Source organism: Mus musculus, chromosome 16 (assembly GCF_000001635.26).
Source record: "Mus musculus strain C57BL/6J chromosome 16, GRCm38.p6 C57BL/6J".
NCBI lineage: Eukaryota > Metazoa > Chordata > Mammalia > Rodentia > Muridae > Mus > Mus musculus.
Genome location: NC_000082.6, coordinates 75,787,635 through 75,917,017, shown reverse-complemented (window position 1 = coordinate 75,917,017; position 129,383 = coordinate 75,787,635). Strand labels below are relative to the sequence as shown.

The 129,383-nt window shown below is 37.9% G+C and overlaps 1 protein-coding gene across 1 annotated transcript; it reads left to right on the top strand.

Annotated features, from left to right (window-relative positions):
* Nucleotides 1–7,751: 7,751 nt before the first annotated feature.
* Nucleotides 7,752–58,224, top strand: Samsn1 (SAM domain, SH3 domain and nuclear localization signals, 1). Its single transcript, NM_023380.2, has 8 exons — nt 7,752–7,888; nt 28,207–28,278; nt 32,992–33,141; nt 37,792–37,921; nt 40,441–40,592; nt 43,366–43,572; nt 46,100–46,250; nt 57,379–58,224. The coding sequence occupies exons 1-8, from the start codon at nt 7,832–7,834 to the stop codon at nt 57,576–57,578; spliced, it is 1,119 nt and encodes a 372-aa protein (NP_075869.2). The 5' UTR covers nt 7,752–7,831; the 3' UTR covers nt 57,579–58,224.
* The last annotated feature ends 71,159 nt before the right edge of the window (nt 58,225–129,383 follow it).

Genomic DNA, 129,383 nt, shown 5'->3' with positions numbered 1-129,383 from the left:
TACATTATAGACATTTAGTTCTGCAACTAAAACTCTGACTGAAGAGATTTCCCTGAGACCTAAATCTGTTGAGGGAGAAGAATGCAACCATTGACTGGGAAATTAAATGTGAGCATCTGGCTATCTTCACACACCCTATGTCTAATTTTAAATGTTCACATCCAAATCTCTCTAATCCTACCTTGATCATGAACGTCTTGGCCTACAGCATTGTGAGAAGTCAGACTTTATTTCTTTTAGAAACGGTCAGTTCGTCACATTTTGGTATAGGAGATGGAATGGCCTAAGATACCTGGGGAGGTCCATCACTTATCAGTGAATATCAGTGAAACTGATATTGTCCTGAGGTCCATTCCAGTTTTTCATGATATGAATTAATAGTGCTCAGATTTCAGTCTGTAAAAAGTGTTTGCTAGGTCCTTAGTCATGAGTCTTAATTTCCACATTTCACTTGCCTTAACATTATGTCCAAATAATGATCATACTCATTTTCATACTTCTAAAAGTTTGTCCACCCTACAATGTTAAAAGCTATTTTTAGTTCAGAAAAGTTGAAAATGCTTACATCCAACGAATTAAAAATGTAAGTTCCTAGAGCCTCCTTCCTTACTTCCTGCCATTCCTGATTCCTGAAGCATTATAACTTTTTAAAAAATGTGCTGTTTTAAGATTTTGCTGAAAGGACCCAGATATAGCTGTTTCTTGTGAGACTATGCCAGGGCCTAGCAAACACAGAAGTGGATGCTCACAGTCAGCTATTGGATGGATCACAGGGCTCCCAATGGAGGATCTAGAGAAAGTACCCAAGGAGCTAAAGGGATCTGCAACCCTATAGGTGCAACAACATTATGAACTAACCAGTACCCCGGAGCTCGTGTCTCTAGCTGCATATATATCAAAAGATGGCCTAGTCGGCCATCACTGGAAAGAGAGGCCCATTGGACTTGCAAACTTTTTATGCCCCAGTACAGGGGAATGCCAGGGCCAAAAAGGGGGAGTGGGTGGGTAGGGGAGTTGGGGGAGGGTGGGTATGGGGGACTTTTGGGATAGCATTGGAAATGTAAATGAGGAAAACACCTAATAAAAAATTTTTTTAAATGTGCTGTTTGAATACAATATTCTAAATGATAAGTATATTGTTTTTTGATTTACGTATTAGAAAAGATCTATTGATTCTTGTTTTTGTCCTTGAGGACTGTATATTGTTGTCTTTCTCCAGATCTCATATCCACTTAGTTATAAAATTATGTAAACAATAATGTTTATGGCTGAATCAAAGAGTGTTTCATGCTTTATACTTTCTTAGTTGTTCAGTTTTACAATCACTGGCTCTATTCCGATATGGCTGTTTTCTTTCATATAAATTATTATGATTTCAACAGAGATACTCTGTAAAACATACGCTTCTCTCCCCACCTCTCTCATCCATCTCTTATGAAATAGTCCCTCGTCTGTTTTCAAGTCATGTCATTTTATGTTTTAGGCATTTCCCCTTCTGATCCTATATATTGTGTATACTATGTATAATATTGTGTATAACAGATTATTCTTCAGTTCCATCTGCTTTCCTGGATGAGGAATGAGTTTAATTTTTCTTTATGACTTATATTTTGTTGTTGTTTGAAGGAATTTTCATATTGCTTTTCATAGTAGCTTTTCCAATCTATATTCCCAACACTACTACATAAAGCTGCCTCTCAACATCTCTGTTGAGGATTTAAATATATCAATTCTGGAGTTCTACAAACTACAGGCATTCAGACCACAGCACTGGGTAACTTCAAACTTGAAAGGATTTTTACAATGTATAGAGGAGACTGAGAAGTATTCTTACTGACATTACATCAATCTGCTTTAGCATAAAATTAGAGAAGATGGTTATGATATAATTAAGGTTAGCACTAAGTAGTGATAACATCTACAGCAAAGAAATTTGAATTGAAAGATAGCTTGGTCGTCAATGTTTTTATACATTCTTGAATTGATTTTCTCTACAACTACCTCAAGCTACTGAGCATTATCCTCCCAGACCACACTAACCATTCCTGACCCCAACTACCCCATAAATCACAACCATTCCATGCCAGGATCTCTTAGTGTGCCAAGACACAATTATGACATAGAGTGATGGTTATGAGCTGAAATTTTGGATTGAATCCTGACTTCAGCACTTCAAAGATGATCACATTAGAATGTGCCCAAGAGAATTTGTAAAGATTGCATGGAAAATATAAACAACTCACACAGCATACTTTATGAGATATAATAAGCACTTAAAACCATAATCACTTCATAAATATTATTAAGTTTGAGGATGAGAGTCATTCATGAATATTATTTTTTTAATCACACATGAATAAAGTTTATCTTTATTGTGGGAACCACTATAACATCTTTATATGATTTAAAATTACACAGCAAGTATGTATTTTTAATTTATTAAAGCAATCAGAGAGATTTATATCCATGCATTAATTTTATCATCTCTCCTCATTTATTTAGTTCCTTTTAAACCTTGCCTCTATTTCTGCTTCCCTCCATCTCCTTTCCCTGCTTCTCAAGCATCGTCCATGGATAAAGTGAACTGAGAATTTCTATCTCTTTCAAGGGAGCTTCAACCTGTGTGATTCTACAACCAACATCACAGTACCTTGTACTGCATTTTCTCGTTAGAAATTTAAAATGAGATATAATTCTGCAGGGCCAGGATGTCTTCAAGAAGGTTTTGCAAATATCCAAAGCCTCATGGAACATTTATGTTTCATCTCCCAGAAATATTCTAAGTGCAAGAGTTACTCTCTCTTTTTTTTAACCTCCATGTATACACAGACACACAGAGATACAGACATGCAGACATACAGATAGACAGACACTCACATACCCAGACACAAGGGTGCATTCAATGAAAAAAATATATATTAGGAAAAAAACACAAAGAGTTTCCAGTGGATGTCCAAATGGAATTTTTGTCTTCTCTGCAGACAATTTTTAACTCCCCAAGGAGTCCACTTAATTTTTAATGGAGCCTAAAGCAAGAACAAAGCATAGGGGTTAAATACATTTGGTGTTTATTGATATCCAGCTAGAATACTTATACATCCATCTCAACATGTAATTTTTGAAGTGACAGAATTGTCAGGAAAATTAATTAATTTGGGCTTTTTTTTTTAAGTCTGCCATCCCGAATTGTCAGTACCAGGATCTACCTGTTACTTTATTTATACAAGCAAAACTGGTCAAGACTCCACTCTAAGACTCTAAACTATTTAGGAGACATGGGACCAGACCATCCTTGTTTGTGCATTTATAAGAAATATGTCCCAGGTAAGACAGGGTGTCATAGGAGAGATTAATGGAAAAGATTTCAAATGTAGGCTTGAAGGGACTCCAGGAAGTCTGGAAGATGGGATTAGTAAGCAGAGACACCAGGGAGTGGGTAAATGACTCCCAGAGCAAGGGAAATTACGGAGCCCCCAGGGAAACCACCACAGAGGCAGGTTCCTGTGATAGATAGCTCAGTGTCTGAACTTTCTCTGGAGTACAGACAGACTGGAATTTAACACCTCTGCTCAGAATACTTTCTGTAAATTTCCCTTCACAGCATAGAGAAGAGGGACCCTGATCTGAGGGGTCAAAGGGAAATAGGCCCTATCAAGTCAAGCTGCTTTGATGATTGACTCTTTTTATTCTTGCAAGGCACTGAAATCTGAATATTGTTATGGCTTAGTCTCTTCTTCTGTGCTAATCTACTTTACACTGTGACTTTCAGAGATGGAGTACATGATGCTGCTCTTATTTTGCTTAATTTAATAGTTTTGAAAGACTTCCCTATGGCCCTGCTCAACAAGAACTAGAGGCACAGTCAGCAATGGTTGTTTCTCTTCTTTTCTTTCTTTCTTTCTTTCTTTCTTTCTTTCTTTCTTTCTTTCTTTCTTTCTTTCTTTCTTTCTTTCTTTCTTCCTTCCTTCCTTCCTTCCTTCCTTCCTTCCTTCCTTCCTTCCTTCCTTCCTTTCTTTCTTTCTTTCTTTCTTTTTTTTTTATTTTTGTTTTTTGAGACAGGGTTTCTCTGTATAGCCCTGGCTGTCCTGAACTCACTTTGTAGACCAGGCTGGCCTCAAACTCTGAAATCCGCCTGCCTCTGCCTCCTGAGTGCTGGGATTAAAGGCGTGTGCCACCATGCCCAGCTGTTAGGTTGTTTCTAACATTGGTCTCAGATACAGTTGTCTCTAAGTTACAGGAGCATATAATTGTAATGATCAAGCATAGGGGTTCGGAAAGGCACAGCTAGAGTGTGTATCTAGGCTCATTCCAAAGGATTTGATTTCAAAATCATACACCGAACAAAGAAATGTAAACTATAGTCAACAAGACACTTCAATTCAATTTTATTCTTTACAATGGTGAAGGCAGTGATGCAGATGGAATCCTCAGCCAATCGATATCTTTATATCACATCCCATCCATCAGACAGAAATTTCCCATGGTAACTACTTTCTGCCACTTATTATTTGACATTGATGGTGACGGAATAAATGTCTGGTGGATCAATGAAACAGCTTGTATAAATCTCACTCTAATTTCTCGAAATATATACCCTATTTTCTCACTTCCATTGAAATTTTTTGACAATTTTGACTCACCGTCCATGATACAAATAGGAAGTGGTTGTGGACACCCTGTCCCATACTTGTTTCATCCTGTGCATGTTATAAAATCCTTGAGGTAGCATGTGAAAGCAAACTACCAAGAGGACACTTTTGCAATTTCCTTCTTTCACACATATCTGAAGCAACATGTGGCCCAGTGGCTGACTCGAGCCATGACTAACGGAAGGTGTATTCAATGTGAATCCTTACCTCTGTCTTGTTGTAGAATTGACTTCTGAACTGGACCATTTGGGGGCCACTCATTAAATATCTAAACTTCCCTAAAATATAAGTAAGTTAATAGAAGCAGTTGTTACACGATGTCTTCCAAACAGGACTGCAGCATGGTTGCATTGTAATAAGAGCTCATACATCATACCTTTTCACCATCAGAGAAAAATTTTCCTAAATGAATGAAAGTCTGGAATCACATCTTTCATATATAAATTTAAACAAAAATATTAATTTTATTTACAATTTGAATCCACCTTATGGTATTAAAACTGGTCAAATGCTTAGATATACAAACAGATGTTTATATGTAATTCTTAAGTATAATATTGTTTACTATAAAAATCATCTAATTTATACTCTGATAATTTCATATGTGCATACACTTAATCTTTATTTACATATACACCTGAGTCCCCTTGTTATTTCATCTGAGATCCTGAACCCCTCCCTACTCCTTGTCCTTTCATCCTTCGTAGTGTAGTAGGTCTTCTCTAGGGTCCATGACATGTCCAGCCACAGGCCCTTGGCTACGTTTACAGCACCATGCAAGGATTTCCTGTTGCCTGGGCCATAAAACCCATGAGAGAGCTGTTTGTCATCCCCAAGAGAGTCATGCTCCGATTGTTCCACTGGGCATATTTTTCTAAGCAACTAGTTCTTAGCAGTTTGCATAAATGTCTTCTGACACCATGGGAGCTACTTCTCAGACGAGCTTTCCTGATCAGTTCCTGCTTAATTCATCTAAGCCCTATGTCTGGAGTGTGTACTATCTTCATCACCATATATCATGCTCACATCTGGGAGGTAACCAAGGACAATGACAATAGAATGCATTGTTTTGTTTGACTCTTGGAGTTGCTCTCACCACCAATTAAGAACTAGAAGTGTGTTTCCAGTGACTGGCATGGAGGTTTAAGTTAGGGGTTTACGGCAATTTGGAAGAGCGTTAATATCAAATGTTGCATAACTGCATTTCAGCTGAACACACACACAAAATGTTAGTACCAGCAATTTGAATATTCACTGTTTTAGTTGTCATTATAAAAATGTAAACTATAAAAAATTCTCCAAATATAACTTTGATATTTAATATTCATTCATTATCTACAGATAATTTTTGGTGTAAACTATTCTGAAGTGATGGTGCATAAGGGCGGCCCATATTGGCATTAGCTTTGATTCTCAGTGAAACGATCATTTAGGAACTATCACCATTATCCTCCTCACTGAACTGATCAAATTCCACTCCTGAATTAAACTCCCATCCGTTTCACAAAGAGATGGAAGAGTACAAGGAGCACTGATGTCTCAGATAAGAAAATATCTTTTCATGGCTCTTAATTTCTTAGGCGACGGAATAGTTTATTCCCTTGGGTTAACTGAGAACCACCCAGAAAATTTACAGAAAGTCACACTGCTAGGGAATTACCGAGCCTTAGGTTTTCAGGTTGTCTGGTGTTATTCCCCTGTCATTGTTCTGAAAATACTAACCTCTTACTTCTCAAAATTACCCTCCTGCCACTGCAGCTGTTTATTAACTCCAATCCTCTTAAGTGGTTTACCCAATTCTATTGTAGTGCATAAAATACCATTTTGTTCTTGCTAGTTAAGAGGTTTATTGCATAGAAATTGAGTACCCACTACGTTCAATAGCACAGAGTGGGTATTCAATTTAGTATTTAAGCGAATTAGTGAATTTCAGCTGGGACTCCAGGACGAAGGCAGAGAGGTGGGAGGGACAACTGAGAAAAGAGGGCCAGAGCATGATTCTTAGAGAAGCACTTCCTAAAAATATGGTGCTACTGTTTTTAATCTGAGGAGTTTATGAGCAGAAAGTACAAGTTTTCTTGAAGCAGGCCATTTAACCAGAGCCTGCATTTGAAACAATCTGCACAAGCTCATCTGATAAGGGCTTCATTTTTCAAGGAAGTCTGAGCAACCTTCTCTTTTATCTGGATCTCTGGATCTGGCTTTCAGCAAAACCTTTAAGACATATTGGGGCTATTCCAGGCCCACTTAGTAGACACTGGATGCCTTGTCTGGAGAGAGGACTGAGCAGTCGGTAGCATCACCCACCAACCAGGCATTACCAGGGTACAGAGTACGTATACTATGTAGCAGGAAGTGGTTCTTTTATTAATCAGGGGGTTTTAACAATGATATGCTTGCTTTTTCAATGTCACCAATGCCCACTCATCAATATCTGGAGCTAGAATCCTATTACAGTTAGGTACTTTTAATCTATACCCTATTACGGTAGCTTTAGGGAGGATTAATATTATTTAACTTCAAATTGATCGTCATGTAGAAATATACAATTATGTATTGAGAAAGATACAGACATATGTCACATTTAAAAAGTGGGCAATGAAATTGAAAGGTAGGTTCCCTGGAAAATTTGGAAGGAGAAAAATGAAAAGGTGGAAATGATGTAAGTGTATTATATAACCTCAAATAATAAAATATTATAAAAATATAAAATGGAATTCTTTAAATAGTCTCAAACTTTTAAAAATCCACAATATTCTGTTTGATTTCATTTAAAAGGTTCAGATATTTTCCTCTTGTGCCATCTTTTTTAATGTGTTAAATTCTTTTACATAAACTGAGAAAATAAGTTTTGTTTTCCAAACCATTACACCCTTAGTAATTACCGTAGCCATGTCAAAGGTGTGAGCTAAGAATTATATCATAGAATACAGCACCGAGAATACAGTACAGAGTTACCAAATAATTACGGTAAGGAAGGAAAGGAAAAAAAAAAAAAAAAAAAAAAGAAACCTTCAACCAAGCAGACACTGAAGTCACATCCTGACCAGAGGAGGAAGTGTCACATCAGACACTTCCTCAGTGCTATCAGATGCTGGGTATCACGGAGAGCACCCGTGCCTGCTCTCAGTTGTCTCTGTAACAGCAGCAACTGTGCTCACTAGAGGTGGCCAGAATTCAAAATGCTAAAGAGGAAGCCATCCAATGCCTCAGACAAGGAGAAACACCAAAAACCGAAGGTAAGTTTATTTTCTTACAGAGTAAAACTAACCAAATACTGTACTAGAAAGCAACACTTACTTGCAAATGTATAACACAGACACACCAGACACACACACACACACACACACACACACACACACATACCATTTACACATACGCACATATACGTGTATACACACACATACACAAACTCATTCAAGCACACAACACATTCAAACAAACCACACAGTGACATACATCTCTCTCTCTCTCTCTCTCTCTCTCTCTCTCTCTCTCTCACACACACACACACACACACACACACACACACACACACACACACAAGCATACATGCACACTCACAGCCTACATCATCACCCTACTACTTACATGACATTTTATCTGTCACTTCTAAATTAATTTAAGTAGAGGACTAAGTGCATCAAAATACATATGGAAGAATTTGCATACTGATGAGCAATTATGGTCTTCACAATTGTGTATTAGATTCAACCCTTTATGTTGTTAGCTAAGATTGGGTTAGGATAATTTTATGGAACTCTGTTTGGTGGCCTCCACTTAACCATTAATATCATGAATTCTCTGCCTATTTTTCATTCCTTGGTTGTTCAATATCTTACCAGTGTTCTGAAGGAATTATTTTATCTGTTAAATTGTAGATATTTAAAATACATAACAGTAAGAAGACTAAAATGGAGAAATTTTAGGTTAGTTTTTTAAAATTCTTTTTGTAATTTGAATGTTCAGCTATGATATCTTGTAGTAGACATGCATTTTCACATTGTCATTAGAGAGAATTGTGCCCTATTTTGAGAAGACACAAAATTTATAAATTAGTAAATTTGATAAGCCAGTCTTATGTAGTATGTTCTTTTATTCTTTCTCTTGATAACAATTGGCATTAAAAATAATATAGGAAAAGCCAAGTTTACATTCTTATAGAACTTTAAACGTCATTTACTAGTAACATTAATTTCTTTAGTATGAAGTTGTGATGTCAGAAAATTTCTGTCCTGTTTATACATTCCTAACGTTTCTCAAATAAATTCAATCTTTTTGTTGGTGAGATAAATACTAGTGGATTCTTTGTTTTTAAGGAGTTTACACTTTGTCATCAGCTTTTATTTCTCATTGGGAGAGAGACAGTTTGGGGACTGATTTTCCTTCTGAACTGAGTAGGCACAGGACAGTCTTCAACGGTTTAAAACCTTTGGCAAAAGATCTGAAGTAAACTGAGAATTCATTATTTCCAAGTACAGGAAACTAAAACTAGATGATTTTCAACATTATTGTTTCTAATGCAAAAAAAGTCAACAAAGGTTAAACAAGCATCTTAGAAACACATAGTACAAAAATATATTGCACTTTCTGTTTTTTCATTACTAAAATAAAAATTCACAGCAACACATCCCAAAATATCCAAGAAAGGTTTTTCAAAGAATCATTTTTTATTTCTTCATATGATTATATTTGTTGTGAGCTGAGCTCTATCTCAAGTCTCATATGATTGTTTTTTATGTAAAATAGCACTGATTAAATAAAAATATTCAGTTGATCATATTTTGGGAATATTACAAAAATTGATAAAAAGTGGCTTACCTCAAAATTTTTCAAAAATGACACTTGACTATTTCATAAGGACTGTATTGCACATTATATTGTCAGTATATCATTTCACTAAACTGTTTTCAAAATGATCTTTCATTATTGGCAATGGTCTTAATCACAGTAATTACTAGAGTAGATGTGAACTATTGGTCATCTTATTGATGTTTGCATATATAAAATAAAAACACACTCAATGCACCTGAGAAAAAAAATATATCACAAGAAATAGTCACACTGAAGACATATATGGATTTAATTTTTTTGCTGTGACACTAATAGCCCTCCAATTGCTATAATTATGTCTTAGAAACAATTCTTACAAATTCATAGTTTTCAATAGAAAACTTTTGCATATTTCATAAATAAAACATATAATCCATAGGACATGGTAAGAGCACATGATATTCTGATCCTTACACAGATGGCTATTTGAAGGGGTACAAGCTCCCCCACCTATAAGAAGGGAGTGTGACATCTGTCTAGAAAGACACAATAGGGCTAGCAAGCAACTGTCCTGAAATACAGGATGTAACTGTTTATACTGATTATCTATCAGATGATCGTTTCCATATCCTGACCCTGTGCTGTGTGCTCACAAGTATGGAGGGGATTTCCTTGGTTTTATTGTGACTCACCATATGCTACATTTTAAAACTATAAATTAAGGGTTTTGGATAAAGCTGCATGGTCTAGCATCTCTTCTGTCCATAGGTTTAATCCTCTCACACCACACGCAGGAGAAATCTATTATATCTGATATTACCTTAAATAAAAGCTAATGAACTTTTTGTTTAAATAGAACACCCATGGGTACTAAATTATATGGGAGTAAGAAGTTCTTGGATCCTATTAAATAGAAAGATGACTATACATAATTAAAATGTAGCATCTTCTAGTGAAATGGTAAGTTGAGGGTGAGGGTACAGCTCAGTCTATAAAATACTTTCCATGCAAGCATGATGACCTGCAGTAGTTCATCAGAACCTCTGTGAAACTTACAGTGGGGTGTTATGTGTCCCTTAAGCCAGCACTTGGGAGGCAGATACAGGCATAGACCTGGGCATAATGGTCCTGCTAGCCTAGTTAGGAAGACTCAACTAGTGAAAACCACTGTTTCAAATCAAAGACCAAGGCAGACAACATCTGAGAAGGAATAGCACCTGAGATTGTACAGTGGCCTCCACACACACACACATGTACAGACATGTTCAGACACATACCTGCACATGCAGTTGCATGTGCGTAAGTGCATACATGAACACACACAAACACACACACAAAGAAATAACTTGATAAATGTTTCAGAAGGGAAGAGACATATTTATTTAAACATTTATAGACTTTACACATGTATTAAAATTCATGTGGCAGCCAGACATATATACAATCTGAACAATTCTTGCCTTCATATATAATAGCTAAAAACAAAGTTGCAACAATAGGCTTTGGTATTTGTATTTTCTAATTGATTCTATAGTGTGATGATTAAAATATTTATAATTCTAATGTTCAGTAATAGATTTTATAGAATACTACATACAATATAATGTATTATTTTCTTATGTGGATAGTACTTATCAATAAACTTACTAATAAGTTAAACTTTAAAATCAAATTATAGTTTTACCACATCTTATTTTATCACTTGTGAGGTATTTTTCTTTTCTGTTGTTTATTTTGCTAAGGATTATTTTATCCAAGTAGTTTATATGTAAGAAGAATGTCACTCAAATATGTTCTTAAAGATTAAAAGTAAAGACTGAGAGTCACAAGCCAAAGGTCTTCCATATTGGGTACCCTCAAATATCTGAAGACATATTATAAAATAGGTAATGGTATATACTAAAAGGTTAATACATTCCTACAAGTTTAGTATGTCCCTCAACTCCATCTGGTACATTGGTAATTTCCAATTAAAAATGAAACTTGAAGAGTAGTGGCTAAGAATTCTACATTTAGATTAGATAAAAATAACCTTGCTTTGTATACATACTTTCCTTTTGAGTTTTTTTTTTTTTTTTTTACTATTTTAGCACTAGTGCTCAATGCTGACCATGACTTTTGAGACGTTGTAAGCATATTCCACATGTACACCCAATAAGCTTTCATCTATACTGTTTATATGATCTATAAATGCTCAAATAAGGAATAGATTTCCTGTGTTTCCCTGACATGTTTATTTTTGCTGCCTGTGTTTATTATTAATTTATTATGTAACAGTCATTCTACTCAGATTTTTTACTCTATTTAATACTTGCTCTAGCTTTTCTCCAGCCTCATAAATGAAGGGTCAAAGGCACACTAAAGATTACACACATTTAAAAAGATCAGTTATTTCTACCAAAGATACATAGATGAAAAAATATGTCATCTGAAAACACATGCCAATTTCCACTGTTAAAATGGTGGATGTCTTACTACTACTGTGACAGTACAGGCGTTGTCTGTCTTAAAAGCCAGATGAATGCTAATGACACCAACAAGACCCCATCATTAGAAATCTTTGTACTTTGAAAAGAAATTTAGGACTCTTTCCTCCTCCAATTATATTCAGGAATTTTGTCAGGGGATCTCTCCAGGTACTATATCTGTCTAAATTTCAGCATTTAGAATTGTGCTCATTTTTTCCTTAATTGCCAAATGGTTTTATAAAAATTGTTATCCAATGTCGAAGTTAAGGGCTTGTATCCTTCTTCTTTGCTTCACTTTCCAACATACTAAGGTCTTAACAGATATGTGGAAAATTAACCTTTCCTGAGTTTGTAAACTATGATTTGGGGTAGCAGGTTGTGCATGTGTTTAAATCCATCTTTGGTTCTCTTTTGAGTGTTAAAGAGCCACTCGAATATGCCCAAGATTTTGCAAGATTCCTAGAAAGATTATTGTTCTCTCATGGCCACCCTTTGTTTCAGGTGAGAGAGCATGTTAGAAAGTTTATAGAGAAAACAGTGTGAGCCACACAGATGAGATTGGGAACTGTAATTAGGACAATGCAGACTTCATATGTTGCTGTATGGTAATCCGTATAAATACACTTTAACCGAGGTCTCCTTTGAGTTAAGAGGATTCAATACCACTGTCATCATAAAGGGAAACATTGGAATAATGGCACTTCTTGAAATAGCTTTTTTTTTTTTTAAAAAAAAGGTTCTTTTTAATCTAAAGTGCATACAGAATGAGACACCATTAGTGTCACAGATGCTAATTTTCACAAGCAGTGACTGAAGTGGCATTCTTCCCATTTGCATTTGATCCCGGCAATGATGAGAGGTGATGAGTTGATTATAAGCTGTTTTCGCTGCACTGCCCGCTGTGCAAATTTATGCTCCTAGACAGGGATGACACATAGTTGTGGCATTAAAGAGATGCCTGCATTGCTTTTTTTTCCCCCCCAAGGCTCTTAAAATGCACTTTAACCCTTATTTAGCCAGGTATAGGAAAGTGGAGACTCTATCAGGACCCGGTACTTACTTGAGACAAGATACTTGCATACAGAGCCTATGTCCTTTGAATGTTTTGTTAATTCTTTTTTTTTTAAATTAGGTAATTTCTTCATTTACATTTCCAGTGCTATCCCAAAGTCCCCCATGCCCTCCCATCCCCCCTGCTCCCCTACCTACCCACTCCCACTTCTTGGCCCTGGCATTCCCCTTCAATAAAAATTTGATCATATTATCCCCCTAACCCTTCCCAGATACACAGCACATATATTTGCCCAATGTTAGCATTCAGAATTGTGGGGTTTTTTTTCTTACTGGTCAAATATAATTATGTGTATGTTTCTTTTAATAACCCACCAAGTTCAACTTGTGTTGACCATATATTCATGGAATTGGGATCATCCACTGGAGTTTAGTTGACCTATCGGGGCACACCTTTGAGGAAAAAGAACTCTCTCTCCTTTCCTCCTGATGTTAGCACCTGTCAATAGTTCCTCCAGGTGGGAGCTTGTGAGACTCCACCTACCATGCTGGAAGGTTGACTACCTTAATCTCCTGCAGATCTTGCATATTCAAATGCAGGTGCTGTGAGTTAATGGAGCAGGGATTCTGTCCTGGCCAGAAGATACTCTTTGGCTCTCTTCTTCCCTAACCTGACTCATGATAACATTCTACTCTGTCTTCCATAATGGCTCCCAGAGCTATGTGGGTGGGTGGATACAGAGGTCCCTTTTAGGATTGAACTATCCTCTGCCACGTATTCTCTGCAAATTGATCAGATATGATTTTCTGCATTAACTACCACCCACACTGCAGAAAGGTAACTCTTTGATGAAGAATGAGAGCTGTACCAATCTATTGCTATAAAGATAACCATCTAGAAGACAGTTCACTACGATGCTTACTAAACAAAACAGGATATTCAGGGTACCACTGTGGCCTGTGAACTATTCGAGTATGGGCTCTTGAGTAGATTTATACCACCAGATGTGAATTTCCTCTTTAAAATCAAGCCTCAAATACAATCATAAAACAGTTTGTTACCCAACCCTTGCAACTTTCCATCTCTCCTTCTCTATTTCTCTCTGTCTGTCTTTGTCTTTGTCTCTGTCTCTGTGTGTGTCTCTCTCTCTCACTCTGTGTGTGTGTGTGTGTGTGTGTGTGTGTGTGTATACACCTAACATTTGTGCCCATATTGCACCTATGGACATACTTGACCATGCTGTTCAATAATATACCTCATGAGGCTCACAGCTGGGTAGATTGTTGAAAAGCCCCTGTCCCATAGCATACATAATCCCTCCCAGTATTATGAGAGGTAGCTAGTAGAGAGGAAGATTCCTGGTGAGTGGCATATTTATTTTTCAATACCCTTTGACCAAACTTGTGGTGTCTACAACAATAGGGTCATATCATTAAGTTCTGGTAGACAAACAAGAACTCTAGTGTTTGGCTGGTGGGTAACAGTAACTCTCCTGATCAACAACTCAAGGAATGTATTCCACACCAGGTTCCATTAACTTTAAAAATCCTTCCAAAGCCTCGATGACATAGCACTATATTCCGTTAATTTATAGAGAGCAGTGTAATTCTGTACACGTGAAGTATTTCACCCAAGGTTAAGAAAGGTTTGAATGTTACATAACAGCGTTTCTATAACCAGATCTGTACTCTACTGTTGCTGCAGTTTCTTTTTGGATTAAATTTTAATATATTCATTTAGATAAATTCAGTCCACTGTTTAGTGTTTCAAATAATAGGAGTTGAAAAACTATGGTTTCATGAAGGGAAGGAGTATGAATGTGCTGTGGACAAGACTTAGAATCTGTCATCTCTTTGGACAGATGACATCCCTTTCAATGTAGTCACACTTTAAATGCAGCAAACACTAAGACTACTAATATCCTATACTATCCTTTTATTCAACTTGTGTCTATATTCTAAGAAATGGCTCAAGTTTACTGTTCACTGGTTCAAAGGAATCACCCATAATTTATACCCAACTTTTGGAGGGCTTTTCTCTCTTCCTTCAAAATACATTAATTTGATGGATGAATTCATAACTCATTCAATTAACTGTTAAAATGATTAAAATTATTAGCTGTTTTTAATGAAGAATATTCTTTCCAGCAAATCACTAACTTGTTTTAGATTTTCCCATCTTATAGAATGTAAATCCAAAACCAAAATTTAATCTCAAGCAAGTAGAAAAACTTTGGTGCCAAATATATTGCCAATATTTAGAAAGTACTAAGTCAGCATGCAGAAAAATCCAAAGATAGTGACTGAAGAGAATGTGGCTTCCCCTTGGTATAACATTGAATATTTTATATCCTATAGGAAGAATGAAGAGACACTACCCGGACTACTAACACACTTTGTCTTTTAAAACTCGACTTACTTAACCATTTGTCTCTTGTCTTTCCCTGATTTAGAGAAAAAAATGACTTCATTATCCACAGGGAATGTATTTTCAAACAATGGAACCAAGTGCATAAACAATATATCTAAATTTCCAGATCATATCTCGTCAAAGTGAGGCATTTCTCCTTATTTGCTAATATTAAGAATTCAAGTGGAGTTTTAGAAATAACCCATTCACATTCAGTTCTTAGGAGAAAAAAAAAGCCATCCTCCATTAAAAAGAAGGGGTGCTTTGAAACTGTCTGCGGTGGTAGTTGTGGTGATTCCTATATACAGGAAGAAAGCTTCTGTTACTACAGTTAGATTCACCTTATCTGAAATTAACATGGGGGAGGCTTGCTTTCTCAGGAGGTCTGCCAGAGAAGACCCTGTCACAGAGCCTGTAGCTTTGTCCAGTGGATGGATGCCCCATGTTTTCTGTGCATTTTGCTCCAGGATCTCTTTCTGTCTTGCTGACAACCTCCTATAAAGAATCCAGTGGGATTTTATTAAGAAACACCCCAATGATTACATCATTTAGTTGATGGTCTCTATGAAGTTCTTCACACACAGTTACCTTCTGAACTCCTCAAGTTAGAAGACAGAGGGCAACACAGTTTAGCCACTCACAGTCAAAGAGCTCCCACCAAAGTAGAAGTGAGGATTTGATTTTCAGCTCCTTCTTTCTTCCAGCTATCTTCGATGCCAATCTTCTGATAGATGCTCCATGCTTGACCTGCATCTGGCTGTCCTGCACGCTTCCCTGTTCCCACACCCTCCTGCCCACTTCAAACTCTCATCTTTTCTCATGCAGATGCACATCTGCTATAATTCAGTAGCTTCCATGCGGCACCATTTAATAATAATAATATTACCTATTAGGATCTTCGGAGGTGCTTTACAAAGATAACCAACCCACTAATGTACCATCTGGTTTAGGGGGCTCATAGAGACTTCTGTTCCTGATGCTATGAACACTCGCTCTGCTGCTTGTCGTCCGGAATGTGTCCCTGTATTCATGAACTCGTGCTTACTTGACTACTTAGCTGACATCTCAAGAAAGTGGTAGAAATGGTTAGCTAGCAGAACAGTAGGCAACAGGGACTAGAGTCACACCCAGCTGGGTTTGAAGGTATGAGTTTGATTATTTCTGAACCAGACTGTGGGTACTTTATTAAACCTTATTTGAGCTTTGGGGTTGTGATTGGAAGAGGAGGACATGTTAGAGCCTGTCATGTAGGCGTGTAGGTTGTTAGCACATGTCTACTTCCTGGTTTAACTGTGTTAAGTAGATAATCTTGGCATCTTTTCTAATTTTCTAATCCTTATTTCATAACTGTTTCATTTCCTTGGATATAGTTTGTTTCGCCCCAACCAGCTCTCCTGTCAAGAACAGAAGATATATCTAACTCAAGTTTGTACCCTTTGACTTGGGAAGAACTCAAGAAGGATTGAATTCAGTCTTTCTGACTCTCAGACCGCATTGGCTTTCTTTCCTTCCTTCTTTTTCTGACTATCATAAAAAAACATTTATATAATGCAAAATTGTAGTGATTTTTCAGTATATGTGCTCTGAGTGTGGCATGACTAATGGGTAATATTAGTCATTTATAGAAGTAACCTACTTCAGAGATGCCTAACAACCCATTCATGATAAAGATCTGGGCAACACATGATAAAAAACAGAGCAACTGTTTCTAGGATTAGAGTTCAGTGAAACAAAACAATAAACAAACAGTCCATTATAATGTATGAGAAATGAAAGAGGACAGTGTGACTTTGTAGGGAGTATTATACATATGCATGTATATACACACACACACACACACACACACACATATATATATACATGTATATATATATATATATATGTGTGTGTGTGTGTGTGTGTGTGTGTGTGTATGTGATTTTTGCTTATATATAATGTATAAAATATAAAGTATATAGTATGTAGTATATGGTATATGATATATATATGTATATATGTATATATAATTGGAAGCAAGCATCTCATTTATCTCTGCAGACTTGCTCACAAACAGGACTTGAAATAATATTTCCAGTCTTGATGCTAAGTTGACTTTACCATTATCCGGCTTCAACTAACCAAACTAGGTCCCAGCACTGTTATGCTGCATCATGTGCCATTTCTTCCAAGGGAAATAATTATTTTTTTAAAAATATATTTTTAAAGATTTATTTATTTTATTTTTGAGTGCACTGTAGCTGTTTTCAGACACACCAGAAGAAGGCATTGGATCCCATTTCCACTCAGGCATATCTATATTTTTAAATTTATTTATTTAATGCATGTGTGTCCACTTCATACACATCAGATCCCTTTACAGATAGCTGTGAGCCATCATGTGTTTGCTGGGAATTGAACTCAGGACCTCTGGAAGTACAGTCGGTGCTCTTAACCACTGAGCCACCTCTCCATCCCCGAAATAATTCTTTCATTAATATGGAGTATGGGTTCTTTCTTAGAGAAGCCTCGCTCACAGTAAAGAGATACTTGGCAGTGCTAACTTTTGGTATCCTTGCTTATAAGTGAGTCAATATGAAGTGACTTCTGCAAGCTTGGCCAAAGCCTTGGATCTGACCCAGAGACTCACCCACTGTATCTAGTTTCCTAAAAAGACTGGCTGCTGTCACTTCTGATAGCTTCTTTATGTAATAAAGTCAAACCAGGAAATAATGGGCTTTATTTCTATAATTATGCAGTTTTACTATCTAGAATAAGATCCAAGGCAGATTTAACCAATATAAAACCTTACTTTACAAGACACAATGATTGGAATTAGATATCAACCGGAGAACACACTGGAACTGTATAGGGGTAGTCCCTGGATATTGTATTGTTGCAGTGGACATTCTTTTGTAATGTGTATGCTTAACTTACATATGTTCTCTATTAGAATTGCATAGCCATCATTTTCCTTTGGCTCGAGGATAGCTTTTGTTTGGGTTGTTTAAGTTAGGGTTACTCAGGATTAGGGCTACCTCATTATTATTACCTCATTATTAATACCCACCAGTTCTAAGGTAGCCATTCACAATGAAACAAATGTTTATAATGTAAGAAATATAACTCCTTCAGAAGTCAAGGTAATACTGTTATGAGACGTGACATTGTAGGCCACAGAGTGCTCATCAGCTCAACTAGTTTTTAATCACTAATATGTATCCCTCAATACACTGAAGTATACATGCTGTCAGATGTAAATTTGCAGTGAGAAAAAAAAGTTTTTATAATGGTAGATTTGGTTGTAATAATACATGTATTTGGTAATGAAGAATCCCAATGGTGTCTTTCAAAAAGCCCTAGCTCCCACGCTAGGGTATTTTTACCCACATATTCCTTCCCTGTTTGGGATTGCATATCATATATTTACCACACATAAACATGTCTGTTCTTACTAAGGAAAAAAAAAAAAAACACGTTTAGACTCCTAAGGCTGTGGCAGCAGTTGCTGCCTGGGAAGAGAGTGTTTATAAGGTTTATGATATTAACTGCAGCACTCAACCTCAGGCAGCATAAAGCATGCAAAAAAGAACTTTCTGTCAGTTTTATTATTTCTAAAAAGGTTCCCCTTGAAGCAGAAGAGTGACCTTGCTCTGCTGAGCTGACATATGCCACTGGATTAATGGCGGAGCTTGGCTGAAGGGGAGCTCACAGACACATTACAACTCCAGAAGCTGGGCTGGCGGTGACCATTAATCAGGGCCACCAAAATCATGCATCAAACCCACCCATTTAAAAGTAGTAAAAATGACTTTAAAAAAACTTTTTTTTTGAGAATTAGCTTATTGTTTGTCATTACTTCTGTTCAAGGAGATCACTGAATGACTAAAATATTCCTTGAGGAGACCTTTAGAAAGGTCATTTGTTCCCAGAGGCCACCTACAGCAGAGTGTGGTTAAAATCTAAGGGATGCATAGGGTGTTTGTACTCCTGAGTGTCTGATGGAAAATTACTGGATGGATTCATTCTTTCCAAGTTAACTTCCAAACCTTTAACTATTATTTTATAGCAATGAGTACTATGAATTAACCTGACTTCTTTCTGATGATACATGTAATAGCAACATATATTATAATCAGATATTAGTATTATTGTATATTAGTCATAGTAGTAACACATGAGTGACAAGTTTGTTAGAGGATTCTTTAAAAACCTAAAGTTCGAGTCAACATATCAAATGATTTAATATGTTTAAAAGTCTCCTAAGCTTGGAAGTGCCATATACCCTTTCGTCATATTGATTACGATTTCATTAGAAATTTTCATAGACTTACCACTTTTAATTATTGAAAATATTTTTTAAAAAAATGTCTGAACTATTAACTTCTGAAATGTATTGTTCCATAAATAAGAATGTAAATGACTCTTATCCTTTTTGAACTTTCTTAATACAAAATTTAACGTTTTGCTTCTGCGTCATACTTCTCATTTAGATTAGTGTTGCTTTATATATACTATGGCATGATTTCATTTGCAAGCAGGGCAAGTGGAAAAATTAGACACTTATTAAGAGAACGAAAAAGAGGTGTTTTAGATGTATTTAAAACTTGGGTTGCCATAGCAGAGCAACAATATTTGAAGTTCTTCTAAATATTGGTTGTCTTTTCTTACCAGGGTCTTAAATATTACTTTGGTTGTTAGAAATAGAGTATACAAAATATTAGAATGCAGGGCATCTGTTTTTGAAGTATACTTATTTGACTAAATAGTTAGAAGGTTATAATCAGTAATGGCATGACGAGTTCATATATTTGGTCACAGATTAAAAATATCAAATTTGTACAAAAGTTATCTTTTAAACTAATTGGAGAAGAATGTATTTTTTTTAATTAGAAAATTGAATCCCTACCCATGGGAGGAGATACAGAGACAAAGTTTGGAGCAGAAACTGAAGGAAAGACTATCCAGTGACTTTCCCACCTGGGGATCCATCCCATTATACAGTTACCAAACCCAGACACTATTGTGGATGCCAAGAAGTGCTTGCTGATAGGAGCCTGATATAGCTGCCTCCTGAGAGGCTCTGCCAGTGCCTGACAAATACAGAAGTGGATGCTCATAGGGTCCCCAATGGAGGAGCTAGAGAAAGGACCCAGGGAGCTGAAGGGGTTTGCAGCCTAATAGGAGGAACAACAATATGAACTAACCAGTACCCCCTAGAGCTCCTAGGGACTAAACCACCAATCAATGGGTACACAGAGAGGGACTCAAGGCTTCAGCTTCATATGTAGCTGCATATGTAGCCTTGTGGGATATTAATGAGAGGAGAGGCCCTTGGTCTTGTGAAGGCTCGGTGTCCCAGTGTAGGGAAATGCCAGGACAGGGAAGCAGGAGTGGTTGGGTTAGTGAGCAAGGGGAGGGGGAGGGGCTGTGTGTGGGGGGTTTCGGAGGGGAAATGAGGAAAGGGGATAAAATTTGACATGTAAATAAAAAATATCTAATAAGAAAGAAAGAAAGAAAGAAAGAAAGAAAGAAAGAAAGAAAGAAAGAAAGAAAGAAAGAAAGAATAAAGGATACTGGTGAGAGAGAGAGAGAGAGAGAGAGAGAGAGAGAGAGAGAAAGAAAGAAAGAAAGAAAGAAAGAAAGAAAGGAAAGAAAGAAAGAAAGAAAGAAAGAAAGAAAGAAAGAAAGAAAGAAAGAAAGAAAGAAAGAAAGAAAAAGGAAGGAATTAGAATCCCTTTTCTTTGCACAGCCTTTCCTGTACCATGGTGAATAGAAACTAAGATTGATAATGAGAAAGTTGCCAGAGGCAATTTTTAGCTTTTGGTAAGGGTGATAGATATGTAAGCCCAGTTACCTTGGCTCCTCATGTGTTCCCTCCTGCATCCTACATCCTTCCAAGCACTACCTGTATACTGTACATGACCTGTACACTTAAAAGTTCTTGCTAGTTTTAAGCTAGAGATATTATTGTCTACCCAGGCCATTAAAAAATCTAGTGAAATAACAATGTTCCAAATTGAAAAAGATTAGTCATTAAAATGATTGTGTCCATCTGACAATAGCTTTTTTGTCCTGCAACAGCTGAAGAGGAGTTACAGTTGACATTAGTCACATTTTTGTCTTCCAGAAGTATTTTTCAAATATAATAAATAGTTACCCCCACCACCTTTTCTTATTTTATCATTTTAAAGCAACACTACCTTTGGCTTTGGTGATTTACAGAGTATCTCAGAAAATAGCTACAGAATCTTAGAATTAAAAAAAAAAAAACTTTGAAGCAACTTAAAATTCTGTTGGTTTGAGATCATTTCATGTCCAAACTTTTGATGACTTACTCTTCACAATAAGATTATAGGTATGGGCCTAGACATGCATACAAGATATTATTAAGATTGAATATTTTTATGATAATATGTGTGGTTTCCCATGTATATATGTGCACATAGATGTGGAGGCTGGAAAAGAAACTTTATTGTTCTTGGAAACTGCATATGCCTCATTTGGGACAGGGTCTCTGGTCTGATTATCACTCATCAGCCTGAACTGCATGGCCAGCAAGCTCCAGACATCCTTCAGTTTCTGCCTCCCTGGTGCTGGGTGTGGCACTGCACCTGATATTTTTAATGGGTTAGAGGAATCAAACATCCTTATGCTTACAAGGAAAGAGCAATATTCACCATTGAGCAATATTGCTACTTTTAATGTTTATTGTTTCATTTATATTTTATAGAACTTAAAAACATTCCTTATAGTAAATTTTTGTCCTATGATACTTTGTATTTGAAAAATATATTTAGAGCATATCAATGCATTACTTCTGAGCTCCCTTCAACTAACATGGACTCAAATAATTTTTACTGAATTCTAGAAGTGTTACATGACTTTCAGTCTTTAGTTGCAGTATAAATGGAACATAGTGGAGTACCATAGAAAGGAACAATTGAGAATTCTTAAATACTCAAGCCTTTTGACTCTGAAATGTGTTTAACGCCCTACGTCAGCTGTTGTAAGTATCACTTTTACATTGGCTATTTTCAGTTATTATTGAACTTCCTGCCCCCACCCCACTGTGACTCTGAAATAGTTTTAATCTGCAGAAAAGTTTAGTGCCCCATAAAATTCTAAAAGTAAAGTTTCCGTATGAGAAATCTCAGCAAGATTTAGAAATGAATGATAGCATTGGGGTGTGAACATTCTGTCCATGTTTTGCAGTTGACGTGAAGCTAATGAGGTAGAGAAAGAGCCAGTTGACTTGGGTTCCTAGAAGCCACACCCACCACTGAGAATATTCATACCACTGCTTTGTGTTCTGCTTTGTTTTGGTGATGTGATCATTTTATTTAGCTCCGAGTCACCTTTATACAAGGATGTAGTGTGAGTGTGGAGGCACTAACTGTTGACTCTGCAGTTCTTGTTGCTTTTTTAGCTTGAAGTTCCCTGGCACCTCACAGTCTGTCTTCCACATACACCGCATGGTGCTGTGACTATTTAACACTGAGGCAATCCTAACAGGTTATTTTCAGTGAGTTAAATGTGATTTTTCACTCTCCAACATCTTAGCACCTGAGTCAGCCAGGACAATTAAATCCTCGAATGCTTTTGGATAAAGGGTGACAGACGTGTTGAGGTTTAACGTTTTATAATACAATGTTAATGGCGAACTCAAATGGAATTTTGATCTGAAGAGTGGATACTAACAAATGTCTTATGAGTAATGTTTAGATGTGAGAACTTGTTGGCAGTGAGTGTATATATAACTTCTAATTTGCCAGGATACTTCAAAATACTGTGGGTGTCTGATTCACATTTGCAAATATTTTCTTTGAAATAGATTGACACTTCTACCAGTGCCTTGCTCATTTTTTAAAAATTTATTCTTTAATCTTTTTTTTACAGTCCAGACTTTATCCCCCTCCTGGTCCACCCTCTGACAGTTCCATGTCCCATATCTCCTCCACCTGTCTCTATGAGAATGTCCCCCTCCAGCATCCACCCCTCCCAACCAGGCCTCCCTACTCCTTGGGGCCTCAGGTCTCTCAAGGGTTAGGTGCATCTTCTCTCACTGAGGCCACACCAGGCAGTTATCTGCTGTATAAGTGTGTGTGTTGGTGTGTGGGGAGGGCTCATATCAGCTGGTGTATGTGGTGGCTCAGGGTCTGAGAGATCTCGGGGGTCCAGATTAATTGAGACTGCTGGTCTTCTTATAGATTCCTCCTCCTCCTAAAAGGGGCCTATCATGATTACTCTCCAAAAAGACTTGCTCCATTTTTAAAGTCATAGTGTACAGAGACTTTATTTGACAACTCTACAAGTTGGTGGCTGGATAAGAAAGAAAAGTAAGGTCAAATCTCCTGGTTTTGGTCAAAAGCTTGATTCATATTTAAAAAAAAAAAAGACTCCACAGTTTTCTTTCATGTTCATAGTACAAACAGGCAAATGGTTTAGGAAGCTTACTTAGCTCCATCATCCTGTTCCCTTCAGAGAACTAAATCCTCTTCACAGCATTGACCATGTTCCTATATCTCTGTAGTAATGAAAATGCACACAGGTAGTCAGGAGCTCTTTAAACACAGAACATTCCTCAATATGGCTCCTCATAGAGATTTTCAACATACATCCTTGTAAGCTTAAGGACATTTGCTCCCCAAATCCACTAAAAAACGTTGGGTGCAGTGCCCCACCCTGCACTGAGGAGGCAGAGACTGAAGCTGGAGCTTGCTGGCCGGCCAGTTCAACCTGATTAGTGACCATCAGGCCAGAGACAGACGAGCGTTCTACTTCTATCCTTTGCCCCTGCCCCTATGCCTACACACACTTCTCCCCTTGCCCTCTCCCTTCCCTTTGAATATCATCTCATGTGAGCCCATGCAGTGCTTTAGTCACGAACATGTTCTGGTTGCTTCTCTTTCAGTACATATTGATAGTTATTTTCTATATCTAGTATTATAGTAGAGACTGGCAAAATAGTAATTTTATGATTTCATCAATTTTAAAACTAGCATATATAAGCACAATATGTAAACATTCAGAATAACTTCCCATGATCAATTGTTCAATTAATTCGGAAATACATTTCATTCAGAAAAGGGACATTATTGTCTTTTATTTTTGTCTGTTCTCAAAATGCTGCTATTATATTTCCCAAGACAAACACTGATATTTCTCTCCAGTATGATGATAAATCAGTGGATTTTGACATGTTAAGATATACTGAAATGATCTCACAGTATATTACATGTACTACTTCCATTAAAACTAAAATAGTATGCTTTGGGCTACAATCTATCCAAACACTAAAATCCTTCTGTATAGCCCCCTAGTTATTTGGAAGGTGTGTCTGTGGTTTGACAAACCACCAGGCATACAGGTGTGTGCTAGGGTCGAATTTGTGAACTAGAGTTGACCCAAGGCTGGGTTGTCATTGTTCTGGACCTTTATATGTGTGACCTTTAAGCATTTTATTTTATATCTGCAGTGACTTTATTATAATCCCGATGATCTTGACTTAAATGATACTGATTTTAATTGTTTTCAGTGTTAACATGTGTGTCAGTCCGACTAACCACGATGATGGCAAAAGGTTAAGATTCAGTTTGCCACTACATTGTCCTTGCAGTACTTCTGTGTACAGACTGACACGTTCCTTTGTTTTAAATGACTTGTAATAAGCTTTTCCTTAAGCAATCCACTCAATTTAGAGTTAGGTAGATGTGTTTCATTTGAACCTTAAGGTTTAGGGATTTTTTATTTTGATTGAATTTGAGAAAGTTTTGCACAGTTTTGTATTCAAATCTATGAAACAACACATATTCATCATTTCTTTCTTCCACACCCCTCACTTCTTTTTATTTGTATGTCTTTGAAAGAAAGCCTGTATTTGCCTTCATGAGATTTACAGAATCTTTTTTCACTTACACAAATGGTAATTCATTCTCTTTGGTATTATCTCTTTCACTGTATGCTAGTGAATTCTCTTTCCATTGAACTAGGGAAAAACAAATTTCAGGGTTTTTTTCTTTAATATAAATATAGACTACTAATTTAGCATCCTTTTGATGAGTGTTGGGATTTACCGGTTTCTGGGTAAAATATTACAATGAATGTATAGTACATTCATATGTTAGTATTCATATTCATATGTTAGCATATTCACAAGTCATTCTGGCATTGACATTTAGAAATGTGATTGCTATGACAAAATACAAATATATATGAAAACTTACCAGATGTTGCCAAATTTCCCTCCACAGATGTTGTGCCATTTTACAAGTGATTTACTAAATATATTACAAGGGTTGTATACTTCATTTAGCTGGGGTGGAGCTGGGATTGAACATAGAGCCTTGCACATAGATGCAAAGTATGTGTTCTATTTTTGAGTTACACTCCAAGCCCTTGTATATACTTACACACAATGTATAGGGCAAGCATGATCTAATGCCACTATTATCAAATGTTGCTTACATTTTGAATTGCTTTTTTATTCAGGGCGCTTTTCCCAGAGACAGTTCTTTGTTCATGCAATTGCTTGATCTTGATCAGAGCCTTTGTCACCGGCTAGTGTCTGCAGAATGATCACACTGTACACATTTGTGAATATTCAAACATGTTCTCTTTTATTAAGGACTACTATGTAGGAAGCAGGCCTTGCTTCCTCATAATTCCCCTTTTCACGATAAACCTTGACAGTAGAAATTATAAATCCATTTCTTGTCCATACCTCATAGTAGACATTAGCTCCTTTCTGACATAAGCTATAACCTATAAATATATTATGAAACCATCTTCTCAGAAAGTAACTAACTTTTGGAGTGGATAATGAAATATGCTAAGAGCCCTTCTCAATAAGAACTGAAATTTACTTCTTAGAGTATCTCAGCGTGGACAGACTGACTCCTCATAAGAGCCCTTCTCAATAAGAACTGAAATTTACTTCTTAGAGGATCTCAGGGTGGACAGACCGACTCCTCAGCCTTTAGGTTGCTGAGGAATTACTATTGATAGGACTGACAAGACCCAAAGTAGCAGGGTTTTTTTTTTCTTTACTTTTTTTATCTTTTAAAATCACTATTCCCATATCTGCTTTTCTTTATTGGTATAATGGAGGAAGAATTAATTTTAAAAGGCGGTGGCTATTGATTACTTAATGGAATAATATAGTGTAGAGAAATGCTGAAGTGAATCTACCTTGTGCCCTCCTGTGCAGCAGGCCCCATTATCCAGCAGTGGGAAGCATTCTGTAGCTCTCATTAATATGCAAGAGGTACCATCCGACTGGGTATAGGCTACTGAACTGCCACAGGTCTAGGTTACAATAGGCCATAAGAATGTCCCGAGTATACAACCGAGTAATAACTGTCCTTGATAGATTCATTTGTGAGCAGGACAATAGTTTTCCCACTTCTCTCTGATCTTTGAGTCCTGATGGCCTAATGGAAAATGCCCACAAGGCAAGGTGAAGTGATCCACTCTGGATTTATGTCTTGTTCCGTTAGCTCTGTATGAGATGGCGTGGTAGTTTCCACTGTGGAACACACTTTCAGTTATCTTGTCTCTACTCTCATTACAAACAAAAAGAACTGGGAGCTAGTTCAGCAAGGGAGGCAAGTCAGCAAAGGGCATTTTTTTCTACAACATCATCATTCTTTGGGCAATGTTCTAGAGCACAACATCTAATAGGCTAGCTATGTGTCACGTGTCTAGGGTCTTCTTATTTCAACTCAATTTAAAGAATTTTAATGGAAGATGGTGGAGAGAGATGTGTCTAAGAATGATCCCAAGGACAAGCCTTCTCTGGCAAAGAATTTTTAAAGTGAGAGATAAGTTCTGAGTGGACAATAATAAATTCTATAGGCTACTGACTACTGCTATTAATCAATCCTATTTTTTTTTTTCAAATTACTAGGTTACCTTTTCAGTAAAATCTACCAATTTCTAAAACATATCATTTTGAAATGAGTACAATCCTTAGGACAAGCTATCTTTTTTAGATTTATAGGTACACACACACACACACACACACACACACACACACACACACAATTAGATACCCACCACCCTAAACAATGAATAAAATTAAATAGTGAGAAAGTCAATTTTTTGACTCAGTGATTTTGAAGAATTTTGAAAATGGTTCAGGAGAACCATTTAACTTTGAAGTATCTCAGGTTTATTTATAATCACCAACCTAGACTGCATTGCATAAGAATAATCCGGCATTGTAACATGTGGGGTGTAGGGAACTCGACCTGCATAATGGGGGAAGGGATTAGGATCTCATTGTGATTCCGTGGGAAATGTGGAGAGATTCCGTTTGCCTCTCCATCTTACACTGTGCACGGCTACATGTTCAGTTTATTAACATGTCCACCTGTATGCCTTTCTTTCTGATAACTGACAGAGAATTTAAAGTTAACAGAATGTATTAGTGGGAAGTGAACTTGTGTTAATTTTGTTTTTCAGTAAGCTTATCTGAGGAAGCAGAAGAACAATTACTCAGACCTTTGCTTGTTTTCATTGTTGCGTTTTACTGGTTGCCCACTTTGTTGGTAAATGCTGCCTGTCCTTTCCTAGTGCAAATAACTTAGTGCTTAGCTTACCTAAAGAAGGCTCAGTTTAGAATTCTCATAGGTTTCAGGTGCTTGGGTCAAGAGCCTAAGGAAGTACTGTAAATAATGTTTTTAAATAAGCACGGTCTTAACCACTATTACACAAATCAAAGGAGGATATTTTTAGAAATTTTTAGTATAAAATATGAATAATAAATATTTATATATCCAATGGCTTTTGATGGCTGGAAGGACTTTTAATAGTTTTCCATATTCAAAAGACATTTCTGAGAAGCTATAATAAATTTATTGCTTTCAGTTATGAAAGTCGCAAACCTTAAGTTTCTTTTCCTTTTCCAATTTTACAGCGCAGCAGCAGTTTTGGGAATTTTGACCGTTTTCGGAATAATTCCGTATCAAAATCTGATGACTCAATTGAGGTTGGTATTTTATTTTATCTCCATGAATATTATGACAGTATATTATAAAGGTTTATAATGTAAAAGGATAATACTATTTTTCTGAGTTAGGTAAGGACATTAAATACATTTTCAAGTCATGTACACTTATACAGAATTTTGAAATAGATGGACAATATTTAGGGCCTAGTACCACATTGGGCATTAAGGTAAAACAGCTATTTAAAAAGCTTACTCGATATTTGGGCAGAATAATAATTTCAAGTTAGTTATACTTTGAAGATAGTTATGATTCAAAGTTACATTGACAGCTCCAAGTCCCCTGAGCATTTCCATGCTGAAGCAATATTCTTGCCTGAGTTGATAGCATGCCAGGTAGCCAAATGGGCTTGATGGTCATTCTGATAAGAGGAGCATGTAGCTACACCACTGAACTCTGATACTTCTAGTGTACACAGAAAATACCTTACTGGTCACCGTAACATGCATATTTATGAACTAAACACACTTTGTGTATGTCTTAACAGTAAAGTGTGCTTTAACATTAAATTTTGTATATAATGATAATAGCAGTACCAGCGACAGATATATTGAAAGGAGTGCTTGACATGAAGGAAGTGTAGTGTTGCCAGTTAGGAATTGTTGGTGTTTCAATTTATGATGAAGGTATATATGCATTCGCTGATCCTAATTCCTTTTTCTACTACAGAGTTATCAAATGATAAAGGCAGAGATAAACCTCTGACTGTGATGCCTGACCTTCTGTTATACCACCTTATTTACTAGGAGCCATTTCCTATGAGTGACTAAAGAAAGGCACAGTAGCTAGTTAAGTAACAGAGGAGGGTTGCACACTCAGAAAACTAAGTATGTGACACATATTCATTATTAAACCCAACCCTAAACCTGTTCCTGACCCAGTGAATTCACTAATAGTTTCTTTTAGATGAATAATTTATATAAATCTCACAAACAGAAGAATACACACACACACACACACATATGTTTTTATTTCAGCAAGGAGTATACTAAATATAGTAAATTAAAATAACATTTCATATATTATTATTTCTTAATATATCCATTAGTGTATGCCTATATGTAGTATATGTTTTATTTATCTACATAATAGATAGATAGATGATAGATAGATAGATAGATAGATAGATAGATAGATAGATAAAGTCATTACATACAAACACATTCACACATACACACACACACACGCACACACACTGACTTAGTTTTTTTTTTTATGCTGTTGTGATAAAATATGCTGTTAAGAGGAAGTGTAGACAGGACTTTTTTTTTTCATAGTACAGTTAAGGATTACAGTCCATCACGTTGGAGAAGTCAATGCTGTGAGATCTTGAAGCAGCAGGCCACGTCACACTCATAGTCAAGAAGCTGAGAACAGTGGATGCAGGCTGCTGTTCAGCTTCCTTTCTCCGTTTATCAAGTCCACCCAGGGAATGGTGGCTAGAGTGCGTGGCTCCTCCCATTCCAGTTACGTAATCAGAATCATCCTTCACAAACACTCACAGATTCAATTCCTAAGTGATTGTTGATCTATCCAGATTGACTATAAAACCTAGACACTGCAACCATGTTTTACAACCTATATATTTAATGGACAACTATATTAATTATATACATACTCACATAAACATGTGTATAACCACTTGTCTATACATGTGTGTATATACACGTGTGTATACACAGAGGGGAACTTACTTGTATGACTGATTTCACTTCGTGTTTTGCATTAGCTTTTACCTCTCTGTAACCATACACTGCTGTATTCTGCTGCTACTTAGTTTTTAATAAACCTATGAACGTTCCTCAGGCTCATTCACTGTCAATGGAGTAAGGAACAATGGCTTTGTCACTCGTTAAAGCATTTAGCAGAGCTGATAAAGTTAATTTCTCATTTTTCAGAAACCCAGCACCAATTCTTCATCCTTTTCACAGTCATCTACAAAATGGCAGGCTTTTTATTTGGTACTCCAGAGTATTGTAGCAATGGGAGATGGAAATGCCTGCTTCCTAATGCCCACAAAGAAATAACACTTTGAAAGATCATGACAACAGAGCTGTAAATTCTACACGAAAAATGTAGTTAAGGCTATGGAGAACTTCACAGACAAGAAAACTAATTCAAAATATATAAAACAGTTTCTCTGAAGCTTCTACAAACAATGAAAGGAAAATGAGGAAGTATTTGTATTGCATTACTTGAAGTTTTGATAATAGTATCAATATCAGTTGTAACTAAATGACATGTACTTCAGTGACTAAAATAAGTTTACAGTTAAAACCAAGTTTAAACATAGGAAAGAGGAAGGAGAAGGCCAAGTAAACTTTTAAAGGGCTTCCCAAATCTTTTTTATTCTGATATTTTGAACTAAGCAAAGACTCTTTGCCTTTGTAACCTTGAATGTAAAAATTAATAATGTGCAATGAGGGCTTAAATTGGCTGTCCATTCATATTTATCATATGCAATTTGGGGTAAGATATGAGGCAAAATATAATGTTGATTAATAATGATGTTAACTATGTGCTTAAACTCTCATATTAAAATATTCATGCTCACTAAACAGACGTTTCCCATCATTTTTTATGTTCGGGTATGAATGGCTGTCCAACCTTCAAGCATGGTGGATAGTATTTAAGCAGATGACCTTCACAGTTCATTGTTTCCACATCTGATGTATCAAGAACATCTAATCCAAATATGTCCTCCAGCGGAGGTGGAAAAACTGCCTCAAATTTCTACATCAGGAATTTGATTTCTTTAAAGGTTACCGAGCACCAGTTAATGTGCTTGGAAATATTCCTGAGACTAGAATGAAGCACACAGAGGAAGCCTTTACTCTGTAGAGCATGTGACATGTGAGAAATGCAGAGAGGAATTCAATGAGCAAAACATTATCAAATAAAATAAGAGCAGAGATGAATACTCAGGTAAAACAAACGAGAAGTGTGGACAGACATGGAGAGGGACCAATCAGATGCCTTCTTTCCTGTACCATGCATTAAATGGAAACTTGGACAGCTAAAAAAAAAAAATACATCTGTGGCTTCCAGGAGAAGCCAACACAAAAGCAAGTCCAAACCTTGGTGATAAACAGATGAAATTGAAGAGATGCTTAATCATGGCAATATTTGATTACCAAGTCATCATACATCTGTGAGTCAGAATCACCACAAATGACTTGAACAAACTGCCCTTAAATACTGTGTGTTTTTATTTTAAAACGCTGTTTTGAAATCTGATAAGTAGGGAAGAATAAATTCATAAAGATATGTTTGTTATATCATATAGATTCTATATGACATAAACACATATTTTAGCAACATAATATTGATTTAAGTTAATGCTAATTTTGTGATTAAACTTTAATAACCTTTAAGATCACTACCAAGAAGTTTCCCACCATAAATTGTACTGTATCTTTTATGTTATGTTGCTGAGCTTAGCAAGGATACACCAATACTTATATTTTATTCTGAGTCAGAGGAGAAATCACTGTTTTAAGGAGATTGCTAAGGAGCACCAGGTAACAGTAACCCAAATAAAAAACTTAATTAGTACCAGGTATGCAATACATGAACACATTTCTTCATTAATGAATTGAGCCAGGTAATGGTTACTGTTACTTAATGTGAAAATGTGTATGCATACATGTTGCATGAAAGCATTGTAGAATTCAACTGAATTAGTTAACTTGACAACTTCTTTAAAACTAATAATCAGCATCCAAACGCTGACACCATTGCATATACTAGCAAGATTTTATGAAAGGACCCAGATGTAGCTGTCTCTTGTGAGACTATGCCGGGGCCTAGCAAACACAGAAGTGGATGCTCACAGTCAGCTAATGGATGGATCACAGGGCTCCCAATGGAGGAGCTAGAGAAAGTACCCAAGGAGCTAAAGGGATCTTCAACCCTATAGGTGGAACAACATTATGAACTAACCAGTACCCCTGAGCTCTTGACTCTAGCTGCATATGTATCAAAAGATGGCCTAGTCGGCCATCACTGGAAAGAGAGGCCCATTGGACACGCAGACTTTGTGTGCCCCGGTACAGGGGAACGCCAGGGCCAAAGGGGGGGAGTGGGTGGGTAGGGGAGTGGGGGTGGGTGGGTAAGGGGGACTTTTGGTATAGCATTGGAAATGTAAATGAGCTAAATACCTAATAAAAAAAAAAAAAAAAAAAAAAAAAAAAAAAAAACTAACTTTGACCATGCCAAACTGATTGAGACCCAGGAGGCTGTTCTAACACTCTTCCCTCACAGGTGGGGGTTATAGGCTTTCGATTCAATGTTCTCCACTCTATAGATCTGTAAACACAGGATACCTGATGGTTGCTTCTGTTTTGCTTATCTCAAAGATGAGAACTAAAATGGTTGTTTGATAGAGCTATTAAACCATAAATGAACAACAGATTTCACTTGTAAAGGTGAGAACTTTCAATGAAGTTATGCAGGCAGCCTGTTGAACAATATGTGTTATACCCAGAGGGTATACTGCACAAGAACAAAACATTTCAACTTGGATTCTGCCTAAAGAGGTTGTTGATCAGCGCTCTTCAGGTTGGACATAGAGTGCAGATGTAGCTAGAACTCTTGCTTAACATGTGCAGTCCCCAGCACTGGAAAACACTTGACTCAAAAACATGATCCTTTCTTCTTTACTATTTTGACTTTTGTAAAAAATTCTCTACCAGGTCCATGACAGGGAACTGACAAATGGAAGTGAAGAACAAAGCAAGACTTCAAGCAGTGGAGGAAGTCTAGGTAAAAAAGTGAGGGCTATTTCATGGACAATGAAGAAAAAAGTAGGAAAAAAATACATCAAAGCTCTTTCTGAGGAAAAAGTAAGTATACTTTGTCATATGTATATGTGTATGTTAAAAATATTCAATAGGCTCTTTCTCTAGACCTAGATTATTTGGTGTTTTATGAAGCACTTAGACTTTTTTTCCTTCACCTATAAGCTTTTTTGTTCCTTCACAAAGTGTGTTTGTGCACATGCATACTGTGAAGTGGGGCAGATATCAGAGAACAACATCCCACAGTATGTTCTCTTTGCATATCTACACAAGTTCCTTGGATCAAATTCAAGTCCTCAGGCTTGCACAGCAAGTAGCTTTACCACTGAGCCATCGGAATGGCCCATTTCTATGATTCTTAAAGGCTCATTATTCACATTTTTAAAAGGAGACAAAGCCCACATCGAGCTGTGAAGAGAAGTGCATTGTTTAAGTTGGGACACATGTCTGTACTTCATTTCTTTTTATTGCAAAATAATATGCCGTTTTATAAATAATCTACATTTCTTCACATCGACTGATGAATATTTGGACTTTTTCCACTTTGGATACATTGTGAGTAATTTTGTTGTAAATATTTGCACGTGACTCTTGCTATGAAGATACTTTTGTTTCTTTTTGACATATGGTGATTCTACTACTAATATTTTGAGTCACTGGCCACTGTTTGCTCATATGCTGCATATGTTACATCTCCCATATCAGTGAATGAGTAGCCTCTTCTACATCACGTCAGCCTGAGGTTTTAAGTATCGGCCATTAGTGAAGATGAAGTAAACTCGCGCTACCATTTTTATTATAAATGAAAGATGCTGTTATCTTTTAATGTGGTTGTTGGTTATAGCGATTTATCTCTAGAGAAGGATCTATTTAAATATTTTGTCTGATTTTAATATTCTGTTGCTATCATTTATTAAGCTCTCACTGTTCACATAATTCTCAATGAGTCTTATGTATGTGATTCTAAATGCATATTTTATCATTCTGTGAATTGTATTTTCATTTTTATAGTATTATTTGAATCTCAAATGTTTATAATCTTATAATAGTACAGTTTTTCTTTTTTATTATTTGGCTTTGGAATCATACTTGAACTATTGCTTAACACAGTATGATGAAGATTACTTCTGTATTTTCTCCTAATGGCTTGGTAATTTTAGCTCTTCAATTATAATGCATGATTCATTTTGGGTTAGATATTCTATGTTGTGGCTCAGAGGAGCAAAAATTATTTATTTTTCTTGTAAATACCTAGTGGACTCAACTTCATTTGTTGAAGACTCGTCTTTCCCCATCATACATTGTCAAAGTCAGCTGATCATCATACACAATGTTGTCCTAAACAGAGTTCATTCAAATAAAGTTTATATATAGACTTTCAGTCTATAATTTTAATTTGTATGTCTTTTGCTCATTTTCTCTTTTCAGTGCTTTCCTGGTTTAATTCTGACCCTAGTATTCTATCACAGTAACATCTTTGGATTGCCAAACACAATGTCATTTTACTTTAGCTATAGACACAAGTGGTAATATGCTGACATAGAAAATATTCTCTTGGTTGCTTTGAGCATTTTTTCTCTTTCACACAGTTCTTTTTGGTTTTTCTCTGTTGCAGTCTCTCTGACAATGCTGCTGCTTCTTTTTTTCTTTTTTTCTTTCTCCTTTGAAATGGGGTTTCTCTGTATAGCTCTAGCTGTCCTGCAACTCACTATGTAGACCTGGCTTGCCTAGAACCCAAAGATCTGCCTGTCTCTGTCTCCCAAGTTCTAGGGTTAAAGACATGTTGCATCACCACAACACATCTCCAATGCTTCTTAAAATCCTGGAGGCTCCACTAAATATATTCTGTCCTTTTTTGTGATTTTAGACATGTCTATTGTTTTCCAAAGTGTCTCTAGGAAGGACTTCTTCATTTGATTGCTATATTCAATCAACCAACTGCTCATTTGATATTCTCACAGAGATGTCCAATAGATATCACAACCTTTGCATATATCAAACTTTGAAATTCTCAGCACTCCCACTGGAAAACAATTATTGCTCACCCATTATTTCTAGTTCCAAAGAACAATATTTTCATTCTTCTAGATGCCTAAACATGTAATTTGAAAAAAAAATCACTTCAAATTCTTTCTCCTATTCTGAACACCAACTTATCAAAATATCCTCCTGTTCCTAATATCCAAAGAATACTTGAAACTATTCTTTTCTCTTCAAACCTATACCTGACTTAGACTAAGGCACTAGCCCCCCCTGCCAGCATTACCACATCAGCCACCTACGTTGTTCCTATTATCTCTCTAATAAGATCCAGTCTGTACAAGAAAGCCTGGAGTGATGTCTGAAAAGCAGGACCAGAACATAGTGGGACCCAGATTAAAACCTCAGTATATCTTATTTAACAATCCCTTTACGATAGAGCAATGAAACAAGTCCCTTTTTTTGGAACTGACTTCCAATAATAAGAAAATCACCAAGGATTTCCAAGGGGGCAAAGCCTGTGAGCGCTAAAGAAGGGTCCGTGCAAAGGGCAAGCCTTGCCATGACAAAGGAAGCCTGGGAGCTATGAAAGGAGGTGGGGAGAGGAAGATTCAGTTTCTCTTGTCAATCCACTTCTGAGAACATTTGGCAGATGTGTTGGGAATTCTTGAACCAACGCTTCCCACTAGAATCACCTTCCTTTTCACCCAGAGGATTCATAACTATTATTTACATGAATTCAGTCCCCAAGGCAGTGCAGGGTCTAGCTTCAGTATAAACCCACAGGTAGATGCAAAGGGGAATGACCGGAACGTCTCAGGTGTATTAGTCACATTTGCTGTTGCTAATGACATAACACAATAGACTGGTTATTCACAAAAAGCCTTATTTTGGTCATGGGTTATGATCAAACAGAAGGGACCACATCTCATGATATTCGTTTTGGCGATAGGGTTTCAACACAGCAGAAGAGGTCATGCAGTGACAAATACAGGATTGTGTGTAGATGTTTTAGTGCCAATTCCTTTGCTAGTAAATCCATTGATCCCAGTCATGGAGGCTCTGTTCTAATGACCTCATCCAATCAAGACCACATCCCAAAGGCCCTGCCTCTAAACACTGAATTCAGATAAAGTTTCTCTTTTATGACACTGCACAGTGGAAACTGGATGTACATGTGAGTTTTGGGGGATGGCAAACAAAATGAAATCCTAACACTCAGTCTCTAACCCCCAAGGCTCACATGCTTCTCACAATACACATCACAGTCAGTAAGGTGCAGCCCCATGGCAAGAGGTCTGGGTACCACCTTCCCATGGCCAGCACAGGGCTCTAGGATGTTCTTCCTTCCCTGCCTTGAGAGTTAATATGCAATGCCCTCCTTTCTTTCACTCTACTAGCCTGAGTATCGAGGTTAATTGTAAGTTCAGGTTTGTTTCTATCTTTCCATTTGCTTAGAGATGTATCTTTAGAAGAAATATATAAGTTGTATTTTCTCATAATTGAGGTCAACATATTATAAAAGAGTATCTTCATACATTTTAGGTGGACTCTGGGGATTTGTTATCTTAGAGTTGAAGTCTTTGAAATTCAATTCTCCTAAATCAACTAACCCTCCTCATTCTTGCTTGATTTACTAGTTCTCTTACATTCTATAGCCTATCTCCTTCACAGCACATATATGTATCATACCAATGCTTTTATGTTATGTTATTCATTATTATTATTATAATTTCCAACTACTTTAACGACATATAAACTATAGCTTGTACAGTATGCATGGCCCATTTAGACTAGAACATAATTTATTAGAGGCAAAGTCCTTTTACTCTGTTATCTTGTTTATTAATGTATCCACAAATTTTAGAAAGGTCACAAGTACCTATGCTGTGCTTTATAAACGTTCCCTGAATGACTAAATGAATGAAGACTAGATAAAAGCAGAAAATCAAACTAAGTCTATGTATATTATGAGTTTTATCAATGCTCAGTAGTGCTCAAAAATAAGACTATTGAATTACATAAAGATGAGCATTAAGAAATTCATAGGGCTTTGTCCAAACTTTCTAAAAATGGAAAACATTTGAGATGTTTTCAAGGAAATGCAATTTGTTTTGAAATTGTCTGTCTTTTCTAATTTTATGCAAGATTTGGTTTTCACTTGACTAGGTGGCAAGCACAGTATGAGATTTGTAAAGCTCCTTAGATAAGGCTGACTTTAGAATTGCAAAGTGAGCATGTTTTATTCATATCTAGTGATCTGGTAGCGTGCAAATAACTGACATGAAACAAATGTGCAGAGTTTAAAGCTGTAGTACCAGATCTCAAAGGATTAGTAATGGTGGCAAACAGATAAGAAGAACATGAAAAGTAACTGCACTTTATGCAGAAAAAGCATTCATGCTACTCCATCTCACATTTCTGACTAAGTAATCTTGATATGATATTCATCTTTATTTGCAAAAATATAGACCATTATAATTGCAGTTGAATTCCACAATAAGTAATGTCTCATCTAGGGAATTTTCCCAAGTATCCTCTAACTGTTTTCCTAGAAAATGAACTGAAGATTAATGACCCTCATATTTTATGCTGATGTATTCATGAGTGTTTTATTGTTTAAATGTATCTTGCTTGTTGAGTCAGTGCACACAGTGAACCTGTCTGTGGAAAACTGATCTGCACACTTAACCTCTGATACCTTTTCTCCTGAAGGAGGAAGAAAGTGGAGAGGAAGCCCTCCCATATCGGAACAGTGATCCCATGATTGGAACACATACAGAGAAGATCTCACTCAAAGCCAGCGACTCTATGGACAGTCTTTACAGTGGGCAGAGTTCATCAAGTAAGGCCAATGAGTAAGAGGTGTCATGGCAGACATGGAGCCTGGGATAAGCTAGTTCAAAACAGTGAATGCTCACTCTGAGGGTGTTTATCAAATTAGAAACAAAGATCCAGATACATGACAATAGAGAAGTTGGAAAGGTTAGAGCCTTGACTATACATGGACTTACTAGTGATTGTGATACATAGCACAACATATTTCTGATGCTATAGCCTACAGGGATCTGGTGCAATGCCTCAAAAAGTTCATCTATCTATTTATTTATTTATTAGATATTTTCTTTATATACATTTCAAATGCTATCCCGAAAGTTCCCTATACCCTCCCTCTGCCCTGTGGAACAACAATATGAAATAACCAGTAGCCTCAAAAAGTTCTTTTAGGTAACAAAGTCTGATATAAAACTTTTATGCTCTGAAGAACGTAGTGTTATCTTGATTCAAAAGACATAACATTATTTGAAATAGAGAAGTAGACGACTATTCTTTATTTTTCTCCCATGGGCCTTCTTTGATTGTTTTCTTTTTCTTTTTGTCCTTTCTTTCCTCCCTCTCTCATTCCCCCACTCATTTCTGTCTGTCTGTCTGTCTTTCTTTTTGTCTTTTTTTCTGCCTGTCTTTCTCTCTCTATTTGTTCTTTCTTTCTTTCTTCCTTCCTTTCTTCCTTCCTTCCTTTCTTTCTTTCTTTCTTTCTTTCTTTCTTTCTTTCTTTCTTTCTTTCTTTCTTTCTTCCTTCCTTTTTTTTTTTTTCAAAACAGGGTTTCTCTGTGTAGCCCTAGCTGTCCTGGAACTCACTCTGTAGAGCAGGCTGGCCTCAAACTAAGAAATCTGCCTGCCTTTGCCTCCCAAGTGCTGGGATTAAAGGTTTGTGCCACCACTGCCCAGCCCTTCCTTCTTTTCTTCCTTCCTTTCTTTCTTTCCTTCTTTCTTTCTTTCTTTCTTTCTTTCTTTCTTTCGTTTCTTTCCTTCTTTCTTTCTTTCTTTTCCTACTTTTCTGCAAAGTGCAGGACATTTGCCTTAATTCTGTCGTTTCCATTTACTGTTAGTAAGTAGAGACTGGTGCAGTGAATAATACTGTGTGATAGATACGTCGCCAGTGGGGTGGGAAAGGAGATTAGCAGGAACTATAAGTGTGGAATCAACACTGCTATTGGTCTAAGAAGGACATTACTTAACATCAGTTACATTTTATGCTACAACAGTTACAAGAAACTACTGATAGTGCTGGTGCCTCATATATTTTATATAAGTAAACTGTTATCTTTGCTCCAGTCCAGTATCTTCAGGACTTTCAAATGTCTCTGCAAAGATTATTTTCCAGTTGTTTTTAAATCAAGTACTTCTGTTATTCAAAGATGACTCACAAAGAACAGATGTTTTGAATATTCTCAATTTTCTTCATATTAGCTATACAATAGCTATTTTGTTGTAAAAAGCTAATGCTGACACATTTTAAGGATGCAGTGTGTGTGTCATTCAGATTTCATAAGTATCCAGTTCTGCTAGAAGTTTTCAAATTCAAGGTTGTGATACTGAATGTGAGAAGAATTATATGATTCCAACATACCATGCAAAGCCAGCACCCGTACACTAATCCAGAAGGGAGGTGTGGGGAGATAGTGTTTCACTCACATGCTACATTTCTATTCACACCCAATGTGGAACTTACAGGACTTTTGCCTTATTTCAAAATCCACGGCAGTGAAACTGCCGCTCTTGCCTCCTTGAGCAGCAAAAGGTCAACCTGAAAGAGGAAGTGAGGAGCCTGTGAGTGTGGGAGAAACAGCCAGGCACTTTCACTGCCAACAGCTGTGACACTACAGAAGGGAAGCAAAATGGAGCAAGATGGAATGCTCTCTGTGTTTGCTTTGCTCACTTTTTATTTTTCTCAAGTGAAGTTCAAGATCAGAAGGGAAGGGAGACCAGAAAATAAGCACCCAGACAGTTTGGAGGTTCACACATGTGGGCAACTCTCCTCTCCACCCCTGTGGCAAACAAAAGTATCACACAAAGATGTTTATAGGCAAAGATGTTTCTTTCATATGGTCTTTGGCACACAGTAAGAATTCTTGGAAAGACTTTTTAATCACAATTACATAAGTTGTATGGAACTCTGAAATGTCATGTGTTGATTACTTATGATCAATAACAACACAAAATGATTAAACTGTTTCTATTGAATTCTTTCATAGTTTCCAACTCGGAAATTATCTGTCAAGGTCAAAGTTTGAATCTATTCTTTGCTCCAACTTAGCAAGTGGAGCATTGATTGTTTAATGCCCTTTAAGGCAGATCAGATCCAAATGAGGAGATATTTTGAAATGAGATGGTATTGGAATAAGGACTATCTAGAGTATTCAGACTGGCAAGAAAGCATCAAACCTAGCTTACAAGACAGGGTTTCCGAAGGGATGTGACTGAGAACTGCATAAGGCTGGCATCCGTTGCTCCAGTTTGAGGTAATGGTACAGGAAGCTAAAAGCCTTGGAAGCTACAAACTGTTAACCTTTACTTTGTCAGGTGGAATAACAAGCTGTTCAGATGGAACAAGTAATCGGGACAGCTTCCGACTGGATGATGACAGCCCCTACTCAGGGCCATTCTGTGGCCGGGCCAAAGTGCACACAGACTTCACGCCAAGTCCCTATGACACCGACTCCCTTAAAATCAAGGTGGGCCAACATTACATATGCTTCCTGGTTTATCAAACACTAGTTGCATGATAGATTTTAGGGACTAACAGAAGTTGCCAGTAAAGATGTATGTTCTTTCGATACAGTAAGTTGGACTAGCTCATAGCAGGAAGAGTTTGAACTTAGTATGAACTAGGGTGTAAATCTCCTATCGACTGTGGCTGTTAGCATTAGAGAATACAAATTCTGCACTGTTTTGAACTCTGCAGCTCTTAGACGTGGCCAGCTAGATATGTCCACCTGATACATACTAGAGTAAAACAATGAAGCAAAAGAGGGAGAGAGGACAGGAACGATCTGGCAGGAAGCCAACAGTCAAGGCTGTGGGGAACCAGACTTGGCTGGTTCTTCCTAAGTGTGTTGCCATGAGAAACCAGAACTTCTTTCCTTAATGACAACCCTTTCCTAAATTTCTCCTTAAAACAAATTACCCTCAACTCCGAGGATTCAAATAACATGTACTTATTTAATCACAGGTTTTTTTTTTTTGCAGGCCTAAACCTAGATAGGAATGGCTCAGCTGTTTTCTGTACAACGATACCCCTCACTGATATTAGGCTGTCAAATTAAACTGTGAGATCCCCTGAGACAAGAACTCCTTCTTTAAGGTCCCATGATGTTGGTAGAATACAGTTTCTCATATCTCTCTATGAAACTCTATCCATGTGGTACTGGGGTGATTCTTTGCAGCTCTCAGAGAACATGATAAAGATCCCACAGTTAAAACTGGGAGGAAACTGACTGGGTCTTTGTCTGGGTCAGCTGGCAGCTTTGATGAAATGTGCAGGTTTAAAAGATATGAGATACAAGACCTTGAAGTTAAATATGATAGGAAAATCCCAGTAAAGACTTAGCACTCCTAGAAACTCACTAGTGCTTCTGGGGAACTTGCTGGTCTCCTTGGTGGATGGTAGCTGGCTTGCCATTCCATTCTCTTAAGTACGAAGTGGAAATGCCAAGACCTACACCCAGACAGACATACATACTATCTCAAATCAGAGAGACCATCTTTCAATCACACTCTATTCTAAATGACTATAACAAGTGCAATTGTGTTTTACATCTATCGTACATTCACAGACCAGCAGGAAAATAGATATTTAAGCATAGCTTTAAGGGTAGAGCCTTAAAAGCAGCAAGTATTGGGATTGATCCCATCTGTGGGGGATGTAAAGTTACATCTCAAGTGAACAACTATGACTTACAAATAGGCACTTAATTGCCCAGAAATAAAATTTTTTCATAAAGGAATATTCCTAGAAAAATTTTTACTGTTGTAAATAACTGCAGCCTGTGGCCAAATATAGTTTTTGATATAAATATACAAAACACTAGTTGGCTTGGCCATGCCAATGTGCCTAGTTCATGTGTGTTTGAAAACTTTAAAAGTTATGGTTGGGTTTTTTTGGTCTACATAATGTCTCCTATTGATGCTATCAGACATTTTGGGAAATCCCAGTGAGGTCATCATGTTACCTGGGAAATCATGGTCCTGATGTGGAGATCTTAGTCCCTTTAATAAAATGATTTTAGAATGGAATCAAAATTAAGGGAAATTTGATTATAATTTACAAAGAAGAAGTCCAGGGCAGCAAGCTATAGGTCTCAGCAGCTACAGGGAAGAGGCAGAAGATGCGGAACAGAGAGAGACACACCCTTTGAGTTAGCTCTGTATAGAGGTCACCCATAAGGCAGACAAGCAACCACATGGTAGAGATGAACATAAGGGAAAGAATGAAGCTAAAGTATTAGGGAAAGCACCCGTAGAGGAGAGATAAGAAGATGAAAAGGCAGAGCTCTGCTTTTCTAAGTAATTGAGATGGGTCTGGGCAATTGTCTGCAGTCCTATACTAGGGTTGATATCTCAGAGAAGTCAGAATAGTCTAGCTCATTATTCCCCTTTTTTCCTTGATCTTGGCTTAAGATCAACCCACTTCCCAAGGGTGGTCCTATGACTAAATGATTGGCCAGACCAAAGAGATTAACTCTTTTATATTCTGAGTAGATTGGAATGTTAGGGCTCTATCCCTGCCAAAGAAATAGCTTTCTCTATGGGTCTCACATGTCACAGTTCAGTGCTAATGTGACACATACAGGGAGAGAGTCATCAGTACCTCAAGAACCAAGCTGCATACCTGGCTGCATGAGTACTTCTGTTACATATTTAGTAAATCTTATACTTTCATTATGCGGAGAAAACAGTTTACATTACTTAATTTGTACTGTAAATGAGTTGTGTCATATGAGCCAAAACCATGGACAGTCTACCGTTTCTCTCTTCCCTTTCTCCCCTTTAAGAAATCACACTGAATGATGCTTTCATTCTTTAGTCCTGTATTGATTGAGGAGGGTAAAATAAAAATCTGACCCTATCATTAACTTTGTTCAGGCTCTTGAGAATTAATGTAATGTCAACATTTCTACTCATGTAATGCTTGAAGCAATAATCTGATACCCTCATACTATTTACCCAGCACATATGAGTGAGTACTATATAACAGTATATTTAATATATCATGTATATTGTTCTACAAATGTAAGTTAGTGAGTTAATATAAGGTCAAGAAAAGCATCTTCAAGCATGCTGGTGTTTTCTTCACTACCTTGTGAAAACTGTCTTGAAGAAGTGAACTCACACGGATTTCTGTAATGTTTGCAGATTTTTTTGCACATTACCCTTGTTTCTCTATGTTTCAACAGCTCCCTTCTTCTTACACATTACTATTTGATTTGTTTTTGTCTTCATCCTTAGAAAGGAGACATCATAGACATTATCTGCAAAACACCAATGGGAATGTGGACAGGGATGCTGAACAATAAAGTGGGAAACTTCAAATTTATTTATGTGGATGTTATCTTAGAAGAGGAAGCAGCTCCTAAGAAGATAAAGGTCCCCAGAAGCAGGAGAAGAGAGAACCACCAGACTATCCAGGAGTTCTTAGAGAGGATTCACCTTCAGGTTAGTAAATCTTTGGTCTGTTTGGTTTTGTTAAAAAGGGGATAGAATAGTGGAGAAAGATTGCTAAAAATATATATTATATTTATTATATATTAAATCTACATTATAATATATATTTAAATCTACATTATAATATATATTTAAATATACATTATATAATATATTATAGTAAACCTGATTTCCTAGAACAGTTCTTATTTCTCCCTTATCACTTTTATTATGCAAGGATAAGACTTTATGTAGCACCCTTTGTACTAAACCTGAAAGGTACTTAGCAGCCAGTGACAACAGAGATTAAAGAAGTGGCAATGAAAAAAATATGCACACAGAGATTCTCATATATATATATATATATATATAGATATATATATATAGATATATATATATATATATATATATATATATATATATATATTTTATATTATTACTCCTGTATATGATAGGAGATAACAAAAATTTTTAAAGTGAGAATGATTAAGAGAATAGGAAGAATATAGTGAAATCTGAGGGACTGGGAAGAAACATGACAAGAAGCTTGAATTTTTGCATAGAGAAATTGAAATGAACTGCAAAGAAAATGACTGCAAAGAAGCACCTCCATAGCAATCTAAGAAACACTGATCACTGGAGCTGTAGCGACCATTCAGGGGACGGTGTGTTCTGTAAGAACGTCACGTGAACCCATGGCCCCACCGGGACCCCAATCATCTGATTATAACCCGATTTCTCTTACATTCATATATTTTAAAGGAAATAATTCTTGTTAAATGGTATAATGCAGCATACAGTGCGGTGGGCACCGCAGTCTCATTCCATTCACAGTCTTACATCCCATTTGTAAAATGAACTCGTCAGTCCTTTGATAAGCTAAGTAATTCATCAGGACAGTATAAATGATATGTTTCCTAATTGGTGTTTCTGAGTTACTAAGTTACTCTCCTATCAACACAATGACATACTGCTTAAGTTCCTCTATCGTACAGTGCGATCCTCCCGGGAGGAGATGCAGTTTGAATCCCGCCTGTACAACCCACGGGAAAACCCCTAAAGGTGTTGTACTCAAGAAGCCACAGTGGGTTGTGTAAGAATGGACACTTGGCTATTCTGCATTCTTCTAAAATGCAATTTTTAAAAAGGAATTATCATTCGTCCCCCTTTTTTGGTTAGAATGTTGTAATAAGTCTTTCCGGGTTGTAAAGCCTAATTAGTTTGTCTCTTATTTGCATGTGTTTAAGGCTGAGTCTTCATTTCTCCACTCCCGCCCTCTCTCTCTCCCTCCCTCCCTCCCTCCCTCTCCCTTCGTTCCCTCCCTCTTTCTTTCTTTCTTTCTTTCTTTCTTTCTTTCTTTCTTTCTTTCTTTCTTTCTTTCTTTCTTTCTTTCTTTCATTCTTTCCCATTACAAAATACGCTGCAGTACTTGGCACACCCCCAATTCTGGGGTTGGAGGCTTGACTAGATTTAAGTAATCATATTCAGTTTTAGTAACCGAAATAAAGATATTGAAAGTATGATCAAGTAAAATGGGAGAAATTTTTGAGGAAGCTTATAAAACATTTTAGCTTCACTTTGCATATCAATCTGTCAGAACAGGCATTATAGAAATAACACAGATACTTTATTATCAGAAGTCTATGCATGTTAAACTAATATATGTTGATGCAAATGGCAGACAAAAATCCCTACTGAGGAAAGGAAATAGTACTATCTTCAATTCTGAGCCTTTCACCTGTAATTAAAATTTTGACTTAAAAATTAAACAAGTCTGTGATTCACTAGATATATAATACTTTTAATCAGTTAAAATGATAAACTCCCTTTGTATACAGAATTCTGTCTGTTTTAAGTTTATTTTTACTTTTTACATTTATTTATTCATTTTGTGTGTGTGTGTGTGTGTGTGTGTGTGTGTGTGTGTGTGTGTGTGTGTGTAGGTCAGAGAAAAGTTGCAAGCGTGAATCTCTTACCATTTTGTGGTCTGGAACCTAATTTATTTAGGTCATCAGACTCAGAGGCAAGCAGTTTCCCTACTGATCCAGCTCACTGAAGCTCAAGTTAATTTTGAAGCCACACTAAGAAAATAATGAGAGTCGTTGTTTTCATGACCAAGAAATCAAAAAGAGAGTTTGGTTCAGAAATATTTCTGTAACTTAATCTATTAGAAATATTCTACTGGAAAACTTTTAAAATGTTGTTTGTGTCAACTTAACTATGTGTGAAGTAAAAGTGCCCACTGGGAGAGAAGATTCAGCCGGTAAATGGCCCACAATTGACCACCGTTGTAGATTCCCGTGATTATTTCTGCTCTACATTTGCCCTTCTAAAGGTTAAGACTTTACAGTTTTTTTTTTCCTCTCAAATGCCCTTGAATTTGTTTGTGGTAAATTAGTGTAAATAAAATGGCTTTAGGAGAAAGTTCCATTCCTGTTTTGGTTCTCACAGGCATGTCTATATTTCCTTTCAATTTAGAGAAAATAAATATTTGAGCCCTACTCGTTTACAGATGATACCTACTTCCCTCCTCCTACAGGAATACACTTCAACACTTCTGCTTAATGGCTATGAGACCCTGGATGACTTGAAGGATATCAAAGAAAGTCATCTCATTGAATTAAACATTGCAGATCCAGAAGACAGGGCGAGGCTGCTGTCTGCTGCCGAGAGTCTCCTGGATGAAGAAAGTAAGTCTACATGTGCCTACTCGTTCTGTTTCCTCCCATCATCGCGCCGTAATCTAAACAGTGGAATCAGTGAGAGCAAAGCTTCAGCCTCATTTACTAAAAATCATACATAGCATCCTTTCCTATAGCATGGGGGTAGTTTTACATAATACTGAGTACAGCACTGGCCAAAATTTATAATTAGGGTAAAGACTTAGAGTATATTCTTAGGAAAGGATTTACATGGGTCTCTTGTTTTGATTCTGTCAACAAATTAATTTACACACAATTGGATGCCTGCATTCTCAAAGACCAAGGGACTTAGAGACAAATATCCTAGTGACAGCATGAGCCATTAGTAAGTAATGCCACACATGCCTTCTGTGGCACAACACAGAGCCTGGCTCTAAGCTAATGAGCCTTCCCCACTGCACAGGAAAATTCATTTCATTACCATATAGTCACATCCTGTGGGTGTTTGTGTTACTCTTCATAAATGTTATAATAGCTTGCAAAAATATTCAGCGCTCACTCTTATTATCATAGATGGCTCTCTGTATTTGTAAATATAAACTGAAGATGAAATAATAAAGGCAGATTCATTTATGGCTGAGTACAAGGTTTGTAAAACAGGGCAGCTTTCATTTTTTACAACTGCCCATTCAGAACACCATTTCTATTCAATCTAGTCAAGCCTCCAAACCCAGAGTTTAGGGTGTGCCAAGTACTGCAGAGTTGTTGTGTAAAGAAGAAGAAGAAGAAGAAGAAGAAGAAGAAGAAGAAGAAGAAGAAGAAGAAGAAGAAGAAGAAGAAGAAGCTGCTTCATCCCCAAATACATGCAAATAAGATAAAAGCTAATTAGGCTGCACAGCTATGTATGCATAGTTGTTGTTATTGTTGTGTGTACGGGTGAACAATAATCATAGACGGAAGATTCAGGAAGCAGGTGGAAGTTGGAGGAGGAGGGGTGGAAATGATGTGAATACAATGTATGGAATTATCAAGAGAGAAAAAGAGAGAGAGAGAGAGGAATCTAACTTCAAAGCTTAAAAATAATTTAAACCAACCAATCAAACTTCTCTTTCAAAAATAGTACTAACAGTAGCTTTTCATTACTTTCTTCAAACATGTAAACATAGTAAAGTTTTATCCCAAAGTGTATACATTTATTTTTGTCCTGAGTGCTGTTCCCAGCTCAGACAGTGAACTTCCCTATTTAAGGTTAGAACGTGAGGCAGGAAGTGCCTTGTGTCTTGAACTCAAGGTCCTAGTGACTTCAGGCAGTGAGGATTCCAGCTCAGTGTTTGGGAAGCAGTGCTGGGCTTCTAGGCACTGCAAAAAACAGCTCAGATAGTGAGCAGGGAGGGAGTCCGGTGTAGCACCCAGGCCTCTTGACTTCTTTGATGAGTTATCGTGTCCTAGATTTCATGTGTTCTATCAAGTTGAAGTGCAGTCAGTCTATATTTCATGTGCAGTAGGGGTTAGTGTACTTCTTAAGACACTGTCTTACTGTTTTCATAGTTGCAGCCTTGGGTTTGCACAGATATTTATCTTTTCTCACATCTCTGGCATACATGACTAACCCAATGCAAGAAGAAATGATTGTAGGCTTGGGTTTTTAAAGTTTTATTTCTGGGGACACACAGCTTCTTTCACATCTTGTCATTTGAGTCCATGTCTCCTCACTAGACTTTGTGAGTAAAGAAACTAACTCTGTAGTTTTCTCATGTTGACCTTGCATAGTGATGTAGTCAAGAATCTCCAAAAGAGTGTGCACACGAAGTACAAAGAGAAGGGTCATCTCTGGATGTTTGAAAATAGTTCCATTCAAAACATCTATCTTTTTCAATTTCTTACTGATGAAAATAAATGTTGAAGAAGGGAAACATGCAGATAAGGAGGAGAGGTGGGGCGGTGATCCAAGGCAGTGCTAGAAAGCCCAGAGCTCCATCCTGCATTTGCAGCCCAGTAAATATAAAAAAACAAATATTTTAAAATGGAAGTTTTCTGTTACTTCATCAATATCCTAAAAGATATTATTTGAGCATTTGAACTCAGGGAGTGAGCACAAATTCAGCTCAGCACTCAGTAGGTTGAGGTAGGAGGATGGAGAATTTAAGATCAGTTTACTTTATACAGATTGCTATTGGTTTTGAGACGAGAGAGAGAGAGAGAGAGAGAGAGAGAGAGAGAGAGAGAGAGAGAAGAGAGAGAGAGAGAGAAATAGGAAGAGAAAAATGAAATTGAGAGAAAAAGAGACAGAGACACAGAGAGAAATGGAGAAACTGAGACACAGAGAAAGAGAAAGAGACAGAGACAGAGAAACAGAAAGAGAGAAATAAAATTCATGTTGAAGAAAAGTGGCAATATCATCACCTCACCCTCTGAGAGGGAAGAAGCTACTGCAAGCTGTCTTGCAGCAGGGTTTGTGACGTGAAAGGCATGGGTTCCAGCAAACTGTTTTCAGGGACAAACACTATTCAGAAGGAGGCAACAAAGGGAAGATGGAGTCACCCATGTCCACTCCACTTCTCATTACTGTCTATGCTAGCCAGAGAATGACTTGCGGAGGTAACGATCTGAGAGCTGGATGCAATTTTATCAACTTCTGACCCAAAAATATTACTTAGCAAGGTAGAAAAACTAAAGCATGAATAGTTAAGTAGATTTCTTGAGCCCATATATCTGGGACTTAGTTCTCCACACCTCTGAGATCATACATGCTCCAGATTTTCCTGGTCTCTGAAAATAAAAGACCGTTGTCTAGAAACATTGTGTGGCATTCACTGTTAGACATCCACACAGGACAAATCCCAGAACTGACTTCCCTGAATAAGACCGTAGAACATAGTGCTTGAAAGTCGAGAGATGCTAATTACTCAATAAGAGCCTCTTCTGGATAAGCAGACACATTAAGACTCTATGTTCAGAAGACAAACTATAGAGAAATGCAGATATGTCTTGTGTCACTTTCAACAGACAACTGTGAAAGGTTATTCTTATTTTAACCTTATGGTATAAAGTAATGTTAGAATACACATGTCAAAAAGATGCATTTCGTGTGTTAGGCTTCTCCTACTGAAAGCTATTTATCTTCTATGAAGCTGCTTCACTTAAGAAATAAAAAAGAATGGCATGCATCTGTTGATAAGATGGTGAATTCTGATGACACGGTACCATGCCGCTGAGGGCTTATTGTTATCTAACCGACTTTGTGAATCACACCTTCTACAACCACGCTGAAAATTAAGTGCACAACCTTCATGTTCCTTGAATGATAAAGACCTTGATTGAATATATGACTATATAAAAGTGCAGCATCATTAAAAAGAAAAACAAAGGCAGTTCATAGTCAGACTAAAAATAGCTCTTCGAAAAGAATGGGCCACATGAATTACCCTCCTTTTATGCATGTAACTGTAGAGCTATCATTGAATCTGAATAGCTCAGCCAGGCCAGTTAATGCCTATGTTTTTCCACTGTTGGGTTGAACATTTGAAGAGTTTTGGCTTTTCCGGTCATTCAATATAAAAAAAAAATAAGCAAACTGGGCATATATCTTGGGTGTTAAAACCTTGTGATAAGCCCTTTATAAATCTTTAATATATCATGAGTTTGAAAAGGAGAGGCAATAGAACAGTGTGAGCAACAGCAATTTCAAATTGAGAAACAAACAAACAAAAAACCAAACCAAAACAAAAACCAAACAACTTTTAGATTTTCTTGGCCCAGAAATAGATAGGCAGTACTGCTTTCACTTTGACCTTTAAATTGTAAACTGGATTAAATATTTTAGGGCACTGCGTGGCAGGAGGCACAATTTTTCTCCAGCTAGCTGATAGAAGGGTAGTTGAGAGGTATTTGAGCTGATCACAGGGTAACTGCAGGAGGACAATGACAACTCTGAGGTTCTGCGGTCCCAGCGGATCAATCAGAGGGATGCAAAAATCACTCCCACATCACATCATCACTGAGCACAATGAGCTCATTGGCTCTTTCACTTGGAAATATAGATAAAGTTCAAGACAAAAGGGGTGGGGCTGTGACCCAGCTCACAGGAGAACAAAAATGCAGGCTCTGTTTACTTTGTGCTTATAAGGATTCCTGTAGTTATGATGGGATTTTAAAAATTGAATTAACTTATTTGTTTTTACTTATTCACTTTACATCCTTCTCACTGCCCACCTCCCTGTCATCCCCTCTCACAATTTCCCCCCTCCCTTCCACTCTGAGTGGGTGCCCCCTCCCCCTAAAGACTGTGATGTGCTTCCTCTCCAACTGAGGTCAGACAAGGCAGCTCAGCTAGAAGAACATATCCCATGTACAGGCAACAGCTTTTGGGATAGCCCCCCTTCGAGTTTGGGACCCACAAGATAACCAAGCTGCACATCTGCTATGTATGCGTGGGGAGGCCTAGGTCCAGCCCATTTATATTCTTTGCTTGGTGGTTCAGACATTGAGAGTCCTAAAGATCCAGATTAGTTGACTCTGTTGGTCTTCCTGTGGAGTTCCTATCCTCTTTGGGGCCCGCAATCCTTCCTCTTATTCTTCTTTCAAAATTAGTCTCTGCTTTGGTAGGAAACATTCCCTTTAACTTCGAGAGAATAATGGTGTGTGTGTGTTTTCCTGGAGGTGCTCTACAAATAAATATTTTTAACCCCATTATCTTACTCAGAAATGTTTCTGTAGAATAAAACAGTTATCTGCTGTTCATGGTCTATAGTTTCTGTTTCTTCTACAGTTTCTTTCTGTGGTTTTGGAATTATGTTTATGTGTCCTAAAATGTGTCTACCAAAATAAGTTCAATGGTCCTTAGTGTAAAAGGGTGATAGAAATATCTTTCTTTCTTACATTCAGGGCTAATTAAATTTTAAATTGAAAAATAATAGTAACAAAATAAGCCAACTTCACAGACTTGCTACTCTGGATATTTTAGGTACTTGTAAGTTTTGATTTTGGTGCCAAGTGAGGAGGAAGGGTAAAGGGTGGGTTGTGTGCCAGCTGGTTGGCACCGGCTGTGGTCACAGCGGCTCCTCATTGCTCTACCACCCCCAGTTGTGCCTTCCTGCCTGCCCAAGTGCATGCAGAGCAAATGGGAGGGCCCTGTCAGGAGCTGGAACACGAGCTGCCAGAGGGGAGATCTGTAGTGATGCCAGACAATCGTCCAGCAGTTGGTCCAGCGGCTTGCCAGTCTAACCTGGTGTCTAGATCCTGACATGTGTACGTGGGGTTTATAAACCACCTGGTATATTATTTGATTTTTGATTAAAAAAAAGATACACATTTTTTAAAAAGGTACAATAATTGCTCACATACATTAGTAGATGAGATGGACAGATATTTTATCGGCATTTGTTTATACTCACATGCACGGACACATGCATAATTTAATATATTTTTGGTCATAGCTGTTTGGCTTTAGGATTTAATTTCTTGAGATTTATTTTCATTGCTACTATCTGAGATTTCATTTATGACAAATAGCATATTCTAGAGCATATTCTACATAATAGAAATAAATTGAAATCAAAGCATTTTTACCCTTTCTTTAGAGAGTAATTTCTAGTGAGAAGAATGTTCACATCAGTAACTTAAAAAATTACTGTAAGCGCTCTGTGTGTGTGTGTGTGTGTGTGTGTGTGTGTGTGTGTGTGTGTGTGTGTGAGAGAGAGAGAGAGAGAGAGAGAGAGAGAGAGAGAGAGAGAGATTCTTGTATTTGTTTTTAATCTACAATTGACTGACCTAGCCTAGGCATGGCTTTGAAATGGTGACCTCAGTCAAACAAGGTAAAATCGTCTAAAATATGTGCTATTCTAGTAGGAGTCTAACAGATGCTTCCAGACTTGATGTATACTGAGTGGGCATATGAAGTAAAGAGACTTACGAATGAGGAAGAGTTTTGCCTGATGATGTAAAGTGAAGTTGCATGCAGGCCCACATTGCATGTGTCAGGTCTGCAATCAGGCAGATGAAAAGTCTGGGATGTGGTCAAGATTTAGTTTATGGATATGCTAGTGATACATGCATTTGTATGCAAGAGTGCAAATAATTTTTGTAAAGCAACTGTATATGCAATTGAAGTTTTAATTTATGGGTAGTTTATATATAGAGAAATTCAAGGTATAGGACTTTTCATTAAAGTCCATTAAAAAAAAATACTAGCTTAAACACTAATAGGTCTAGTCAACAACTTAAAATGCTAGCAATTAATTTGTTATGAGAATTAAGACATACCCTAAAAACAGGATATTTTGAAGATCTTAAGAACCTGATATTGGTCTTTGTACCGATATGAACATATGTTCATAACATTAAATGATCCATTCTGTTTTTATTGTTGTTGTGGCTGTCACTGACATGAGGAAACTGAAGGGAAGAAAGGATTTGGTCTTAACTGTTTGAGAGTATAGAATTGCTGAGTTTCAGTGTTAGGGACTCAAATGCAGCTCAACCCTGAATGGGTTTGTAGCCATCCCAAAATGTATATGCCGGTCTCTCTTCAATGGTGATGGAACACAGACACAGCAAGGCTCATAAAGCCACACAGTGCCTTCATTACTTCCAAGAGTTCATAAACATCCCTTTTGGTTATCTTTAGTTTTAATTTAACTAGCATGAATACTATTTCGTTAGTGTAAAACCACTTTCCATCAATAACTTACTTTGGTCAGGCATTTGGTGGTCACGGAATTGTTTCTTTTTATTCTGTTTTGTTTTACACATTTAAAGCAAAGAAAATAGTAAAGTTAAAACTCTGGGCGATTTTGGGTTAAAAAGCCTGAAAGGTCAAGCAAAACTGGAAGTTCTTTCCTTTGATAAACCTTAAACTTTTTTTAATCAGCATTATTATTTATTAGTTTCTTCTCCCCCTTCCTCCCAGTTCCTTGCCCCCCACCTCCTCTCTGCCTGTCCCCTCCCTCCACTTCTCTTCCATTTCTCTTCTGAAAAGAACCGGCCTTGCATAGGTATCCACCAAGCATGATCTATCATGTTGAATTAAGACTAGACATCTCCCCTCATCTTGGGCTAGATGAGGCAACCCAGTATGAGGAAAAGGGTCTCAGGAGGCTTGCAAAAGAGTCAGAGATAACAAGAAGACTAAGCTGCATACATTTAACATGTATACAGAAGCCTGGGCAGACTCATGCAGGCTTGCCAGGTATGAGTTCAGTCTCTGTGAGCCCTTATGAGCCAGGTTCCGTGGCTCTCTGGTTTTTCTTGTGCTCTTGACCCCCCCCTTTACCCCCTACCCTGGCTTCTACAACCCTTCCTCCCAGCAGGAATCCCTGAACTCTGCCTAATGCTTGGCTGTGGGTCTCTGTACCTGCTTCCCTCAGAAGTTTAAACTTTTTAACGTGTCAGAATCGGGAGGATTGCTTTCCTTAGAGACTGGGATGCTCTTCCTAGGAAAAGGATCAAGTTTTATGTCTTTAAAGTGTTCGTCACTTTAGGTATAATTGAGACTGCCTATGCTTAATTAATTAAATGTCATAACTCCAATATAATTATTTTATGATAATTATATTAGCTGTCTTAGGTCTTAATCACTATGCCATTTTTCAACATTGATGACAATCTTAAATCTATGATTTTTGAATCACCAACCATATATAATTCTCTAAAATTTTTGGTGGAAAATAAAATATTTTCTAAAAAATCTTTTTCTTAACATGGTAATTTCATTTTCATTATGTAGCATATTGAACCGAATTTTAAACTTTATTGTGGCTATTGACTGATTGAAATAAGAAAAACATATCAATAATTACTAATAGTTCACCATACTCACATTTGAAAATGCATGGTCTTTGGGAAATTTTCAAACCATTCTGTGGCTATGAATAAAATGTACTATTTTAACTTTCCCATCATCTAAAAATAAATTATAAAAATATTATAGATATCTGAGAAATAACAGAAAAATCCACCTAATATTTGAATACTTCCACTTGTTTACTAATTATATGAACATATACTCATATAGTTTGAATAACATAGTATAGAAAATATGTGTTATTTTGTTTTTGTTGTTGTTTTGTTTTTAATGTATCACCAAAAATGTTTCATTAGGTAAGGATACACTCTGAAGTACTCCGGGAAGTCCATAATTTTGGCATTAAACTGTTTCTTTTTACAATGTGTTATTTGCCTGGTTAGCTGAGATGATTGGACCGCAGGACATAGCTGATGTAGGTTGAGGTTTCCATTTCTAGGTAGGCCAGTTAGCCTTGCTCTGTTTTGCTGACACATGAACAGTCTAAACGACTTAGAAAGAAAATATGAATACAGTACTGGGAGCTTATTCTCTCTGTGGGCAAAAAAGAAAACCCAAACAAATAAAATAACAATAGATGCCTAAGACCAGAACTTCTAGCAATCTCTGACATTAGTTTCAAGATAAAAAGAACAAGGAACTGTGGTCCTCTAAACGCAAAGTGGGGGTACTAAGGAGCCGTCCTCTCCACGGTGCTGTGTAATGACTTGCCTTTTCTTTTTATAGTTACAGTTGAGGGGCTCCAGCTGATAACCTGCCTGAAATTATTGCAGGCCTGGTGGGAGGCATCTGAGGAGAACAGTCATGTTTTCACTTGACGAGGAAACCATTAGCAAATCACCGCTGTTCTGTAAATTACTGCGCTGCTTAATGTTCAGGCTGAGAAACGACTCTCTTTTTTTCATAAAAATTGCAGACGCAAAGGGCTCTCACAGTAACGAACTTGTATTTAAAACAAAGCCACCCCTACAGGTCAGAGACAGCAGTTCTCAGGTGAAAACCAAACAAATGTTCTTTCATTACTAAAACAATGATGGGCTCTGGGAAGGTCAGCTTCATGGACTGTTTTGTGACCATCTGTGGTGAATGTGAGGAAGACAACAGAAGTTAAGTGTTTTTGTTTTCCTTTGTTTTTTTAAAGAAAAGGGTAAATGATTTTGGAAATCAACGGCCTTTGAACCTCAGTTGTTTATCTTCAGAAATTCTCAACAAATTCTACTCAACCTAAATAGGACACGGGGCCAGGAGCAAGTGACTCTTACCATTCTAAGTTTTGTTTAGGATTTTGTTCTGAACAGAATTAGGGCTTTTCATTTTACATTGAGGTAATAGGCACACACTTAAAATTCAGCCTTTTGTCCACCAGCAGGACTAAAGAGGTGACATGCTGAATAAGGTGGTCTCTGCAAATGTGGCAGGGCATGAAGAAGCCAGCCTGGCTAGCCTTGTCCAAAAGCAATGGGATAATGGAACACAGAACTGACTCCTTTTTCTTCAGTAGCATTAGATGAAAAGGCAGAGGTGGGGAAAAAATAACTCCTTAGAAAATGATGACCACACTCAGCTGCCTGTCCATAAGGGAGGACTTGGAAACATTAGTGACCGATCTTCATCATTCCACTTACTAGGTCGATCTCCTCGGACTTAAGGGTCTTTGCTAGTAAACAGCAAAGACTTCAAGGTAGCTGAATTTTTGATCAAACTATTCACACCTCCAGACTTCAGTGGCAAGATACTAGGAAACTTGAAGGTTGTCTCAAACACTTGCCAGCAGAATATTATTTATATATTATATAGTGTATTGATAGTACATTTCAGGAATAGTTTATTCTGGAGAGTGGGGTAAATGTGGCTTTGTGGTTTGAAAATAATATCCTTTAGGAAGTGCTTTCAGCTCTTCTGGACAAGGACTTATCATGTAACTACAGAATCAGAAAACATGTTAACCATCTATTTCCTCAACTCATCTATAAGTGTCGTACATAACTACTACCATTCTGATACAGGAAAGGGAGCTTATTTCCCTACATACAGGTGTACCCAATGCCACTAGGGCTCAGTTCTCCTGTCCATCTGAGGCTAGTGAGGATGGATTAGGTAGATGGCAGAGTATAAACCAACGCGGTCAAGACGAATCCTAGACAATGCTCTTGAAAACCAGAACATGGCATGTAAGATAAGGACAGATTCCTAAAAAGAACTCAGTTATCACTACGTGAGTCCATTGAAGACATTGAGGCTTTGCTTTAGTTTCCGCTGACTGGAACTGGATAAGTGCAGGACAATGTGATTAAGAATTTAAGGCACAGCTCTGGCTGGCCTCACCTACAAATCTGTGTGCTTGTTTGTCCTTCCCAGCGTGGGGGAAGTGAATTGAGAAGTAACAAATCCCAGCTCCTAGGTGAACACAGAGGATGCGCTACTGTGGTCAGAGCTAAGAGATGACAACTAAAGATTCATTTTCTGTCTGGAGAACTTGGCTCGAGATGCAGCAAAGTACCTATCTCTGGTATCAAAGAGGACAAAGGTCCCATTGACAAAGAGCAGGCTGATGATAAAGGAGCCCTGAAAGGAGTCACATTATAAAAAGCTGCCTCAGTTCTGCAGAGATACCTTTTGCCCAAATTTTAAAAGTCATTATTCGAAAATGCAATATGTTTTTTTGTATATATGAAAGTGCTTTAGTAAACCAATCACGAAATAAACTATGGTTAGTCAAAATTATAAAGATGTATAAGCAAACTAAAGTTTCATAAAGTAGTTCTAAGAAATTTGGAATTATATACTCAAAAAGTTGTCTCTTTTCTTTATGTTTATTTCTATGGTCAATGTAGATGTGGGGAAGTTTTGGATATATCAAATAGTATTAGCTAAATTCTAAGTATTTGAAGACCTGCTATATAGTTGCTGACAGTGAGTAGGCTTTTAGTTACATATCTACATATTCATAATTCCAGAACTGTTCATCAAAATCACTTGGATTATACTTCAAACTACACATGACTTTTTTCTAATGATCCCTTAAGATATATTTGGAGCAGGTGTCTGTCATACTGTGGATACAATCTGCTTCCTTTGGCAACATACTATTAATGTAAATGGAGCGTCCGCATTGGACTTTGCTCATATAGACCCTACACATGAATAACTTACAACTCAAAGTAAAGAGTGATGAACAGTGGCTGGCATCTGAGAGTTTGAACTTCTGAGTGTGCCATTCTTATTTATAACAAATTACTGGGTACTTCATTCACAGGAGTTTCCATTGTAATAAACACAAGATTGGAATAATTTAAGTAGGATAATGTTTGAAGGTGACAGTCACATAAAAGTTGCTATGTCTCTTCCTAACCTGGGCACCTTTTCCATTTACAGCCACTGTAGAACATGAAAAGGAATCCGTGCCTCTATCCTCAAACCCAGACATCTTGAGTGCATCACAGCTAGAGGACTGCCCGAGGGACTCTGGCTGTTATATCTCATCGGAAAACTCAGATAATGGCAAGGAAGATCTGGAGTCAGAAAATCTGTCTGACATGGTGCAGAAGATTGCCATCACAGAATCCAGTGACTGAACACACACTCTCATGTCCACACCCGCAGCCGAATTCCATTTGAACTTCTTGTATGCTACAGGATCAAATGGAAGGTTTCCAAATGTACCCCAAAGTGCTAAGTGTTTCAGTCTGTACAATTGTTCATGTAAATTTATATTTCTCACTTACCAATGAGTGTGAATAAAATGTATATTTATTAAGTACTATGTGTTAAAGTTTACCTGCCTGTATTAGAAAAAAAAGACATGATGCAAGCCCATGTGTGGTATGTACTGTATTCGTCTCTATTTCATAAGTGTAAAAAATATAGACATGGAGACCACGTACTAATATATATTATTGAATTTTTTTTATAGAAGAAGTTTCAGTTTAACTAATTTCTATAGGTAGAATATATACTCATTTTTGAAGTACTGGGAAGTTGGGGACTGAGATTAGAGACTTGTTTTCAAAGATGGAGTTTTAGTAACAATTTTCTGTTTGTTTCTTCACTCTGTTATCTGATATGCAGAGAGAGTTAACAATATATTGTCTGTTTTGGCTAAGTAAACATAGTTGTAGAGATGTCTAGTAAACAAGGATGTTTTGTCTTTATATGTAAATATTTTTTAATTTTCTATATCCTAATAATAACAAAATAAACTATGTACATATTATATCTGCTAGACTAAAGTTATTTGGAGTATTTTAACATAATTTAAAGAAAGTTTCTGTTAGACCACATTGTACAGTCAGGCCTAGGTAGGACGTTGTAGTGATTCCCAAACCATCTTCTAACTCTAGATCCACGTTACTGAACTTTGTGAACACTCCAGACTTCAGCTTGATGTGCCCAAACCTTTCATTTTACCCATAAAATTGTCTTTCTTCTTTTATTTCTACTCCACCTTTTTATTTCCAAAACAAGGAGCTACTCAGTGAAATAGAAGGTCATTTTGTTCTTTGCCCTTCATGTATCTTCCTCAGACAAATTCACCTATGAAGTCCTGTGGATGCTACCTCTAGAAAGTCTTCCATATCCATAGCACTCCATTCATATTCAGGGCTGCTATCACGGTTTGAACTCTGGTGTGGAATGCTGCAACATCTTTCCAATCAATATCCCACCTTCACATCCATCCCTACACAGCCTCTAGAAAAGTCTTTACGACTCCGATAAAATCATTCCGCTTGCTTGAAGGATTTGATGGCCTCTCGTTAATTTTAGCACAACATGTAAATGTACATAAGTTCGTTGCCAAGTACTTTTAACCTTTCTTGTGAGTCCTCTCTCTCACCCCGCTTTTCAATGCACAATCTGACCATACCAATCTACTAACAGGCTTCCAAATTCACTGTTCTCTCCATGAATTTCCATGTGCCAGCTATTTTTCCATTGTTTACCCTGACATTTTGTTTCACCTGACTCGTCCCTCTACTCTGTCCCGAAACTACCATAAAAGAGTTGCCTGGTGTGTGAAAGTTTTGTGAACCCCCCTCTGTATTTTCCTCTGAGTGTTTTCACGTCTCTTTCTATATTGCTGGCTGCAGAAATTCTCTATTTATTTACATAGAAGCTCATTTTACACGAGACTGTGATTGCCTCATGACAGAATTTATTTGCCTAGGCTTTAAATACCCAGTATGGAGCCAAACCTATTACAGAAGGAACATTTAGAAAATAGGTGCTAGGGTATATTGAGCATGGCAATTATTTTCCATATACAACTGGAATATTGTTTTTTATATCAGTTAGTAAGTCACTCATAACTACTTATAGGTGAATGCCTCCAAGTCACCTAAAAGTTTTTAAAGAAAATGTGGAGTTGGAGAGATGGCTCAGTGCTTAAGAGTGCTTGCTCCTCAATCATGAGATACGAGATTGGATCAGGGCAACCAAGCGGGGTGGCTCACAAACATTTGTAAATCCAACTCCAAGGGAGCAGGTGCTCTAGAGATTCCGGCCTTCATGAATATCCTCCCACATACAGACACACACACACAGACACACACACACAAACAGACACACACACACACAGACACATACATACATACATACATACACACACATCTTTAAAAATGAAATAAATAACAGGTAATAAAACTCAGGCAAGGTAAAATATTCTGAATGCTGAGAACAACCCAATAGTTTTAGTCTCCGGCATCTTTAACACACCTAATCTCACCAACATCCCCACATCAAGTGTGTTGCATGTGCATCTCTTTCCTTCCCAGCAAACCCGGTGTTTTCCTGACTGTGGTGACCACTGTTAGCAGACTAGTCTAGAAACTGTTCTTGGACACAGCACAGGCACTAATGTCATTAATTTTTAAACTGCCCTACCCCTACTCTCTCATGTTGTTTAAAAGAACGTAACTTTTTTATGGCAAGGCGAGGAAATTCTAGATTGGAAAGTAACTACAGAATAACAAAACAATGCCAGTCTATTCCTAATGAGTAAAACTTTTTCCCAATTTCTATCCCTTGAAAATGAAAGTTTCATGCCAGTTGAGGATTTAGGGATATTCTAAAGAGGCTTTGGGGAGATACAAGCAAAGAAAGTCTGAGTTCTTACAAAAGGGAGAAAAGAGAAAAGTTAAAAACAAAACAAAACAAAACAAAAACAAAATAAACAAACAAAACTGAAGAAGTGTTAAGTAGCCAGGAGAAAGAGCTGATGAGGACACACCTACAGGAGTGAGTCTGGCATCAGTGTGATCAGTGCCAAAGAGGTCAAATCAGAAGAAAGAGATCAGGTTCTCACCCACTGCCCATACACAGAGCACTGACTGGAGCAACGCAGAAAAGCAAGAAAGACCTTATGCAAAACTCTATGTCCTGCTGCCTTTTCTAGAAGAAAGTCTGGGCTCTTTAAGAGCAGATGAGAAGAGTCAGAAAGCCATGAAGTTAATATTTACAGGATATTCTTATTGGTTCTGAAGGTTCAAACCTGGCAAGTTGCCCAATCACATTCATTACTTAAACTGGTTCAATAAAGGTCTTTTGGACCAAAGAATGTGCATCAGGAAGACAGCAGAATCTAGCTGTTTGAGCTAGTAGTTCCCAGGTAGCTTTATACAGCTGTAAACCCTCTCTAGTATGCAGCGATTAACTTATCCCAGAGGTTTCTGATATTAGCAAATTTAGCTCTGACAGTAGAGAAGGCTAGAGAAAATTTATTCCCATTAAATAAATAAAATGTTCTAATATAACAGCAATATTCAGTCCTTGGGGCTAAATCCTACAGCATGTATATATACGGCAAGAACTGTATCACTCCTGCCCCTCTGTCTCTCTCTGCCTCTCTGCCTCTCTATCTCTCGATGTCTCTCTCTCTGTCTCTCTCTGTCTCTCTCTCTCTCTCTCTCTCTCTCTCTCTCTCTCTGTGTGTGTGTGTGTGTGTGTGTCTTTCTCTCACTGTTTCTGTCTCTTCTTGTCTGTCTGTCTGTCTACATAAGGTTCAGAATGGCCTTATTCTTTGTGATCCCCCTGCCCCTGCCTCCTGAGTTACTAGAATTACAGGCCTGCCCCATCAGATCAAGTTCAGGTTTTTTACTTTGTTTGTTTTTTGATAAATACAAAATTCAGACCATTTCGGTTCTGGTTTTCCATCAACTCTATAACTGATATGTATGAACCTGAACAGTATCTTTAACTAAAGTGTGTTATTAGTGACTTTTTATTTTTTTTAATCAGATTGCTAAGAGAGATCGACGGAAAGAAAACTAAAAAGAGTGCTCAGTAGCTGACTATTAGGTTTCAGTCATGTTCCATTGCACTGAGGTTATAGCTACGTGTTTTGCAACTTCCTGAGTGTGGCAAAATGATGACATTTAATGTTGAGAAATTTCCGCTGTAAGCGTTAGGTTCTGAGAACAATATATGATGACATTTTAGATAACCCCTCCTCTTACGCAGCACTGCTCTATACTGCCACCAAAAGCGCTCCTATCTAAGTAGCATTGAGGCTTCCAATACTCTTGATAGAGGGAGTGGCCCTACTAAATTTATGAAAAGTTTCAGAGATTAGTCAATAAAACCTAGCTAGAGGTTTACTTTGATAGGTGTTTGAGCTGTGGGAAATCAAATAGAACTAACCCTAATTTTGTTCAACCTCCATGTAACTGCGGAATTCCTCTGCACACTCTTTGTGTATGTATGCCTATAAACTAAAGGTTATGGAGTTGAGTCATCTGCTTTCAAGAACTGTGTGACAATATTCAAGCATTTATCACAAAAAGGTGATCTTTTTAAATCTAAAAGTGGTATAAATTATAGGATGTATATATGAAGTACTCAATACAATCCAGGTAGTATTTGTATGAAAGCCACTACAATTTTTATATATACAACTTCATTTCCCCCCACTAAGTTCTAGTCGAAAGATAGAAGCAGTAATCACTGTATAATCATACAGGTATTTACTCATAGTATCTTGAAATTTTTCATACATAAATGGCCTGAGATCTAAAGAACAATTTTGCTGTCCAGAAGCAATGAAAGAGAGTCAGCTCATAGAGAACTCAGCTCATAAGTTTTACCTGACACATTATTTCATTGTTTGCACCTGATCAGTTCAGAAAGACACAATACTGCACTCAGCCTTGGTTCAACACTCTTGGACATGAAAGGAATAATTTTAAGAATGAATTATTAAATATATAAATTATTATTTATTTTAATGAATGAAAAATTAAAATTGGGATTGTTAGTGTCATGGGCCTTGGTTTCTCACAAATGACAGAGCCTCAATTGATTGAGCAATGGGCAACAGAGAATCCCTTAAGAAGGCACTGTTAATGTGAGTATTTGCATATATATGGAGCCTGTGCACATTGGGGCATAAGATTCCATGGGCTATCAAAATGCTAACATGTTACAAAGAATGTATATGGGCTTTCCATTACCCCACTTCCACATCTGCATCATGAAAACTTCTCATGTGTCCATTTGCAACACTTAGTTTTGTTCTGTGTTATATTTTACAAATGTAAAAACTATAAAGGAATGAAAGCTGGGTTTAGCAGATTCTGTGATATCTTGGACCTTCTGGGATCCCATGTATGCCCAAGAGCAGAACACTGTTTCTTCATAGGGCAGGAGTGGAATAGTGATGCACATGGCTAAGGATCATTTTCTCTTTTAAGTTTTTGGGCACCAGGCCAATAAAATGGGCAGGAACCCTACGCAGCATTTGCAGAGGAAGATGGGGGTGAAAACCACTTCTGGCATACTTTGTCCATATAAATTATACTTGTTTGCAATTCATCAAGTCGTTCGCTCTCTTATATCCATATGTAATGTAAAAGGATCATCTTTCTCTGAAGCTCAATAATGATGCACAACTCAAAATGTGATAGAATCAGCTAAAAGAAAGCAGATGGAAGGCTTTTCCCCGATATGCATATTCATAACAATATAGAGAACTCAACAAAAGGAGATGCACAGAGCTCATGCCCGAAGGCTACACGGACTCATGCACAGTAGTAACTTTGTTTTCTGCAACTGTTCTTCAAACCTTTACTCATTTCTTCTCGAAGCATTCACTGAAAATGCCCTGGGGGGGGGGGGAATCTGCCTCTCTTTACAGAAACAAACATCGTTCCCTTTGAATTTTTATTGTGCGTTAGAATCCAAGATTCAGGAAGTAATGCTTAAGTATTTTACTAGAGACAATAATTAGAAGGCAAACCACATATCAAAGTGAAGTCATAAGGGATGCTTTAGAGATATAAACCACAGCCATGTCAATCACACTATTATGCCACTCCCTCTTCCCCCAAAATCCCCACTTGTAGCAGAATGATAGCGAACTGTCTGGATTATGTTTCTCTATGGATTTTTTAAAATGTGTGATAAATTAGAGATAAAGGCAGTTCATTCAGTGGACCCAGGATGAGGCAATGGTGCTTAAAATGTTGTTAAGACAGTTTAAAACAAAAGTCTAAAAGAAAACCACTCAAATAGTAGCTGGCGCTATAGCAGAGGAAGTGACATTTGTGCCACAACAGATGCTTCTGTCTCCTGTGTCTCTTTCCCATTCACTTCATGCAGGACTCTTAATCTTGGGAGAGAGTTTGGTGAAGCATGATGCCCAGAGAACCTAATGAAATATGTTCTAGAATTTTAAATGTCTGCAATGTGGGTGTGACCCAGGTATCCTGACATGGACACCACCATGTGAAGATTCTCTGTTAGCCATTTTAAGCTCATCTCTGTGGCCTCCATCTTGGATTTGTATATTGGAGGTACCACATGGGTTCAGTGAATGGGCAAGCTCCATCAGGAGATTGGGGTAGGATAGCAGAAAATATGAATTCCATAAAATTTGTTCTACCCATAAAATAACTGTGTGCTAGCAGTCCCCCTTAATAAAAAGTCACATGTCAGTCCTCGCCAGGTAACTTTACACACGATTCTTTTAGATCTAACAATCTTTTCTTAACTATTATGGCTATACACTTACTTTCTCCTAGACATTTTTGGTCATTCTCCTCTCTACTGTGCTCACACCTCTGTAATTAATTTCCTTATAAATAGGACCCCTTTTAATTATCTTTATATAATTGCGTCATCTGCTTCCTGTAGAGAATTATGATAGTACATTCATCTTTTATTCCTCTTGACTGCTAGTTACTTGGGACACTCATGAATCCAGTGAGCACTGCTCTAAGCCTCGACAATGACTACATTTCAATGGTCTCAGGTCATTTACTTCTGTCTTACTCTCAGCCTTGGCTCCTGGTGACAGTCAAGTAGTTCCAGGAACAGAAAGGAGAGAGATAACACTTCTCCACTCATACCACCAATACAGAGGGCCTGCAAACTTTCAACATCTTATCTGTTTCATGACCCCACGTATATAATTATTTTTCCAAGAAACTAAGAGTTATGGAAACTGTAGCCACTAGCACAATAATAATAAGATACTATCACAATACAGTTCAGGCCAATCTAGCTAGCAGAAACTCCCTCTTAGCAATAACCACACCCACGGCCCCTTTATATGAAATATAGGGTCATTCCTATTAGGACAAAAGACATCTACCAACATTAATATTCACCCATTAACTATGCACTAAAACAGAATGATACAAGAGCATAACTCAGCTAATAACTAATGAATCAGAAATGTTTGACATTAATAGCTTTTTGGAGTTTATATAAAACTGATATCAGATACAAACTAGGATTATATTAGCAACTCTTCTTATCTCAAATTCTCTAATTCAAATTTACATTTTATATACAATATCACTCCCTAACACTGGTCTCTCACATACAAAACCCTAGGACTCTAAGTCTTGAAGGAATTTGTTTCAAAATATGGATGGCCAGATAATTTTCATGGTTAATGGAAATACATTTTCAAATATTAAGCATTTAAGATGTTAGCATTTAGTAGGCTTTCTGACAGAAGTTAAAAGACTATTAGAATGACTGATGAATTGCTACAGTACATTAGCCCTCAGAACATGGGAAGAGCTAGAGGACATTTATGCAATTTTGAGTATTCTTGTTTTTCTGTATCCTACCCTCTCCCAGCTGAATTGTCCTTTGTGTGACTTTGGTTGTTTTAAACTGTTATGCTGAGATTTTTGTTGTTTTGAGGAATTTTCAAATTCCATAGAAAATTATAAGCCTAAGGGGAAAGATAGAAACTGTATTAGAAAGGCTGTTGTACATAATATCTATCACACTGTAGGAGATAAACTGTATTAGAGAGGATGCTGTACATAATACCTGTCACATAGTAGGGAATGAGCTGTACTAGAAAGGATGTTTTATTTAATGTCTATCACATAGTAGGAGATAAAACTACACTGTAGGTAAAAGCTGTTCATTTCATGGTTAGAATAATATTACTAAGCAATCAAAAATAAAATAAAATAAGCCAGAAGACTCTTCCTTGGTCAGCAGTAAGGTTCCTGGTAGTTTAGCTGTTCTTAGCTAGGGAACAATGTAACAAATTCTTCCTATTTATTAGGAATGATGTTTCAAAATGTTTCTGAAATCATTCTAGAACCTTTTGTCTTTAATTGTTATGGAGTTTATCATAGCCCAATTGATCATTATTTCCTCCTCTTGGTATACTTAGAGATGAAATGCATCAACATGAGTCCATGAGGTGATCATGCCCCATATGAATAAGAAGCCAATACTATTGTAAAGGCAGTGCCAAAGGGAGACCAAAATTAAATTCTTGACATGGGAACAGTCAACAGCATATTGACCTTGCTTTGGGCGAGACAATTAGCATTTGTGTAGGTGAGTGTCATAAAGGGAAAACCGACTTGTAGCAGATGCCAAAGCCGACTACTTAAGTAGCATTTCTTTCATGGTGTTGTTCATTGTATAATTCTCCAGCACAAATTATTCCTGTGACCATGAGAGAAAATATACTATTCAATACCATTTAGTATCTCACTGCTTGATCAATAATGAAGTGTGTGTGGATGGAGCAAATGTAGTGGGCTAAAATAGTGCTCCAAACCCAGCAAACTCTAAATCAGAGAATCCTGTGCCTGCTAGTTGAATTGAGTAAAGGGTCTTTGTAAATGTAATTAAGGATCTTGAGGAAGGAATAGTATGCAGGTTTATGTGGGTCCCTAAATGCCGTTAGAATTGTGATGATAAGAAATGGAGGAAGGGGCTTGGGAGATGACACCGCCCACATGAAGCTCTGACTTCAAATATCCATAATGTAAGTGCAGCATTGCCCACATTTGTAACTCTTAGCATGAAGGCTGAAGATGGGTGAATCCAGGAAGCTCACAAACCAGCAACAGAGAAAAAGTCACCAGGCATGGACCTCCAGAGTGTGTATGTGCATGTGCGTATGTGCACACACAATTCTGTGCACAGGCATTTGCAGTAGGGGAAAAAAGCCTAATATATTACATTGGACACGTTTCTTCCTCATTTTTATGTGCAAATATTTTGGACACTCGGAGACAAAATCTCATTCAAGGTCACAGAAGATAATCTTGAACGGCTTCCAGTTCTGGATAACAGAACTAGAGAATTAAAGTAGTTTTTCCCCCATAGTTTCAAAAGCAGCTACTTGTACAATAAAGGTTGCTTAATTAAAATGTATCCAACTGAAACGCCATTTATCTGAAACAAATGTTTGTGCTTCTGATATCAACCAACTGTACACATGAGTAGCTAACAATAAACAATGGAATGAAGCCCAGCGAATATCAATTAAAACAAATTGCTCCTTTAATAAAGTTTGCCCCGAAAATACGCATTTCCACGTGGACACATACACACATGCTTTGTGCATATATGTCTGCATACAAAATTTCTCTAGTAAACTGTGAATAGTGGGTTTACATGGTATGCATCTGAGTATTTCCTCCTCCATTTATTACTGAAGCACAGTTTAAGCCACTGATGAAACATGCCAATCACAGGGAGGTTACATAATAAGAGCTACTCAGAATGGTCAGGCTCAGGGTATAGTGCAAAAGAAAATGTGCTGCATCTTGCTTCATAATTGTTAAGCTTTTTATGATAGAATAGCAGAGATGCCAAATGTCAGCCCTTGTAAGAGCTCAGTCCTGACTCAATAAAAACAAGTTACAAGACCTAAATTACATTTGTGGTTTCAAACATTCTTTAGCAAGAATACTAATGTGAGTTTTTTTTTTTCCAAGAAGCATCCTGTACCCGGGGTAACACAAATCGCATGCCCAACAGGTTAGGTTCCCATATTCCTTAGGCAGGCTTATATTAACTATAAAGGCAGTCTCTGGTACCCATTAAAATTGTTATGATCAAAGTTTTTCATGCTTGCTTGGCTTTGCTTTTCCTGTTCTAGAAAGCCTCCGTCGTGTAAGTTATGAGGCAGAGAAAATGATCTGTGTTCATCAAAGTGTGGTTATTAGGCTCCAGGGCATACCTCAGCTATCTTCCATCCGTTTGAGTCCACGTGAAAAATTCTGGCCAAAGACAGTGACTGGACCATAAAATCTCTGGGGGGGATCCTCTCCTCAGCTCCTACTGTCCTCCTTACTCCTTCAGGGTCTCCTCTCGCCGCTTGACCTAGATGGCTAGACAAGGACTTCGGAGCCTATAGAGGAAGGAACAAGAAGCCCTGGGCCATTATCTGAGGAATGTCCTTCATTCATCCATGCATGACATGGATCCAGACCACAGCACAATACAAAATGAAACTAACTTCTTAAGGTACGTGTGTTATACCAGTTCTCCAGGTTAGAGAGTCTGAGAGCATAAGGAAAGAACACAGGGCCCCTGGGAGTACCACGCTTGGTGAATAACCCCTGCACATATAAGCCTTGGGTTACCTCTAAGAAAATGCTAAGCTTGCTTTCTCAGTGGTTGATTAAACAAGGTTCTAACCAATAGCCAAGATTTATGTTCTCACATTGTAAGTATTCACAATCATTTTTAAACGTAGACACTTACTTTGCATGAAACTCTAGAGGGTTCTGGGATACTGTGAACACTTCAAAGTCAGTTATCAAGGTTAAAATGACCAAAAGCAAAAGTAATACATTGTCAAAGGCCCCTTCCAATCTCACATATCATCCCCCTTCTGTTTATAAGAGTCACGGACCTCAAGAAATTCAAATTACCTCAGAACACATTTTATTAAAATAACTTTGGGATCTGGCTGACTCTCAGTATCTTGGGAGACCGATCTTAGGAAATCCAGAGCCCGGTATTATCAAGAGGGACAAGGGGAGATGGCAGAGTGCACAGGATAACGGCAAGTGTTCTTTTCCCTTTGGCTTCAGAATGTCAGCATTTATGGGAAAAAGTCGATCAAGTACTTACTGGATCTGCTTAATCAAGCATAATTGTCACCATGTGACTGGCAGTTATTGGAAGCTCCTATGTGACACAGAGCCAGAGCCAGGATGCAAAGAGCTACCTAAATTATAGAGAGCAAAAGTAAAAGCTTTTCCTTAAGCACACAAGTCAGCGTTGCGTAAGGAAAGAGCAAAGACATTAGAACTTGGGGGGGGGGGGGTTGGAGGAAGCTTACTTTTGTCACTCTCTCCAAGTGCTTAAGCACCTAAGACTCACTGTTTTTCAGATGGAAAAGTCAGTTTAATGTCTGCATTGTAATGCTCATATTGAGCTTGAACAAGAAAGGCACCTAAGGAGAAGTGGTCTCTGCCAAGTTCATTATACACCTGGTGTCACCATCACTAGAAACAATACGTAGAGAACTGAAGAACGAAGAGGTCCTTCCATTAGATGCTTTTAAGTCTATACCCAAAAGAATCCTGCTTAACATCTTTCTTTCCTCTCTAACATTTAGGCATTCGATTGCCCTGAGTTTTTCTAAGGTCGATTCTCAGGGATAGGCACCGCTGCAGTCCATTTTTCTGCATAGCAGACATGTATACATCTATTACAATGTTACGATTGTCCACTTCTAAGTTGTAAGAAATAACAACTCATTAAACATTTATGAAATACTGAACCATCACTTTTACACCAAGGAATTTTAATGAGAGAAATTGCTTCCATATTTTGAATGTTAAATATTAATAAGGGTACCTGGATTTATGTAGATTTCCTGGGGGGGGTCCTTAGGCTCTGTACCTTTATTTATTATGCTTTAAGAGGGCTAGAGTAGTTTTCTTCTGAACAAAGACTCCAAATTCTTTGAACTTGATTGAAGATATAAATTTAAGAATAATTTATAGCTGAGCAGTGGTGGTGCATGCCTTTAATCCCAGCACTTGGGAGGCAGAGGGAGGTGGATTTCTGAGTTCGAGGCCAGCCTGGTCTACAGAGTGAGTTCCAAGACAGCCAGGGCTACACAGAGAAACCCTGTCTCAAAAAAGGAAGAATTTATAATAAATGTTTGAGATATAATTCAGAACACATGAACATTACTATTAATAAAATTCTACCTTTTCCGAGTGAGCTCAAATATGTCTTATGCTTCAATGCACACTGCCATTTCACCAACTAATTTATTTAATACGTTTGTTATTTTAGGCAAGTTAGGGTACTTACCTACATAAGATCTGAGATTAAACTCTGTGAAAATGGCTAAAGAACAAAATGTATATTTAAAAATTATTTATGGGCTGGCAAAAGGTTCCGTGGGAAGAAGCTGTTATTGCCAAGTCTACCAAGCTTAGCTACATCTTTGGGACTCACATGGTGGAAGGAAAGAATTGATCCTGAAATTGTCTTCTCACCTCCACATGCACGTGGTAGCAGGCAGACACACATGTGCATGCGCACGCACACATACACACAGAGAGAGAGAGAGAGAGAGAGAGAGAGAGAGAGAGAAGAAGAGAGAGAGAGAGAGGAAGAGGAAGAGAGAGAGAAAGAGAGAAAGGAAGAGAGAGAGAGAAAAGAAGAGAGAGAGAGAGGAAGAGAGAGAGAGAGAAAGGAAGAGAGAGAGAGAGGAAGAGAGAGGAAGACAGAGAGAGAGAGGAAGAGAGAGAGAGAGAAAGGAAGAGAGAGAGGGAGAGAGAGAGAGGAAGAGAGGGAAGAGAGAGAGAGGGGAAGAGAGAGAGAGAGAGAAAAGAAGAGAGAGAGAAAGGAAGAGAGAGAGAGAAAGGAAGAGAGAGAGAGAGGAAGAGAGAGAGAGGAAGAGAGAGAGAGAGAGAGAGAGAGAGAGAGAGAGAATGTATTGTCTTTGCCAATTATATGCCAGGCAAGCATTTAGAAGTCTGAGCAAGAATTTGTGGACTCTTCTCTTTTTTCCACCTATATATGGGTACTCTGAGGTTGTAACTCATGGCATCAGACTGGCCCAGCAAGTGCCTTCATCTGCAAAGCCAGCTTAGCGGCCCAACAAAGTGTATCATCTGAAGTACTGGAAACACATTTATACTTGTAGATCTTCTTGTGAGCTTTCAGGGTGCAATGTGTCAGATGCCCTGCCCATGACTCCAGGAAATATCAACTGGCACTTTCTCAGTAGAGGAAACTCCATTAGACACTTGGCCTAATGAAATATAAGTTACATAGTCATTGCCAGCAAAAGTTTCCCAACCTAGTTACAGCTGTGAGTACAATAGAAATGCCTTTAATCACAGCACCATCATGAACAAAGATGTGCCGCATAGGCAAATCGATAAACCAAGGAAAGTATGTGGAATCCAAGGAGACAGACAGCACTATCTGTTGCCATAGTCAAGATTTTACTCTCTAAGCCGTGACACAACTTTCCTACATTCTCATTTTCCAATTATATAATTTTAAAAGAAAAAGCACCATGCAAACACTTAGTGTAAAAATATAGTAAGTTGTGAGATCATATACTTAGCTATATAAAATATATTTTTTTGAAAATTGCCAATTTAAAATAAATTAACAATAGTTACTCATGAATAAGTTTAGGTTACTGCAGTAGGCACAGTGTTTTATTCATTCCATTTTGATTGAATCTATTAAGTAGTGCTTATATCTTTTACCCTTGTTAGTGGTTTTTTATAAGCTTATATTTTTATATTTTTAAAATTGATATACAATTTACTCAGTGATCGGTTGTAGGGCCAGCTGTTCAACATTAGGAACTGGGAATATTTAGACATTTAGGCTCACAAAATAATGGTTGCATATCTGCATTGTCTTGCTAGCTAACTGAGAAGTCAGCATTCAATATACAGCATAGTAAAACACATTATGAATAAATAAATATTAAGTGAGCATTTAGACACAAGAATCTCTACAGTTATAATGGTACCCAAACCAAAAAGAGCCATATCATATCACTCCTAACCTTGTGCCTATAAACATGAGAAAGACATGCATGTTTCATCTTTTCACTTCCAGTTTCCAAATTTTCCATTATTTCTAATAATAGCAGGGGTAAAGTCCTGGGATTGAAAGTTTCTAAATATTGACAGCAAGTTTTAGATAACTGTGTTATTGTATTATATACTAAGTACAGTTTGCATGGTGTTGGTTAATCCATCAACAAGAGGGTTGTGCCAATGGAATGACAGATATCTGAAACAGTGAGTGTAGTCTAATTCAGTGTCACTACTTCATAGGAGAGCTTTGTGCACAGAGGGATGAAGCAGTCTGTGGATAGATATATCTATTCACAAGCAAGAAGGATTCAGCTTTGGGTGGAGATATGGCATCAAGCTCAAATTACTTCATTCTATGCTCTCTGGTCATACACAAGACAGAATGGAGTACAAAGTTAGATAATTTACCAAAATGCTCTCCACTGAGATGAGAATTTTGGTTTCTCTTAAAATCCAGTTGTGTGACTTATGTCTCTGTTTTAATCCCAGGTATGGGATATGGGGCTGCTTCAGATTGTCCACCTGCTAACCAAGATTGTCTCCTGCTATCCGGTAGGAGCTTGATTTTTGCCAGCTGTAGATAGTTTATGTTTGGAATTCTGGAGGCTTCTAAGGTTATAAATGCAAGAACCCTGAGAGGGTTTGCTGCATTACTGCGCTGCTGGTGGGAGATATTCTGAGGATGGAGATTGGACTCGCCCCAAGGAACCTGCTTCCCCTAATCAGCAGGAAATAGTCTAAAGAGATCTATACCCCTTCCCCCTCTAACCTTCTTCCTCTCCTACCTAGTGTTGGGTGGTTGGACAGGATTAGGGTAGAGTAAATGTTGGAAAGGTGGTAGATGTGAGAACCCAATATTCAGTAATGTACTTGCCACAAAAGCAAGGCCTGAATACAACGTCCAGAACCCAGGTTTGAAATCCTGGGCATGGTGACACATACATGTAATTTCAGTGCTACGGAGGTGGAGAGTCAGGCTAAAGACTCACACCTAGGGCTCAATGGCCAGCCAACCAGCCAGCCTTGCCAAAGAGACTAATGTCAGGTCCCATTGAGCTTCCTTATCTAAAAATTAAAGGGCGGCTGTTGCCTGAGGGAATGATAGCTCTAAAACACACACACACACACACACATGCACATTCCAGTCTAAATATTGATTATGTTAAGTAATTGAATAAAAAATAGCAGCGTATGCTCGACTTTTAGAATCATTGTGTGTGCAACCCATCCTAAAGTAAGAAAATGTACTCTCAAAAATCTTCCCAGAGCTTTCTATGAAACGCAGGATTTATGCCAATAAACTTAGCTGTGAAGTTTCCTGGAAGGGGTCTTGAGGACCCTTTGTCACAGCCTTGTGATACTATATATATATATATATATATATATATATATGTATAGACATATTTTTTAAATAGGGAAAAGTGAAATTGAATCAAAATGATCAGCTAAAGGTTATTTTCATTCTTTTGCAAACGAAGACTAATTAGTTAAAAGGAAGTTACCAAGAAAATTCATTTCACCACAGTACATTTTGATTAGGCTCATGGAGCCTCAAATTTAAGATCCCCACTTTCCCAGGGACTCATCATTACCTAATGATAATTACAAAGGCATGGTAATAGAGTGCCTTAAATCAAACCTGCATGGTAGATCTGCTATCACTGCAAGAACCATCTCCCTGCAAGCTGGCAGGGACGGATGTGCTTGCCTTTCAATTGGCAGAGCAGGATCCTTGGCTGGCATAGCAACCAGGGCTGCCTTAAATCTTCCTGAGCTACGCCCTGTTAGAGTAATTTGGTTAATTGAAAACGTCTGTCTGTGAAGAAATCTTTCATGGTGTCAGTATCATTTGCAGGTTGCTAGGGGAGATCTCCAGGGCAGTAGCACTACCTGGCTGCCGGCAAATCCCCAACTGATCGATAGCAGCAGCCAAAGCCGTAGTAGACACGAAAACAAGGGACCATCTGATGGCAGGCCAGCTACTCTCTCTTGCCAAATAGTACACATGAGCAAAACAGCTTTGGGAGGATGGAATGCCTTCCATATAGCTGCCAGTGTAGATAGGGGATTCAAGCATGCCTTGAACACTCCACGCAAGAAAGCAGAGTAGAATAAGAACAGCCGCCAAAGAAAACAGTCTGACCATCTCTAATGTAAAAAATAAACCCATGTTATGGGCCATGTGACAGGAACAGACAAGAAAAGGAAAGAGAATCTTACTAGGTGTACTTTTGCAATCACAATGGGGAAGCTCATGGAACACTGTGGGAAAGGTTGCATGGGAGGTAGACCTTAGTAGAAGTTCACGGAATGAGATGTTGTTTCTCAGTGTTACGTCCTTGTCATTTCATTTCATCTGATAGTTGAGTATGCGGTCACATACCTGAATGTTCACATGGAGGAGGCAAAGACCAGAGGACAGTGAGTCCAACGTTAATCCAGGCTACATGGCAGGCGCGTACCTCAATAAATTGTTATATGGAACAGCTTTAGGTAAAATTGCCTGAGAGACATTCACTATCCACTTATGCAATCCAAGGTCTGAGAAGCTGCAACAGGACAATTGTAGGTTTGAAGCCAACTGGCTGCGTCACGGATACAAGGCTAGCTATTGCTAACTGGCAAGATACGTGCTCAACAGCAGTAACAACTTTCTCCTTTATTTTCCCTGAACATGTAAAGTATTAGCCCGGGAGTAGAAACTGAGCCAGTGTTTGTAATTCCTGTATGAAATGGGGTAAGGGGTTAAAATCACACACTGTCTACTCTACCCAAACATTATTAAAGAATGTGAAACACTAAAACAAAACATCAGCCACCAAAAGGACTCTGTTATCCTTGTGGGCAAAAGAACTTTACCTCTGGGGAGGCCGATCCTCCGGGTCCTGTTCTTCCTGTTTGGGCTAGCTCACAATGGCTGTCTCTGCCTGTGCCTCATCCACTTCCCTGACTCCTGGAGCTGAGCATCCGGTCTGGTTTCCTCAAATTCTGTTTTGCAATCCACCTGTACCCTACTTGATCCTGCTTCGTTACATCTCCCGTGCGCGTGCTATGGATTAAGTTTTCCCTTTCTTGCTTTGGAAGCTTAGTCTTGCGGCCTCTCCATTCACCCTACGGTAGAAGTCATAAGCATTTGGGAAGGTTGGAAGAGTGAACAATCAGTTCCGAAGACATGGTTTCGTTCTTTAGCATCGGGCACTTTGCCAGGTGTGCCTCTTCTCAAAGTCTGTTTCAAAAGGATGTAATCCTTAGCGAGCATTCTCTTGTACGACGTGGAAATAAGCGCATCCATTTGAAGGGCCTCTCCAGTTAGGCAGAGATGTCTTCTGAAGTGCACTTGTAGGTTGTTTGCTTGAAAAATTTGTATACATATTTTCTTTATGCATCTCTCATACATTATATCCAACCATAGTTCACCTTTCCCTATCTCTTCCCCTACCCCCCCATCCTTCTTTCCCAGATCCACCCTGACACTACCCGCATCAGATAAGAGCAGGCCTTTCAGGATACCAACCAAACACTGCATAACTAGCTACCATAAGACCAGGCACATACCACCACATCAAGGCTAAATGGTGCAAGTCAGTAGGAGGAAAGGGGTCCCAGAAGCAAAAGAGTTAAGGACAGACCAGCTCCCACAATAAGGTTGCTTGATATTTTCAATGCCTTTTTTAATCAAAATTATCATATACTGAGTGGTTTAACCCAAGAAATTTTTGAATATGCAACAGTCCATAAAGGATATGACAAGTGGTGTTGAACTAAAAAAATATCAAAGGCCCGTGAGTTTGAGCTCGAAGAGAATGAAGTGATTACATGCTGTAATTTATATATAATAAATAGCCATTAATAAGCTACGGTCCATTTTCCAGCAACATATGGGGCAGAATAAGGAGTCTTCGCTGCAGAACCTGGACAACAACTCAAGTCCCCTTCCAAAGGTCTTGAATTACAGCTGTTATCCTTATGATGGAAGTGAGGCTGAGACAGCTCAAGCAAGTTGGACAAAGCCATAGAGCCAGTAGCTGCGGGAGAGAGAGGGCTGAATTCCCACTTCAGACATTAAAGAGACTATCCTGTCCTTGTTGTATCTTCTCAGCAAATCTGTCAAAACCCAAGGGACTCTCCTGGCCCATTTTTGAAATGTCTGCTTTGTTCTGGTCTGATGTGGTTTTTATTACAATAGCAGGATAAAAACTTTGGAAATAAGGTAGTGTGATGTCTCCAGCATTGCAGTTCAGATCACCTTGAAGCATTCAGTAGCTGCTCACTTCTATACTGCTTAATTATATTTTCTATTTATATAAAATCATTCAATTTGAATTTTTGAAAGAAATTTCATTGGATATGTAAATTGTTCCAAGTATGTTTAATAATAGTAATTATTCTAAGTCATGATCATGGAACATCTTTCCATATATTTTATGTTGTCCTCTGTTTAGATCTATATGTCTTTCTTTAAAAAAAAATTAGATATTGTCTGAAGTGGAAACTTAAGGATTCTTTGGAAAGTCAGTTGTGTTGGATGGTGTTTTGCGGTGGCAAACACATGAAGGAACATTTCTATAATGTGGACACAGGTGTGAAAGCTAAGACACTCTCCTGATGAAATGTTTTATTGAAGCAGACACAGAAGAGAGGACATGAAAGGACAGGTGGTGAAAGATTCTTTGCTAACAATGCTCATGTATTGGTCCACCTTACATTGTGTAGTTGAGCTGCATTTGTTGGGGATCCATAGAGAGAAACACACCAAAAAACTTCTGTAGTTTGGTTCCACTTCCAAGGACTCTGGTGGATTGGATGCAAATGCTGAGGCAAGGCTCATGGTGATGTTTGCAGGGTATAAATAGGACTCCATGGAGTGATGGTGACAGAGCTTGGCTTGCTGGTACAGATAGCTGTTGAACGCTTGTGGACCTCACATTTTCCCTGATCTTCACTTCTTTTCCCCTACCTCTGGTGGATGGTAGGCTACAAGAAAGATTAAAGTGTTTAAGAACCATCAGTAAAAAGAGGATTTGAAAAAATTAAAGTTACAATTGTCAGTGTGTGTATGTGTATGCGTGTATAGGTCAGGCCATTGCTCTAAACTGCTGAGCTATCTCTTCAGCTTCTTTATTTTTTAAAATACAGAAGACTGCTCTGTGGAATTATTTTTTTCTTTTCACCTTTATTTGGATTCTGAGCATCAAAGTCTCCATAATGACACAGCAAAATTCTTGATCCACTGAGACATATTGCTGGCCCTTCGTTTCCTTTTTTTTTCTTTTATAAAACTAATTTTGTAAAATTTTATGCATATGGGTATTTTGTGGGCATGCATGTCAATGCCTCACAAGTGTACCTGGTCCTCGCATATGCCAGAAAACAGGTGTTAGATACTCTAAATGGTTGTGAGCAGGGAAATGGGTGATGGGAATCTAACTCATGTCCTCTGGAGGAGCTCTTAGCTGCTGAGCTCCTTCAGTAATCTTTTAAAATACAGTTTCTCTGGGGAAAAAATAATAGTGGGATCCCAGGTATCCAAACTTGCCTCAAACGCATTCACTGTTTTGGGAACCAGCCTGCTCTGAAATACCAGCCTCAATTCCTTCTTAGTGGGATGCCCCATCCCTCACCCACCTGCCACAAGGCCCAACCACCTTAAAGTTCTTCCATATCAACACTGCTCACTGAGGACCAAGTTTCCAGAACATTAATTTTTGGGGGACAACAATTAAACCAGCAGAAGGGGAGAGGAAATGATGTGATCCAAAGGTACAAAGTCTAAGACAAGAGCAAGGGTTCTGTGTTACAAAGTGGTGTATTTACCAAAATTAACTGCAATGAATTGTATATTTCAAAATGACTAGAAGGGCAGATTTTAACATTCTCACCAGAAATGTTGATGAGCTGATGCATATGTTAACTGGTCTGAAATATATGTATGAGGCCCAGCATTATATATCATGCTCTATAAATATAGACTTTTGATTTTTCAATGACAAAATTATAAAGAAATCAATTTAATAAAATCATATTCATAAAGCATTGTGGTGGGTTTATAATAAATAAAGGTGTAACTGTATTATAATATTATAAAGGTAGGAAGGGAAAGGGATTCAGGCTATAGAAGCAAACGTATAATATATACTGCTTAAAATAAGTTAATAGTTATATGGATAATATCCTGCAGTTAAGATATTAACTTTTATTCTCAAAGCAATCATTAAGAAACTATAAAAACAAACAAACACCTCAAAATAATGTTAGGAGACTTTTTCTGAGGAGACCTGAATAAATTTCTGCTTTTCTGAGCTAGGGAATTAATGACAGGGCAAAGTAAAAATTCTACCAATGTCCAATTTGGAGAACCAACAGGTCCATTGGGATTACATACAGCAGTCTAGGTAATGTCCAGATTATTTTTATCTCAACTTGGCACAAGCTAGAGTCATCAGAGAGAGTCATATTTGAAAAACTATCTCTATAAGAAAAGTCTTTTGTTTCCCCCCATATCCACAGGCTCTCTTGTCCCTTTCTTGGTCACCCAAGTAATGTTTGGTATAAGCTTCACCTCGTGGAGCAGGCCCTTAAGTCAGATCAGTATTGGTTGGTTACTTCAATAAGCTTTATGTCACCTTTCCTGAAGCATATCTCACAGGCTGGTCACAGCTGTAGAGCAAAAGTTTTGTGGCTGGCTTTGTGTTTACGTTTCTGTTTTCATAGCACTCAGAATCCTTCCATACCAAAGAAACTAGAGCTAGCAGGGAAGCTCTATGTAGGCACCAGCCTGACTTCTTTGTATAGGTGTTTTCTGCAGCAGTGGTGCCTTGCTACCTATTGCTTTGTCAACAGCTTAGCTTGTTTAGGGATTCCCATGAGATCCGTTTGGCCAACAACTCAATTAGCTATAACACAAATCCAAATACTGAAAGCTTCGTTAGGAGACAAGAGATGTCCTGTTTGGGCTCTGTCTCCCAACTGGAGACAATGGATATTTAAATGTTGTTCAGTCACATGGTGTCTACATTCCATCCCAAGTGAAAATAGACTATAAGGTACAGGAAAAAAATGTACATTACATATCCGCAGGAACATATAAACATTTGATATCACTAAATAAATACAAGTACACCTAGTAGATTCCAACAAGCTACTCCACAATAACAGGGAAAACTCACATTATTAAAAATTAAAGTTAAAAGTTTAAATTAAAAGTGGACAAAATTTTGAACAGATATTTCTACAAAGTGGATATATGAATGACCCGAGAGTTCACAAAAGCACACTAAATAACACTGGACATTAGGGAGATGCAGATCAGAAGGCCATTAAAATGTTACTTCCAATCAGGTGGGACAGCTAGAATTAAAGGAAAAGATGCTGAGCAAGAGGGAAAACTAAAACCTGGATGCGCTGTGATAGGAACGTAGAATGGTGTACATACTTTATCAGTTCCTCCAGAAGAGGTGAAGACAGAGTTTTGAAATGATTCAGCAATTCCAATACCTGGTATTACACAAGATAACTGAAAAAGAAAGTCCCATGACAAAGCATAGTCACACAAGTTCTTAGTAACATTATTCACCTTTGTGAAAATGAAGAACAACCCAAATCTCTATCCACCTATGAATGGGCCAAAATCTTGCAATGGAAAATTACGAAGGCTGTGGAAGGAGTCTGGTACCGGTACTACAAGCAGGTGAACCTTGTAAACACTGTGTTAAGAGAGAGACGCCAGGAATATGATGATGTCATAGACTGTAACTTCTAATTTTAAAAGGCAGACTCTCAGCTGGAAAGATTGCTCAGTGGTTAAGAGCCAGTAGCACTCTTGAGTTCCTTTCCCAGTACCTATGGTTGGTGACTCACAACCATGTGTAAGTCAAGCTCTAGGGCATCTGACACAACTTTCTTGCTCTGATATATACCTATAGTCCTGTAAATGTATCATCACATAACCACCTATACAACCAAAAAAAAATCTTCAAATGATAAATCTTGTATGGTGCTGATTATTTCTCAATAGAACTGTTGCAAAATATTCATGTACTTCAGTTTAATTCAAACAGGATATTTTCTGAGCCTTGGAAAAATTTAAAGCACTTTAAGTTACTGCATTATACAAAAATGGTTGAAATGAATAGCTCTATGCCACTAAATCGTCACACTCTGTCTTGTGTGTCCATTGGAGCCATCCAGGCAGGGAATTTTGAAATCTGTTTAAGTTGATCTAGACAGAATGCAACCTTAGTAGTAGAATTTTTAAAATCTTCATTCTCGTACTTGTAGCAAAGTTGAGATATATGGCTTCTTGGTCATCTTCTGTTTAAATATTTAGTTAATCATTAGAACCCAGTGATTTTACTATGTCACATAAATGTCAACCCCATATATTGAATATATTACACATGAATCTCCAATCTTACCTACCCAAAAGAACTAGGTTATACCATCATCCATCCAGAATCAACTTTCTTCTCCCTCATATTTTACATGCATTCACTCATCCAGTTACAACAGATATCAGTGATGGAATATAGGCAATACATGTATTCTCTTCCCTTTTCCCCCTCTACATCAGTATATATATATACACACACATATACATATATGTGTGTGTGTGTGTGTGTGTGTATACTAATTATATATATGTATATATATATATAAATCAATATCAATAGCACCATAAAAATCGTTCTAATTCCACACTCTATCTTTTCTACTCTGTTCAGAGAGAGATTCTCCAATCCCACTGTGATAATACAACAGTCCAATTTAAGAACCCTTCCTTCCTTGCCTCTTATGTACTTTCTGGATGAGATCCAAGCATTCATTTAACCTGCCTTAAACGGTCCATTTCTACCTAATTCTCCAGTCCACGAATTTACCACTCCTGCCTCATTACCCTGTCCTCTACTGTAGGGAGACAGCTTTCAGATTTTCCAGTGGGATCTGGGCACATCACGTTTAAACTGATCAGAAAGTCTTCTTTTTATCTCTAGGATACTCTCCAATCTTCGCTGAAGCTCTTAGCTGTTCAGACTTGCCTCTGCTGTTAGACTTTGGATGCCTTCAGTGCAGATTCATTTTCTGCCATGTTTTCTCATGTGGTGACATGACAAGAATCTGCCACTTGCAAAAGCTATGTGGTTACTCCTTGAAACTGATGGCTCTCTAGGGCAGGAATTATAACCTCTGCACCGAGTTAGGAGCCAGCATTTAATACATAATTAATAATCTAAACTGTCTAACAGCGAATGGTCAGCTTTGTTGATTTTTTTCAGGTTTGATAAAGCTGTATTATGATATGATTACTATATGTCATCATAATTTCTATTTAGAACAATATACAGTTGTGTGAATGTGTATATTCATGTATTTGTGTTCATTTTATGTGTGTGTATACATGACTATATTCAACTATACATACCTGCACATAGGATCACTGACTATTGATGGCTCTACCTAACATTTTTTTCAACTATACAATTGTGTAAAAGTGATATTTATTCAGAAGAAACCTTACTTGTGGTTTTGAGTGTTGAACTTTTCCCACATCTAATCCAGCTAGATAAGACGATAAGAGTATTTATCTTCTGACTCAGGCCAGGGAAATCAGAATATGAACTCTAGCCAGTCATGAGATCAAGCTAACACTGTCATCTGTACTGTGCTGCCAGGTTATATTTGGTAGATTAAATTGACTTTCATATACTATATTTGAGCTTATCATAGATTTGTTGTGAGCTACCTCTTAACACGCTAAAGCTGTATATATGTGTGCACGTAGTAGGGACAACCTGCATGGGAACATAGAGTTATTAACAATGGCTTCCTACAGCATGAACATACGGATATATCTAAATCTGAGGGCTTATGTTTTGCTTTATATATGTGTGCACATGCACTGGGGACAACTGGTACAGAATCATTGTGGTATGCATGTTGGGGGCCAGCTGTGGTTCCAAATTCTGTTTTCTCACTCAGGGTTCAGCAATGGGTAAATGCAGAGCTGGTGGTGGTGGTGGGGGTGGAGGTGTGGACAGTGAAACAGCTGGAGCTCATAAACTTTTCTTGGGGTGGACAAGGGCTATATATGAACCTTGGAGAGTGTGATAGAGTATTCAGGATGATTGTAAAATCATTGGCTAGAATTCAAAGTACTGCGAATGCAATCCTTTGTATGGAGACTCATTCCAGGAATCCCAGGTACTTGCTGGGCAGGCTCTTACGAGGAAAGAGGAAGGTGAACTTGTACCTCTTCAAGGACTATGTGACATTCCTTGGGTAGATGGGTCAGGATCTCCAGATCAGGCAAAGAAGAGAATAACCTGAAAATACAAACAAACAAACAAAACCAGGGGGTGAGTTCTCCATTTTGTATCAAAGTCACTGGAGCCAACTGGACATGGTAGACTTCATGCTACTTAAGCAGCAAGGGGAACCAAATGTGATGCATTAACAGCGGCTTCTACAGCGTGCATATGTGGACATTTCCAAGTCCTATGGTTTATATTTTCCTTCATGAACATTCCATCGTTTACAATGAAAATAATTCTAATACCCACACTAATCTAACTTTGTTAAGCTGATTCTACTGTCAGAATCTCTCCTGCGCAAACCTGACAGAGAAACTTTCTGATCTTCTGTCTCTATATTCCATTGCTGAATTGGGCTCAAAACCCTACAGACAGGCTGGAAACAGCCCAGAAAAGTAAGAGTCTGGCAAAGGTTTTGGAAGTAGATACAGCTTGGAGGATTTATCCTTTTCTCCTCTCCATTATTTTGTCCCAGGATGGTACTTAAGTATTAATTTGTAGTGGCCTAGAAAGTGAGTTGAGTATTTTGAATTTCTCATGATTTCAGCCAACACAAACCATAACTACCTATTTAATATAAAAGAAGATGTTAAGAAGGAAGAAAAAGAAAATGTTATGACATATTTCTTAATTCACTGCTATATAAGCAAATTTCTATTTAAATGAAGTGAAAAAGACTGTATTAGAAGTCAAATAGATATTCAAGAATAAATATTGTAGTCGGCTTAAACGTTGACTCAAAATTACAATTACATTTTCAGAGTAGCAATGGTTCATTGAGAAAATGGCCTTAATTAAAGCAATTAAAATTATGCTAAGAATCACAAAGAATGCCGGTACCATTTTAGAGACAGACATTATTTTCCTGATTAACATGTTAATCTGAATGAAGCATTGAGAATTAGAGCTGAATGTCGTAATGGAATTATATTTCCATTAAGAAGTGTTTTGTGTTTACAAAACATATAAAACAGTGTAAAATGTTATTTTATTCAAGCTCTAACACACAACGTGAAACAATAAATGCCAGAAAATATTAGAGAAAAAAATAGAGATACAAAATGGTTAGTAAATGATTTAAAATTTTTAAGAGAATGAATCTTAGTACCAGCATTGTGTGAATCTGCCAAACAATTCAGCTCACACATTCTCCAAAAGGTGGCATATCTACAACGGAGCTGAGATCAGGAGGACTGCCCAGGAAGCAATCAGAACAAATCAGGCATGGTGGTACCCATCTCTCCTCCTGGCATGCGACTGATTAAGACAGGAGAATTACTGAGAGTTTGAGGCCACATTGGGCTTCTTACTAAGTAAGTTCTATTCTACACAGTTAGATTTTTCTCTTAAATGAAAACATAAATATATTTTTTCTCCCATACTACTCAGCAGAAGGTCCTGTATAATTAACCAGAGATTCGACTAGCATACAACACAAACACTTTCTCTATTAGAATATGTCAATATGTTTCCAGACAGAAATCACAGTAACTAAGTAGATCTTTGTACATTTACACTGATATTCCTATCATTTATCTCAGCATTAATGATGTTGCCAAGCAAAATCAAACCATCCAACATTTCTAAAGGCCTTGCATTACAATTCTAAGTGATAAAGCCGAATGAAGTCAATTTGTCTTCCTTTCATTTCCACATCTAAAATGGACAGTTTTTATTTGTGGATATGGAGATAGCTCTGTGGTTACAAGGATTACTGATCTTATAAAGGGCCAGAACTTGTTTCCAAGTGCCCATATAAGGCAGCTCACAACCATCAGGGACTCTAGCTCCAAGGGCATTATAATACATGCTGGAGTTCCTGACAGTTGTGAACTGCCTGATGTGGATACTGGGAAACAAGTACAAGTCGAGAGAGAGAGAGAGAGAGAGAGAGAGAGAGAGAGAGAGAGAGAGAGAGAGACATTATATGAACTTTAGGACTTTTAAAAAAGAAAAAAAAAGAAAAAGAATTATAGAAACAATGAAAGTAGTAGTGATATCTATCCATAAGGCAGATATCACTACCATCCTATTCTTTATTTCTTCTTGAGAATTACATAGCCCAACTCTATAAAATGACAAGACAATGTAACCAGTGTTTTAAAAAAAAGTGTGGAACTACCAAAACAGTTAGAATCAAATAGGATGACATCGCCAGCATCTTCTAAGCAGAAATGACAACTAATCACCCCGGGTATGATACAGAGAAAAGATCCTGGAATTCTGTCTCCTGTCATTTCCTGAATCCTTTGCCTGTAGGAAAGTAGTATTCTGTGACAGCTACATATTGGAACATTCTGGACTGCCAAGGCTATGCATGAGTGTAGAGTCACTCCTAAACATGGGACAAATTTATCACAAGCGAAATCCATAATGATTCTGCTATTGCATATATGGATCAGCCTATTTTAGCTAATCAAGATATATTCTGTATGTAAATAATACCTGCCTATTTCTAAAATAAACACTAGCTGCAATTTTATCCAAGAGTCTAGATGACTTAGGCATAGGCAGTGTGCTTTAAGAGAATGGGTCATAGATAAGTGGTATGGTGCACTGCGTCTGACTGTGGTAGGATTTTAGATGTCACAAGGAGAAAGATTCCTTTCTTCTACCATGAAAAGTCAATAAGTTATACCTGAAATTCAAAGAAATGTGATAATAGCACTGTGTTGAGTGCTGAGTCTTCCTTCAGACATGTACATGTACATGACAGATACCTCCACCATGACAACAACTATGCAAATCAACCAACTGAGAACCTTTATTTGGTTTTACTTCTGGAGTTATGTCATGAAAGTTCAGGACAATGATCGTAGAAGCAATGGTCACATGTGAGTGTGTTTGTTACTGGTGGATTGGTTAAGACCTGAAGAGGAAAATATTCCAGCCCTCGAGATTCCTTAAGAAATGGGCACACAGGTGGGTAACAATTGGGGATGCTCAAATTTCTCATTTCCTAGTCCTGGGTATCTACATTTTTACATATAATCTAAAGTTCTTCAACTATTGTGCTATAATAAAAGTGTGATTTTCAATTCTACCTCAAAAAGGCAGATTAATTCTTTCATTTTCAACTAAAAGTTATTATACACATAGTTACTTGACCAGTATTTCCTTCCATGTAATGTTGAAGATCTCTGGCTATCGCACAGGTTTTAGAATGGGCCTCTGTGCCTTCTTGAAAGAAAAACCAAACAAAAAAAGAAAGAAGGAGAAAGAAAGAAAAAGGGAAGAAAAGAAAAGTATATCCTGGGAGCACCATAGAACTACCAAACAATTCGCATCAAATAGCGTGATACCATCAGTGTCTTGTTCCTTACAGTGGGTCAGGGACATAAAGCAAGCACATGGTTGAAGTGGTTGAGAATGGCATGAAGGAAAAGCATTACCTTTTAACATTTATTTTTTAGTAGAAGAAATTATCTCTCAAATCCTTTTGTCGACAGTGTCAAGTTTATAGCATCACGCTCTCCACAGCCAGAAGGAAAGTCAAACACATTATCCTACCAAGAAGACATTAGCTAATAAAGAAAAATGATTAATCGATAGCTGTGAGCAGCACACAGAAGCAAACAGAGAAAGTCTACATTAGTTCCACAGTGCAAACCACTTTGGAGAGAGAGAGTGAGAGAGAGAGAGCACTTCTAAATCCACTCTGTCATTCTTTATTTAGCAAATGTGAGCTTTTCTTCTTCCTCAGCTAACAGCCAAAAATAATTAACACAGAGTTTACATGTACAAGCAGAGTGCTGTGTTGAGAAAAAGCAGAAATTGTACAGACCCTGTGGCCAGGCAGTTTGCTGCCAGAAATAGAACTGTGAACATCGGTCTGATTGGAAATGCTGCTGTGTGGGGTAAAGGTGGCTGAGGTTAGGAAATCAGCTCAACATTCTCCATCTTCACACCCTATGAAAGGGTCTCAGAGTGTGTCATCAAGATAGCCGAACACTAAGGAAGTCGTTAAAGGAAAAGGGGGTTGAAGTCTTTCCCCTGATGGTGCCCTTCCTAACGTAATATTGAAGTGCCATATTTTAATGTTGGTATAGCTCTTTGACTGTCTGAATGTAAAGGATGCATCGTGCAATGTAGCTCCGCATCCTTGCTTTAAATGGTAGATGGTAAAGATCCCCCAGAAAGGTTATAAGATTACTCCTATGTCAGCAACCGGCGAGGAGCACATGCAAGTGACAAAGCCGAGCCTTCCGGTTCCTAATTAATGGTCCTTTCACCAAGCTTGGCTTCGGATAGTCTCGAGAGTCGCAGTACGGTGCTGGAATGATGTCTCACATGAGAAGGCAGGTGGTCTCATGGGAACATCAACTTCCCATTTTGGAGAAGACAATTTTTCTTCTTCAAAGAAAGAAAAGTATTCAAAAAGTGCAAATCTGTGAACTTCAAACAATTGCTTTGCTTAAGCAGTCAGAAGTAAGGTCATAAGTAAAACCAAGTTATTTCATGTTCATTTTTTATCACCCAGAATGTAAATATGTTTATCATTCTTGGAAAATAACAGGCTTCTTGTCAGCACAGCTGAACTTCAGGTTTTTTTTTTCTGAATCAATATTCTCATTATTAATAGCAAACACCCTTTTGAACTGGTGCTTCTATACAGAGAAAAGCAGGTTTGGGAGGATGAGGCAGTCATGCTGAGAAGCTGGGAGGGAAAAGTGGCCCCATGACAGGATTCCCTTAAGTGATGGGGACATAGTTTGCTAGGTGGGTAAGGTGTCGTGAAAGGGTATGATTGTTTCTATAATTATGATTTTGGTTTTGGTTTTACAAAATGGAGAAGCCTTTTAGCTTCACACAAAAGATTCAGTGATAACATGCATCGCTTTCCCTCTGAAATAAACACCATGACACCGCGTTACCATGGAAAATATTTCTCCATTTGTAGGTGTCCCTTGTCTCAAAACACAATCTGGCTCATTAGTTTGCCTTTCCTTATATACACCTCAGAAATGGATGCAAGATACTAGATGACCCAGTCAGTCACAAAGGGGCTAGGTTTTTCAGGAACTCACCTTTAAATGAGCCTTGACCTTCAGAAACCAAAACAATGATTTGTGTACCACTGGGGCACTTCAAAATCTCAGAGAAAAATGTAATAATAATAATAATAATAATAAAGAATAGGCAGAGTTTTTTTAAAGTCAACAATTACTCAGTTAGACAACCAAACCAATAGATGAAAAAGATAGCCAAACCAATAGATAAGCACAAGATCCCCATTAAGCCATTGACTCCTTATGATCCATAAGTGGTTACAGGAAATGTCTTCCTAAATTAATATCACACCAATATTAGTCTTTTACAAGACATTTTAAAATGTAACCTTGCACAGCACTTTATATGCCTTTGCCTTGCTCTTTTAAATTAGACGTTTGCTAGTACTGGGGAGAAAAAGAAGCAAACGATATCTATTTAAGTCAAGAAATGTAATTCAGGGAAAATGTCTTCCTAACCTTGATTGTAATGGGCTCACGCGTGGCCATTTTTTCCATCCTTCTTCTTATCCATCATTCTTTCTCATCCATCCTTCTCATGATGACAAGGCACCCACAACTGTGTCATAATAATAATTAGGTTATGAGCTACCAGTGAAGAAACTGAAAATCAGTTTTGTAGAACTTGTGACATAAATAAAACCTGGTTGCTCTCAAGGAATGGAAATGTTCATAATTAATATGTAATGGCTTTAGCAGAGTGTGTGTGTCTTTAAATCTCAACTGATACCTATTGATGAGAGCTATTTAGAAGGTTGGGTAAAGGGGTTGGGGAGATGTCTCAGGTGGTAAGTGTGCTTGCTGCTTTTACAGAAGACTCCTGTTCAGTTCCCAGCATCCAGGTAGGGTGATCATCCAGGTAGGGTGGCTAACAATGACCCATAACTCCAGCTCCAGACAACCTGACACTCTCTTCTGGCTGCTATGGGCACTGCACTTGTATGCATATAGCCTACCCTACAGTTTTAAAAGTTAAGTAAAATCAAGATCAAGCTTAAGTTTAGTTTTGATATATCAAAGCTATAATTAGATTTCTTAAAGGGGACAAAAGATGCAATAATTATGAATTAGATGTATCTAGTAATTTAAAGGTATTATATGAGATGTGTTAGATTGAAAAAAATATAAATACTTGGATACTTCCTTTATGCTAAGGAGTACCCTGTTGCTCCTTCCTGAATGAGCTGTTCCCCTGACTGCCTTGACTGAACAAATATAGCTCAAGTGTCTCTGGGTTAATTTCAGGAAGGATTCCCCCCAAGAAGCTATCCACATATGATTCTGTTTTCTAGAACTCTCGTTTTAAGCCTAGGGTCTCCTGCCTACCTGGGTAGAGCTTGGTGAACAGGTCTTATAGGGGCTAGGGTCAACTCTCTAGCCATCCAGTTCCACCACCAAGATCACACACATGAGGGGAGCCATGGGGCCATCCTTCAACTAGCTCATCTTTCAGCTGATTACCACAATGTTGTGTGTAATCTTCCAGCTGATAACCCAACTTGTGAAAGCTGGGGAATGAAGCAGAGGTGTCCCTTTGAGCTCTGTCTATTGATCTGATGCAAATAATTGGGCATTATCATTAAAATGTCTTTTAATGCTACACATATGAGATGAACATCAAAAGGTGTAATATGTGAGGTTCTTGCATGACTATAATTTAATTGTCGCAATGTCCTAATCATATAGGTAATATGATTTTGTTCATGCTAGACACAAAGCTGAAGAAACTGAGGGTCAACACAACAAAGTGTGTTCCCCTCTACCTCAGCACTGGAGAGGGTGAAGCAAAGGTTTTTTTTTTTTCCATTTTTTATTAGGTATTTAGCTCATTTACATTTCCAATGCTATACCAAAAGTCCCCCATACCCACCCACCCCCACTCCCCTACCCACCCACTCCCCCTTTTTGGCCCTGGCATTACCCTGTACTGGGGCATATAAAGTTTGCGTGTCCAATGGGCCTCTCTTTCCAGTGATGGCCGACTAGGCCATCTTTTGATACCTATGCAGCTAGAGTCAAGAGCTCCGGGATACTGGTTAGTTCATTATGTTGTTCCGCCTATAGGGTTGCAGATCCCTTTAGCTCCTTGGGTACTTTCTCTAGCTCCTCCATTGGGAGCCCTGTGATCCATCCATTAGCTGACTGTGAGCATCCACTTCTGTGTTTGCTAGGCCCCGGCATAGTCTCACAAGAGACAGCTACATCTGGGTCCTTTCGATAAAATCTTGCTAGTGTATGCAATGGTGTCAGCGTTTGGATGCTGATTATGGGGTGGATCCCTGGATATGGCAGTCTCTACATGGACCATCCTTTCATCTCAGCTCCAAACTTTGTCTCTGTAACTCCTTCCCAGGGTGTTTTGTTCCCACTTCTAAGGTTTAAGTGCAGGAAATCTGACACCAGGAACCTCAGACGTAGGCCGGACAATTTTCACAATAAATTTTGAAAATTTTAAGTAAAATTACGAATCAATAACTGTAGGACCATGAACAATAGCTTGGTTCTTGGGAATCATGCAAAGTGCCTACCATGCCTTCAGGGTCATGAGGACTTCTAGCCTTAGCTCAACCAGGAACTCCCAGGATTCAGGTTACCATTCATGGTCCCACAAATAACTCTTCATGAAGTGCTTGCAATACTGTAAAATGCAGATTTAAGGAAGTAGAAGATGCATGAGCACATATATTAGTATAATAGGGCATCCAATAAAACAGGACTTTCCCTAACTGTCAGGAGCCATAATGTCAGAAGCTAATAATGAGCAGGTATCATCCTAAAATGGCCTGCTTCGGATAATATATAATATATAATATAATCTGCAACAGGTGCGACCTTATTAAGCAGGGCTGTAAGGGATTTTAGGAAAGATTCCTGATATTAATATGCTTTTCCTGTTGTTATTAAACATATATAATAATCACTAAGTAATAGCACAACCCTTTGGAGCAGATCTCTGTAGATCCACAAAGATGTACTGTCTTATAGTGATGCTATATAGATAAATAATGACTTAAGTCTTTATGATGATCCTATAAGAATTCCTAAAATTTATCAGTGATTATTAAGCTCATTTATAGTGAGACTGCTATTAGGTCCTTTTCTGGTAGTCAAAACTGGAATGAGAACTCTGCCAGTCTACCAAGTGTCACCAGTTAATTGCTCTTAGATAGTAACCAGGCTTTCTCCTACTCACATTCCAAGAGGTTGTAAAACAATTAACCAAAGGTCATAAAAAGGGAACTAACTGTGGGACCTTGAAAGTCATTCTGTGTTCTGGTCAAATGAGGCTTACTCCAGAGTCCCAGTAGAAACAACAATATGAACTAACCAGTACCCCCCCCCCCCAGCTCATGTCTCTAGCTGCATATGTATCAGAAGATGGCCTAGTTGGCCATCAGTGGAAAGAGAGGCCCATTGGTTTTGCAAACTTTATATGCCTCAGTACAGGGGAATGGCAGGGCCAAGAAGTGGGAGTGGGGGAGGGAGGGGAGTGTGGGGGGGGAGGGCATGGGGAACTTTTGGGATAGCATTGGAAATGTAAATGAAGAAAATACCTAATTAAAAAAAAATGAAAGAAAAAAAAAATTCTACAAGGGACAGAACAGTGAGCTATGCCCCCAGAAATAAATGCCTGACACCATGAGTCCTCAACTTCATCATTTTGTGGCCATCAGTCATGTAGGCTGTCCAGACTCCACCCACACAGTTACCTAGCAACAGCAACTTAGCCCAGCCCACTATAAAAGGGGCTGTTTGGCTCCTCCTCTCTGTCTTGCCTCTCTTGCCTCTCTTGCTTTTCTTGCTTTCTTTTTAGCCCTCTTGCTCCCTCTTTCCCCCTCCCTTCTGCCCTCTCTCTATGGCTGCCTCTGTCTCTTTACTCTTCTCTATCTGTTTTTATACAATAAAGCTCTAAAACCATGGACAGTCTCTTCTCATCATGATCTGCCAGGCTAGAACAATGGAGCTGGTTTCCCTCTAATGAGCCTCTCTTCCAACCTCCAGTTGGGAGGCTTTCCTAAGCTTTAGCCATGGTTGCCAGCCAACCCAAGCTGCCCACTGAGCTAGCAGCCTGAGCTAACCAGACTCTCTTGTCCCCAGAGTAACCTGTTAGAGCCCCACCTTCCCCTTCGGCCCCCAGGCCAGAGTGCAACCAAGGGTCTGTTCTCAGCTCTTCTGTGACATACACTGACTGGTCTGGGATGTCCGAGAGCGAGAACCTGTCATCCCTGGCCCTGTGCAGCCCAGGGACCCCAAAACCAGCTCTTCCGTGGCACCCAGTGGTCTGTGGTGCCAACGCCCATCCCACAGCCCTTCCGTGGGGGTCCCGCAGCAGACTCCCCGAGTTCTGGTGGGATGCTGGTCTCTCCCACCCCTTTATTTCCTCATGATCAGCACCCTGCCACTAACAATTTATTTTAGGTGCTAAGACAGAAGATAAGACAGACAGATATTGACTGGGCTTATCTATACAAAACTTCACTAATAACTTAGTTATGGTTTTAAACCTTCAGTGAACCTGTGGAGCTGTGACAGGTGATGAATGCTTAGCCAGATAATTATTCCTAATGGATATGCATGTAAACATTCGCTGTTGTAAACTTCTATTTCAATTTATGATTTGATTTTCTGTGTGAACTTTTGATGAACTTTTTAACGTGTGATCACGTATTCTGAAAGATGTTTAAGGGCTGAGGACAATGAGGAGTGTCAGAACTGGGGGACTGAGGTGAGACGAACAGAGGTGAGAACTGAGCTGAGAGAGGAACTGAGCTGAGGAAAAGTTTTTAGAACACTTTTTAGATTAGATAGGAGGAGAATGCAGAGTGGAATGACGTAGAAACTATAGGTAACATAAAATACTAAGAGCAATGTGCAGAATGCAGAGAGAAAGAGGAAAAAAGAAGATGCTGCAGAGAGCAGAAGGAGCAGGCAGGCTTCTCCTTACCATGGGACAGAACAGGTCCCATGGTAAGGACAAGGCAGGCTTAGTCTTATTAAAAGGAACAAAGCTTTTATCTTACAAACATGGGTTTAATTCATTTAGCGTTAAAAGTGTAGATGCCTTTTCTTTCTCTATGTAATAAAGTTTGGAGCTCATTTTTCATCCAGAATGAGTGAGTTCTTTCTGCACCAGTGCTTGGTTTTTGGCTCCACATGCATATGTAGGTATAGATATGTGTGTGTAAGTATGTAATTGTCAGAATGTAGGCATGTGTGTGTGTGTAAGTATGTAACTGTGAGAATGCATGTAAGCTGGACCCAACTGGGTTTGAATGGAAATGTATAAATGAATAAATGAGCATGTATGAATCTGCATATGAAGTTATGTGAGATTGTGCATATTTGCTTATGTAAAAGATTTTCCTTCTGTGAATGTTATTCTCTTCTCCTAGTTCAGTAGAAGTTCATTGCTCCAAACTTCTCCCTAGCCTGACAAGCAAGAGGCCTCTGGACAATAGGGAAGAGGCTCTAGCAATTAAGCCTTTACTTAATATCCTGCTGTTTTAGGACGAGGTGCTAAGTGTCTGAGACAGAAGTGTCTGGCCTCAGAGGAACACAGAAGGCAGGTCAGCTACTATAGCATAGTAACTTAGACTTAGGTAGATAAACTTTTCATTATACAGCAAAGTCTTCACCCTCCACCTATGCTCTTCCCTCCTTCACTGCCCCAAGAAGAACGGACAAGAAAGAAGAACCCTACACTGGGGCTGCTCCCCCCCAAGCACCGAACTGCCCCAAAAATTCAATGGCCTTCATTAAACCACACTGCTTCCTTTCTAGTGAGCACTTCTTTAGTCTGAGTTTTACTATTATAACAGGAACTCCACTGGAAATTCTTATGTTGTTCACTTTTTATTTAGCTGCTTATTGCCTTGCTTACCATTCTGAAAGTAAACTACATAGAGTTAGTGTGGTGTAGTATAGACAGCCTTGTATGCTTAACTTCATTTTACTGTTAAAATATTTTTAACTCAATGAGCTGACTTTTCTTCTCTTCCTTTGTTGTTTTTTAGCCAGAAAATGCTAAAGGCATTGCAGCGGATATATTTAAATACTGGAGGGGAGGGTAGAACACAGAAGGGTCTCCTGGGTCATTTCTTCTCTTTCAAGGAAAGTTATACTATTTTAGCTAGGCCAAGTGTCCTTAGTGTAAGCTTAATATGTGGTCTTGACTTTATCAAATTTTAGCCATAACATATGTCTAGAATTTTCAGCTTTTATCTTGAGGAAACATGACTTGTATCACATTATCAAAACAATCAATTAAGATAGTATAGTTTTCCCCTTATTGATAGATAGATAGATAGATAGATAGATTGATTGATTGATTTACAAGACCTGGGAATTAAATCCAAGGCCTTAACCATGCTAGGCTAGTGTTCTTTCATTGAACTATATTCCTCTCAAAGTTAATTTTATAAATATGGTTTCTTAGCCACTTTTTAAACTGCTAACCAATAAAAATGTCTTTGCAGAAGACTCTACTAGGCAAGTTCTAAAATATTCAGTGATTAAAAAAATTCATAAAATATTCCTTCTCATTTCATAGTGCCCTCTGACAGTTGTTTTATTTTACTTTATATTTTAAGTATTCGAACCATATAATTTACCTCACATTACCATAAGGAGATGCACTGATATGGAAGCAGCTGAGAATCTCTTCCTCCATTTTCGATATGGCATTAGCATCCGTTGAGAGAAGCAGGTGTAAAATCAAAGTGCACAGCGGACACATAATAGGGAAGGTGTGTTGTTGCGACTGACTGATCCAGTAGCCCCGTGGATCCGCTGATTGCCAACCACATCTAAGTCCCACGTGCAGCAAATGTAAAGAAACATGACACCAGGTGGGGCTCAGTGTGTGTGTGTGTGTGTGTGTGTGTGTGTGTGTGTGTGTGTGTGTATATATGCACATCTGTCTGTGTACCCTGGGACTTCAGTGGGAACAGAGTGAACAGGGCGAGGAGTACCGTTGTTTGATCTTTTACAGAGGAAGTTCTTTGAGAGCATGTATCCTGTGGTGCACCTACATGCTACCTGCAGAACTGTATGCAGCATCCTGCAGGTTGGCTGAATGGAGAGAGAACGAATGCAAGCAAAGATCACTGCACTCCTAATCAAAAGGAGTGCCTTGTACTCATAGTTCCCTGACTTGATCCACTCACACAAACTCTCTGACTTTCAAATCCTTACCCTGAAAATGATAAAAATCAATCCTGTCCGCCTAAAGGGCGAGGGAGAAGAACAAAAGAAGCAACGGCCAGAGGGACATAGTGACTTTGCTGTCCTATTTAGATAGAGCTCCTTAGTTGAGAACCTCAAATAATCCTTGTTCAGTTAATAAACGTATTTTTCATACTGACTATTATAATGGTATATAGAATTATAATTTAAATAATATAATATATAATATATTATATATCAATTTATATAAAATATAAATATTATGTAAAATGTATATTTATATAAATACCTAAATTTATATGAATATAATTTATATAATATATACATAATAAATAATAATTATTTAATATAATATATTATAATGGTTTATATAATTGTAATGGTTATTATAATTCTCATTTTAGGGATTGTACTTGCAGGCTACCATTTTTTTTTATAGCCATTCATGCTGTCTCCTCAGGAGAGAAAGGATTTTAATTCCTTCAAATCTTACTAGTTACCAGCAGCACCTTGGGATGGTAGCAAATGAAGTCACTTAATGAGGTGGAATGAAAGCAGTGAAGAAAAGAATTAATGGAACAGGAAGGTTTGGTGTGGGGGGATAGCTGGACTTTAGAGACAAAACAGCCATCGTTTAAACAGAAGAAACTCCATTTACTAGCTGCCTTATTGGCTGATTATTTTCCTTCAAACTCATTTGTTGAATTCTTCACGTCTAATACTTCAGAATGTAGCTTTATCTAGAATTAGGGCCTGTAAATAAAACAGTAAAATAAGTGCAGCTGGGTGCAGCCAGATTGGGAAGAAAAAAATGGGAACACAGGTAAGGTAGGAAGACCATGGATGGGTCAGAGAAAGCATCCATCTATAAACTGTGCTATGATCCCTTATATTTAGCCTGTAGAACTGTAAGAATACATTTCTGTTACTTGGGGCGGGGGCGGGGGGGGGGACTTAGTCTGTATTACCTTATTGTAATAGCTCAGGAAACTGCTAATTATATAACTGCAAATTATAAATTATCATCTGAGTTACATTTGATGAGCTATATCTTTAAATTATTATAGGCACCTTTCCCCCCTCATAGCTGAAGGAAGAAAAGTTTTGTTACAAATCTCTAGAAAGACACAGTAGTTCCAGATGTGTAGAAATATAATCTATGTTACTGTTCTAAAGGAAATGTAGCCTTTTTAGGGCTAGGCTGAAATCACATTGAAACCAAGTTTGAAAACCTGTCTCATTTCTGCGTTTGGCAAGCATATACTTTTGAATACAGAAGAATCTGTGATTGCAAAGGAATAGTAAAAGTGAACTATAGCAGTTTCATAAATGTTCATGTAGCTACAAAATAGAGACAGACAGACAGACCAGTAGCCTAGAAATGCCTAAAAACTTTGACAATAGGCAATATCTCTCTGTGATCTTTGAGCCTAATTTGAAACAATGAGAATTCTTCCTCCCCAGTGAAAGACAAAGAGGACTCTATACAGAAACTAAGCACTATACTTTATATGGAATGAAGGGAAAGTGAAACTCTATCTTCCATAGAAAGAGAGACCTCCCGTTTGTTCAGTTATATAGTACTCATCTGAGTGAATATTGAAATGTATATACCCTTCACATACATTCATTAATAGCTATGATATTTGTATGGAGATCTTTTTAAAATAACCTTCATAGTTTTTTTTTTAATCTTCCAAGTGTTCTAAATTATTGTATATTGAAACCTGTCCGATTAATAGACATTAAAATGAAGGGGGAGGTATACATTCTAATCATATTACTTTGGTCAACCAACAAAGCTGTGAGTTACTAGAAATACATTAATAATGAATTGTTCACCATTGATAATTTGAGAAGGATAGGTAATTTTCAAAACTACTTCCTTTCCTTTTGTGTGAGTGATGGACTCATTCAGAGACCACAGAGAAAGCCTTGGGGCAGCATATTTTTTTTTTTTTTCACTGGCTAGGCCGATTACTGCCACATGCTATCCTGTTATACGTGTCTCCTTCAAATCTCCTTTTGATGCATGGCTGCAGATGAACCCCTGAGGTCACGTGACTCTCACTCCAAAGACAATGTGTTCACAGCCATCAGTCCATTCCTTTAAATCTTCTCTTGCTATGTCAAGGAATTGCTATTCAATTCCTTGAAATTTCAACTTGATTGGGCATTATTTTGTCTTATAATCACAAAGCATGTTTTTTTTTCTCTTTTTTTAACCTCATAGATTTAGATAATGTGATAAGCAGAGGCAGATGGTGGTATGATAAACGGGCAGTGGGTCTCCTCCTACAAAAGAACATCTGTAAGTTTTATAATGGCCTATGCTCAACTTTAGATGAAGGTATTTTAAGGTTTGAAATCAATATAAAATACCCATAAAATTTACTTTATGTATCTCACAACAAAACAAAACCATGCTTAAGGCTTTAAGTTATCTGCATCATATTCTAAAACAACTACAACAGACAGGGATGTCACAGCATTATTTTTTAAAAAAAATCCTAATCTTTTAAATCAGGTACATATCTTTCCTGGGGAGGATAGGTTTCCAGCTGTCTTATGAAAGTATGGAGCAGCAGACAGAAGCAACCACCATACATACTGGGTTTTTTCTTTTACAGACACATGATAAATATTTACAAGTTACATAAAGTAGGATGAGAAGTAATTACTAATAAAGCAAGGTGCATAATCTGCCTTAACAAATGTTAGGTAGATACGGTTCCTCTGAAGCAAGCGTCATACTTTACCACATTCATCCTTGCAAGGATTCAGTACCTACAGAATGTTATACGAGGTGAATAATGAGGCACTCAGAACAATGCGCAACCTCAAACTCATCAATTGCTGTGTCTGGATTTTCCATTTGATATTTTAGAAACAATAGGATTAAGTATTGGCAACTAAAACCATGGAAAGCAAAACCCTGAGTATATTGTCTGCATTCACGTTTAGTCAACACTTCTTTTTACTGGGTAATCCTACTAATTATTCCATTTATTCAAGAACTCTTTACTTTTTTCATATGTCACATATGGGATTGTTCTTCTACCTTTGATGGATTCTGTTACTAAGAATCTTACTCAGTAGGGAGAGAGACATTTTAAAAAATGATAACAGAAATAAATGTAACAGAAACCAGCCAGTAGGTTACATCCATCTCTACATTTTCTAAGCCATTCTCATGGCTGGCTTATTGCATGAAGACAGCTACCAAAGCTAGAAGATGACCCTAACTGTGGGCCAAGCACACTATAAGACCTGTTTACAAGAGGTAGGATCAATAGCAATGATGGTAAGTGTGAAGTGGATACTTAGCCCAATCTCAAAAGGAATTAAGAAAAGATCAAGCAACAGGCTCGTGCAATGTGTTAATGAGACAGCAAATATCAAATGCATATAGGTGTTCGATGTATATAGCGTTATTATAAACATGAAACAAGAACACTGTAAAATTATTTGAAACCCTTGCCTATGGGATTAAAAACAGTTTAGGTATAGATCATTCCCCCAAAGTTCCTAGAGCAGGCACTGGATTCAACATGGATCTGCAGCAAAGCCTCAAACGGTAAAGCGAATCAATCAACAAGAGGGAATTCATCGAGTTTTACAGTCTCTGTGCAGAACAGAAAACTGTCAACTCGGTGAAGAGACTGCCCACGACATGGAAGAAATGACAGGTATACATTTGACAGAAAATTAGGCCCTAAGTTATCTAAAGAACTCAGAAATTAAATATCAATAAAACAAGCCAGTTAATAAACATGAGCTATAGGTCTAGAGAACTGGGTCAGCAGGTGAGAGAAAGGGCTGCTGTACCAGAGGACCTGAGTTTGAGTCACAGCACCCTCACACCTATCTATAACTACAGCTCCAAGGGATCTGACTTCTTGCATGTGTGTGGTGCATATACATTCATGCAGAGAAACACCCATATAGCAAAAATAAAATATTTTCTAAATTGACATATGGAACAGAACAGAACAAAAAGTTCTCAAGTTCTCAAAAAAGAAACACAAATGACCAAGCAATATCTTTCAAAGCATATATCATCTTTCACCATCATGAAAATTCAGATTAAAACTATTTTAAAGTTTCTTCTTATCTCAGTCAGACTAGCTAAGGCCAAGACAATTAATTGGTTATCCAATACCATATGGTCAGTTCTGATAATGTATACATACAACTAACATTATTTGACTGAGCAGGTTGTATTTATACAGTTAGGGGGAAATATATATGCATACATTTGCAGTGTGTGTGTGTGTGTGTGTGTGTGTGTGTAATAACAAAGAAAAAAAAAGCCATAAACTTAAAAGAGAGATGGTAGGTATATGGGAGCAGTTAGGAAGGGGTAAGGAAATGAAAAAAATATGTAATTGTATTTTAATCTAACTTCTTAAAATTATATGTTAAAGAAAGAAAACAAACGACAAGAAATGCTGGTCTGGGTGTAGGGAAAGAGGAAGACTTATTCCATGTTGGTGGGAGTGAAAATGCATACAACCACTATAGAAATCAGTATGGGGAATCCTCAAAAAAGATTAGTAGAGGGCTATGATATATCTCAGCTATACCATGATGGGCATACATGTAAAGGGCTGGATATCCTACTTCAGAGAGACTTGCTTGCCCATTTTCATTGCTACTGTATTCAGAATATCTAGGAAATTAAAACAACTTGGGGAACCATCAACTGAGGAATGAGTAATTAAAACATGGTAATAACATAGTGGAGCTTTATTCATCTGTATACATAAGTGAGATTTGCAGGTAAATGGATGAAACTGGCAAAACTGTACTGAGTGAGGTAATGCAGAACCAGAGGGACAAACGTCACACAGTTTCTCTCCGATGCAGCTTCTAGCTTTGACTCTTCAATGTGTTTGTTTAATTTGAGGCACCTATAGAAATCAGGAACCTGCAAAGGGCCAATGGAGGAGGGTTTTAAGGGAAGGTGACAGTAGAACACAGTGGGCATAAACTTGGAAAATGGAGTCACGGGAGGGCAAGTTTTAAGTAGTAGGAGGGAAGGTTTAGAGGAGAAATAACTAACACCAAGGATGTTTGAAGAACAATACAGAAATTGGCTATTTTATTTTATTTTATTTTATTTCTTAATCTTTAAAAAAAAAAGATTTATTTTAATTATATGAGTACATTTCAGATATACCAGAAGAGGGCACTGGATTCCATTACAGATGATTGTGAGCCACCATGTGGTTGCTGGGATTTGAACTCAGGACCTCTGGAAGAGCAGTCAGTGCTCTTAACCGCTGAGCCATCTCTCCATCCCAAAATTTGCTATCTTATAAGCTAACTAAAAATATATGTGATACTAATTTACTCTTTGAATGGAGGTATCCTGTACAGGGGAGAATGCTCATTCCGAAAGCCAAAAATCACTGAAGATGATTCAACAGTCTTGACCAGTTATGAACCCCAGGAAGTAAGGGTTCCCCCTGGTAAGACAGGCCTATCGGTAGGTACAATGGCAGCCTAAATGTTACTGAAGTAACCCATTACTTTCTGCTCCACAGGCCAGAACTCATGCTTGGTACTACAAACATGGCCAAGAAACCACAGCTAGGAAAGCCCTAGAACCAGGAGGACAATCAACTAGTTCGTATTGCTAAATAGACACACTATCCATCCCTTCTAACAGCTCATCTTTATACCTGTAGATTACTGATGCTCTCTTCCTTCATCAGAGAAGAGTCTTTCTTCCATGGAGAGCAGTTGATACAGAGATCCTCAAGTGGACAAACGACAGAGAATAAATGTTTGGAGTATGTGACCCTAATTGGAACATCTATATCATTACCACGTGACTGCAAAGCTCAGAGAATATCACAGGAACTGAGGCTGAAGCACCGTGAGTACCAGAGCCTGGGAGGCCTGGTGCCAGGGCAGTGTCTTTTGAACATCAGCTAGCCAAGGCCCCATGAACACACTGTAGCTGCAGTTACCTGCACAAGATTGGGCAGAGTGCATGCACAAGTGGGAAGAGTTCTTGAGATTGCACCCCTAACCCAAGGGCTATGGATAATTAATCCTAGCTGAGAGGACTGGAGTCCTTTTCTTCAGGATGGTAACCACTGACTAACTGCCCATGCTCTGGTAAATAACCCAACGAGTGTTCAGGAAACCTTATTTAAGTGAGTCAGATCACACATATATAAGGACATGACTATAGGAAGAGAGTTTGAAGATGGAGCTTGAGATGGGGCAAGAGGGGATGAGAGGAACTAGAATTCACTGTATACATTCATTTAATTGTCTACAAATACAACATAAATGTTTTTAACGAGGTAGACCTAGTGGGAATAAATTGAATTTAGAGGAGTTACCCTTAGAAGGAACCAATACTCATTTAAAAGACCTGTAAGAGTCAGCTGTTATAAAGTACGTCGAACCACACAATGTGCTTAGTCCTGTCTACAAGAAGGGCAGACCTCTCAAGTTTTGGGTCACGCTGCAATTCAGCCAAGGCACATACCCACCTTAGACTATTTTTAGGCTGTGAATCCCCAGCCTTTATGATAGCAACATAGTTTTCCTCGTCCTGTAAATGAAGGACAGATCACTTGGAGTCCTTGAAAATGTTGTAGTTTTCCTTCTTTCTTTCTCTTTTTCTTTTTTGTAATAAATGCTTTGCCACATTCTATAAGGATCTTCCAAAATGAGAAACCTGTGAATGCCTTCTGGAGACCCACCCAAAAAATGACAGAGTAAACAAACCTGAAAGTTTTCAATAAAAACTCACCTTCCAGAAACCAATTCACAGTGTCTACAGAGGGGTTACATTCATTATGATTCCCACAAACTTGACTGTGGAAATTTTGGCGACCTAACTCCTTACATTACAGTTTGAGATAATCCTGAGAGAAAGAAATGTAGTTTATTACATGACAAATATGTGACCTTTTGTGAGGGAGCCATTTTCTCAACATGACTGCCGGAATGACAAGTGAGGCTGAAGGTCAGAGATGCCAAGTAGTGCTATTTGCATCTCGTAGAAATGAAGGCAGATTGCAGGAGCACTGAGAGAGAAGCTGAAACTCGGATCCTTCATGGACAATAGATCATCACCTCCTCACCAGGGGCTTTTGGTTGTTTTCTCAAGCAAAACGAACACTGAAGGAGTCATTCACCTCCTGTCAACCTTGTTTCAGAGCCTTTGTTTGTAAGCAACGAAGGAAGCATGGGAGCGTCAGGTGATCCAGACTCCAGTCAGGACAGGGAGGCAGGCTTTGCACCGCATCTAGCCAGCAGAACTACAAACACAGCAGCGTTGACCCTGACCAGAGAGGACCTAGAAGTCATTTATAGACCTGTAATGGGCTTGTGGAATTACTCATCTATCTGCCTGGTACTCACAGATTCATACTTAAAGTTTCTGCAACAATTAATTGGTTCTCATTTGCAATATGCCCCTATGGAAAAATCCCAGGGGTAGTTCAATAGTTCAGTATCATCATAATAACTTCTGTCTACTTGTTGGGTTCTGTGTTCTGCAAACACATCTTCACCCTTGAGAGCTCTTAAACAGTTTAGGTATGTTTATTCTTTAAAAGTGTTGCACATGTCTAAAAGATATCTCAGTTTCATCTACTCCTCAGGCCCCACTTTCCAGTGTCCTCTAGTCCCTATATACGTTCCTCCAAACTTCATACCCTCCTTTCCTTATTTTTAACTCATACGTCTAATTACTACTGCCCAGATACATTTGAGAGGAGGTATATCCACTGAGGTATGGGAAATCTATCACCTACCAGAGGCCTCTAGCAACCACTGACTGACAGTTTTCCATTAGGGGTGAAACCTCAGAGTATCCTTCCAAACCCATGTCTGGATTCTGCTTAGCTTGATTTTTAAATGTATTTTGGGAATGTATTTAGTACTCTTGATTTCACATGTGCAACAGCCATGTGAGTCCAAAGGACAGTATTTCACAATATTCTTCCCCATCTGATGGCTCTTAAAGTCTTGCTGTCCTGTCTTCTGTGATGTTCCCTGAGCCCTGGAGGGGAGAGTTGACAGAGATGTCCGATCTACTGCTGAACATTCACAGTCACATAATCTCATCATTTTGAACTGCAATTTATTTTCTGCATTGATCATTTCCAACAGCAATAAAAGGCCTATCTTACCAAGTTTTGGAGCAACACAAATTTATGGACAGAAATAGGAATATTTAGAAGACAGTTTCACAATATTACCATTTAGAAAAGCATCCATACATTCATTTTTATGATTTCTCTAATAATGTTGGGTTTTTGTTTGTTTTTTACTAAGTTTATGGCATTAGGCATGAATTACCTCCTGTAGAGCAGGCCTCAGTCCAATCAAATCCAGTTGTTGGTTAACAATCTTGCAAATACACCCCCAGGAATTCATTATTATATCATGAAGCATCCAGGACTTATAAGACCATTGATGTCCTTTCACCCACAGAAGTCTGTCTACACAGCACCTTCCAGTACTATGAAAATTAGTCAGCAAGGAGAGTTTCCTGTTAAGTTCAAAATGGACCTCTCTGTGTCCTGCAACCAAAGAGTGTGCTCTGTTCATAAATAGAGTCTTACGATGTGGTTATGGTGGGCAACCATGAGCAATGGGAATAGCCTGTGTTCCTTTGAGTGTCAGTGCGGCCTCTTTGGCTGAAAATGTGTGGATAGTTAACGTGTGCCTGAAATTGAGAATTTTATTTAATAACCCATGCCATCTGAATACAGAGATGTTCAATAACACTAGCTACTTCTGTTCAAATTCCATTAAGGTTTTTATTTTTAATTAGCTTACAATGTACTTGGGTTCTGGAAGACTTCTTCATCTATCCTTACTTTGCATTAATCTGCACTTTATCCCTTTTCTCTGTCACCCCAACTACTTAATCCTGAATGGACTTATAGCTCTAAGTATTTTCCCATTGCTCTTTCACATAGCATATGTTCTACTATCTCCTCTTGTATTTTAATTTGGGTTGTAAAATATAGGTCCCCAAGTAGCTTCGTGATGTGCACTTCATTTTGTTTCCCTTGACCCTTCATCTCCACATTTCCATAGCTCCACTACCTGCCTGAACCCTCTTGCACCTTGTATTTCTCCTCTCATTTCACTTCACTCCATTTTCCTATGTCCCTCATAAATACATAGCCTCAACAATGTCCTGATTCTGTTTTCTGAGCATCTACATGTAATCCATGCTAGACAACACAAAAACATCTGAGCTAGAATGCTCACATGAGAGAGCGTGAAACACGTCTTTGGCTACCTAAGTTACCTCAGTCAGGATAGTTTTTTTTTTAGTTCCATCCAATTACCTGCAGATTTCGTGGTTTCATTTTCCTTTACTTCAGTATGATATTCCTTTGTCTATATGTAACACATTTACGTTATCCACTCATCAGTTAATAACCATCTAGCTCCTAGATATTTGTGAATAGGATGAAAATAATGAATGAGGCTATGCAAGAAGCTCTGCAGGAAGACATAAAAGTGGTACAGTTGTATCCCATGTAGATGCATTTCTCTTATTTGCTTTTTCTTTTTTGAAACCTATGGATTGACTTCCAAAGTAGCTACACTCTACTCACACACCAAGAAGGAATGAGGATTTACCTCCCCTGAGTTCAGTGCAGTCCAGTCATTTGTGTTCCTAATGATGGTCATTCTGACTGAGATGAGATGGATTTTATCGTAGTTTACTCTACATTTCTTTGATATATAGGGATACTGAGCACATCTTTAAGTGTTAACTAGTCATTTTGTTTCTTCATGTGGGACTTTCCTTTAAGTTCCACAGTTCATTTTTAATTAAGTCATTTTCATGGAATTTGGGTTGTGAATATATGAATCGATGTATGATATATATGACATCTGTGAACTAGTAGATTTGATCCACTAACTAGTAAAGTAGCAACTTCCTACTCACAGCAGAAGAGGGCTAGATCTAAGATACCTAGAGTACTGGTAGCTATCACCTCTCCCAAGAATGCAAGTATTAGGCAAATACTTCCAAATACTCCCTTCCCCCAACCCCAAGATAGTGCCAAGACTCCTAGTGGTGGTGCACGAGAATCTTAGCCCTCATGCCACCTTCTACAATAATAAAAAGAAAACCCTAAGAATTTAAATGGAGACGCAGAGGCAATATTCTCTTTGGGTCAATGGCCTCCTCAGAAGAATATTTATTTGTAGGTAAAATCAAATGCCCCTCAATCACAATATGTTATATCCATGTGCTTCTTCTGAAGCAAAGAGGAACTTGTTTCTATCCGCTTTGCGCATCACCTCGAGAGTGCTTGCAGCCATGCCTGTGCTTAATTGAACTCGATCCATTTAAAGAAGGATTGCTATGCTCATTTGGCTTCTGCCTTTCATCAATTCAATACAACATCTGCTAGCATGCATATGATATTTCAGGTGCAAAAGGTAGGCATGTTGAGAACTGACAGCAGCTCCCCTCTTCTTCCCGAGGTGTTGGGTCTTGGCCATGGGAGACAGTGGCAATAAGCCAGAAGTAAAAGCCAAAACATCAGAGGGAAGAGAAATCCCTGGATTAGACTAATGTTTGAAAAGTACACATATAACTCACTCAAAGGTAGACGCTACTACTAAAGTCATAGATCAGTTACATTTCAATTCTAAAATATCCTTATAGGATCATCACAAGCTAAGACACAGGACAGCAAACAGTTTAACTGTACTTCCAGAAAATATCTGCATTTTATGTTTTGACTCAAATGAAACAGCCCATATTCAAAAGTAAGAATTATGCCTCCTGAGGTCAATCGTGTGTTTCTTTTTCATCAAAAAGTCTGTGACACTTAACACTAACAAAAGGTACTGGAAACACAACAGCATAAAATAGCCCAGTATGCAGCGACTAAGCTACAAGTCACAGTGCCACGCCGTTCCCAAGGCTGCAGTACCTACAGTCCTATAAAAGAGAGTCAGCCCCACATGCCTCTTTCGAAGAGCTAACTCTATAGCTCTGGTTCTTGACATCTATGAAGAAGGGTTTAAGCAAAAACATTTATCTAGTATTTTTATGTATCTATAAATGTGTATACATAACTTGTGTTCTCCAGGGCGCCATGTGTTGCCAGATGTCCTCAGAGGTCAGGGGTCATCTCAGCCCCTATAAGTGGAATAGCTATGAGCTGCCTATAGTGGGGGCTGGGAACCAAACCCAGGCAGGTCCTCTGCAAGAACAGAAAGTTCTCTTAAACCTTAGCTATTTCTCTAGCCCCATGATGATGGTTTCTTATAGCAGGCATTAATCTTGTTATTACAAACACAAATCATACATACATACATACATACATACACACATACATACACATACATACATACATACTGTGAATATTAGCTTTTTTAACAAAAGGCATCCACATAATGCCCTACTTTTATCTTTTACTTGACCAATACTAAGTTCCTCTTTCAATTTGGTTATTAAAATTGCATTGGCACCAAGTAGCAACAGCATCTCTGATGCCCACAGCCATTTGCTTCACTCTCTGTATTCCTTCCCTTATTAGTTTTATATCTCAAAATCATTCCATGTATTCTCAACATTGCCATTGATCTATGCTGGAATTAAAGTACCAAAATGAAACAAATTGATAAAGTCATAACTAAGCTATTCTTGATCCAATTTGTGCTTGGTACTAGATGTTGAAGAATTTCAATGAAGCAATATGGCTGCTTTGTCAAGGGATCACATCTAAAGACACACAGCTTTAATCCCCCTGGCTGTAATACAGGCAGGAGAATTACATCAGAAGAATAAAAGTTACCTTTACACTAGCGGCCAAAGGAGCTATGTGCCATCCCAGACACTGGGTGCCCACATGATTAGCTTAGGCTACGTGTTTCAATGCTCTAGACTGCTTCCCAAATTGGTCCTCCATTCTTCATTGCAAAATGGATCTAAAAATTCTTTTATGGCTACTACACGAGGCTGTGAAATCAAATGTCAGTGTGTATATGAAATTGTTTTATAAACTGTCCAGTGGTGTAAAATACTTATTCGTTCTGTCCTCAAAGGGGCAACTCTTCCCTCGAAGAGCTGAAATGACAGCATGAGGTGATTAGTTTGAAGTGTAAAGATAAAAGCTATAAAATTGTTTGTAGGAACTAAATCAAAATTATGATAACATCAGCAATAAGAATGTTTAATGTGATTCTATTTACACTGCTGCTGAAGTAAGACAGTGCCTGGGTAGCATTTGAATTTTGAACCACTGTCAATATACTGTTGATTTAATGCCTAAAGTTTGTTTGCCTAACAAATATCACAGATGCTAAGCTAATTTTGAGAAACCATAATGCCACCTTCCTGTGACCCCCAATCTCGTCCCGATGCTTTGCATTTCATTTTATATTCATTATGCATTGCCTTCAAGGTTACAAGAAAGGGACTAGAAAGGATGAGTCAATAATGAATATTCCTGCCAGAAAAACAAATACTGAATTTGATGATTGTTCATAAGTATCACACGTAAAAACAAGTGAGGTAATTTTTCTGCCCTACTTGGCATTTTAAAAGCGTTCTGCATTCTTTGGGGTTTCTTTGTTAAAGTATACCAAGAGATAGAAGAGAATCACAGCCAAATTAAAAAGTTAAGTAAATAAAAAAAGGGGGTTGTGAGAATGGGGCGATCTTACTTACAAGGAAAACAAAATAACTAGCGTGCTAAAAGGTCAAGGGAAGACAGAAGATTTAGAGTCAGCTTATACCTGAAGCAAAGGAAAAAAACAAAAACAAAACATGCATTAATGATCTTACTAACAGGATTTATTGTTGGAAAGGCAAATATGCTCGGGCATGTCAATTATCCAATTTTATTTGAGTATGAAAAAGTCCCGTCTTGAAGATCTAACTTGAGAATCATAGCTATGATAATCTTCTATGCCATCTTGCTTGATACACATGCCCAAGACACCTCTATCCTTTATACCCACCACTGTTATAAATGACAGAAATAGACACAAATGCCCTACATGACATCCCTCAACACTCACAGAATGCTAAAGTGTAAACAAACAGTGTAAGAAAAAGTTGTACTTCACAGAACACAAAAGTTTTATTTTATTACTAAATTTTTCGAAACCTCAAAGAAAAATAAGCCTGATGGTATTATAAACAGCAACACCCAAAAGCAGGACTGCCAGGAGACAGCTTAATGATATTTCATCAAAAATATCATGACTTCCATGTTTCTACACAGTGGGTAATTTATTTTCATTTTGGACACCTTGCAGGAAGTGTTCATTCCTGCCAAAGAAGATGTAACGTTCCCCTTCTCTCCCTGGAGCTGAGGAGGCCGCTGCTACCACAGAAAAGAGTTGCCAAGTAGAGCACAGATACAGATGGAAGATTGGAACCTGAGATGAGCGCCACAGCATCACATGGACACAGAAGGCATTTGGTGAGATTTTGAGGAAAATCAAGACATCACAAGGAAATCATTTAAGAAAGTTTCAGTATACGGGAGGACTCTGGTGAAAGATGTAAACATAAAATAAAAAGAAACAGCAAAATAACGATGAGTGGTGGACACTGTGCTGGGGCAAATAAACTACATGACTCACAGCAAGAGACGTTAGTCCAAGGGTGTTTTCTCGGGAGATGAAAGATTATTTCTAGTTCTCAGAGATATGCCAGATATTTCTAGATCATTTTAACACAGGAATACAGGTAGACTTCACACATGTAATGTAGCACTATAGATTCTAAATGCATTTAACACAGACATATATGTAGATCAGACGAGGGAAACACAAAACAATCTTGTACTAAGAGAGTCACCAACAAAATCTACAAGACATTGACTGAATGTCTCCAAGAGTCCGGAACATTTAGCTTACGTTACGGTAAGGAAAAAACTTCACTAAGTGACTAGACTTCAGAGAAGAAGCAAACAAGGTACTATCACTTTCAGATCATGTAACTTTTATGGGTTTGTGACAAAATAAAATAATTTTCAACCAGTAAATAAGTTACATAAAGTGACTCTCTGTGATAAAATATATAATCGAAAAGGAAAATGCACAGGGGCATATCAATTGTTCATTAACTCTTTGAAAGCAATCAGTACTTCTTGATTAATCAAAAACTATAAGCATGTTGTAAAGATTCAATTTACATGAACAAAAACAGTAGTATGAAATTAACAAGAAAAAACAATCAAAACTCTTTAGTAAGAGTCTACATTGCATTGGAAAAGGATTCACTGTTTTCCCAACTACAAAGACATAACTCCATTCATACAAAGTCCATTTCCACCTTTAGATAAATGCAATGGTATTCCAAACAGAAGCTTGATGTGGCTTCAATTTTGTTTTGTAAAATAGACAGGGAGACACAAAAGCTAAGAAAATATTGAAAAAGAATGTCAAGAAGCTATGTGACCTGACAGATACTTAAATGGATTTCTGTGTTGTTGTGGAATAACATCTAGAATAAACACAAGAAGATACAAGTAAGTCAGTGGGCCACAATTAAGTTCAGAAATAATACAATACTGATCAGGAACTATAAATGATAAATCTGACATTCCAGATTAGTAGGAAATACATATTTTACTCAATACATAGAATTTAAAAATTAGTCATTATATGAAAAGAATAGTTGGATTTCTTTATCAGTCTATACAGTACTCAATGGCACAATGCAATAAAAGTTTAGAAATATTAGAAAGAAAAATAAGAGTGAAAATGTATAATAGAAGCAATGCAGGTCAGCATAATCATAAAGCACTCTTCAGATGCCAGCTTGCAAAAAAAATCCTCATATTCTCCTATATTTCTGGTGGAAGCACAAAGTAATGTTAAATGTGCACACATTATAATCCAGTATTTTTACTTCTGAGATTCTATTTTATGAATATTTAATAAAAGTATAATTTAAGATTATAACCCTAGAAACAAAAATCTGCCAGGAATAATTTAATTACAGAGCTACATAATGGAACACTATGTAGCCATTTAAAAGAATGAGAAAATTGCCTCCAGATATGTCCTCAATATATTGCTAAAAGCCAAATGGAAGAGCTGGAGATGTGCTTCATAAGTTAAGAGCATTAGATGCACTTCTAGAGGATCAGGGTTCAATTCCCAAAACCCACATAACAACTCACAAAAGTCTGGAAGTTCAGTCCCACCAGATGTGATGCCCTCTTCCGGTCTTTATGGGCACCAGGCATGCACAGAACAAATAGATACACACACAAGCAAGCATCCACATATATAGACAAAACAAAATTAAAAACAAAAGAGCTAAGAGAGACCTTGCCATGTCATGCAGGCTGCTTCTGGGAGGTAATATTAGTTCATACTTCAGGGAGAGCAACAAGACTAGCTGATGTTGTACTCTCCAACCACTGGTGATGCACAGTTGACAGCAGTGTTTGTCTTCAGAGACGAACATCATCTAGGACAAAGGGGCCTGGGTGTGGTTCAGATGATGATGGTGATGGAAGATGGACAGATTTTTACAGTTAGAAGCAGCACTGAGCCAGTAAATCCTTCCCTTTACTAACGGAAAACAAAGGGCTTCTACAGCCTTGACAGACACTACCCTTCCCAAGAGGGCAACTTCTCAGTTTATCAGAAATTCTCTAATCCGTACAAAAGATATGAATGAAAACCAGGCTGGAGAGAATGAAGCAAAGAGAATAAAAAGCAACAAGAATGGATATCAGTTATTAAGCAACAAGAAAAGATATTTGAAATGAAATGTAATTATACTCAGGATGATTCAGGTTGATATTTTATCTAAGTATGGATAGGTTATAGAAAAACACACGGCCAATTTTATAAAACAAAATAAGATCAAAGCAAATCTTCATTGAATGAAAGTCTCAAAGAATTCAGCAAATATTATTTAAAACAAAAGGAAACCACTGTAACATATGACACCAGAGTGAAAGCAAACATAAGCACATATAAACACATTGAAAGAAGTCATAGAAAAGTTTCCCCAGAATATACCACAAATACATTGACTAAAGACGGAAAAGAAGCAGAGAGAGAAACCATGTCTAAAGGTCACAATCCTTGTACTAGTGTTCTAAGACAACACAGGTACAAAGAATTAAAATGCCCTGAAAATGTTCAGGAGTTCGTAATTACAAAGTAATTTTCCCAGTGTATACAATGAGGAATAGTTTAAAGGAAATTATATCTTGGTGACCGAAATGATACTATAAGTGCTTTAAATTTTCCAAACATGGAATGAAAAAAACTTCAATGACATACTTTGTACCTTCTATGTGGCTTCAAGACTGTAGCACAGCACAGTGAACAAGATGACATTTAGCTATATATAAAGTCTTCATATGAATAAAGTAGATTAAATTGGTTACTAAAATGAGAGGTTTTTTATTTGGACAATATATTTGCTTATTCTATAAGTAAGAATATTAAGGTTGTGAGAGAAGCACAATATTGAAAACAAGAAAAGAAAAAACAAATAAAACCTCTGAGGAGGAATATACAGTCAGTGTCTAGCAAGCTTAGGGGAGGTATACACCATAACACGCTGGAATAAGCTACCACTGAGAACAATGTGTGTGGTAGAATTACAGCTAGGTCTGAGCATGGCATGGCTACCTGAAGTTTCAACTGTTTACGTTGTTCCTGGTTTAAGAGACAGTGTCTGCAGTCTTTTTTGCCTCATCCCCAGTCCAGAATAAAGACATCTTAGGGCTGAATTGAAAGAGCCCTGGAAAACAATCCAAAGCTTAGATGAGGACAGAGTTTTATTTTCCTCTTCAATAAATACAGCAGAGCGTCAATAGATACAAGGCTACATCAAGTGGTAGCATGAGAAACACAGGGTGCTATTTGGATTATTTCCCTGAACTAATTGATTATTAGATAAGGCCATTTTTTCCATAAAATTCTAAGTTCAGACTCTCACTTTATTAACTTAAAAATATACCTGCAAGTTCTTTGATATTTCTTCCATCATGCTTCAGGGTAGAAGTCCAAATTCCTCTACCTTGAGAAGACAGTAATTCTTTCAATGAACAAAACTGCATGGGGTTTAGTCTGGGCCAGAAAAAAGAAGAGAAAAAAAGAAAGAGAGAGAGAGAGAGAGAGAGAGAGGGAGGGAGGGAGGGAGGGAGGGAGGGAGGGAGGGAGGGAGGGAGGGAGGAAGGAAGGAAAGAAAGAAAGAAAGAAAGAAAGAAAGAAAGAAAGAAAGAAAGAAAGAAAGAAAGAAAGAAAGAAAGAAAGAAAGAAAGAAAGAAAGAAAGGTGGCCAGCTCTGTGTTGGGACACATGTAGCTTGGAACTCTGAGCTAACATGTAAGAGTTTCAATGATCCTCTGGCCATCCGAGTTCTTTGCTCTTTAATCTTCCCAGATCAACAACAATGTAGGGATGAGCAGGTGACTCAAAGCAAAACCACCTTGTCACCATAGACTTACGAGACCCTAGCTCAATACATTCACAGATCCATGAGGGTGATAACAAAATATGTGTTTAGAGATAGATTGTTATATATCAATAAACCATCAGAATACTGGGATATTAGTTATATTCCTTATTCCTAATACAGAACACCTGAAAAAGAAGCCTAAATAAGGAGTTCATGTTGGCCCTCAGTTTGAGGGTGGTCTCTACTGCTGGGGAAACCCATGGTGACAAGGGCACCAACTATGGCAGTGTGCACTCCAGGCAGCCAGTTGTTCCCATCCTGTGCACACACTCAGGAAACATAGAATGACAAACATGAGGTCACTTTTTAGTCAGGCCTAGACATAAACCATACATCCAGGGTTAATCATTTTATCTCAACTAAAATTTGCTAAACTATCCTCATAGACATGTTCATATGTTTATCTTCCAGGAGATTTTGAATCCTACCATCAGAATCAGAGAGATGGCTCATCACCTAAGAGTACTTGTTACGGAACCTAAGTTTGAACCCTCAGGCCTGCCATGTGTCTTCTCAAACAAAATAAGTGAATACATATTTTCTAACAATCTTGTCAAGATTAACAATCACAACTAGAATTCAGAAGTAATTTACAAATACAGCAACACAAAAACTCACCTGGTATACAAAACCATCAGTAGAAATTAATTGTATTTGTTTTTTTTCCATTTTTTATTAGGTATTTAGCTCATTTACATTCCCAATGCTATACCAAAAGTCCCCCATACCCATCCCCCCACTCCCCTACCCACCCACTCCCCCTTTTTGGCCCTGGCATTCCCCTGTACTGGGGCATATAAAGTTTGCAAGTCCAATGGGCCTCTCTTTGCAGTGATGGCCGACTAGGCCATCTTTTGATATGCAGCTAGAGACAAGAGCTCCAGGGTACTGCTTAGTTCATATTGTTGTTCCACCTATAGGGTTGCAGTTCCCTTTAGTTCCTTGGGTGCTTTCTCTAGTTCCTACATTGGGGGCCCTGTGGTCCATTCAATAGCTGACTGTGAGCATCCACTTCTGTGTTTGCTAGGCCCTGGCATAGTCTCACAAGAGACAGATATATCTGGGTCCTTTCAGCAAAATCTTGCTAGTGTATGCAATGGTGTCAGCGTTTGGAAGCTGACCATGGAATGGATCTCTGGATATGGCATTCACTAGATGGTCCATCCTTTCATCACACTTCCAAATATTGTCTCTGTAACTCCTTCCATGGGTGTTTTGTTTCCTATTCTAAGAAGGGGCAAAGTGTCCACACTTTGGTCTTCATTCTCTTGAGTTTAATGTGTTTAGCAAATTGTATCTTATATGTTGGGTACCCTAAGTTTCTGGGCTAATATCCACTTATCAGTGAGTACATATTGTGAGAGTTCCTTTGTGATTGGATTACCTCAATCAGGATGATGCCCTCCAGGTCCATCCATTTGCCTAGGAATTTCATAAATTCATTCTTTTTAATAGCTAAGTAGTACTCCATTGTGTAAATGTACCACATTTTCTGTATCCATTCCTCTGTTGAGGGACATCTGGGTTCTTTCCAGCTTCTGGCTATTATAAATAAGGCTGCTATGAACATAGTGGAGCATGTGTCCTTCTTACCGGTTGGAACATCTTCTGGATATATGCCCAGAAGAGGTATTGCTGGATCTTCCGATAGTACTATGTCCAATTTTCTGAGGAACCACCAGACTGATTTCCAGAGTGGTTGTACAAGCTTGCAATCCCACTAACAATGGAGGAGTGTTCCTCTTTCTCCACATCCTCCCCAGCATCTGCTGTCACCTGAATTTTTCATCTTAGCCATTCTGACTGGTGTGAGGTAGAATCTCAGGGTTGTTTTGATTTGCATTTCCCTGATGATTAAGGATGTTGAACATTTTTTTCAGGTGCTTCTCTGCCATTTGGTATTCCTTGAGTGAGAAATCTTTGTTCAGTTCTGAGCCCCATTTTTTAATGGGGTTATTTGATTTTATGGAATCTACCTTCTTGAGTTCCTTATATATATTGGATATTAGTCCCCTATCCGATTTGGAATAGGTAAAGATCCTTTCCCAATCTGTTGGTGGTCTTTTTGTCTTATTGACGGTGTCTTTTGCCTTGCAGAAGCTTTGCAATTCTATGAGGTACCATTTGTCAATTCTCGATCTTACAGCACAAGCCATTGCTGTTCTATTCAGGAATTTTTCCCCTGTACCCATATCTTCGAGGCTTTTCCCTACTTTCTCCTCTATAAGTTTCAGTGTCTCTGGTTTTATGTGGAGTTCCTTAATCCACTTAGATTTGACCTTAGTACAAGCAAATAGTAATGGATCAATTCGCAATCTTCTACATGATAACAGCCAGTTGTGCCAGCACCATTTGTTGAAAATGCTGTCTTTTTTCCACTGGATGGTTTTAGCTCCCTTGTCAAAGATCAAGTGACCATAGGTGTGTAGGTTCATCTCTGGGTCTTCAATTCTGTTCCATTGGTCTACTTGTCTGTCACTATACCAGTACCATGCAGTTTTGATCACAATTTCTCTGTATACAGCTTTAGGTCCGGCATGGTGATTCCACCAGAGGTTCTTTTATCCTTGAGAAGAGTTTTTGCTATCCTAGGTTTTTTGTTATTCCAGATGAATCTGCTGATTGCCCTTTCTAATTCGTTGAAGAATTGAGTTGGTATTTTGATGGGGATTGCATTGAATCTGTAGATTGCTTTTGGCAAGATAGCCATTTTTACAATGTTGATCCTGCCAATCCATGAGCATGGGAGATATTTCCATCTTCTGAGATTTTCTTTAATTTCTTTCTTCAGAGACTTGAAGTTCTTATCATACAGATCTTTCACTTCCTTAGTTAGAGTCACACCAAGGTATTTTATATTATTTGTGACTATTGAGAAGGGTGTTGTTTCCCTAATTTCTTTCTCAGCCTGTTTATCCTTTCTGTACAGAAAGGCCATTGACTTCTTTGAGTTAATTTTATATTCAGCTACTTCACTGAAGCTGTTTATCAGGCTTAGGAGTTCTCTGGTAGAATTTTTAGGGTCACTTATATATACTATCATATCATCTGCAAAAAGTGATATTTTGACTTCTTCCTTTCCAATTTGTATCCCCTTGATCTCCTTTTGTTGTCTAAATGCTCTGGCTAGAACTTCAAGTACAATGTTGAATAGGTAGGGCAAGAGTGGACAGCCTTGTCTAGTCCCTGATTTTAGTGCGGTTGCTTCCAGCTTCTCACCATTTACTTTGATGTTGGCTACTGGTTTGCTGTAGATTGCTTTTATCATGTTTAGGTATGGGCCTTGAATTCCTGATCTTTCCAAGACTTTTATCATGAATGGATGTTGGATTTTGTCAAATGCTTTTTCTGCATCTAACGAGATGATCATGTGGTTTTTTGTCTTTGAGTTTGTTTATATACTGGATTACGTTGATGGATTTCTGTATATTGAACCATCCCTGCATCCCTGGGATGAAACCTACTTGGTCACGATGGATGATTGTTTTGATGTGTTCTTGGATTCGGTTAGCAAGAACTTTATTGAGGATTTTTGCATCAATATTCATAAGGGATATTGGTCTGAAGTCCTCTTTGTGGGGTCTTTTTGTGGTTTATGTATCAGAGTAATTGTGGCTTCATAGAGTGAGTTGGGTAGAGTACCTTCTGTTTCTATTTTGTGGAATAGTTTGTGAAGAACTGGGATTAGATCTTCTTTGAAGGTCTGATAGAACTCTGCACTAAACCCAATTGGTCCTGGGCTTTTTTTGGTTGGGAGACTATTAATGACTGCTACTATTTCTTTGGGGGATATCGGGCTGTTTAGATCATTAACCTGATCTTGATTCAACTTTGGTACCTGGTATCTGTCTAGAAACTTGTCCATTTCATCCAGGTTTTCCAGTTTTGTTGAGTATAGCCTTTTGTAGAAGGATCTGATGGTGTTTTGGATTTCTTCAGGATCTGTTGTTATGTCTCCCTTTTCATTTCTGATTTTGTTAATTAGAATGCTTTCCCTGTGCCCTCTAGTGAGTCTGGCTAAGGGTTTGTCTATCTTGTTGATTTTCTCAAAGAACCAGCTCCCTGATTGGTTGATTCTCTGAATAGTTCTTCTTGTTTCCACTTGGTTGATTTTGCCCCTGAGTTTGATTATTTCCTGCCTTCTACGCCTCTTGAGTGAATTTGCTTCCTTTTGTTCTAGAGATTTCAGGTGTATTGTCAAGCTGCTAATGTATGCTCTCTCTAGTTTCTTTTTGGAGGCACTCAGAGCTATGAGTTTTCCTCTTAGAAATGCTTTCATTGTGTCCCATAAGTTTGGGTATGTTGTGGCTTCATTGAACTCTAAGAAGTCCTTAATTTCTTTCTTTATTCTTTCCTTGACTAAGGTATCATTGAGAAGAGTGTTGTTCAGTTTCCACGTGAATGTTGGCTTTCTATTATCTATTTTGTTATTGAAGATCAGCCTTAGTACATGGTGATCTGATAGGATGCATGGGACAATTTCAATATTTTGTATCTGTTGAGGCCTATTTTGTGACCTATTATGTGGCCAATTTTGGAGAAGGTACCATGGGGTGCTGAGAAGAAGGTATATCCTTTTGTTTTAGGATAAAATGTTCTGTAAATATCTGTCAGATCCATTTGTTTCATCACTTCTGTTAGTTTCAGTGTGTCCCTGTTTAGTTTCTGTTTCCATGATCTCTCCATTGGTAAAAGTGGTGTGTTGAAGTCTCCCACTATTATTGGGTGAGGTACAATATGTGCTTTGAGATTTACTAAAGTTTCTTTAAAGAATGTGGCTGCCCTTGTATTTGGAGCATAGATATTCAGAATTGATAGTTCCTCTTGGAGGATTTTACCTTTGATGAGAATGAAGTGCCCCTCCTTGTCTTTTTTGATAACTTTGGGTTGGAAGTCAATCTTATCAGATATTAGGATGGCTACTCCGGCTTGTTTCTTCATACCATTTGCTTGGAAAATTGTTTTCCAGCCTTTCATTCTGAGGTAATGTCTATCTTTTTCTCTGAGATTAGTTTCCTGTAAGCAGCAAAATGTTGGGTCGTGTTTGTGTAGCCAGTTTGTTAGTCTATGTCTTTTTATTGGGGAATTGAGACCATTGATATTAAGGAAAAGTAATTGTTGGTTCCTCTTATTTTTGTTGTTAAAGTTGGCATTCTGATTTTGTGGCTGTCTTCTTTTTGGTTTTTTGAGGGATTACCTTCTTGTTTTTTCTAGGGCGAGGTTCCCATCCTTGTATTGTTTTTTTTCTGTTATTATCCTTTGAAGGGCTGGATTTGTGGAGAGATAATGTGTGAATTTGGTTTTGTCGTGGAATACTTTGGTTTCTCCATCTATGGTAATTGAGAGTTTGGCTGGGTATAGTAGCCTGGGCTGGAATTTGTGTTCTCTTAGTGTCTGTATAACATCTGTCCAGGCTCTTCTGGCTTTCATAGTCTCTGGTGAAAAATCTGGTGTAATTCTGATTGGCTTGCCTTTATAAGTTACTTGACCTTTTCCCTTACTGCTTTTAGTATTCTATCTTTATTTAATGCATTTGTTGTGTTGTTCTGATTATTATGTGTCGGGAGGAATTTCTTTTCTGGTCCAGTCTATTTGGAGTTCTGTATGCTTCTTGTATGTTCATGTGCAGCTCTTTCTTTAGATTTGGGAAATTTTCTTCTATAATTTAGTTGAAGATATTTGCTGGTCCTTTGAGTTGAAAATCTTCATTCTCATCCACCCCTATTATCCGTAGGTTTGGTCTTCTCATTGTGTCCTGGATTTCCTAGATATTTTGAGTTAGGATCTTTTTGCATTTTCCATTTTCTTTGATTGTTGTGCCGATGTTCTCTATGGAATCTTCTGCACCTGATATTCTCTCTTCCATCTCTTGTATTCTGTTGCTGATGCTCGAATCTATGGTTCCAGATTTCTTTCCTAGGGTTTCTATCTCCAGTGTTGCCTCACTTTGAGTTTTCTTTATTGTGTCTACTTCCCTTTTTAGGTCTAGTACGGTTTTGTTCATTTCCATCACCTGTTTGGATGTGTTTTCCTCTTTTTCTGTAAGGACTTCTACCTGTTTGATTGTGGTTTTCCTGTTTTTCTTTAAGGACTTATAACTCTTTAGCAGTGTTCTCCTGTATTTCTTTAAGTGAGTTATTAAATTCCTTCTTTATGTCCTCTACCATCATCATGAGATATGCTTTTAAATCTGGGTCTAGGTTTCGGGTGTGTTGGGGTGCCCTGGACTGTGCGAAGTGGGAGTGCTGGGTTCTGATGATTGTGAGTCGTCTTGGTTCCTATTAGTAAGATTCCTACGTTTACCTTTCGCCATCTGGTAATCTCTGGAGTTAGTTGTTATAGTTGACTCTGTTTAGAGATTGTTCTTCTGGTGATTCTGTTATCGTCTATCAGCAGACCTGGGACACAGACTCTCTCCTCTGAGTTTCAGTGCTCAGAGCACTCTCTGCTGGCAAGCTCTCCTCTTACAGGGAAGGTGCGCCAATATCTTGTGTTTGGACCTCCTCCTGGCCGAAGAAGAAGGCCCAAAACAGGACCTTTCCCAGAAGCTGTGTTGCTTTGGCAGGTCCCAGAAGCTGTCCAGTTCTGTGGTGCACCCTCTCACCTGTGCAGACTAAGTTCCTAAGTTCGGCGGAGTCCCGGAACCAAGGTGGTGTGCACTGCTTCTGAGGCTGAGGCCTTCCGTGCCAGGCGGACACCTGTCCTCTGGTCAGGACGGTGGCCAGCTGTCTGCGGCCCAAAAAGGGTGCTGCCTCAGCGGCTCTGTGGCTCTGCCTGTCCCAGAAGCTGTCCGGTTCTGTGGTGCACCCTCTCACCTGTTCAGACTAATTTCCTAAGTTTGGCGGAGTCCAGGAACCAAGATGGTGCCCGTTGCTCCTGAGCCTGAGGCCTTCTGAGCCAGGCAGACACCTGTCCTCTGGTTGGGACGGTGGCCAGCTGTCTCTTCATTGTATTTGTTATTGAAGTATCTTAATATTTATCAGATTGAGGGCTGGAGAGATGGCTCAGCAATTAAGAGCACTGACTGCTCTTCCAGAGGTCCTGAGTTCAAATCCCAACAACCACATGGTGGCTCACAACCATCTTTAATGAGATCTGATGTCCTCTTCTGGTGTGTCTGAAGACAGCTACAGTGTACTCACATAAAAATAAATAAATAAATCTTTAAAAATATTTTTTCAAATTATAATATAGCCTAAATTAATTCAGAAACAAATGTCAGTAATTAATAAGTGTATAAACATATAATGAAGTGCTTCTTAGAATATGTTCCTGATACTTACATATAATACAATATTTGGAGAAATACGGCGGGTAGAAAGAACTTCAGTCTCTATGCCTTTGGATTGGTCTCAGGTCCGGGTTTCCACCACTAGCTTTATGGCACTGAGCACATGCCTGGACTGTGCTACTTGTACCATATTCAATAAATACAATGTGAGAACATTAACCAAATCACCTCCACAATGGCAAATTTCGAAGAGCAAATGTAATAGAAAAAGGAAGTGCCCTACAACATTACATTGTCCATAAACCCATCATGTTGGAGGAAAGCTGGCAGAACATGCAGAAAATCAGAGTAAGCTTTATCATAGGTGTACAAATTTAAGCCAAAATTTAGGTTAATTTTATAAGGATAATTAAAATGCATTAGTATGTGCCCATATCATCTCTCACAACATTTTAGAAATATTTTAATCTTCCTCTCATATTAATTTCAGTAGTATGCTCCAAATGTCAGAATCTTTGATTTATGATATCAGTTTCTTAAAAATAGACTTTGTTCTTAAAAAGAAGTTTAGATTCACAGAAAAAATATGACAGTGCAAGAGTTCTGATGTGTCTCATGCTCAGTAGCCCAATTTTATAATCACATATGTTACAATCAGTAAACCAACACAGATACATTGTTAATGAACAAAGTCCCTAATTTGCTCCCATTTCCTACTTTTTTCCTAAAATGTGTTTTTATATTTCAATCTAGGTCATTTCCAAGATGTCATATTACATTTTGATGTTGTACCTGTCACCTTTCACCCATGCTCCATGTGACAAGCTCTTAGACCTGATTTTTATTTGATGACATAGACAGCTTTGTGGAGAGCTGGCCAGGAGTTTTATAAGCTGTTCCTGTAACTAAATCCATGGTGTGCTTTCTTCATGATTGTACTGGACTTGTTGGGTTTGGGGAGTGGAGATATCACAGACAAGATGTGCCATGCTTACCATAGTATGTCAAGATGCATACCACCAATATGATCTATGGCTGTTGATGTGATTTTGATAACTGTTACTAGGCTAGCTGTCACAAGGCATGATCTCTATAAAGCATTCTTCTCCTTTCTTGTACTGTATGTTTTAGAAAGAAGTTATCATCATGCTTTTGGAAAAAAAGTGCAGGTCACACTTTAGTGAGCATTTATGCTTTTGTTGCTTTGAAGAATTATCTATATAAACTTTTCAAAACTCTATATGGAAGACAAATCCCTTCTAATTGAATGATTGATTGACTTTATAATTTATCATGCTAGTGATAATACTAGTACTAGCTAATACTGCCTTATATTATTTCTCAAATGAATCCTGCTATTCCAGTTGCTTCTTGTGTGGTTTCAGCCATAGACATCGATATTGATTTTATCTACTCTCTGACACTGTAGTGTTCTTGAGGCTGATTTTGTATATTTCCTGCCAAATTCTAGAATTAATCATTTCACTAAGGAGTTGTAATTATCTTGAAGTTGTGTTTTCATAAAAACATGTAATACATTTGAGCATCCTGGTTGCACAATTTAACACAGACCAAAACAAACATTTTGAAATTTCTTACAATTTATTGCAGAAGGAACACTGGTGAGGATCCAGTCAAAAGTCTTTGGAAGCCACTGGAAAGCTAAATCAATTCACATCAAAGAAACTAAATGATGGTACAGAAAGAGTTTATCACAGGGCTTTACCGAAACCCCTCATTACAGATTAAACATGTGTGCCCAACAGGCTCAGAAAGGTTGACCCCATCACTGGTCTCTCTTCCGGGAGACTATAGGTCCTTTAGGAGTTGAGAACTACCTGATTGAAGTAGGTGTCTTGGGGCAGGCCTCTGATAGGTATAAGCCACATTCTGGTATGATCCTCCCTCTCTGCTCCCTAGGTTACTGTGATATGAATATTTTGGCCATACTCGCCCACCACGATGATATGAACAAGTCTGCCATGTCTTCCCAGCTACGAGGGACTTAAACCATCTGAAAATATGAGAGAAAAATCAATCTTTCCTCCATTAGTTTGTTTCTGTTAGGTGTCTTAGTCAGAGATCGGCAAATGGACACTGAAAATGAGGAGTTGGATCGTGATTGTAAATAAACTTGACCATATGGTACTTGGGCTTGTGGGACTGGTTTTCAGGAGGGATACAGATAAATCTAGTAATGGAATGGGTCAAAACTGTTCCAGCAGGCAGTCCACTTGGTGTTTGTTGGCCGTGCACACTACTGATTTTACAGGTATGCAGAATTATAGACTTACGATGGCTTCTGTGATCTTTTTTTCTTTCTTTCTTTCTTTCTTTCTTTCTTTCTTTCTTTCTTTCTTTCTTTCTTTCTTTCTTTCTTCCTTTTCTTCCTTCCTTTCTCTCTCTCTTTCTATCTTTCTTTCCTTTCTCTCTTTCTTTTCTTCTTTTCTTCTCCTCCTCCTCCTCTTCTTCTTCCTCCTCCTCCTCTTCCTCTTCTTCCTCCTTCCTCCTCCTCCTCCCTCCTCCTCCTCCTCCTCCTCCTCCTCCTCCTCATTTTTCTTCTGGAAAGTCAAGCAATCCGTAATAGAAATGGATCCCCCATAAGGAGTCCCTGACAGGGAGATACATGAAGCTTTGTGAGTGTGTAGATTAAGGTAATTGGAGACCCCAAGATCTTTTTTGACACCAGGAACATGGACATTTTGAAAAAGAAAGCTGCAGGTTCTAAGTGCCACTATCAAGGGAGAGAGGCTAGACATGCTGCAGCGGTCGGTAGTGGAAGAGTGGAGCATCTTATTCCCTAATAGAGCCTACAGGATACCTAATGCCTTGGATTCTGATCATGGAGATATAGAATTGAGAGTTTTCCCTGTTTGGTTTGAATATTGTTTTATCCAAATATTTCCTTGCTGTGCTTCAGTTCTTTCCATTGAGCATAAGAATCTTTATTATGTAATACAATAGGTATTCTTGTATTATACAAGAAGCATGTAATTTTAATTTTGAGTTTATAAGGGCTCACAGGTTTAGAATTTGTCTTGTGTCTCAGAAACAAAATAAAACCTGAATGCTGGAATTCTGAACTGTATTGAAAAAGTAAAGACTTTGGGGACTCTTAAAGTTGAATAACATGCATTTTAGATTACAAGACAGCCATCAGCATTAAGGGTCCATGTCAGAAGTTCTAGTTTGGATCTGAGACATGCCCTGAAGTCTTATGTTTTGATTCTTATTACTAGAAACTGGCATATGTTGAGAGCTATAGGAGCTTCAGTGGAGTTTTGCTATGGAGTGAATATGGAATATTTTAGCACAGGCTCGGTTATTTAAGCATTTGTTCACCAGCAGGTGATGCGTCAGAAGTGGGAAGCATCTTCCTCATATTTGGCCAATAATTTGTGGAGGAAAGGCTTTATTTGGCTTGCAGGTTCACATCACTGTCTGTCATCAGAGGAAGTCACAAAAGGAACTCAAACAGGGCAGAAGTCTGAAGGCAGGAGCTGAGCCGAGGGCACGGAAAGGTGCTCCTTACTGGCTTGCACGCCCTGGCTTCTTCAGTCTGCTTTTTTATGGAATCCAGGACCACCAGCCTAGGGAGAAAATCACCTACAATTGGCTGGACCCTCTTCCATCAATCACCAATTAAGAAAATGCCTTACAGCCAGATCTTATGGAGGCATTTTTTGTCAATTGAGGTTCCCTCCTTTCAGATAACTTCAGCTTGGGTCAAGTTGACATAAAATTAGCCATTATGGCTTGCCATGCTGGCAGAAATGGGTCCAAAGGGAAGGCCTAAAAGGCCTATACATTATCGGCCTGCACATCTGCTTGATAATCTGCCAAGACGGTAAGAAACTGTCCTACAACTTCACTGCCACGTGTTCATCACATAAGGGCCTGAAACTGTAGCCAAGTGAATGTTTCCTTCTATAACTTGCATTTGCCAGGAACTTTATGACATAGGTGACAAAAAAAAAAAAAAAAAAGGAACATTGCCTTAGCTGGGAACAGGTCACCAGAGTGAGTCTTTGACTACAAACAAGCTTCAAATTCTAAAACGCTAAATAAAATGTTGCTAATTAAATGGGAAAAAAACAGAAAGAAAGGAAAGAAAGAAAAAGAGAAGGAAGAAATGAGGCTTAACCCTAGACCTCCTTGCAGCTTCATTGCCAGCCATGACGTGAACAACCTGCATCACACACTTCCCCCGCCATAAACTGAGTCATGCTACCATATCAAATTGAAAGCCTCCAGAACTATGAGCCAAAGTGAGTCATGACTTCCCGAAATTCTTTGTGTGGAGTATTATAGTCATACTAACACAAGAGTAACTAATAAACCAGGAATCACTAGAGCAGAGGTAAAGGGAAAAAAGACCCCACCTTTGAACCTTAAGCAATGGCTTTGCATTGCAGCAGCAAAGTTAGTACTAATAAAGAATTGATTTACTCCCCAAGAGAAGAACATTCTGTAACGCATAATTCTACCCTCCTATACTGCAGACTACTGGAATTTGAAAAATGTGAAGAACAAGGAAGCTAAGGTGAAAACTGTCCCTTAAATACATATGAATACACACACACACAAACAGAGATAGACAGAGACAGACAGACAGACAGACAGACAGAGGCCAGAGACAGAGAGAGACAAAGAGAGAGAACAAACAAAAACCAAACCATATTTTTGGGCCACCAAGAAATAAGGAAACAGTATGTGTTCAAACAACAGAATAAAGATAACCTGATGTGCATCAGTTCTGGAAGGTTGTTGTAATAACACCACAGGTTGAGTAGTACAAGCAATATGTGTTTTTTCTCACAGGCTAGAAGTCCAAGATCAAGGTGCTGGCAGGGTTGTCAGCTTCCGAGGCTTCCTCTTTGGTTTGAGGTAGCCATTATCATTATGTCTACCATGGTCTTCCCTCTACATGTAGTTAGTTGGTCCCAATTTCTTCTTATAATATAGACAACAGTCAGATTGGATGGAAGGTGGTCACCCACCAGCCTCATTGTTAGTTTGTTTCTTCTTCAAGAAGGTTTTTTTCCCCCTAATACAGATACAATCTGATGGATAATTTGAAAAAGTTATAGACTATAAAGCACTATAGCTTTGGTGTTCTAATTTGAAACCAATATGGCGCGGTCCACTGTGCGTTCTAAACTCAGGATTTTACAAAAGAGAAAGTTCAAAGCCTTGGCGATGTAAATGTATCCATCAAGAATTATAAAAACTTGGGATCAGAAGCCAACTTCTTTACCAAGGCTAAGGTTCTTCCACCATCATTCAGACTCAAGAAGAAGAAGCCATTGTAATATTAAAAGATATAAAGGTGCTACAGCCTAGGGCAAGAAAGTTTCCTTATAGTAATGTGAATATTCTGTTATCTTTTGTAAAAATAAGTTGATAAATCAGTGGTCAGATCCAACAAAATTTAGTTTACACAAAATTCAAGCATCATCTCTTTTTGTAATAAAACTTTGTGACAGGACTGTAGAAGTGGTATCTCGGTGTGCTTAATATTTCTGTGATTGGACACCATGATGAAAAGCAGTTTGGGGAAGAAAGGAATTATTTGGCTTATAGTTTCCAATAACCATTTATCACTGAGGGAAGTCAAGGCAAAAATTTGAGGCAAGAACTGCTGCAGAAAAGTAGATGAATGAATACTGGTCACAGACTTGATCCTCATGACTTGCTTAATCTGCTTTCATATACAACAGAGACCACCTGCCCAGGGATGCAACTACAAGGCCCAGAGTGATTCGGGCCTTCCCATATCAATCAGTCAAAAAAATGTCCCACAAATTTGTACATTGCCAACCTGACAGAGCCATCTTCTCAATTGAGGCTCCATCTTCTCAAATTGTGTCCTCAGATTAGCCATGTTAAATTGAGAAAACAACAACCACAACAATATCAGCAATAACAAAGCTAACCAGTAGAGGGGACACTGTAGTTAAGAATGCTTACTGTTCCTGCAGAAGACCCAGGTTTAGTGTCAGGGAACAATATGGCAAGTTATAAACATCTGTACCTCCAGTTTCAGGGATCCAATACTTTGCTCTGAAACTCTGCATGTACACAGTATACATACACATATGTAGGCTAAGAAATAAAATGTAAGTTTTTCAAAATTTATGAAATAACCCTAATACATAAATATTCAGAAGATAACATAAAATCTATCATGCCTATAATAGCTCTAAATATTATTCATATTACTTTTACATTGAAAAGTATACATTCAAATTCAAATACCTTCTATTTAAGACTTATTGCCATGAATGTATGTATATTATTCTCATATTTTAGAATGTAAGCATATGCAGATGTACATTACTATTTGTGTGTTTTTAATTTACGTATCATGCTCTATTTTACCTTGTTTCTACACACTTTGATGTGTGTACATATATAATTTTCAATAAAAATTAAAAAGTTTGTTTACATGGGTATCAATTTTTCCTCTTCTGTTATGGATTATATTGAGCATATTTCCTTGGTAGTATTTTTAAAAATAATCCTGTGATATAGCATGGAAATAAAATTCTCCTTTGAAGGCTATATGTTTCTTCCTTTTCCTAGATTGCCAAATTATCCTCTCAAGCATATCAGTATATCAACCCACCAGCAATATTTCAAAGTTTCTAGAAAATTATATCGTGCCAAGTCTTGTACCTGACTATTTTCGTCCAGCTGATGTATGTGAAACGATATTTCAATTTGGTTTAATTTGCACTTCCCTAATTAGTAGTTAGCTTGAATAGCGAATTTTCAGTCTACTGGGCATTAAGCTCTTCTTATAAGTTCTCACTGGTGTCCTTTGCCTATGATTTTCTTCTATAGCTTGTGAGTACTTTTCTCTTGTATTAGTATTTTAGTCTTTATAGATTATAATCTGTTGATTATAAGGATTATATATTTCAAATGCTATTCATTTAAAGTATGTCACATGACTTCTTTATTTACATACATGTGGGAAAACAGCTATTAGAGTCAAGCAAATTAACATACCCCTTACCACACAGTTATCTTTTTTATTAAAAGATAAATTAATTAATAAAAAAGAAAAATCATCTAAAATATGAAACATTTTAGCAAGTACAGCATTGCTGAAGAGAATTCATCACTTGGAGTAGGGTTTGAAAGTTTATACTCACACCCAACTTCCACCTCAGTCTCTCTCCTCCTGAATGTGGATGCAGATGTGACCTTTCAACTTCTACCCTAGGCATCTGCTGTCATGTCTCCACCACCATTATGAAATCTTCCCCTGGAATCGTTTGTCCTGAAATAATTGTGGAACTGAAGTTCACAATTAATGAACTGATTCTTTAGGCAGAGAAAACTTCAAGACAGCATCGTGTTCAGGTTGTGTCCTGATGACCATTCACTGCTAGTGTCTGGGTTATGATGAAGGTGGGGCAATGGTGAAGACAGATAAGAAAGAAAGACAGTTTGCTGAGGACAGGAGCATGAGCAAGTTTAAACTGTAAACAAGATGGGTACCGGAGACAACAGCTGTAATTGTTTAAGAAATAGCGCAATTAAAGTGAAACCTCATCTTTGCACTGGGAAAATAGGAAAGATTCTATGAGCATAAAATTCCACCCATTGAAGGCACCAGTTTGCACCACATGCAAACTCATTTGAAAGAAGAGAGAACAGATTACACATGCCACATCAGGGCTCCCATGATCAATCTAGGGAACTGCACCCTGAGGTTCAGCAATGGAGATGCACATAAGCCAATTCAGCTGTGTTAGCAGGGGGACAAAAACTGCATCTTGAGCTAGCAAAATAATATCCCAGGATCATCCAGAGAGTTTGCTGGTGTTCAAAGTGTCAGTGAGGCTCTGCAGGTAGGATCATATTCCTTCCAAGGAAGCCTTCCATTAATTTCTGTAGATAAAGGGGAAGTTGTCATGGAGATCACAGAACATTGGCAATACAAGAAACACAGATGTTCACCAAGGAAAGTTGCAGACACGGAGTTGATGTAGCCTAAGAAGGAGACCACACAGCAGAGATGGAGAGTTTGAAAGGGCTACCAAAGACTTTGGAGAAGGAGAATAGTTTATGCCACCAAGATCCCAGAGCTGGACATGGAGCTGCAGGGTGTAATGGTTTCCCTTCCAGCTTTCCTTCCTATGCATTCATTCCTCACTCTGGACAAGGAATGTTTATTCTGCTGTTGGACACTGGAGCTATGTCACTTATGGTTTTGATCACACTTAATGGTAGCTTTGAGCCTTCGAAGAGATCCTGCATTTCTGGCTTCTGAGCAATGTTCACTCTGCTAAGACCTAGAGGGGTTTTCGAGATGACCTAAAAGCAATTTGCATCACGTGATGCGGATGAGTCTTGAGGGGCTCATGGCAGGATATTCTGGATTAAAGTGTCATGATGTGTGGTCCACTGAAAAGGGTCTAACCTTCATTGTCTGTGATTGGATTTAGAATCAATGAAGAGACACAGCTCTGGTCATGTCCATAGAGCTGTCTGCAGAAAGGGTAATTAAGAAAAAATGGTATTTTCCCCCTTTGGCTCTTCTCTTTCTTTTCTCTTCTCTTCTCTTCTCTTTCTTCTCTTCTCTTCTCTTCTCTTCTCTTCTCTTCTCTTCTCTTCTCTTCTCTTCTCTTCTCTTCTCTTCTCTTCTCTTCTCTCCTCTCCTCTCCTCTCCTCTCCTCTCCTCTCCTCTCCTCTCCTCTCCTCTCCTCTCCTCCTCTTCTCTTTCTTTTCTCTTCTCTTCTCTTCTCTTTCATCTCTTCTCTTCTCTTCTCTTCCTTCTCTCCTTCCTTTCTCTCCTTTTTTTTTTCCTTTTCATTCTGTCATGTGAAGGTTGTTTGGATTTATGAGCCTTTTGAAAATATAGGTGTTATTCCTCTTAAAACAGTTTTTGTTGCACCAACCTACTTATACCTCAGGGTTTTAAATTTTCTCCTTGACTACATTCTATGAATCATTTCTCTTCAAGAACACATTATTGACTAATCTTTACAAATTAATGCTCTTCCAAGTTTCCTTCTATATTTCTAATTTCATATCATTGTGGTTGGAGAATATACTTAGTACAATTATATCTTCTTAGCTGTATTGAGCTGTTTTATGACCTAACTTATCATTTCTCTCAGAGAGTGTTGGTGTGTGTTTGAGAAGCCTGTGTATTCTGCTGAAGCTGGCTGCAATATTCAGTGCCTGGAAGCTATGTCTGAATTGTTCTAAACTATTGGTAAAACCCAACATTTCCTTATTGATTTTCTGTCTGAATGAGCTATCCACTGTCAGAGTATTAAAATCCACAATACAGATTTTTCCTGATATTTTCTTTGTATATTTAAAAGATATGTTAGGGCATATATCATTTCAATTATAATACTGTTATGCTAAATCATCAGCAGTAACTTGTGTCTCATCAGAATATTGTTTTAAATCTATTTTTTTCTGGTAAGTAGATCCCTCTCTTTTCAGTTGGTTATTGTTTGCATATCTTTTTATACTACTCACTTTCAAGCTATGTATCTTTAAATTAATGTAATTTCTTGTCGGCTGCATACAGTGGAATATTTTTAATTTGCACACTCTATATCTTCTGAGTGGATAACTCAACCCATCTGTACTAATGGTAATGATGAGTACTTTTGATGGTAATCCATTCATATTGCATGAGCCAAATAAGAAATGCTATCTAAACAGCAACATGTTGCTCACCTATATATCTTATTTCTTTTGTTCTGTACAAGAGTTTTCAGAGTGTTTTTGTTTTTGAGATCTTGTCTTACTAGGTCCCCAAGCTGACCTCAAATGTATGATGCTCCATTATTGGCCTTCAACAGAATGGTGTGGCTGTAGGCATATGCCACCATAGCTTGCAGAGTTGGTTTAAAATGATGGAAGCATCAGAATTTAATATATTTATTGGTATTGATAGTATTGAATGTGTGGACCTTCTTGGCTATGTCATAGGTATTAATTTAGAATACATATTGCCAACATTTGTACAAAGTATTAGAATTTACAATCCCATCAGTAGAGCAGTAATACTTCAACCCCAATTTGACGGTTCCTTTAAATTTTATTTACTGTTAGAAAAATATGGGTGTCTCATCATTCTATGTAGGATCTATAACCCCTTAATTATCCTGAGAACACTTACAAATATTGACCTCTCACTCTTTAAATTTCTGTGTGCAATTAGATTGTAAAGTTGTATCCTATAAGACTAATCAGAGCATATTTTCTAAAATGTCTATTTTTTCACATTTAGCTTCTTTAACTATGTAAAAAGTATTTTTTATACAGTGAGAGGTAAGGATCTAGATTTACATATTTCCATAGATACTTTTAAATGTCTAAGGCCACTCATTGAATAGTCTGCTCTCACTACACTAATGCAAGAATATAATGTTTTAAAGACAGAAGATTTTACTACCAATCTCTCAAAACTAAAACCTTAGAAAATATTTCATCAGGGAAAGGCAAAAAGCCTGAGAATTTACTGTGCTCATTTTGAAATCCATTTGATATATATATATATATATGTATATATATATATATATATATATATATATATATATATATATATATATAAACAGAATGTCATTGTAATTAATTCTTTGACATTTTCATACATAAATAGGATGGATTGTGGTCACTTCACTGCCATTACCTTCTCTTACCTTTTGGCCATCATTGTCAATCTTCCCACTTTCTTATCCATCACAATCCCAGATTTTCATGTTCTGGATTTAGTTGTGACTCAGTGTGTCACTAGGCTGAAGCCATGCATCCGAGTCTAGTGCAGTCACCAGGGAAACACAGCTAAGGTCAATGACCTTGCCTTTCACGGATCCTATCGGTACCATGTAGCTTATCAGTGAAGGGT

Coding starts and splice junctions, on each gene's coding strand:
- Samsn1 (NM_023380.2), top strand. CDS start 7,832: ATGCTAAAGAGGAAGCCATCCAATGCCTCAGACAAGGAGAAACACCAA. Junction 33,142..37,791: donor AAGCTCTTTCTGAGGAAAAA/GTAAGTATACTT, acceptor TTTCTCCTGAAG/GAGGAAGAAAGTGGAGAGGA. Junction 40,593..43,365: donor CCGACTCCCTTAAAATCAAG/GTGGGCCAACAT, acceptor CTTCATCCTTAG/AAAGGAGACATCATAGACAT.